This window comes from Lissotriton helveticus, chromosome 5_1 (assembly GCF_964261635.1).
Source record: "Lissotriton helveticus chromosome 5_1, aLisHel1.1, whole genome shotgun sequence".
NCBI lineage: Eukaryota > Metazoa > Chordata > Amphibia > Caudata > Salamandridae > Lissotriton > Lissotriton helveticus.
Window position 1 is genome coordinate 419,049,955 of NC_136065.1, and position 144,179 is coordinate 419,194,133.

The 144,179-nt window shown below is 45.4% G+C and overlaps 1 protein-coding gene across 1 annotated transcript; it reads left to right on the forward strand.

Moving 5' to 3' along the window:
- Positions 1-14,488: 14,488 nt before the first annotated feature.
- Positions 14,489-99,087, forward strand: LOC144752486 (protein ABHD15-like; the record flags this gene model as incomplete). The annotated part of the gene is made up of 4 exons (XM_078640401.1): positions 14,489-15,189; positions 64,300-64,349; positions 98,289-98,456; positions 98,912-99,087. Coding segments are annotated over 4 exons (1,095 nt in total), but the record flags the coding sequence as incomplete, so codon positions are not given.
- Positions 99,088-144,179: the final 45,092 nt, after the last annotated feature.

Sequence of the window (144,179 nt, forward strand, 5' to 3'; positions counted from 1 at the left end):
TTGTGACTGATAGGGATGGATGGCGCAGTAGGGGTAAGGATGGGGCATACAATGGAGTCTTTCCTGCACATGTAGCTAGTGTCTGCCATGCTCTGATCATTCTATTTAATGGGCCGACTGTCTGGAGTGTAACTGCCGGTTGCACATATGGAAGGGCAGCAGTGAGGGGAGTTGGATAGGCTTCATCGTTTTCAACAGCAGTATGGGACATATAGCATTGGGGTGCAACCAGGAGTGGGCAAAGTGGACTTGAGTACATAAGTAATATAGCCAAAAATCTGGTGAGTTGAATCCTCTGTGAGCGTATGGACATGTAAGTGTCTGCCAGCTGATCCTAGGTTGCTTGCCTACCCATGTTAAGGTCATTAGACAGGATTGTGGCGGTTTAAAAAATACCTGCGTTAGTGGGATGGGATGTTTATGAAATTTGGGCGGCACGACCATTTTTATGAGTGCCAATCTGTCCGCCAGAGACAAAGGGAGGCACATCTACCGGCCCCCTGATCTTGCAGGTGCAATATGGCCACACCATAAGTTTGGCGAATCACTTCTTCGGGGTCACAATATATCCATACTCCTAAGTATTTCAGAGGGTCCGTGCACCACTCTAGAGGGTATTCCAGCAAATGTGGTTCAGTGGCAGGAGTTAGTCGGAAAATAACTGATTTGGACCAGTTAACCCCTTCCCTGCGGGGCATATTGCCCAGCTGTGCTTGGGGAAGGGGGGTGCGCACAGCTCCCCATGCTCATGACGAGGTCAGCTCATCATGAGGCACAGTGCTCGTGTGCTTATGATGAGCTGAGCTCGTCATGACCACACCCGTTTGTGTGGAACGCTCGCACAGCAGGGGAATTAGCCCAGCATGCGAGCGTTCCAACGGTCATGACGAGCTCAGCTCGTCATGAGCACACGAGCACCGTGGCTCATGACGAGCTGACCTGGTCATGAGCATGCAAGGTGTTAATGCCCAAGTAGAGTACAATTTATATCTAATGCAATCACACACCATTGGGTCTAGGTTGGCACCTGGGTCTCTTATGTACACCACCATGGCGTCAGCATATAGTGAGATAGCCTGAGGACGCCTGCTGTGTACCTCTACAAATACGCATGGTGCTAGAAATTAGTCGGTTTACCGATACTTGGGCGACCGAGTTGGTGTACAGTAAATGAATCCAGCGCAGAAAGGTCGGCGGCTTTACCGTACAGGCCAACACAATAAACATATATGGCCATTGAAATTGAGTCAAATGCCTTTGTGGCATCACTGAGGACCGCTGCAGCTGGCAATAAGGGGTTCAGTTGTTGTAAAACAGCAAAAAGTGTGCAAAGATAATGGGTGGTGGATCGCAAGGGCACGAATTCCGCCTTATTTGACAGCACCATATTCGGCAACAGGGTCTATAGCCAGAATGGAATGATTTTCACCAGGATTTTTACATCTGTGGATGGATAATGGGTGGCAGGAATTTACCTTCTCAGGCGCCTTAACCGGCTTCAGGATTGTAATCAGTAGTGACTCCTGCAGAGTGGGGGCCAGCAAGCGATTGTCATACACCTCTTGGAATATCTCAATGAGGGAGGGGATTAGGAGTCCAGAGAACATCTTATAGAATTAGCCAGGAAGGCCATCTCCTCCTGAGGTCTTTCTATTTGGCAGTGTGAAAATGGAGTAGCCAAGTAATTCTTTTAATACTGGCTGGGTCAGAAACTCCTGTTGCCATGGAGACAACCACACCAGCAGTATATCATCTAGATACAAAACTGTTTTATTTATATCTGCCAAAGGGTGCGCACTGTATAGGTATGTGTAATACTCAACACGTTTTTCTAAAATCATCAAGGATTTGTGACACATGGGGTGTGTCTCTAGGCTCCCAAACTCTAGTTGCTAGGCTGCACCCCAGTCAGCCCCTTTCTCTGTGTGCCCATGCCATGTGGCATCTAGTCATATAGCAAATTTCTTGGTATGCCACTTCAGTATACTCTGTCAAGTGCATTCTTAAGTCTGCTAAAATCTTAGGATCCAGATTGACCTGGTAGTCCCTCTCCGACATCTGCAGAGTTTGATCGAGTGTACACAGACGAGAGCAGAGCAGTTGCAATACTCCATGTGAAGCTCTATGCAGGTGCCACGTATAGTGACCTTGAAGGCTCCACACAGTATGCCTGCCGATGCGACTGAGTTTTTATTCTCCTCAAAGATTTGTACAATTGTTGTCCTCACCCCTTTTCTGAAGACGGTATCCAGGAGAGGAGTGGGCTGTAATTTGAATGGATGGGAGCGCCAATGATAAAACAGGAGAGTGGTGTGACAGCATCCTGGAGAGGTGGCGCATGTTCTCCACCCATGTATTAGCCCAAGCAGAGACCAGCCAATAGTTCAGGAGTAACCACATGTTGCGTGTGATGGAAATGATTGGGCCCTTCCGTCTCTCTGGATGGCAAACTTGCATATATCCACCAGCCCTTAATCCCCTGTTATAGGTACTTTGTCCGCTTGTCAGGGTTGTCCCATTGATGTGGTATATTATCTATGTTGGGTGAGTGAGAAGTTGAAATCCCCTCCAAAGGATAATGGGGGTTGTTGTAAGTCATGTAGGCGGGTGTAGAGAGTGGTGTAGAGCTCGGGGTCCTCAACATTTGGACCATATATGTTGTTTAGGATCAGGACCAAACCTCCACAAGTGCCCAGCCGTATAATATATCTGCCTTGGTCGTCTGTATCAGAATGAAGTGTGTTAAATGGTGTACCTCTATGAACCAGACTGAGTACTCCCCTAGAATAAGAGGACTAGTAGGAGGCCAATTTCTTGTGTACCCATTTCGTCTCAATCATGGTAGCTGTTAGTGCAGTAAGGTGTGTCTCATGTATAACTGCAATGTGTATGTGATGAAGATCTAAGTATGGGACTACTTGTCAGACCTTTTTTGGGTTATTTAACCCATGTACATTACAAGTAAGTACATTTAGGATATCACCCACTGCACTCATCTCCCCTTTGATTTGCCCTGTCTTGATGAGTGGAGGGGTCGAGTGATCTGGAGCATGTCAATATGCTCTTTCATTACGTAATACATGCCTCAAGTCTCAACATAGGAACAACGCACCCTCCCGCCTCCCACTTTGGTGTGTCGAACTGGCTAAAGCCATCCCAAATACAGTAAAAAAAACAGTACAATAATACAAAATACAGAAGTCCAAGGGGACCAAAACAAACTGTCACAAACACCATAACCCAGTGCGGTATACACTGTTGGGTGGAGCAAGATGCCATCTAGCCTCCGATGTGACAGAGGGGGCTGGAAGAATAGACATCTTTGCTGGGCCCACAAATAGATTAGGCTAGGGGAGGGCCATTACACACCATGAACATTTAGCAGCAGAATGAGTTAGTGCAACCGTATATGTAAAGTGCTCTGGGTTGGGATCACCAATGAGATTATCAACAGGCTGCAATAAGCCCATAACTACAAACATGCAGAGACATAAAAAAAATGGTATAGCTTAAACTTTCACCAGATTTTATTGTGAACCCCCAAACTTATCTGCAAGCAAAACATTAACCAGGGTATTGTAGTCCCCAGCATCTGTAGTGTCTTCATCTGAGCGTGCTGAGGTTCGGTGCTGTCACCCTTGGGTTTTGATGAAATCCATGACTTCTTTTAGGGAGTTTAATATGGTCTATGTGCCCGCATGGCTGACTCATAAGTGGGCATGGCACATCATGGAGTATGAAAGTCCCAGGGTGTGCAGTTTCTTTTTGGCTGGAATGTGCTGCGTGCTGCCTGGACTGTCGCAGTGAAATCAGGTTAAAAGGTGATCTCATTACCCTGGTATTGTATGGGACACTTTTCTCGTGACAGGCGTAGAACAGTCTCTCGGTCCCTGTAGTTTAGGATTTTGGCGATGATCGGTCTCGGGGGAGAAGAGGGCGCTCCTGGCAGGGGACGTGCCTGAAGTGATTTTTGCGCTCTTTCTAAAATAAGCACCACTGATAGCTGTTCGCAGCCAAACACCTCTTTCAGAATTGTTTCCACATAGTGTTCTAGGACGCCAGTATTTGCAAACTCTGGAATGCCCATATGTGCAGATTATTGCGGCACACACATGCTTCTAAGTCTTCATTTTGTAGCTTGAATGACAGCTAACATTTTATCCATGTTGAGTTCCTTGTGTTTGAGCGCCTGTAGGTTGTCCTCGGCACCAGCTATACTTTGTTCCGCTGTAGCAAGGTGGGCAGAGTGGTTATCAAGTTTGGTGGCCATTGCATTCATGCATATATTTACAGCACCTATCTTGCCATCTATTGACTGTGGAATCTGCTGCATGGCTAGCAAAGTAGCTTCCAAGCCTACACCGGGTTGGGGTGGTGGCTCCAGCTCCGTATCTGAAGGTGTACGTTGGGAGGGTCTAGCGTTCAATTTGTTTCAAAGTTAAGGCAGGATTGTTGCTTGTCTGCATTTCCCATGATGGCATGGATGATGGGCACAATAGTTAGGGACCAGTAGATTATTCTGCCCTTATTTCCTTAAGAGGGAGTGATTCACCGGCCATGTCCTGGCAGTGCACTATATGCTTGGGGCAATGGCAGTGGAGGTCAGGCTGTGCACTGTATGTTAGAGGCTTTACCAGGGCCTTGTGATCTCCTGCCAGACACCCACTGTCCAGGTGGATCGGGTGCCTGATGGTCAGCAAATTCAGCATGGGGGGAATTCAGGGCAACTCTGCCAGGACAGTGTCTCAGCAGCCTCACTTGCTGCAGCTGCACCGCTTAGTTAGACACTTGTCACGGTTTCTGCGCTCCCAATGCTGGAGCAAAGGGGAAGCCTCACAGGCTACAACAAGCCTGGGTGCCCTCCTCAAGGCGCTGAGCCGCGGACACTGAAAAAGCACAGCAGGCGCCTCACCTCAGGGTATCGGATTGGTCCCCGTGATATCCCCTGCGAGGCCCAGAATGAGTCATGGGTGTAAGAGCAGCTCAGGGGCACCCACACGGCGATGCGCAGACCCCATCTGGCAGGTTGTAGGCAGTTATCGTTCCGCCGCACCTCACTTGCCTTAGCAGCCACATGTTCCTCAGTCAGGGCCGACAGTCTCTCGCTTCACACCCGACACGGGTACCGGTCTGTGTCTTCCAGGGCTCAGCACTGCGCATCACGATCGGGTAACACCATTTTAGGGGAGGTAGCCCCCATCCATTGATTTTTGCTCTGTATAGCTTACTGCCCGCACTACTGGCTGTGTTTGGTCATAGCAGCAGATGATGTATATGATGTTGCTTAGCTCTTGTAGGGTCTAGGATTCTGAATTTTGGCCCAGATAATAGGTGGATTGGAGTCCGAGCCGGCCAAGCTGCACTAATGTGCGGCCATCTTGACACAGGCTCCCCCCTTCCCAGAGATGCATTAATAAACTTGATTTTACTAAGCACTGAGCTCAGTCACAACATCTTGCTGCAAAAAGGTAACACATGTTTTTGTTCAACTTGTACATAATGTTGGCAGGGCTTTGCCAGAGAGGACTTGAGTTAAGCTCAATTGCTTGTGGGTTTGACGATTAAATCATACTCAGTACAGTTTGCAACATTTTGATAAAGGATCCTCTATGGATAATCTAAATGAAAACAAAAGAACAACAAAACTAAAGGTTTGTTAAGATTTGAAAAGCTTTCATGAGGTGATACCTTAAGAGATAGAGTTAATTCTAGACTAAAGTCTTATTATTTGTTTGTTTATAGGTACCATCTCTGGCAGCAGTACCATTCTTCAGATTGGTGTGATTGCCTGCTGCAGTGTTGCTGTTGAGTAAACAAGCCACAGCATATTTGCTTCTACAAGCTCTCTCCATCCTAAACCCCCTTCCCCCTGGATTGTGCCAATGGAGCAGTGTCTCCTCCTGTAAACCGAGGGCAAGTCTCGGGAGGATTAGCGAACTAGCATCACGGACCTATTGGAATCATCTGGTACACAGGTAGGTGGCTTATTACAAACCAGTCTCTATGTTTGGTCTTTAAAACCGTACAGGGAACCGGACCCGAATTTCTAAAACCGCTATTCCGCTGGTATATACCAAAAGGAGCCCTACGGTCATCAGATGCAAAACTTGTGATTGTTCCCTGGGTGAAAAAAGCCAACTGGGGTGGTAGAAGCTTTATAGCTAATGTGGCCAAATTATGGAATGCTCTTCCACTATCCTTTAGAAGCATAACCAATCTTTTGGCCTTTAGGAAAGCACTGAAAAATGGTTGTTTTCAAATTGATCTGGTTAAATTCCCACATTGTTTTAGGCTGCAGTAGGCCTTCACATGGCGGCAGGACGCCTGCGGGTAACAGTTAGTGCTCTATAAATATCAATAACATTAACATTAACATTTATGTTACGGCAACCGCCATTGATGACCAGTAGCAAGAATTCTGCACTTTGCTCAACAGTAACGACAGACTGGGGTGACCCTTAATGTGAAGGTATAGCAATGACCATCTGTAACACCAGTCCGGCTCGTCACACTACCTCGACGACAGCCGATGCCACCATACCTGCTCTTTGCGCTATGGCGTCGTCCGTCCACGGTGCTCTCCCTGCTCCTCTAGACCTCCTTCACCACAAGAGGAACTCTTCGCACCAGACTTTCAGAAGGGAAATCTTTTAGTGAGACTTACCTGGTCCCTGTATCCGTCCCATGCTCCATCACGGTCAGCCTGAAACTCTTGACTTTCCCTGGTGTGACATGACCAGATGCCTGTGAGAGGCACTATACTTAGTTAAAACATGGCTCAACTTAAAGCATAAATACTTTAAGCTGAGCCTGATGCTTTTTTTTCAAAACTTCCAGAGAATTAGGCAGAGGTAAATATAGTGACTTTCATGGTTCACCCTGACAAAGATTGTTGTTGCTGTCTGAGTGGGGCTTCAAAACCCCACAACCAGAAACTCAGTTTCTTAAATCTTGTTATGCAGCAATAGAAATGTAATACCCAGCTTCACCTTCAGTATTTTCAAGATGTCACAGCTATTTGCTTCAATACTGGTATGCTACACCCAGGAAATAATTGGACGCTTTTGTTTAGAATTAACTGTCTACAGAGATTCCACCATTTGGCATTGTAACATATGGTGCTTACATTTGGAAAGAGGATAAATGCCTAGGTCCTTGATCCAAAACTTTTAGATGCCACTTGCTTTTTTAAGATCAGGGATCCGCCAGTACATCTGACTGCTCTACTCCTGGGGATCTTAGGTTGCCAGTGACAATGCACACAGAATCCTTTTAAATGAAATTTCCAATGCATGCTGACTAAGATACTATTAAGGAAGCCTCTTTCAAGTGGTGCATTGCTCTAAAGTAGTCTTTTCTTAAATAGAGTTTTGGCAGTACTTCCCATTAATGAGTATAAATTCATTCAGTACTTGCGCGGTCACCGCCATAAACCATCGATGGTCTAACCTGGCAACCTCGTGCTTCTCCTGCTCCATTGAGAGTTGGGGTTACTGCAGGGTTTCTGCAGAGACATCGCAGCTGGGTACTTACAAAACTGTGACTTGACTGATTATCCTCCTCCACTGGACGACATTAATTGCTTCTTTTCCCTAGGTCAATGTAGTAATGTTAAAATGCTCCAGTGTGCAGGCAAAAGTTCCCTATGTGTCAGGAAGGTTTCTCCTTTGGTTACCAACAGCAAACACACTATTTGGGTGCTTCTAAGCTGAAATCATAAGAAAACACCAAGCAGCTGAATAAATATGGGTTCAGAATACTCGCCACTCACAAGTAAGGAAAATGCATCACTTCTACGAGTTAGTGCACTTTTAAGCAGAGGTGCCCTGCAGACAAGCGGGTTCTCTAAATATGCTTTCATTTGATCTTTTCAGTTAGTACAGTTGTCATCATTTTATTTCCATACTCAATTAAGGGGGCACTTCGTATAGTTTATCCCATTTTTATGAGACGAGCAGCGAGGTCTGTTTTCTACCACAATTTGAAATCCTTGGTAAGTGTTAAAGAGACTGGTTTCTGGTTTGCTCAGACTTCTAAATCCCCCCTATTGGTAAACCATGTTTACCACGCATGCGAGACAACGCATGCCTTTACAACGAGGTTGATACATTGGATACCTTTAAAATGCAAGTTGGCACAACGACTTGCATTAGGGGGCAGAAGGTATTGGATTTAAAATCCAATGCCTTCCCTACTGTTAACCAGACTGGATTTGGAATAGTAATTTATACTATTCCAGTATCCGGTGCCCCCTACAGCAAGTCGTTGTTCCGACTTGCGTTGTAAAGGTATGCGATGTAACAACACGGATATTATAATGACAACGTTGTAATGGCATGTATTGTAAACGCTTATGGACTAAACTCCCTTATTCCCCCTATTCTGACAGACTGACTTCTGCTTTACTTTAGATCGAATAATTAAATGCTAAAGTATGAAACTAGAATACTGTTTTATTTTTTACATTCTTATAAAGTGCAACATTCACACTATGAGTGCACTGTGCATCAAACAGTGGTAATGCAATGTTACACTAAATTACTTGTAGCTAGAAAGTACTAATACCACTATAAAAATATTGAATATGAAGAAATAGGGCAAGGAGAGAAAGGTAGAAGTAGTTATACACAGGGAAGCACAAGGGACTGGTAGAAGCGGTGAATGAATATAACGTGATCCTCAACTTTTAACACAATTATAGAAACTAGTAGGAAGCAAGAAGCTGAAGATCAAGGCTAAAAGGCAAGCACATTTGTCCACGGTGGAAGATAGAGGGAATTAATGGAATGGATGAAAAGCATACAAACCTAAAGACCAGGCACATATTTAGAGCTGTCTGGGGTCATTTCAGGAGAGGTCAGCTGCATTCTCTGTCTGAGAGCTCCAGCGGGACCCTGACCTGCCACATCAGTCCCAAGAATTACAGCAGTTGGTAGACCCGAGAAGCCATGATGAGGTTGGAAACACCCCCCTTGCTGCTTCTCTACCTGCTTACCAAACCTTCTTCCCCTCTCTCCCTATCATGCGACACTGCAGGACTCTTCCTCAAGTCTCTGTTTCAATTCCAACCATTGTCCCTTTTGTCCCCCTCTACCCCCCTTCACAGTACTTCCATCCCACAATGCCTTCTTTGTTTGGTGTCCTCAACAAGACCTTGACTAATGCAGCTCCTGTGGGATTTTAAGAAGCTATGGTTCACCACGAATGTCCTGTACTGACTGTCTCCTCCCTTTCAGGGGTTGGATGTTGTATTATTGCATGTGAAGAATCTTTTAACCTGATTCACAAAAGGCCCCCTCAGTCGCAGTGGAGGCCCCGCAGTCGTGGTTGAGTCTCCGCACTCGGGGCGGAATTACCGCCATACGAATTTCCATTGTGGATATTCCGCTCCATGTGCGGACACTCCCCCACCATGACTGCAGGGCCTCAGCCGTGAGTGGGAGGCCCTTTGTGTATCAGGCCCTTCAACTGCAATATCTGTATTTGGACGTGGCATGTACTTTAAGGCCTAGGCTTCCTTTGTGAATCTGTATTCTCGCATTGGCACTAATGTACATTACAAAAAAAGGAATGCACGGAAAGATGGAAAGCAGGATTAAGGGGGTCATTAGAATGGCGGATTTCCCGCATCCTCCGGGCCGGCGGAAGACACCGCCGGCCGGAGGATGCGGGAAACCAGCGCGGATGCTGGATAGACCCACCGCCAAATTAGGATGGCTGGTGGGTCTTTGAATCTGTCCGCCTCTTTTCCGCCGCGGTCGCCTTCCGACCGCGGCGGAAAAGCATTAACATGGCTGGCGGTGTCTATCAGACACCGCCAGCCATATTAGGATGGCGGAATTCATATGCTTTTCCACGGTGGCTTTTCCGCCGTGGAAAAGCATACGGACATTGACTTCAGGGGCCCGTTGCGGGCCCCCTTGGTGAAGGTGGGGTGGGGGGTGCACATGGGGGGTACCTATGGTACCCCCCTGCATTTGCGTGGACAAAGCTGCAGGCACCGCGCGTTGCCTGCTGCTTTGTGCACGCAAATGCCGTGCCTGCATTTTTAACATTGTGGCGGGTGCAGCTTGAAGCTGCACCCGCCGCAATGTTAAAGATTGAGGATGTGACCGCCACCCTGGCGGTCACATCCTAAGCTGCACGGAGGGACCGCTGCAGCTCCTGCGGACGGTCCCTCCTACTCTATGGTGGCGGACGGACTCAGGTCCGTCCGCCATCATAATCGGCCCCTTAGTACGGAGAGAGGTGAGGAGTGTTTTTATTTAGATGTGCAAGATAATGAGTGCAACCTGAGTGAACAAATATGAAGCACGGAGGGTGAGTTCGTGCTCGCACATATAGGACCTAGATTAAGAATTATTGTAGCAAGAAGAGTGTCATAAGTACAGATGAGGTAGAGTAAGGTAGGAAGGGATTAAAATGAGAAAAAAAACTTTGCCCTGTAAAAAGATAAAGTGAAAACAGAGACTAAAGTAGACGTTTGCTGTGAGTGTTTAGAAATAAGTCGCAAAAGGATTTTAGAATTCTCCTAAAAGTAACTAAGGAGCCTGTTTCCTTATTTCAAGTGGAAGGTAATTTCTTATTGTTCTTTCAGCTCCAGAGAAGGTTTAACCGCATGCGTGCGGGCGGAATTCCGCCCGTACGCTGGGTTTTTAAAAATCGCACTTAACGTGACGAGCTGGGCTTGTCATGAGCGTGCGAGGAGGCTACGCCATGACGAGCCCAGCTCGTCATGAGCGTCGAAGGGGTTAAGTAACCACTTCTTTGGTTTCGAATTTCTTGCATTTTAGAGTGTGATTCTGTAGACTTGCCAGATTCTTCTTGCCTTTGGAACTTTTGATAATTGATTGGCAGCACTCAGACTTATTCGGGAATAGCGTCTTGTAGGTAGTACAAGCTCATTGAATTTTAATATTTGCTTAAAGAAGAAGCCTGTTTAAATCTTGGAATACCGGAATAATGTGATGCACTTTTTTTGTTTCAGAAAGAAATCTAGTCGCTGAGTAAATTACTGCTTTGATACAGGTTAGCTAGCCTTAAAGAATAATAGCTAGGACCAAATTTCCGTAATCAATTTTGGAAAGAACTAATGATTGGACAAAGGATCAGGAATCACTTGGTTAAAGAACAGGTTTCAGTTTGTTCAGAGTTATTTGGGTGCCTCAAGCGTTAGCGGTCATTTTTCAGCACGGTGGACCTTGAAAAAATTAGAATAAAGCCAGATTACTAATAATTTTACCTTGGGTGATTTACAAGGAGAAAGGTCTGTTTGCATGATTTCAGCCAGCTGTGCTTCATTTGCTCTTGAATCTTGCTAACGATAGGGGGTTCTCCATTTTCTCTGGGTTAAGGTATAGTACATTGGTTGACACCCAGTTTTGGTTCCTTTGCACACAAGCCTTCATGGTGCACAGGTCTTGCATGAGTTAGATGTTCAGGCATACCTGCATATCATCTGCATACTATGGGGCAGAGTTACACAGAAAAGTCAGAGCGCAGGGCTGTGCCAAATTCGGCTGTGCTGCATCAAAGTCGTCAGTGCTAAGGTCTGACATTTCCAAAATGCAGGGATGCGCCGCATTTACAACAATACTTTATACCCCTGTGTTTTAACTACCACTGGTGCTAAAATTAGTTGCATAGCACCAATGCAGGTACCCTTGCACCATAGTGCAAAGGTGCCTGCGTTGCAGGTGTCTCTTCCTTCACATAAACAATCAATAATGGCCCCTTGTTACTTCTATGTATGCTGCGGATTGCAGCACACATAGCAGTAGTAAATCATCATTATTACATGAGTGTTTATTTGTATGAAGGGACACCTTCTTGCACATAAACAATAATTAATGGCTGTTTGCTATTTCTATGTGTGCTGGATTCTGCGGCACACATAGAAGTAACACATTGTTTCTCTTTGTGACTGTTCTTGATGCTCTGAAACATGCCATAATCAAACACTTCTGACAAAACGTATGGTGATCTGAAAATACATGTCTCCTATCTCACCTTACTCAACAAAATCATGAAAACAGAAGTGACAAGATACTTCAGTAATACATGTAATAAATTGTCCTTCTCCCTCTAGAGCCTGTCCGTCAAGGAATACTGAAGCTGCCCTGGCCATTGTAAGAAAACAATTATTCTCTTTTTGGATGAGGGACTAAAACTGCTCTGATACTCATTAGACTCTTCTAATTATGACACTGTTAACCACACTGTTAGAAATGGGAAATCCGGGTTGGCTAAGGCTTGTGCCAAAGCCAGGCAGAAACCACCACTCTAGTCAGGGCAAGGGAGTCACACGCCAAGATAACCCCTGCTCACCCCCTTGGTAGCTTGGCACGAGCAGACAGGCTTATCCCGGAGGCAATGTGTAAAGCGTTTGCACGCGCACCCAGCAACAACACCCAAGGCCCACCACAAAGGAAACTCCACACAAGGGTATATATAAAAAATTGTCTTTGTATTATACCACAAACATTAGATAATAAACATATACCTTACAAGGTGCCATGGGCACAGGCAGAATGTAGAGGGGATTATTTACATGGGACAGGGCTACCTGGACCGCTGTCAGGAGTAATCACTTTTAGAACTAGCACGTAGAACATATCATAACTGTACTACCAAAATTAGCACATGTAGCACACAACCAGTACTTACTGGTAACAGGTAAACACCACCTACGTAATCCTAAAACACCTTAGGCAAATATCACGCAGGGCACCATTACCTCACTAGCATCACTCTTCTAGGGCAAACAACCTCCTAGGCATAAAAACACATATTTAGAGGCATGGGCAAAAGCATTGCATCAATCACATTAGGCAGGTCCACCATCAGCGCCAAAGCATTATAAAACTGACCCCAGGCCAACCTGGCCTCTCGGGGGCTCACACGCCCTCTGTCCAGCAAAGTCAGGGCATGCTGCGCAGGCAGCCAAAGGAGAACTGTGCAAGAGTTCCCAACCTAAACGTAGCAGCTGCTCACTAAGTGCTGGGCAGCTGAATCACCAATGGGTCCAAACACACGGGGGAGCCGCATGGGTTCGAAACACACAATGGGGCCAGAACCAGCGTAGGAGCCTCCTGGGCTCGGGATAACCAAAATGCCCCCTGAGCCTCGTGGGCTCTAGATGCAAATTGCGCCTTCGGTGGAGTCCCTCTCCGGGGACTCAAAACATACAAATGTCTCCGGAGCCCTCGTGGCTCTAAAGAAGATGGCCCCTTTCATTGGAGTCCCTCATGGACTCGAAACAAGCAAACTGCCCCCATCGTTGGAGCCTCTCATGGGCTCAGGAAAAGGATCCAATGCCTCCGGAGCCCTCGTGGGCTTGAAATACCACGGTGCCTCTCACAGGCACCCGAGTACACAGGGAGCTTCCCTCCCGGACTCCGCGGCACTCACCGGCTGTCTGCAGTCGGTGCTGGTGCTCTCCTCAGGGTTTGGCTGGGCGGGGCTTTTCTCTGCTTCCCTCAGCTGCACTCCGGGGCTCACCTCTTCGACAGAGCCTACCGGGCTGCAGCACCACTCTGGCGGCCGGGCTCGGTCCTCTTGGTCTCACTGGCTCTTCTCCTTCCTCCACCGGAGTGCGGGGTGGGCTCCCGCCGACTTCCAGTTCAGCCGAGAGTACTTCCGGGTCACCGCGGGCAGTGCGGCGGCCCCCGTCAGGCACTGCAGGTGGCAATTCCAGGAAAAAGTACGGGGTAGGCTCCTGTCACCCGCTTGACACAAAACACGGCAATGAGCGGGGTGGGCTCCTGAGCCGACGATCAACAGGGGGATCCCCACGCCGGGAGAAACCCTCGGACAGGCGATCACAGCTCCGGGCTGTAGCAAGCCATCGGGGCGCTTCCCCAGGGGGAAAACGAAGCGCAAAGAGGATCAAAGTTATGCGCCTCTCCCTGCACTCAGGATAGAGCGCTACCCAGGCGTTTTTAGGGGAAAAGCCCAAGAAAGTCTCAAGTCCAGGCCAAAGTTCCTCTTAGCAGGCAGGGGGCAAGGGCTGGGCCCAGGGCCAGCTCACGGAGCCCTCCAGGCAGGGAGGCAGCATTCAGTGGCGGTTCCTCCTGGCGCCCAGCAGCAGCAGCCCCCCCCCTGAAGTTAGGATCAGGAACAGAGAACCCTTTTTAGGTTTTGCTGGCAATGCGTACGAAGTACGCATGCGCTAGCAAAATCCTTATGTTTCTCTGTTTGGGTCGGGTATCCGCCCCCTCCTCGCCCCCTCCTCCCATTGGCTAGCTCCATAAATGGAGGCTAGCCATTGGGAGCCGGATCTGTCCGTCAAAGGCCGGACCAGATTCGGGGGCGTTCCCGGCATTTTTTCCCTCTCCGCCTCTGCGATGTCGTCATCGCGGCGGTGGGCGGAGTTTCGGTTTTTTTTTATTTTGTTTTTTTTCCCTATTACGCGGCCGACCGCCGCTGGAGGAAGTCGAGGTGAGAGCTGCCGTTCCCTCCCCCCTCCCCGTGTGTCCGTTCCGCCCCCCCTCTGCGCTTCCCCTGCGGCTGCAGGCTGATCTGCAAGCCCTCCGCTCTTACCAACTGCCTGCTGAAGGTGCTCCGGCGGTTCTCCGACCCCGACGTGGCCTGCTGGCTCTGGAGGAAGTGGGCGCACGTCCAGACCCTTTACCACCAGCTTCTGCCCGGGGACCGGCGGCTGGAGTCCGCCAGGGACCACCTGCAGCTGCCGGATGGGGGGATTGTTGCACTGGATTGGGTGGTGGGGCCTTGGACCTCTTTGAAACACCGGAGGGCGACCAACAGCGTCACTTCCCCTCCGGTCCTGCTCGTCATCCCCAACGCCTTTGGGAAAATCACCAGGAACGTGCAGGATTTTTGCCTGCAAGCCCTGGAGCAGGGGTTTTACCCCGTGATCTTCAACAGAAGGGGGCAGAATGGATGCCCGCTGACCACTCTGAAGCTCCAACAGTTCGGGGACCCGGCAGACCTGGCCGAGGCGGTGGCGTACATCCGGTACAGGCACCCGAGCTCCGCGCTCTTTGCCATGAGTGAAGGCCTGGAGTCTGGCCTCCTGCTCTCCTACCTGGGAGAGTGCGGCTCGTCCAGCTACCTGACCGCCGCCGTCTGCATCTCGCCGGTCCTCCGGTGCCAGGAGTGGTTTGAGGCCGGGCTGCCCTGGCTGTACAGGTGGGCCCTCGTGATCCAGCAAAAGATGAGCCTTTCCAGGTATGTGCATCATAGGCAGTTAAGAGAGAGAAACATGAGCCTCGATCTGTGGGGACATGAGCAGGAGTGCATGTAGCAAGGATGCTGTGGGCTCAGGTGCAAGGAAGGAAAATCGTCCTTTGCAGGGGTGTAACGCAAGCCCTTGCAGTGCAGGGTCCACAACCTGCCCGTGGGGTACCAACCGTTCTAGGTTAACCCATTCAGCCAAAGATCCATGAATATTTGTGAGATAGGAGAGACTCAGGGACCCCCGTCCCATTCTGCAAGGGGGCTGGGGGTGTCATTTTGCAGTAAGCCCCTGCCCCTTTGACTGCTTGCTGCTGGGTAGTAAATTACAGCAGTTATCAGGGCTCAACGGGCCCCTGAGGGGCCTGGGGCCGCTTCTCCACCATTGGTAGGTACGACCCTGGGCATGAGCTTATATCGGATCCAAAATAAAAAAACAGGCTGGAGCTTGGTGAAAGTAGCGGGTAATAGATCATGGCTCTTCAAATCAAGGCCCCATTGATGCACTGGTTGGGGCCTACATGTTAGCAAGAAGTTATTCTGGTACCAGTCTGAAGGATGGTGAGTCCAGGGACACCACTCTGATGCATGACCCCTTAACATTCTGGGGCATCTCCCATGAATTAACTACAACCGAGGACAATGTATGGCCAGATTGGTGCACCCACTGTTTTAATTTAAAAGGCTCCTTAGGCGAATCAAATTCCACCCACGTTTTGGAGGGGGGAGGGGGTTCCACGCAGCCGACGGTTATCCTACTTTCATGCTGACGAATGCAAAAGTTACTAGCTGCAAGACAACCACATATGGTAACGAAAAGAATGAAATCCGCAAGGCCACCACTGCCCTGAGCAAAAGGGCCGAAGCCTGCTTCAAACACCCACCCCCAACCAAAGCTCAGCTTGGTTTATTTTAAATACGTTTTAAGGTCATACGAACAGCTGCAATCCGCTGTTGTTTCGTCATTACAGTGACCTCCCATGGCTGAATTACCCCTCACTAAACATGTCCCACTCGCCGTGTTTATAAAATAAAATAATGTCAGCTCGGATTGCATACACTAAAAAGTAACTTCATTATTTTTGTGTTTGCTGTTAGTCTCCTCAACTTCAACCACCCTTGAAAGTGGTTTTGTCCCCTCTGGAATGCCTCCACTTCCAAGCTCAGTCTCTTTTGTAGTCCTTTGTGATTTACAATGCAGGAGAGCCTGTTAAAAGCGAAAGGGCATGCCCTGTGCAAGAGGCATGAACAAAATGATCTAAAAACGTGCTACCTCCACAGAATTTTTTCAAACCAAGCGGATAGGTGAAGCTAATAGGTCTGGTGATGTAAAAGCTAGCGAATCGTTATTAGTATTTTTTTTTTATTGTAATCATGTGCAACAAAGGCATGTCTTCTGGTTTCCTTCTTCTTGGAGTGTTTCATCTCCTGTCTGGCGCCGTCAGGGCTCCTCATATGGCATTGCTCTCATGCATGTAACATGTTTGCCCATGTTACATGCTCTTTCCATGCAGCATAAGAACCTGATACAGTGTCCATGTCCTCCAAGGTCTTCGCTGTGGTTAGAACGTCTCTCAGTGTGCCACATGCTACTCCTGTGGTCTCCTATGTCCTGAGCATCATATAAAGCACATCCGTGGGACCAAAGCTCCTCGAAATGTTTGTCATTGTACAGAAGCCCCCAAACTTTCTGGTCGTGCACCCTAAGCTGCATGTGGGTCCCAAGTGCGAAACAATGCCTATCCATGTGCCAGGCACTTTCACAAGAGGGCAAAGGGAGGCTGCTTCAAACTGAGCTGAAAAGGGCACAGACATCCATCCAACCCCCTCCGGCTGAAGCGGGATCCCCAGAAGAGATCTTATGTTCTCCATGACACCTGCATGCCTCCTCCTGCAATGTTGTATCTCCACCACCAATTTGTGGTTGCACCCTACCACCGCCCTCAATCTCCCAGAGCCAGAAGATAAATGCAGTGTACTAGCCCACCACAAAAAGAAAAGCCATCATAATGCACTTATGCCTTTGTAGTTCCTAGGCCTGAACCGAAGCAGTAGTTGAGCTTGTTCTGATCTTGCTTCACTGTTTGCCTTTCCAGACTGGTGTCTCTTCCAACTGTCCCCTGCACTTTGTACCAGAGTGAGTTAATATTTGTACTCGGATAAGGCTGCATTCCTGGTAAACAAGACCAGTATATGGATGTCCGAATTTACACCCAACATCTACCACACAGGAGTTGTCCTAAAAGATAGAGGAATTTTAAATTCCTCTGCATATTACTTACTAGAGGACAATGTGGGGTGTAATACTTTCAACAGCTGTGTACCGATGGTTAAATGCTCTTGTATGGAATCCCGAGTCTCCTACTCGATTTAAGTTACAGGATCTCTGGGCCTCGCTTCCCTTACCTGCTTAAAACTGAATGTGATGCCAACATGCTAAAATCAAAATCAATATAAAAATGAACTGATCATCCCCTTGTCTTTTTACTAGTTTCAAAAGTACATAAAAGGTTGTGTTTTTTCACACAGTGCACTCAGTTTGCATTCTTATTTTTTATTAAATTAACTATAAAAATCATTACTTGTTTTGTTGATTCTATCGCAAACTCCCCTAATATATATTACATGGGAACCATCGTGACAGGTTTCAATTAGGAGCATTGGGTCACCTCTAGGCTTTAGGTAAGCTACATTCTATAAGAGCACCATAAAAATTGAATAGACTTTCCTGTTTGGTACACCTCTCGAAAGTATCAGTTACATTCTTTATGGCATCCCTATGTCCTGTGCAATAGGTATGAAAAAAAAATCTAAAAGCGTGTTACTTCTACATTTAATGAAAAATGCGATCCTGCTGAAGAAGTTTGTGGTGTGCCATGTGTATGTTATCTTAACTTTAGCCTGGTAATCCATGGTCCCATGCCCGGCCTATACAAAGTTTCCTTGTTTCCTGGGAAACAAGGAAAAAATGCAATTGGCTCGTTGGGATCCCGGCATCCGAGGTTGCCCCTGTCGGTAGAAACGTGACATTTTTAGGCAGACCTCCCTCTCTGTCTAGCTCCCTCTCTCTCTGTTTTACTCCCTCTAGCTCCCTCTGTCTCCTTCTCTCTCTGTCTTACTCTCTCTAGCTCCTTCTCTCCCCGTCTTAATCCCTCTAGCTCCCTCTCTCTGTCTTGCTCCCTCTAGCTCCCTCTCCCTCCCTTGCTCCCTCTAGCTCCCCCTTGCTCCCTCTAGCTCCCCCTCTCTCTGTCTTGCTCGCTCTAGCTCCCTCTAGCTCCTTCTCTCTCTCTTACTCCCTCTAGCTCCCTCTCTCTGTCTAGCTCCCTCTCTCTCTGTTTTACTCCCTCTAGCTCCCTCTGTCTCCTTCTCTCTCTGTCTTACTCTCTCTAGCTCCTTCTCTCTCTCTTACTCCCTCTAGCTCTCTCTCTCTGTCTTTCTCACTCTAGCTCTCTCTCTCTCTCTCTGTGTATGTATAGCTCTGTGTACATATACCTGTGTGTGTGTGTATAAGTGCAAATGCAATAAGTCTCACAATTTCGAAAAATAAAGCTATTTACTACTAAACAACAACACCATTTATTTATCTGTTTACTCAAAAAAAACATAGATGGAAATTTTAACATTTACAATGCCAATAGCTCTAACATTGTCAAAGGCAAAACCATTGCATTGTAAATGCTTGTTATACATAGAAATCCTTTGTCTGGCTTCAGGGTGAGCGTAAAACCAGTCGCAGCTGGTTTTGGAGCACTCTGATGTGCTCAGCCCCTCTTCTCATTCACTGGCCAGGCTAGGGACATTAGACGCACCAGAGGGGGCGGAGCCAGCTTTGAGTGTGGAAATCCCAGCCATATTCAGGACCCAGGTGCAGCTGCTCCCTGTCATCACATGCAGATCTCCCCATTCACCACCGGGACAGACCCATCCTGACTCACGGAGCCAGGCACACCAGCCAATCATAAGCCAGACAGTCACTGCACAGACAGACCAACTTCTAGAAGTGGCACTTCCACACTAGACACATTCACGCCGCACACATCATCGCCCAGCATTTAATCACACGAGTCCGCACATACCAAACTCGCACCTGCACTCCCCATGCATCAGGAATTACCAGGGTCACATATATTCCCCATGCATTCCTATGGGAGGGCAGGCCAACCTTACCACACGCCCGCACTTTACCCTGGGACACTGCGGTGAAGTGCGCAGAAACCAAAAATCACTATCACCAGGTCACAATTAAAAAGCAAAAAGTTTAGGGGTGAACCTGCCAGAAGGGCCAAGTCCAACACAACCCCCTTCCAGCCAAAACGCAGGGCAGACCAATCACCACCGTGATGGGCTTCCCTGCTTTGGGCGATAGACCATGGACCCGGGCCCGCCACTGCCTGGACACCCTCCTGTTCTACGCCACGGTGAACCCACGGGATTCCTTCTAAAACCACTGTCTGGAACAACTGGGCTACCCCACTGGTACTCCCATGCTGTCCGCGGCCAGGACCAGGCCCTAGGCCACCCAGGTGCCACTGGTTCTTGCCTATTTTAAAGAAACACTGGTCCTTAGGCAGAAGGAAGAATATTAACCCAAACAAATAAATATAGACTAGATAGAACTATATTATTTGAAAACGTGTCCAGCCGGACAGTTTTAATGTCTTGATAAAAAATATATACAAAGAAATTTACACAAAGTGTGATGGAAGTGGGACACCAGCCGATGTCCAACTAACCCACTAGACAAACATACAATACATACACAAATAATAGGCAACGAAAGGTCATCTGAATATCATAAATTATAAACAGATGATCCACAATATACACATATGCATGAGCAATTATTGTCAACTATGCAATTAGTGCATTTCTGGTCGACGACGTTTCGAACCTTACAACATTTTGGTTCATCCTCAGGACAGACAATGATTGCCTAAAGAAGTGACAAATTCAATTTTGTCACACTGTAAGAATTTTATAACAAAAAATTATTTGTGCCATACAATAACAAAAATAGGTAGGAAAAAGGGGAGACATAAAAGGATAAAACATGTCAGTTGTTTAACCGCTTATCGCAATTGTTTGTACTGTGCCAGACTCATACCATGCCAAGCCATGGTGACAACGGCGGCTGTGTGGTTTGCATGCTAATTACATGCATTGCGCTCAAAAGTGTCTATATTCGGCGCAACAGAGAGACAAGCTAGGAGCTTTGAGTGAAAGTGTCTAAGCTCAACCGTGAAAATTATCGTGAGAATTGTCACTTTTAAAGGAGTCATGCAGAAACCGTGAAAGTGATTCATGTAAACAAGAATGATAGACCGGGAGACGTGCCGGGGTGATTGGTCTTGAGTGTGCGTGACAATAGGGTTCAGAAGCGAATGGGGAAGCCCAGACGGACCTTCATGAACAAGCTTACCAATGGGGCGAAGCTAATAGCATATTAGCTCAAAGTGTATACACTGTGAAGGAAGGGGATCGGACCGTTAGAGGATTGCTTCCGGAAATTCAACCAAGATAAAAATTAACCCGGTCACGGGAAAAACTTACCGCGGGTACAGTCCGCGTAAAACTTAGAATTGATCTGTGTAAAAAGGGGGGGGTTCAGTGGTTAGGTGTGCCGGGGTATCAAATAATATCACCTTAACCACTCACAAGTAACACAATGTATGCTTACCAGCTGGGTCGGGGCCCTAGACGATAAATCTAAGGGGGAAACCATGAGAAGAATACAATGAGAACTGGTCCAAAAACAGTGTGTCAGCGGGCGACGGTGATACGCGACCAGCAAAAGCTTACCAGAGGATAAAGAGTGCAGGTCCACAATGGGGGTCCTAGCGTGGAGAGAAAGATTCTTCACGGCTTGCACCGGCGGTATGTTGATAAGATATGGGTAATGGTTCTGGTCACATGAGTGCTGGCGCCCAATGGGGATACGGCGGAAAGGGTCGGCCATTTTGGGATGGGCGATAGAAGGTGAGGGTAAAAACAAACGACGGGTGCCGAAAGTGTTCGGGGTGGGCGACAGAGCCCTGCAAGTGCTAATAACGAAGTAGACGATATTCTAATTGCGGGCATGCAGTGTGTTTAAAGAAAAGGTTCGTGCACGATCATACAGTGACAATTTGATAATAAGCCTCATAACAAGTGAACAATAGAATACTGCTCAATTGCATTTGACAAACTAGTATAATACACAGTTGGCAGATGGAATAGCGGGGGCGGGGGGTAGTCAGACACATGCTGTTATATAGACAGTCAGAAGTTATCAAGTTCTTCTCGAAATGAAAGTGCAGTGGGCTAGATCAAGGAGGTCCAATCCTCCGTACGGTTCAAACCAGTATGCAGGCTCTCGGTCTTCAATATCCAACGCAGTTCTTCCTTATTAAGTAGCTGCTGTAGATTGCCCCCGCGGGTTGGAAGTTTAGTCACTGAAATGACAGTCCAGGTGAAATTCAGTTCAGTGTGTGACAGTTCCGTAAAGTGTTGCACAAGAGGGGCATTAAGAGTCCTGCAACGTATTCTGCTCCTGTGTTGGCACATTCGTGTGCGTACTTTCTGTGTCGTTTGCCCTATGTAAATCATAGAACATGGACAGACAATAGCATGGATCACATTTATACTATTACAGTTTGAAAAATCCCTGCGGGCATATTTAATATTCTTGTGTGTAAATTCTTTACCTTCGACAGTGCTGTCACACATGGAACAATTGCCACATTTCGCGTGCCCAGTGAGTCTCGGCAGTCCCCACAGCGTGTCAATTGTAGGCATTTGATCAGGGACAGGTAATGTGGTTCTGAAAATCTGGATTCATATAATAGTACTGGACTCGAGAATGAAAACTTCGTCGAAATAGGACGAATTTGGTATCAAAAGACCGAGAATGACGAGTACATCATGTACATGTATTTTTCGGCGTATTCGAGTGACGATTCCACCTCGAAATCGTCATTTACATTCTGAACCCTTAGCTCCCATTTACATGTTGCCCTTTATATAGGCCTTAATCCAGTTGAATTTGATTCCACAAGGACACATACTCCTTAATCGACTTCTCCCTGACCTCAGTACAAGTTAGAACCATTGCCCCAGGCCGAACTCGTTAGGTCAGTTCCCTCCCAGTGGCCGAGCAAGATAGCATCTAGGCTCAACTGGCCATAAAACCATTTGAGCACGCACACCTGCCATATCTCGCTCACATCTTTTTCTCCACTCCTTTTCTTTACTTGCTTTATGATGGGGAGGTGACCGTTTTTATTGGGGGTCCAGCGATATCTGATGAAATGTTGGGCCTTGCCGGATGATTTGTTATGGGCAGCACGACATGAAATATGTACATGTCATCATGACTCTGCTTTTCTTTTGTAACCAGTAACTATAAATGAAATACCACGAATTCAAGGAATGTTTTGCCCAAGGCTGAAAATCATGTATAAAGAGAGAAGCCTGACTTCGTGAAAGTGTGCAGTCTCCTGAGAATATACCCGTATTGTACTTCTAGGACCCTGTTACCTTGGTTGCAGCCAATAAACTAATCTTTGACTTCACCTCGAAGACTCTGAGTTTCTGTAGGTCTGACTCAGGAGAACCCGAGGTCTCTGGGTGTTGATTCCCTGACACCGCTGGGTTACCGGTTCTGTGCCGGGTCTTAAAAACCCAGTACCTCCATTGGCGCCCAGCGTTTGGGGCGATTCCAGTGGTACCAGTCAGCCTGAAGATTGTGAGGAGCTTCGTGTGGAAATTCCGGAGGAGGGCCCACCACCTCATCGACCCCTGCATGTCGACGTGGTCCGAAGGTCTTTGCTGCGAGGTTCCCCGCTTCCCGACGGCTACAAGGACTGCTGCCCTGGCTATCGCCCTGATGTTGGACCCTTGAAGTTTTTGGTAGAGCGAAACACTGAGACGAGTCTTCTGGTGACGCCATCGATATTTTCAGTTAAGTATAAGTGGAGCGTCTCCCAGTCCTTAGTTGGACTTACTTTGTGGTATCTTTGGGATACAAAAGGTTTTGTATTGGTACTTGCAAGCACCATAACCGAAGGACTCGTGTATTCACGAGAAATATCGTAATCGATAAATCCTTTGAAGTTTTGGAACTAGACTAGAGAGCGAGGATGCCTAGTCTTAGACTTGGGAATTTGTTTTGTCTTGGTAGTAATAATAGGGACTCCCGATTGGAGGACTCATGTCCGGTTCCTCCAGTTGGAACTCCGACTTACGAGCTATATGTTAAACATGGGGTAGGCCCCATCGTTTACAACGAAGTATGGATTAAATACACTAGGAAAGATGGTGTTTTAAAATGGCCCCAATATGGTAGCTTTGATTCTGAAATCTTAGACAACCTTGAAGTTAAACTCTTCAAAAAGAAAGCCCGGCCGGCGATGTTTGACTCTTTCCGCTTATGGCTCAAAGAAGCCAAACAAAAATAAATAAATTAGCTAAGAAAAATAAGAGAGAAGGAGGACTTTCGGTAATGCAAGCTGCCGTGCAGTTTAAAGATAATGAAGAAGAGCAGATAAATGAGCAGTTGCACAGGCAACGTAAAATGGCAATAGATAAGTGTTATCCAGTTTTGCCGTCTCTTCAGCAAGAGGCAGCAAAAGAGCATGAAAAAGACCCATTAATGTTGCAATTATTAACTTCACCACCCCCCTATGCGCAGAATGCCACAGCACCCCCGCAACCTTTAGTTGCACATGCTGCGCCTCCTGCTCTTCCACAGCACCCACCAGCTGTTCTTCAGCTGGCTCCTACTTCTTCGGTGCAGCCTCCCCCAGGCCCACCGACCACTTCTTTTTCACCTGTGTTTTCTACGATTTTGCCTACTATACTTTTTACGTCTCCTAATGCTCCCTCTACAGCTTTGCCTAGTGCCCCCTCTATTTCCCCTGATACCTCTTCTGCTATCTCTACCCCTACCTTATCACACCCCGTTCTTCCACCTATTTTTCCTTCAGTTTCACCTTCTATTCGGCAGAAAATGGCCAGCACTGTTACTAATCTTCTTTTACCTCTTTTCGGGTCGCCTGCTACGACCCCTAACATAGGAAGAAGACAGTTGCGAAGTCAACTGCCTGATTATCAAGAGAGAGATTCCCTGAATAGTTTAGCTAGGAAATGGGTCATGGACACTGCAAAATATGATGTACAGTCTGTCATGGAAGTCTTCATTCAATGGGAAGCAGCGACACAGAGATATGTTTTCGAACAGATGTGTGTCTTTCTTGGCGAGGATTTAGAAGACAATGATCAAGAATGCATCCCACAAGAGATGTGTCGTGTACGATTTAAGTTTGGAGAGGGTATGATTGTAGGTCCCGACGTGGTAAAGGCAGTTGAAATGTTATTATCATATCGAAGTAAGGGAAACAGTTCTGGGTCACCATCGGAATCTAGTGCATCTAGTAGGAAAAAGGCACGACAATACCCTATGAGAGAAGTTCCCCCACAGTGGAGAGAGGGTGACGCGACCGCTGTCCCACCTGTCCTGCCACACTTTCACCGTGTATGGGTACATGTCCCATGGAAGCGAGCTGAAGTTTTAGCACTCAAACAAACATTACCAGATCCGCGTAAAAATCCTGCAGGGTACTATAAAGAATTGTCGCAAACTGCTGGGTCATGTATAATGAATTTGGCCTATATCGATATGTTATTTGGGAACGTTGTTCCACAGCCTTTATGGGGTAAAATTCGTCATGTAGATCATGACCAGGAATTAGGTGACACGTGGGCTAATATTACTGCTGCAGATGCACGACAAGTTGGTGGTGCCAAGCATGAGCCTCTGATAGCAGAACTACCTGGTAGAATAGTAGATTACATGAAAACGATAATGCCTGCAATACGCGTAAATTGGGATAAGTTATCTGCATGCAAGCAAAAGAAAGAAGAAATTGTTTCAGATTTCTTCACCAGATTTGAAGAAACATTCATTGACCACAGCGGTCAAGATATGACCACAGAAGGTGGTCAGAGATTGTTTGTCGATAAATTTGTGCACAATCTGCTTCCAGAATTGTGTAGGAAATTAAAAGATTGAGAAAGTTCTTGGGCAGTCTCATCTTCAGCCCAGATATTAGCTACTGCACAGTACTACGAGAATAGAGACAAAGATGAGAAAGATAAAGTAGAAAAGAAAACTAGAGAACTCAAAACGAAGGTTTTGCTACAGCAAGCCTATCCGCCACGTGGTGGTGGTAATCAAAATAATAATGGTCAGAATCACTACCAGAATACTTTTCAGCAACCTCAACAATATCAGAGAAACTTGCAAAGATTTGATTACACTCAACCCCGCGTAGGTCCTAACCAGTGTTTATATTGCAAACAGGAGGGTCATTACAAGTATAACTGTCCTGCCCTACCACAACGTGCAAATGGTATTTCTGGTGTAAGAGGTCGTGGCAGTCAGCAAGCGCCTAGAGGTAGAGGGCGTGGAAACGCCCCTCAGGACACGCGTCCCCTTCCACCACCAAACTCTATGAACAGGTTTGATCAGCAAAATAACGTATCTGACAAGATAGCTCAATACTACGTTGATGAGTATTACACAGAAAATGAGCAGTGGGAAAATGAGGATTGCTAGGACAGCCATAGACGAAGAGAGGGAGTCGTTTCAGTTCCAGTAGATCAGAGTGGACCTTACGTTGAGGTGATTACATCAGGTGTGTCAGAACCTTTTTTGTTGGATACTGGTGCTACAAAGAGTTCTATTATGCACTCCAAACTCCCTGGCACACCTTTGTCTGGCGAAATGAACGTTTCTGTAGGTTTTTCTGGCGCCCCAGTTAGAAATCCGATTTCTGACCCTTTATCTCTTTCTGTTGGTCCTTGTGAATTCGAAGCACCCCTTATTTTGACAACAGGTTGTGGTGAAAATTTGCTAGGATTAGATTTGCTAAAAAGATTGTATGCGACTTTGTACTGTTCTCCTTCAGGAGTACAACTTACTTTAGGTGAGAAAGTTGTTTCTCCCATGTATTTGTCGAGAAATGCACTTCCAGCAGAATTGTAGATTCTCCCAGATATTCTTTGGGCTACTGGTCCAAATGATGTAGGTCTTTTAGAAATTCCACCATATGTTGTAACATTGAAGTCGAATGTCAGAATGCCACGAATTCCCCAATACAGAATATCTAATGAGGGTGAAAGAGCTTTGCTAGCGATCGTTTACGAATTAATTGAAAAGGATGTGATTGAAGAAACACGAGGCAATGTTTGCAATAGTCCTGTTCTGCCTGTTTTAAAACGAACTGACCCTTCTCAGCCACCTGTGTACAGATTCGTGATTGACCTTAGAGAGGTGAATAAAATTGTTGTGCCACAATTCCCAGTTGTCCCCGACATTACCACATTATTGACTATGATTCCAGCCTCTGCCTCCTGGTTTTCGGTGATTGACCTGAAGAATGCTTTCTTCAGTATCCCGATTGCTGAGGAAAGCAGGGATATTTTTTCCTTTAGTTTAGGAGGTCGAAGCTTCCTCTTTAAACGCGCTCCTCAAGGCTACTGTGAAAGCCCCTCAATATACAGTCAAGCTCTGAAAAGTCAGCTTGACACAATGGTTTTGCCCAAAGGTGCCACTCTCGTACAGTACGTGGACGATTTGCTCATCGCTGCGGATACTGAGAAAATTTGTAAAAAGGCCACGTTGTCATTATTGCGTCATCTATGTGATTTGCATCACAAGGTGTCACTTTCCAAGCTTCAATATTGCCGACAAGAAGTGACCTACTTAGGTCATCTCTTATCGAAGGAGGGAAGGAAACTGACCCCAGAAAGAATTCAGGCAATTGCAAAATTGAGTGTGCCAAGAACACAGAGAGAAGTACATGCTTTCTTGGGCATTACATCGTACTGTAGACAGTGGATTCCAAATTTTTCGTTATTAGCCAAACCATTGGTGGCATTAACGTGTAAAAATACACCCAATCCCATTCCTTGGTCGAAAGAATATCAGAAAAGTTTTCTCGAATTACGCACAGCATTATGTTCGGCCCCTGTGTTAGGTACCCCCAACTACAGTAAGCCTTTCACATTGTATGTCCACGAGAAGGAAGGCTGTGCATTGTCTGTGCTGACTCAGTTATTCGGAGATAGACAGCGGCCATGCGCCTATTTTTCGTCAACTTTGGATCCGGTAGCACGAGCATTGCCAAATTGTTTAAGGGCCACAGCGGCAGCAGCTGTTTCCATTCGACAGTCTGCTGGTCTAGTAATGAATAATACACTAATCGTGATGGTCCCGCATGCAGTAGACACATTGTTAAAAAGGACCAAGACACAGCACTTAACTAGTGCTCGACTGTCCAGTTACGAATTGACGCTGCTAGCGAGCCATGTGCACATAAAAAGGTGCAGTACCTTGAACCTAGCCACATTGTTACCAATTGCAGAGAAATCAGATGCTTTAGAACAGCACGATTGTTTTCTTAGAACAGAGGAAGAGACAAAAGGGAGAGTTGATTTGTTCGACACTCCTCTTGCTGAATGTGATGGTACATTATGGGTGGATGGTTCATGCTTTAAGCTCCCAAATGGTAACGTGACTACAGCATATGCTGTCACAACTTTGCACACAGTCATTGAAACTGCGCGAATACCACATGGTTCAGCTCAAGCCGCAGAACTCGTTGCACTGACGAGAGCATGTGTGTTGTCTAAAGGAATGAAAGTGACTGTCTATACCGACAGCCAGTATGCTTTTGGAGTGGCTTACAGTTTTGGACGATTGTGGAGAGAACGTGGGTTCCTGACTTCGCATGGAGCTAAGATTCAGCATGGTCAGTTGGTGAATGAGCTTCTTGAATCACTGACGTTGCCCCTGCAAATAGCGATTGTGAAATGTAGTGCACACAAGAAGGTGACTGATGATGTTGGTCGTGGAAATGCCTTTGCTGATGAAACCGCTAAGGAAACTGCAAAGAATGTGATGAGCCGAATGTATGTTGCGAGCCCAGAAAGATGGACTGGTGATGTTGCAATATGTGAAGACACGATAGAAAGTGTGAAGTCCATCCAAGCTGAGGCCACGGAGAAAGAGTTAAGCATGTGGAGAGAAAGTATAGGGAGAATGGATGCAAATGGTTGTTGGATTGAATTGACAGAGCAACAGAGATGGTTGTTACCCGATGCATATGTGCCTGCAGTGGTTACAATGGCTCATGGAATGGCCCATATCAGCGCAAAAGGGATTTGCGAGTTGTTGGCCCCAGTATGGAAGAATTCAGGGATTCCCAAGTGTGCAGAGAACGTAGTCAAGAATTGCATGGTATGTCTGAAACACAATCCTGGTAGGGAAACCCCAACTCCAGCTGGTCATTTTGCACCTCCTACGTATCCGTTCGAGGTTTTGCAGCTAGATTTCATACACATGGAGAGGTGCAACAACTTAAAATACGTGCTCGTGGTTGTTTGTGCCTTCTCAAGATGGGTAGAAGCCTATCCCCTAAAAGACAATACTGCCTTGTCCACAGCGAAAGCCCTTGTAAAAGAGTTCTTCCCCAGGTTTGGAATGCCGAGAATGGTCTGGTCTGACAACAGAAGTGAATTTGTGGGTCGTGTGATGAAAAGAGTGTGTGAAGGGCTAGGCATTAGGCAGAAGTTCCACGCTGCAAATCACCCCCAATCAGCTGGATTAGTGGAATGTTGCAATGGCACGCTTAAACTTAAATTGGCCAAAATCCAAGCGAGCACAGGTCTTAAATGGCCTGACGCTTTACCCTTAGCACTCCTATCCACCAGAATGACTGTGCATTCGCGAGTGAAACTCAGCCCCTATGAAATAATCTTTGGTCGGCAAGCCAACATATGGGGAGTGCCTAGGCCCACGAAGTTTAGCGAGCTGCAACACCCTATTTTGCTTGACTATTTGTATGAATTGACGGCTAAATTGCGTGTTTTATATCAACAGGTCCACAACACCTTGCCTCCGGTCTCTGAGACTCCGGGTCACTCCATTGAACCCGGTTCATGGGTCCTAGTCCGCAACTTTCAAAGAACAAGAAACGACCAGCCCAGATGGACGGGGCCTCACCTCGTCCTCCTGTCTACAAGGTCGGCTGTTAGGGTGGAGGGGAAGGCCAATTGGGTCCACGGGATCCATTGTAAGAAGATACCCTTCCCTCTGCCACATGACCAATGGGTCCAGAAAGGAGGCACTGACTCAGAGCGCACAACTGATGAACGTGTAAAAAAAGCTAACCCTGATTGTGAAAGTGAGAACATTTTTCAAGAAACTGTGCCACCACCAGAACAATTGAACTCTGTGGAACCTGAGCTACTATTTCTGGACCAGACAGTACCCAGGAAAAGACGCTACAATTTGCGACCAAGAAAAACAGACTAAAGTAAAAGTGATTTCTTTTATGATCCGAGAGAAAAACCTGTGGACTAATAAAAAAATGTGTTTTTTTCCCCAAATCCTATTTTTGAAAGTGCAGATCTCCCATCTAGGTAACTTGCTTATTTTTGTTTTTTCAAACCGCCATCCGGGTTCCGCTGCTAGGGTCGCGGTTGATTAAAGACTTTTGGGTGCAGCTGACGACGTTAGGTCGCTGGTTCTGGTTGGTCCAAGGGAGTTGCCCTAGACTGACGGAAGCATCCTTTAGCAGAGGCAACCTACCACCGCGGGCAGCACCTTAGAGAGGATGGAGTTTCCTGATGTGGAGAGGCCTGCCAAACAAATGAACTTTAAGCAGAGACTTTTTAACACGATGACGAAGAAAAGTTTTATAATAGTGTGTATTTTTATGCTATTCAGCGTAATGGTCTTTTTGATAAGCTATGTTTTATTCTCTTTTCATGTGACATTTGCGCCCACTACATCACCCATACCTCTTCCTACTGTTTCCTCTCATTCTTTCCACCCTCTGCCTGACCACGAATCAAATAGGAGATTAGAGTTCATTAATAACTCCTTCGTTCAGTTATTACACCAACACCAACTTGTAATGAACACAACTAACTGTTGGGTGTGTGGTCTCATGCCCCACACCACGGATAAAGGTATCCCCTATTTGGTCCTGCCATTTAGTCACAATGGATCAGTCTGGGCATATAGGACAATGTTCATATATGCACGAGAAATCCAACCCCAACGTTCTGTAAAAGACAACCTCAAGACTAGCGCCCTAGTCAAAGGTATAGTTGACATGATCAAGGAAGTAACTTCTTACGAAGATACCCCGGATGATGAGATACTTGCATATGTAGGTTGGAACGTGACCGGATATGGCACTACATTAAGTGAGAAACAGCAAGCCAAGAGATCGTCCCCTATCTGGATCGTACCCCATCAAGGTCACCTGTGTCTGCAAGGTATTGGCAAGAATCCCAGAGCTCAGCTAGGGAAGAGTGTCTGTACAGAAACGTATGTTTTTGGATCTCAGACTTCCCCTGCGTTTTTAGCCGCTAAGGGTACTTATTTCATCTGTCATGATAGAGCCTATACATGGTTGCCCCATGACTTCTCGGGCTCATGTTTTGTTTCATTCCTGTTACCTCCCACCTACACAGCAGTGGCGGATTACCATCGGACAAGGGTAGTTAGAGGTGTTTTGAGTAAAGAAGACACTGCAGGTCAAGAATTTGGTGACTTTGCAATGGGTATTCTGCCGTTCTGGGGAGCCATGGCTAACAGCAGGAACATAAGGCAATTGACAAGGGTAGTTGAATCCACCGTGACTGAAACTGCTGGTGCCCTTAGTAACCTGACTGCTGAGCTCCAGTCGGATCGACTTATGACCCTTCAGAACCGGGTCGCTTTGTATGTAATACTTGCGGACCGAGGTGGAGTATGCAAATTGATCCAGTCTAGTTGTTGCATTTTTCATCCCAGATAATGCTCCAACAGTGTACAGGGCCATCTCCAAACTGCATAAGATTTCCAAATCTATTCATGTGGATAAAGGAGATTGGTCGTTAATGGGATGGTTCTGGGAACTGATATCTGCCTGGGGATGGAAAATTCTGATGGTCATTGGGATGGTCTTAGCCATTCTTTTCCTGTTCTGTCTATGCATACAGTGTGCTCCTGCAATATGTGGCCTCTGTGCTACATCATGTGTAAGGAAGCCTGTGTCAAGAAATGAACTCAGCACTAGAATGATGTTACAGCAACATCTCAATGACTTTAGGAATATAGATCTGGACTCAGACTAACATGAGGATAGATTAATTGCCTATGTAAGGGCAAAAGGAGGGTCTGTGGTTCTGAAAATCTGGATTCATATAATAGTACTGGACTCGAGAATAAAAACTTCGTCGAAATAGGACGAATTTGGTATCAAAAGACCGAGAATGACGAGTACATCATGTACATGTATTTTTCGGCGTATTCGAGTGACGATTCCACCTCGAAATCGTCATTTACATTCTGAACCCTTAGCTCCCATTTACATGTTGCCCTTTACATAGGCCTTAATCCAGTTGAATTTGATTCCACAAGGACACATACTCCTTAATCGACTTCTCCCTGACCTCAGTACAAGTTAGAACCATTGCCCCAGGCCGAACTCGTTAGGTCAGTTCCCTACCAGTGGCCGAGCAAGATAGCATCTAGGCTCAACCGGCCATAAAACCATTTGAGCACGCACACCTGCCATATCTCGCTCACATCTTTTTCTCCACTCCTTTTCTTTACTTGCTTTATGATGGGGAGGTGACCGTTTTTATTGGGGGTCCAGCGATATCTGATGAAATGTTGGGCCTTGCCGGATGATTTGTTATGGGCAGCACGACATGAAATATGTACATGTCATCATGACTCTGCTTTTCTTTTGTAACCAGTAACTATAAATGAAATACCACGAATTCAAGGAATGTTTTGCCCAAGGCTGAAAATCATGTATAAAGAGAGAAGCCTGACTTCGTGAAAGTGTGCAGTCTCCTGAGAATATACCCGTATTGTACTTCTAGGACCCTGTTACCTTGGTTGCAGCCAATAAACTAATCTTTGACTTCACCTCGAAGACTCTGAGTTTCTGTAGGTCTGACTCAGGAGAACCCGAGGTCTCTGGGTGTTGATTCCCTGACACCGCTGGGTTACCGGTTCTGTGCCGGTTCTTAAAAACCCAGTACCTCAGTAATGCAGCTCGTACCAAGTGATCTTTCAAATTTTTCGATTTCTTAAAAGCAAACAAAGGTTTGTCTAATTGGAGTTCTCCTGCATTTAACACTGGCCAGTATTTTTTTATGCTCTTGGTCAGGGAATTAGATGCTGGCGAGAAAGTGGTATTACAGACCAGCCGGTCCTGTGTTTTCTTAGGTTTAGGTTCCAGCAGCACCTCCCTAGGACAAAACCAAGCTCTTTTGAGCGAAGTTCTAATTAATCTGCGTGGGTAACCTCTGGCGCTGAGTTTGGCGCTAAGTAATTGTGCTTCTTTGAATTAATCATCCTTAAGGTAACAATTCCTTCTCAGCCTCAAAAATTGTGAGTATGGGAGGGAATCGCGAAGCGCTCTAGGATGATTACTTTGGTAACTTAGCAAAGTATTGCGCTCTGTGGGCTTTCTGTAGAGACTGGTGATAAGTCTGCCTTCTTTTTCTTGTATATTGAGGTCTAGAAAAGGAATACTGAAATGGCTTGAAGTTAGGGTATATGTGAGACCACTACAGTTGCTGTTAAGCCAATGTAAGAAAGGAGATAACAGTTCCTCAGACTCAATCCATATCATAAAAATATCGTCAATGTATCTCTTCCATAGGGCGATGCCACTATGGAAGGGATTAGACGAGGTCAGAATACGTCCGCATTCGAGACTGTCCATATACAGTACTGCCAGGTTGGGGGCAAAAACGGCCCCCATGGATGTCCCTTTGATTTGACCATAGTATTGGCCATCGAACAAGAAATAATTCTTGGATAGACAAATTTCAAGAAGTTGTAATATGAACATGGTAGGCATACGTGGGGCCTACGACGTGTATTAAAGATGTCTTGGATAACCAACATTGAGTCATTCTGGGGTATGTTGGTATATAAAGACTCCACGTCCAGAGTACAAAGTACACTGGACGTGGGGTCGAATGGGTATTCCTCAATCAGATTAATCATGTGCATACTATCCCTTATAAAACATTTGGTAGCAGGCCCAAAATCCCTGATAAAATAATCAACAAAAAGACCCAAGGGTTCTAAAACTGACCCACACCCAGACACGATTGGCCGCCCAGGGGGATGTTCAATGTTTTTATGCACTTTCGGTAGCGTGTAAATTACCGGAGTGCGGGGTGATTTGGCGTTGAGAAAAAGGTATTCTTTTTTGCTGAGAAAACCAGAATCCAATGCTTCCTTGGTAATCAATTGTATCAGTCTCTGTATCTCTGCAACCGGATTTTTGTCAACCCCGGCAACTTGACAACCCTGCACATTATGTTAAACTCCCCAAAAATCCGGTTGCAGAGATACAGAGACTGATACAATTGATTACCAAGGAAGCATTGGATTCTGGTTTTCTCAGCAAAAAAGAATACCTTTTTCTCAACGCCAAATCACCCCGCACTCCGGTAATTTACACGCTACCGAAAGTGCATAAAAACATTGAACATCCCCCTGGGCGGCCAATCGTGTCTTGGTGTGGGTCAGTTTTAGAACCCTTGGGTCTTTTTGTTGATTATTTTATCAGGGATTTTGTGCCTGCTACCAAATGTTTTATAAGGGATAGTATGCACATGATTAATCTGATTGAGGAATACCCATTCGACCCCACGTCCAGTGTACTTTGTACTCTGGACGTGGAGTCTTTATATACCAACATACCCCAGAATGACTCAATGTTGGTTATCCAAGACATCTTGAATAAACGTCCTAGGCCCCACCGTATGCCTACCATGTTCATATTACAACTTCTTGAAATGTGTCTATCTAAGAATTATTTCTTGTTCGATGGCCAATACTACGGTCAAATCAAAGGGACATCCATGGGGGCCGTTTTTGCTCCCAACCTGGCAGTACTGTATATGGACAGTCTCGAATGCGGACGTATTCTGACTTCGTCTAATCCCTTCCATAGTGGCATCGCCCTATGGAAGAGATACATTGACGATATTTTTATGATATGGATTGAGTCTGAGGAACTGTTATCTCCTTTCTTTCATTGGCTTAACAGCAACTGTAGTGGTCTCACATATACCCTAACTTCAAGCCATTTCAGTATTCCTTTTCTAGACCTCAATATACAAGAAAAAGAAGGCAGACTTATCACCAGTCTCTACAGAAAGCCCACAGAGCGCAATACTTTGCTAAGTTACCAAAGTAATCATCCTAGAGCGCTTCGCGATTCCCTCCCATACTCACAATTTTTGAGGCTGAGAAGGAATTGTTACCTTAAGGATGATTAATTCAAAGAAGCACAATTACTTAGCGCCAAACTCAGCGCCAGAGGTTACCCACGCAGATTAATTAGAACTTCGCTCAAAAGAGCTTGGTTTTGTCCTAGGGAGGTGCTGCTGGAACCTAAACCTAAGAAAACACAGGACCGGCTGGTCTGTGTTACCATTTTCACGCCAGCATCTAATTCCCTGACCAAGAGCATAAAAAAACATTGGCCAGTGTTAAATGCAGGAGAACTCCAATTAGACAAACCTTTGTTTGCTTTTAAGAAATCAAAAATTTGAAAGATCACTTGGTATGAGCTGCATTACCTGTCCCTGATCAAATGCCTACAATTGACACGCTGTGGGGACTGCCGAGACTCACTGGGCACGCGAAATGTGGCAATTGTTCCATGTGTGACAGCACTGTCGAAGGTAAAGAATTTACACACAAGAATATTAAATATGCCCGCAGGGATTTTTCAAACTGTAATAGTATAAATGTGATCTATGCTATTGTCTGTCCATGTTCTATGATTTACATAGGGCAAACGACACAGAAAGTACGCACACGAATGTGCCAACACAGGAGCAGAATACGTTGCAGGACTCTTAATGCCCCTCTTGTGCAACACTTTACGGAACTGTCACACACTGAACTGGATTTCACCTGGACTGTCATTTCAGTGACTAAACTTCCAACCCGCGGGGGCAATCTACAGCAGCTACTTAATAAGGAAGAACTGCGTTGGATATTGAAGACCGAGTGCCTGCATACTGGTTTGAACCGTACGGAGGATTGGACCTCCTTGATCTAGCCCACTTCACTTTCATTTCGAGAAGAACTTGATAACTTCTGACTTTCTATATAACAGCATGTGTCTGACTACCCCCGCCCCCGCTATTCCATCTGCCAACTGTGTATTATACTAGTTTGTCAAATGCAATTGAGCAGTATTCCATTGTTCACTTGTTATGAGGCTTATTATCAAATTGTCACTGTATGATCGTGCACGAACCTTTTCTTTAAACACACTGCATGCCCGCAATTAGAATATCGTCCACTTCGTTATTAGCACTTGCAGGGCTCTGTCACGCACCCCGAACACTTTCGGCACCCGTCGTTTGTTTTTACCCTCACCTTCTATCGCCCATCCCAAAATGGCCGACCCTTTCCGCCGTATCCCCATTGGGCGCCAGCACTCACGTGACCAGAACCATTACCCATATCTTATCAACATACCGCCGGTGCAAGCCGTGAAGAATCTTTCTCTCCACGCTAGGACCCCCATTGTGGACCTGCACTCTTTATCCTCTGGTAAGCTTTTGCTGGTCGCGTATCACCGTCGCCCGCTGACACGCTGTTTTTGGACCAGTTCTCATTGTATTCTTCTCATGGTTTCCCCCTTAGATTTATCGTCTAGGGCCCGACCCAGCTGGCAAGCATACATTGTGTTACTTGTGAGTGGTTAAGGTGATATTATTTGATACCCCGGCACACCTAACCACCGAACCCCCCCCCTTTTCCACAGATCAATTCTAAGTTTTACGCGGACTGTACCCGCGGTAAGTTTTTCCCGTGACCGGGTTAATTTTTATCTTGGTTGAAATTCCGGAAGCAATCCTGTAACGGTCCGATCCCCTTCCTTCACTGTGTATACACTTTGAGCTAATATGCTATTAGCTTCGCCCCATTGGTAAGCTTGTTCATGAAGGTCCGTCTGGGCTTCCCCATTCGCTTCTGAACCCTATTGTCACGCACACTCGAGACCAATCACCCCGGCACGTCTCCCGTTCTATCATTCTGGTTTACATGAATCACTTTCACGGTTTCTGCATGACTCCTTTAAAAGTGACAATTCTCACGATAATTTTCACGGTTGAGCTTAGACACTTTCACTCAAAGCTCCTAGCTTGTCGCTCTGTTGCGCCGAATATAGACACTTTTGAGCGCAATGCATGTAATTAGCATGCAAACCACACAGCCGCCGTTGTCACCATGGCTTGGCATGGTATGAGTCTGCCACAGTACAAACAATTGCGATAAGCGGTTAAACAACTGACATGTTTTATACTTTTATGTCTCCCCTTTTTCCTTCCTATTTTTGTTATTGTATGGCACAAATAATTTTTTGTTATAAAATTCTTACAGTGTGACAAAATTGAATTTGTCACTTCTTTAGGCAATCATTGTCTGTCCTGAGGATGAACCAAAATGTTGTAAGGTTCGAAACGTCGTCGACCAGAAATGCACTAATTGCATAGTTGACAATAATTGCTCATGCATATGTGTATATTGTCGATCATCTGTTTATAATTTATGATAATCAGATGACCTTTCGTTGCCTATTATTTGTGTATGTATTGTATGTTTGTCTAGTGGGTTAGTCGGACATCGGCTGGTGTCCCACTTCCATCACACTTTGTGTAAATTTCTTTGTATATATTTTTTATCAAGACATTAAAACTGTCCGGCTGGACACGTTTTCAAATAATATAGTTCTATCTAGTCTATATTTATTTTTTTTGGTTAATATTCTTCCTTCTGCCTAAGGACCAGTGTTTCTTTAAAATAAGTATCCACCCAAGGTCCTTAGCATATTGCGCCCTGGGTTCCCTTGTTTTGTTTACTTAACTGGTTCTTGCCTATTCACAGATTGGGGGGTAGTAACCCCTGGTACATAGTAGCAATTCTCCACTCTTCCTGTCTGTAGGAAAGGGCTAGACTTCCACTGGTTCTCCAGCCTAGGGTCTACACCCTCAGGCGGACCAGGAGTCACAGGGGAGGCTCTCCTCCCTCTACCTCTCCTTCTAGGGTCCCTCCTCCTCCTGCGAGGGGTACCCTTAGAACACCACTCTCCCAACCTAGGGTTTAACCCCTCAGGTTGTACCGGAGTCAGAGGCAGGCTCTCCCACCCTCTGCACCTCCTTCCAGAGTTCTGCACCCTCCCAACTGGAGTGGTACCCCTGGAAGATGAACCGGTCAGGACGCAGGTTACAGACGTTCTACCCTTCAGGTCAGGCAGATCCTGAACCTGGCCTCCCAACCTCTGGTCTAAAACCTTTCGTGGAATAATTGCCTGGTACCTCAGGACTTCTGGGGACTCACACACCATCCCCCTGAGGCTAACACATGACACATGTGTTGCGTGACTGTCTGTCTGGCGCAGATCTCCCGTCCCCTGTCCACCTGACAGTGCGCGAAGATCCCCCAGAACAGAAGTGGGGTCACCATGGTCACTCCAAGGGAACTTAGCCCAACTGGGTAGTCCCTGACCCACTGGTTCTTCCACTGGGGAACACATCCCACATTCACTCCTCACTTCGGACTTCTGTGCCCTCCCAACTGGAGTGGCACTGCCGGACACTAGAACCACTGGAGCACTATTTACAGACACTCCAGGTTCTCTAGACACTAGGAGATCCTCCTCAAATGGACTAACAGGTCAGCCTAGGTCCCCAACCTGGTGTTCCCTTAAGAAACCATCTAGGTTCTGAAACTGGGTTTCGGGCTCCTGGGAACTCTCAGTCCCACACTCACTCCAACTCCACTGAGACAAGACGTGAGCCCCTACACCCCTCTCGCTACAAAGTCAAGCACAAGCAGTGGTTTGTATAGGTTATCCGGCGCCACTTAGAGAGTCTCACAATTTATTCTAGTCCAAACGTTATTTCTTACGGTGCTATAAGGTAGAAGGAACCACTTAATCCTTCCAAACATGAGCATACGCTTCAAACAAATTTTAACACTCCTTAGCACACGTATATCATACAGCCTAGTGTGGAGAACTTCCAGCGATCAAGAATAAATACAAAACTTGTACTAATAACAACTACGTACTGTGATTGTTTCAAAAGTGTGGCAACACCTATATATAATTGTACTATGATATACGTGTGCTAAGGAGTGTTAAAACCCCTCTCGCTACACTGGGACCTAGCTGGGCTACTCTGAAACTCTTCCACCACGCTGGGCTGGAAGATACCTGAACCACTACTTTTGGGATCAGTCATCAATGACTCTTCAGAACCTCTGGCACTTTCCCAACGGTCTGCTTCCTCTGCAAGCTTCCAAGGACTAGCAAGCCCACACTCCAACAGATGTTGGTGCAACTCGGGGAAACAACAACTGAGCAGCTGCTCTTTGATAACCAGATCAGTCCTTCCAAATCCTCTACCGCGGGAACCGCCGTCCAATAGGCCAGTGCATCATGACAATCATCTGCAAAATCCCCTCAATCCTGGTAAGACAGCTTCTTAATGTCCCTGAACTTCAACCTGTACTTCTCCTCTCGGGAACAAGGTACCATTCTTTGGGACTGGGAATGGGACTTCCTGCACTGAACTCTATATTGCTGCCACCACTGGATTCAACCCTCCCTGGGGAACCCAGAAAACTATAACTGCGCTCAGGGGATAACCTACCCTCTAGGGCTAATTTCTCCCAGGCCAAGGCCCTCTCAGCCTCTGCAATCCTCTCCTGTCACCCCAGCTGCGCTATCTCCTTGGCATGCTCTAACCTGAGCTTCTCCAAAGTCAGCTGGTGCTCCCTCTCTTCCCTCCTATCTATCCATTCCTCTGTGGACAGGGACCGGGAAAGGGATGAGGCGCTGCCTCCTACACTGGACCCAGCAAGTGACTCCCTATCTCTGGGGTCCTCACTATCTGCTGGTGCCCATTCACTGTCATCTTCTTCCTCTTCTTCAGACTCCTCAGGGCTCCCCTCAGACCCACCACCCTCATGGCATGCGGCCCGGGCCCTATCTTTCTCACTGCGCTCACGTTCCCATTCATCCTTCTGCCACAAGATCAGGTTTTCCCTCAATTTAGACGGGGTGTCTGACTCATTCACTGCTATGTCTCTTTCTACTCAAAACTCTACCAACTCATACATACTGTATCTCAACAGCCCACAGAAGTTAAAAGCAGACTCCATCTTGGCAGGATGCTCGGGGACACATGCAACCCAGGGGACCTAACAGTCTGAGCTGAAGCAAGAGTACACAATCTGAAAATGACACTCTCAGGAGAGGGAATAATGGAACTTCAAAAAACAATAATCCCCAACAAGTAATTATCTACAAGTGCAGAGTTTTGTGGTGCAGCCAGTTGCTGCTGCAGTATAGCGCAAACGCAAGTCCTTTTCCCACCGCTGACCAACAATGTTAGAAATGGGAATTTCTGGTTGGCTAAGGCTTGCGCCAAAGCCAGGCAGAAACCACCACTCTAGTCAGGGCAAGGGAGTCACACGCCAAGATAACCCCTGCTCACCCCCTTGGTAGCTTGGCACGAGCAGACAGGCTTATCCCGGAGGCAATGTGTAAAGCGTTTGCGCGCGCACCCAGCAACAACACCCAAGGCCCACCACAAAGGAAACTCCACACAAGGGTATATATAAAAAATAGTCTTTGTATTATACCACAAACATTAGATAATAAACATATACTTTACAAGGTGCCATGGGCACGGGCAGAAGGTGTCAGGAGTAATCACTTTTAGAACTAGAACGTAGAACATATCATAACTGTAGTACCAAAATTAGCACATGCAGCACACAACCAGTACTTACTGGTAACAGGTAAACACCACCTACGTAATCCTAAAACACCTTAGGTAAATATCACGCAGGGCACCATGACCTCACTAGCATCACTCTTCTAGGGCAAACAACCTCCTAGGCATAAAAACACATATTTAGAGGCATGGGCAAAAGCATTGCATCAATCACATTAGGCAAGTCCACCATCTGCGCCAAAGCATTATAAAACTGACCCCAGGCCAACCTGGCCTCTCGGGGGCTCACATGCCCTCTGTCCAGCAAAGTCAGGGCATGCTGCGCAGGCAGCCAAAGGAGAACTGCGCAAGAGTTCTCAACCTAAACGTAGCAGCTGCTCACTAAGTGCTGGGCAGCTGAATCACCAATGGGGCCAAACACACGGGGGAGCCGCGTGGGTTCAAAACACACAATGGGGCGAGAACCAGCATAGGAGCCTCCTGGGCTCGGGATAACCAAAATGCCCCCTGAGCCTCGTGGGCTCTAGATACAAATTGCGCCTTCGGTGGAGACCCACTCGGGGGACTCGAAACATACAAATGCCCCGGAGCCCTCGTGGCTCTAAAGAAGATGGCCCCTTTCGTTGGAGTCCCTCGTGGACTCAACACAAGCAAACTGCCCCCGTCGTTGGAGCCTCTCGTGGGCTCGGGAAAAGGAAACAATGCCCCCTGAGCCCTCGTGTTAATATAATAAGGGGTGTTCCCTCTGAACCCAAAGAACATCTCGTGGGCTTGAAATACCACGGTGCCTCTCACAGGCACCCGAGTACACAAGGAGCTTCCCTCCCGGACTCCGCGGCACTCACCGGCTGTCTGCAGTCGGTGCTGGTGCTCTCCTCGTGGTTTGGCTGGGTAGGGCTTTTCTCCGCTTCCATCGGCTGCACTCCGGGGCTCACCTCTTCGACGGAGCCTCCCGGGCAGCAGCACTTCTCTGGCGGCCGGTCTCGGTCCTCTTGGTCTCGCCGGCTGTTCTCCTTCCTCCACCGGAGCGTGGGGTGGGCTCTAGCCAACTTCCGGTTCAGCCGAGAGTACTACCAGGTCACTGCGGGCAGTGCGGCGGCCCCCGTCAGGCACTGCAGGCGGCAATTCCAGGAAAAAGTACGGGGTAGGCTCCTGTCACCCGCTTGACACGAAACACGGCAAAGAGCGGGGTGGGCACCCAAGCCGACGATCAACAGAGGGATCCCCACGCCGGAAGAAACCCTCGGACAGGCGATCACAGCTCTGGGCTGTAGCAAGCCATCGGGGCACTTCCCCAGGGGGAAAAAGAAGCGCAAACACCACCAAAGTTAAACGCCTCTCCCTGCACTCAGGATAGAGCGCTCCCCAGGCGCTTTTAGGGGAAATGCCCAAGAAAGTCTCAAGTCCAGGCCAAAGTTCCTCTTAGCAGGCAGGGGGCAAGGGCTGGGCCCAGGGCCAGCACACAGGGCCCTCCAGGCAGGGAGGCAGCATGCAGTGGCGGTTCCTCCTGGCACCCAGCAGCAGCAGCAGGCCCCCCCTAAAGTTAGGATCAGGAACAGAGAACCCTTTTTATACATAGAAATCCTTTGTCTGGCTTCAGGGTGAGGGTAAAACCAGTCACAGCTGGTTTTGGAGCACTCTGATGTGTTCAGCCCCTCTTCTCATTCACTGGCCAGGCTAGGGACATTAGACGCACCACAGGGGGCGGAGCCAGCATTGTGTGGGGAAATCCCAGCCCTATTCAGGACCCAGGTGTAGCTCCTCCCTGTCATCACATGCAGATCTCCCCATTCACCACCGGGGCAGACCCATCCTGACTCAAGGAGCCAGGCACACCAGCCAATCATAAGCCAGACAGTCACTGCACAGACAGGCCAACTTCTAGAAGTGGCACTTCCACACTAGACACATTCACGCCGCACACATCATCGTGCAGCATTTAATCACTCGAGTCCGCACATACCAAACTCGCACCTGCACTCCCCATGCATCAGGAACTACCAGGGACACATACATTCCCCATGCATTCCTATGGGAGGGCAGGCCAACCTTACCACACGCACGCACTTTAACCTGAGACACAGCGGTGAAGTGCTGAGAAACCAAAAATCACTATCACCAGGTCACAATTAAAAAGCAAAAAGTTTAGGGGTTAACCTGCCAGAAGGGCCAAGTCGAACACACAATTTTACTTTAAAAGCTCAATTAGTTAGGCATAACCATACCAATGATGCAATCGATCCAATAATTTCTCACCAACTGCGCCAAAAGTTTCTGAGTCAGATCATTTGCGTTGTCAAATCACCAGTTGAGTTTCTGAAGGATCATCCATTTTGCATCATTCTTTCGATATCAACATGATATGGAACCGCAAAAAGTGATCTTCCAAATGTATGCTGATGACACAAAATCAGCTTCTGCTTCAGAGAATCCATTCAACACGATCTGCTGTTTTGAGAATGTATTCCTATGGATGAAGGAGAGCTTCACATGTGTGACGGTCCACGATTATAGTATTTGAATATTCTTACCACAATTTTCAAACATTTCACTGGCCTTTAAGCCATTTTGGGCCATATGTATCAAGCCTTTTTCCCGTTTGCAAATGGGCAGATTCTCAGAATCGTCCCGTTTGCGAATTGAAAATAGCATTTTTGGATGTATCATTCCAAAAGACCATTGCAAAATAGAGAATTGCAAAATTTGCGATTCTCTATTTTGCAAATGCAATTAAGGAATTGCAAATTGCGGTTCATTAAATGCAATTCTGGAAGCATCAGAAATTTGCTATTTGGCCTTAAGGAATTGCAAATTACAACCAACTTCAAGTTGGTGGTAATCTGCGATTTTCTTTTAAAAAGCACTTATGTCGCACAGACATGCCCTTAGGGGACTGATAGATTTTGGAGATCTTGGAGATCTTGTGGTCTTGGAGGTCTCCCATAAACACCTTCGCCTCTATCGGACTGCACTCAGGGACTCCAAGCCCTCCAAGTTGGGGGAGATGGCGAGTCTGAACTGCAGGTATCTGTAAAATTGGGTCTGAAAGTCCTTCTGTAGATCCTGAAAGGATTTCAGGATCGGCCCCCGCATTACGTCACCTAGAGCAGAGATGCCGATACGGTCCCAGCCACAAAAACCAGACAAGGTAGCCAGTTGCAGTAATCGCCCATTGTGCCAGAAAGGGGTCTCCCGGGTCAACCTATTCCACCAACCGATCCTTCGCAACGCCTTCCACCAGATCTGGAATATAAGTTTCGTAGCATGCGGCAAGGAGTTACATAGCGGTGCAGAGTATAGTGTGTGATCCCCCATACACCGCCACTCAACAGCGTATATAGGGTCAGTCCTGTCCCCATACCACCATTCATTGAGGACCAGCAGATGTGAGGCCATGTAGTATGACATAATATCATAGGTCGCCAGCCCCAAACAGTATGTGGACTGGAAACAGGTCCGTAGGTCCACTCTCGCTACTCTGCCAGCCCACAGAAACTGTCCCAGTGCCGCATTAACCTGTTGGAACCATCTGGGAGGAATCGAATATGGATGGTTTTGTAGGTGATAAAGTAGGTGCGGGAGCAAAACCATCTTAAAGATGGCCGGCCAGCCATAGATAGACAGGGCAAATGAGACCAAGTTTTGAGATCTTCCTGCATGCAATCCCATACCGGGGCCAAATTCCTATCCCAAGATGTGACAGGCGAGTCCGACAAGAACACTCCCAGATATTTCAACCCCCCAGAAACTACCTGAACAGAGAAAGCCCAGGAACCAAGACCCTCCTCCCCCCCAAGAACCCAGAGGGTAGATTTGTGAGGATTCATATATATGCCGGAAGTCTCCCCAAAAATCTGCATGATGCGAAGCAGCCGCGGTCCCGTCCTATCTATATCAGTGAGAAAAAATAACACATCGTCGGCGTAGAGGGCAATACAATCTGACAGTCCTGGCGCCCATTCACGATCGGTTACTTGAGCATCTATCTGCACCCAGGACGCCAAGAATTCCACAGCTAACGCAAACAGGTAGGGAGACAGTAAACAACCCTGCTTGGTGCCTCATCCAAAAGAAAACGTGGAGGAGAAGGAGCCCGCCACTCGCACAGATGCAGTGAGGTCCGTATAGAGCGAAGTCAGGTAGGACAGGAATCGAGGTCCAATATTCAGCCTGCAGAGGAGCACGAATAATTATTCCCAGCTAAGAGACTCAAATGCACTATCCATATCCACTAGCAACGCCGCTGCTTGTTCTCCCAACCCCTGGACGGTCACCACAGCAACATGCGCACCACGAATATTATGGCGGGTCGCCCGCTGGGGCATAAACCCAGCCTGATCGGGATGGACCAATGATGTAATATGGGCTCCCAGGCGGTTAGCCAGAGCCTTAGCCAGAATCTTGGCCTTCAGGTTCAGGAAGGAGATTGGGCGGTACGACGAATGCTGATCGGGGAGGGTCTACCAGGCTTGTAGAACACCAACACTTCCGCATGTCTCCAATCGCGAGGCAGACAACCCCATTCCCTGGCCTCCTCCACCACTCTGCGATAATGGGGCCCCAATTGTAGAAAATATCATTAAAAAAATTCACATGGGAAGTCATTCAGTCCCGGGGCCTTCCCAGGGTGCATGTCCCCCAATGCAGCACCCAATTCTACCTCCGTGAAAGGGAGATCCAGCTCCGCACTCACTTCGTCAGAAAGGGCCCTAGGCGGGAGGTCATCATATGCATGAAGACATTCTTTGGGGGCATAGAGGTCTGCATAATACGCAGCAAAGCTTTCGGCGATAATGGAGGAGTCTGTGAAGGGAGACCCATCAGGGCCCACAACGCCAGGGAGGGCCTGGGGGCATGGTGTCCCTGACACAGTCTATGCAACAGCCTATTGGACTTATCCCCCCACTGGTAGATCCTGCTGCGGGCCGCCAGCCACGCGTGGCATGCTTCATTTAAGAGGAGGTGTGAATAGTCTTGCCCCCGTCATCCCTACTGCGAGTTTCCAATTCAAGAACTTTTGCCTCTACCTGAACAAGGGGCTCGCTATGCATTCTGCGGTCTGCCGCACAGAAGGAAATGTCCAAACCATGGATCGTGGGCTTCATCGCCTCCCAAATATAATCACCCCCCTCTACCGAGCCTACATTAAGTGTCAGGTATTGATCAATAGTGCCTTCCATATGTTCTTTATAGTACTCCCTCTGGAGGTTCTAGGTTGAAAGACGCCACCAAAAGGTTGGCACGCCCCCCCACCCGCATGGTAAGGGCCATCGGCTAGTGGTCCAAGAGTCCGCGTGGAAGAATATCAGCCGCGACTACTCTGTTATCTACCACCCGGGGGACAAATATATAATCAAGGCAGGAGTAGGAGTCATGCACTGTCGAAAGGTATGTGTATCCCTGAGTTGTCCCGTGCAGTCAACGCCAAGGGTCCACCCAATCCCCAGGCCTCCAGCGGTCTCTGGACAAATCTATCACATCATTCCAATCCCCCCACAGCTGCGAGGCCATCTGGCATATCCACCCATAAGGTTATAGTTTTCTCTACCATACCCTAGAAGAGAGGCGGGGGGGCATAGACACATCCCAGTACTAAAGTTAGCATCCCCTACCGTCCCTTGCAGGAACAAATACCTACCCTGTTTTTCCCCCCATGTCTTGACATTTGTGGAGGGAACCCGGCAATTAATCAAAATTGCAACTCCCCGAGACCCTCTCACAAACCCGGTATGAAATACATGGATTTAGCCAAAGCGTTGAAAGCATAGTGCCTTGGTCCCCATAAGGTGTGTTTCTTGCAGCATAAGAATGTCTGCATGAGCTTGTTTTGCCTGCTTAAGTATAGCTCCACGTTTGATCTTGTCTAGTGCCTCCCTGACGTTCCAACTAATTGTCCGAAGGGACCCAAGGAGATCTTGTTGGTCACCTGATAACGCTGCCATGAGAGGACTCGGTGCAAGGCAGTAGCATAGGTAATAACGTGTGACATGAGCAATGTGACTCTGGAGCAGTACCGAACAGTGCGATCAAAGAACAAAACCCCCCAAACAACCCAACAATTCCCCCCGCCATATACTTCAAGAAAAGTGAAGTATCTGTTGCGGCATGCGTGGCCGGCAGGTACCCCCCCACCCCCCAATGGATCCCCAATTTACAGCCTATTGTCTGCTGGCACTCTCCTTGGCAGCTAATGTCCAACAGAGATACTGGCCTTCATCTGTGCTTCTCCGGTCAAGGCAAGCGTATCAAAGACCAATGAGACTATAAGCACCCCCAGCCATTATGGCATGTTTTAACCAATGTCCCATCCCTTTTTCTTTTCTCTTCTTGAAACTCAATATAAAATTCCCTAGGACTTCAGAACCAGGCAGCCAGGATGTGACTTTTGTAAGTGGGACCATATGAATCCCACACCAATTTTTTGACTTCCAGTAATTGCTAGGAATAAAGATAACAAGATGGAGCACAGGCCTGCACACCGGCAGAAATGAGTACTTCTTTATGTCCCCACCAGAAACTTTTGATCCATACTTTCCTATCAGATGAATGTACAATTCTTCAAGGGGATGAAACATAGAAGCATGAAAAAAGGCAGAGACTTTGGAATGTCATTAACTCCAAGTTGACATCTGAGAACAACTATGTAGGAAAGTGGAATATTATGTGGTATGGGCAAATACTCTTACCATGTAATATTATCACAAAGCTTTAAAGATGATCATAGGATTCAATTCAATAATCCTTGGCTCAGTCCTGGTAGTGTGGCAAACAGCATTACTGGAGGAACATGTGTTAAGTATTTTACAGTATGATAAGGGTTCATAAGTTACTGACAAGCCTCGAGAAAAATCTAACAAAAATTTATAGGAATAGAGTGTATTTGTATGTAAATGTAGACACCAAAATTAACTAAATAGCATACATATATCCTGAGTTATAGACTTTCAAAGCAGTAGAAAATAAATGTATAAAATAGTGAGGACATTTAGCATGGCAGTGAATGGGAAAATCTTCTAGTTGATTGAGCTAAGTCGGGTTGAGTTAAGTTGTATCTTTGATCCAGTGGGAAACCAGTAATTAACACTTCACAGTAAACAATAAATTCAAATTGGGCCCAAATAAACATTCAAATTTCCTGGCTATTCCGCTGGGGCTCAAGTTTTATATTCACTTTGATCTTGATTAGTCAATGCCTAACTAATCCTCACAGATCAACACTCTTCCTTTGGTCAATGGACCATTAGTTGAGTAGTTGATAGTGATATTAACAATTTTAACTAATGCAGCTTATAACGCTCAATAAAATATTCACAGACTCCCAGTAAAATTCAATGAATTTTATCTAATAACTCAGTCAAAATGAACGCTCATTTATACAGATTCATAGTGCAAACTCCATCAATTTTCTTGGGAGAGAAAAATTAATTTATCAAATTACCTTCAAATTACAGACACATTCAACAAATCAAATGGATTAGGAGTGATAGATGAAGAGACAAAAGACACAGTAACTCATAATGTGCAAAAGATATGCAAATTGAAAACAGGAATATATTTACGGAGTAGCGAAATGAGGAAACCCAACCCCTGGCCGAAAGGATTGGTGGAGGTCACCTGATTAACAGTCAGGAGACAAAGACTATAGTTCAGGTGCAGGATAAGATTATATCAATCAATCACTCAATCAATCAGGGTTTTTTTAAGTGCGCTACTCACCCGTGAGGGTCCCAAGGTGATGGGGGGGGGGGGGGCAGCTCCGGAACAGTCAAAGAGCCAGGCCTTGAGGTCCTTCCTGAAAGTGTGCAGGGTCGGGGAACGTCTGATATTCACAGGGAGCTCATTCCAGGTCTTGGCTACTATGTAGAAGAACGCTCTCCCGCCTGCTCTGTATCTGCGGATGCAAGGGACCTCTGCCAGGGCAAGGTCGGCGGAGCGGAGGTTCCTCTTGGATATGTGGAAGGAGACTCTCTTGTTGAGATATTTGGGTCCAATGTTGTTGAGAGATTTGTAGGTGTGGATGAGGAGCTTCAAGGTGACCGTCTTCTCAACGGGAAGCCAGTGGAGGTCTCATAAGTGTTGGATCCTGCGCTCCTGACGTGGTGTTCCGAAAATGAGTCTGGCTGCGGCATTCTAGATGGTTTGGAGTTTGTGTAGAAGAGTTCTGTTGATTCCGGCGTATAGGGCGTTGCTTAAGTATCGGCGAAATGCACGAATTCGCGATCCGCATAATCCGCAAATTCGTGCGAATTTGCGGATTTTCTTTTTTTTGCATGTTCACTGGGTTTTTTGCGTATTCGCGGACCGCTTGCAGCGCACTGACCGCGAAGTTGCCCATGCGGTCGTACATGGGCGTGGCCATCTTGTGCGCGTTGCGTATTTCCGTTTCCGGGCGTTATTGGCAATCTCGCGTTGTAGTCAAGGCCCGGGGGCCAGTGCGAAAGATATCATTACATTGAGCAGTAGCCCTTGATGTAACCGAGTATGGCCAGTGGCAGAGCCACCCCTATAGAAAAGTAAGGGCTTCCTATCCCCACCTGCATGTACTGCTTAAAGTACTGCGAGTCTGCGTCATCATGGCTTGTGTCTGTTTTTCTTAGGTGCAAGCTGAGTGAGCTGCCATGCCAGCTACCACAAGTTCACGTACCAGTAATTTCTTTTGCAAAACAAGAGCAAAAAACAGAAGACTTTTTTTAGTACTCTCTGACTATGTATGTATTAATGAGTCCATCCCAAGTCCTGCTAGAGGAATTCCTGAAACTCCCAGTAATGTCTCAGGCCTACAAAGATGGCGGAAAGATACATGCCAAAATGTTATACTGTGTTTGCTACTTGCTGGTGTTACTGAGAGTCAACTTTCCGTTGAATTATTTTGACTTTATGTTAAAGACTATTGGGTACAGTATTTTTTTTTCTTTCTTCATATAGATGCTACTCCGAAAAAGTTCACCCGAAAGGAGATGGCTGTACGGGCCTGGGCCCATAAGCTGGAGGCTATTTGTGCCCAGAATCGGCGGCTGCGGGCTCGGGAGCAGGAGGAGGAGACAGCAACCATTGCATCCTCCTCCAGTGCCCCTGTGTCCTCCAGCCAGAAGCCTCCAGCCAAATGTAGCCGTGGCCTGACAGCCTCCCGCCGCCGCCGCACAGCAGCAACACAATCAGCTTCCCCCCCCAGATCCTGGATGGTACGTCAGCGCCGCCTCTGTAAAAGAGTGGAGTACCTGGAGCGGTTGGCCGAAAAACATCAGCGCCAGCTCCTGGACCTCCGCAAAGAGCTGCGGGACGTGCAGCAACAGCTGTCCACACTACGCCACCGGAGGAAGTGACTGTCCCTTGCCCCTTTTTTAAAGATTGTTGGGGGGTGGGAATTGGGTGTTTGGGAAAGCGGACTCTTGGACATTGGTTGGGGTTAGGCAGGGGGTGAGTTGGGTTAATTTATTTTATCTTTGGACTACATACTACTTAATAATTATTTTTCATACCAAATTATTTTTCATAACAAAACATGGTATGCGCGTTCATATTATTTTGTGTGGGGGTGGGCGGTGGTTACTGGACGTTTGGTTTCTTCCAACTTACCAGCATGAATGAAACATCTAGTCCTGAAATGTACCAAAGTGCCAGTTACCGAGTTAGTGAATTCAGTAGCCCTAATAGTACTTTACTAGTAGTACTGGCCATCTCTGCTCTCCTCCCAGTCCTAGCCCATTATTCTACCTCTCCAAAATGCTTATCTTACCTGTGATTCATGTTTGAGAATAGGGGTAGCCACAGGGCTGCCTGCATGGCAAATGGTGATTAAGGTTGGTTGTTGACTTGAACCCTCGACGGTTGAAATATCATTGTTGTGCTGGTAGTAGTAGTGGTACACACTGGCAGTAGCAGCATATGAAAAAAAAGGAAATGAAACATTGAGTGGCCTGAGCGTAGCATTAGAAACAGTACGATAGATAGTACGCTACAGAACAGTGCCATACATTGTAGCCTAAGCAGTGCTAAAGTATTCTAAATATAAGTACTAGTTTCGTGGACTATGGCTACTATAAGAAATATTATGAAGGCAAAGGATACTTAAACATAAGAATTAACCATTTGATTCGTCATGTGTACGAGCATGATGTTTGATGCTCAATCCACGATGTCGCACATGAAATTCCATTTTCCAACATTTTCGCTGGTGCTTAGACCATATCCTCCCCTGCAAGTGTGTAGAATTTCTTGTTGTCATAGTCATAACTCAATGAAAAACCACACAACCCGGGGGAAGAGGGTTAGGGTTTTTGAAGATTGGATGGGAATGGGGTTTTTTGGGAAAAGTTTTGTGGAGAGAAGAAAAAAAAACACCGCATGGCAAACAACAAATGAAGAGAAACAAATTTTGGGATTAAAAGATATCCATAAATCTTTTAAGGGACATAAAGGTAGTGCACTACTGCATGTATGAAGTTGTTTGCTAAACGGATGGTTAGGTTACTGAAAAGTTGTACTTACTACATCTTATTAGTTAGTATGAGGAAACAATTTGACATTGACACTAGTACAGGGCTGCATTAATTACTCAATTTCACTTGCCTTTCTGCCCTCATAGAGAATAAACACTTATTATTAGTACATTAAGTTAGTTATAAAAATAGCAAAGAAACGTATGAAATAGCTGGAGAGATGACTTTGAAGCAGAGAACAAAGAAACGCACCTAGTCACATTCGTAGAAGTTCAAGTTTACAACAATAACATTTAAAAGATAAGGAGAAGTTAAGAGAGAATACTGTAACTTTATGTTGTAGTTGTCCTGTTGAATTGGTGAAGTTGCATGCATCCAGCCATTCCTCTTATTCGCGATATACTCCTCCATTCCATCTTACGCTCCGTCGATCAATATTGGTGACCAGACACACTGTCCACTGGCTGCCTGATGAGTAATTGCGGATTGCGTCTGAGTTCAGCGTTTGTTCCATGGCACATGGTAAAAGCCGTCCTGTAATTTTTTATGGGAAAAAACAGAAAGTGAACCAGTTAAAAAACCCAGTCGGCAAAATGTAGAACACCCCCAAGTAGCCCCTAAAAACATGCGATACTGCTACCAGATTGAACCCTAACTTCAAAACGTGCCAAAACGCACTCTGCAAGTAGGCCCAAATCCCCCTTTTCCACCGTGGATTTTCTTCAAAACACTTGTAATCACAATTACACATTCCCAGGAGTGCTCCCAGACCACTCAACCCAGTCGCAAAAATGTAGGACACCCCCAAGAAGCCCCCAGAAAAAATGCGAAAGTGCTAACCCTAACTCCAAATCGTGTCAAAACGCACTCTGCAACTAGGTCCAAACCCCCCTTTTCCCCCATGGATTTTCTTCAAAACACTTGCATTCAAAATTAGACATTACCAGTAGTGCTCCCAGACCCCTGAACCCATTCGCAGAAATCTAGAACACCCCCAAGTAGCCCCTTTAAAAACATGCGATACTGCTGCCAGGTTGAACCCTAACTCCAAATCGTGCCAAAACACACTCTGCAGCTAGGCCCTAACTCCCCTTTCCCACCATGGATTTTCTTCAAACCACTCGCAATCAAAATTAAACTATCCCAGCAGTGCTCCCAGACCCCCAGACCCCCAAAAAACCTAGAACCTACCTAAACAGCCCCCCAAAAACAAGTGAGTGAGCAAAAACGCAAAAATAATTTCACCATGGATTTTATCCAAACCTCTTGCACCCGATATTGGACCTTCCCAGCAATGCCCCCAGACCCGTCAACCCACCCACAAAAAAGTAGAACACCCCCAAACAGGCAAAAAGCAAAAATGGAAAATGTGACAGAGAAACCTTTCGGCCTACCTTCAAAACAGTCCAAACGCGCTCTGCAGCTAGGCCCTAACTCCCCTTTTCCACCATGGATTTTCTTTAAAACAAATGCAATCAAAATTAGACTGTGCCAGCAGTGCTCCCAGACCCCAAAACCCACCCCCAAAAACCTAGAAGCCCCCCAAACAGCCCCCCAAATACAGGCAAGTGAGCAAAAACGGAAAACAAATGTCACCATGGATTTTCTCCAAACCAATTTCGCCCGATATTAGTCCTTCCCAGCATTGCCCCCAGACCGGTCAACCCACCCGCAAAAAAGTAGAACACCCCCAAACAGGCAAAAAGCAAAAATGGAAAATGTGACAGAGAAACTTTTCGGCCTACCTTCAATTCAGTCCAAACGCGCCCTGCAGCTAAGCCCTAACTCCCCTTTTCCACCATGGATTTTCTTAAAAACAAATGCAATCAAAATTAGACTGTGCCAGCAGTGCTCCCAGACCCCAAAACCCACCCCCAAAACCCTAGAAGCCCCCCAAACAGCCCCCAAAAACAGGCAAGTGAGCAAAAACGGAAACACTTTTCTCCATTGATTTTCTCCAAACCACTTGCGCCCAATATTAGACCTTCCCAGCAATGCCCCCAGACCCGTCTACCCAACCGCAAAAAAGTAGAACACCCCCAAACAGGCAAAAAGCAAAAATGGAAATTGGCCTTCAGTCAACATCACTCCAAACGCACTCTGCAGCTAGGCCCTAACTCCCCTTTCCCACCATGGATTTTCTTCAAACCACTTGCAATCTAAATTAGACTATCTCAGCAGTGCTCCCAGACCCCCAGACCCCCCTCCACAAATCTAGAACACCCCCAAAGAGCTCCCCAAAAACGCGCAATACTGCTAGGCCTCAGTTTAAATTGTGCCAAAACGCTGTCTGCAACTAGGCCCAAACCTCCCTTTTCCACCATGGATTTTCTTCAAACCACTTGTAATCAAAATTAGACCTTCCCAGCAGTGCTCCCGGACCCCTCAACCCACTCCCAAAAATATAGAACACCCCAAACAGCCCCCCACAAACATGCAATACTGCTACCTTGCAGAGGCCTAATTTAAAATTGTGCCAAAACGCACTCTGAAACTAGGTCCACAACACCCCTTTTCCACCATGGATTTTCTTCAAACCACTTGCAATCAAAATTAGACCTTCCCAGCAGTGCTCCAAGGCCCCCGACACACCACCACAAATCTAGAACAGCCCCTCAAAAACATGCAATACTGGTATATTCAAAACATGGCAAATTGCGCTGTTCACCAAAAATTGCTGTTCAACTTTTCAGCACTTCCACTACTTCGATCCTCTTGAAACTTACCTGGACACTTGTTCCAGTGATTCCCAAGAATCTCAGCAAGGCAGAACAAAATCGAACCACTGTCCTCTTTGAAGAAGAAGAAGAAGAAGAAGAAGAAGGTAATCCATCTGCCTTGAGGGAAATGGATAGGTGGAGTCTGGAGGAGGAGGATAGAGGAGCATGATTGAGTTGTGAACTTGTGAACCTCAGGAGTGCAGACTGCGGCACCTTCAAATCAATAAGGAAAATAGGATGAAGACAGTGCTGCTGATGGACTTGTTGTGAGAGTTTTGTTGTGGTAAAAGTTGCAAAACAAAGAAAGACACACAGGAATAAAAGAGAATGAGGCCGAAAAAAAAGGAAGTCATTTTCAGGTCTCGGTGTCAGGGAAATAGAGCTCGTCCTCAAACTCTATGAATGGAGACGGGAGTAGGTCAGCTAACAGAGAAGAACTTCTGTCACCTAAGTCGGTGTCCTCTTCTTCCTGCGTGCATTCACGTATTTTGTAATCTGGTGGTATGAAGTGCTGATTCATCTTCATCAGTGTTAACCTCTCCACATTTTTGGGCAAGAGGCGGGTCCTTTTTGAAGTTACAATGGCACCAGCAGCACTGAAAACACGTTCAGAAGACACGCTTGCGAGTGGGCAAGACAAATAATTTAGAGCCAGGTTGGTGATCAGTGGCCATAGAGGCGTTTTCCTGTACCAATACAGCAATGGGTTCTTATTAACAAAGACCTCTGTTGGGTCATCCAGATAGGCCTGCACCATCGACTCAAGGTTCTCCAGGGTTGCTCCACTTTGCGTACCATCTGTGGCCTTTGCATCACTGGAACGAACAAACCCTTGATTAGTTAGCCAATCTGCTTCCGACAATATAATGGCTGGGCCTGGTGCAGGTGAGGATGATGATACGGTTGCTGCTGGTGTCGTTAACGGCTGTGAGGGAAAGTGACTCCCTTCGGCCACAGATTCAGAAGTGGAACTTGACGTCGGATGGCCTGCTGATTCAGTTGTACTTCTGCTGGCTCCTTGAATTTTTTGCTGCTCTTTTTTGAACCGACTGGCAGACACAGCTAGCCAATGTTTGTACTTTGAAACATCTGCTTCATCAAAAGGAATGAATGCTTTGCTGGCCACTGCCTTTTTATACAGTGGATCCAGAATAGTGGCACAAATGTAATGGTGTTCTGTATGTATGTTTTAAGCCTTTGATTGTCAACTAGGCAGCTTAATAACCTCTCTGCCAACTGATATGCTTCTTGCTTTTCAGCATCATCTCAGAACGTTGAAGACACCGCCTTCAGTTGGTGCTCTAGCATGACCAACAATGGGATAGCTTTGCCCAAAGAACAGTCCTCCCTGCTGACTTCACGCGTGAAGACCTCAAAAGGACGAAGCATGTCTGTCAGGCTTGCAACTAGCTTCCATTCCTCCAACTGTAGCCTCATGTCTTTCATAGTAGAAGCCAGTTTATAGACATAATCATTTATTACCCCCCACTGCTCAGACAGACGCTCAAGCATGTAAAAGGTTGAGATACAACGTGTTGCCACCTCCTGGATGAATCCTTTGACTGGCAGTCTACGTTCATGTTGAATGCTCCTCAGCTCCTTCTGGGCCTTAAAAGAATGGCTGAAATGTGTGCAGATTCTTCAGCAGGTGGTCAGTAATTTGCTGACTGTGTTTTCGTTTTTCAAGAAATCTTGCACCACGATGTTAATACTGTGAGCCAAACACGGCACACTGAAATAGCCACCATCATGCATGGCCTTAACTATATTACGGCCATTATCCATGGAAACATAACCAACTATGCGATTTCTTGGATGCAGCCATTCAGAGACCTTCCTATCAAACTCGTCCAAAAGGTCAGGTGCAGTATGAGTTTTCTCCATGGCAAACATGGCTAATGTTGCATGTTTCCGAGTAGCTTGAAAAACTGTGTCCGGGTCAACACCTGCACTTGTCTTGTCTCTAACCCGTGCAAAAGAGACCCAGTGTGCAGTGATGCACATGTAATCAAGGGCTTGGCAACTGGTCCACATGTCTGTTGTCAAGTGGATAGTGTGAACAGCACTCTTCTGCAAAGCTGCCCCAATCACCTCCAGCATATCTTGATGTAGTGCTGGAACCGCAACTCTGGCAAAATAGGACCGGCTAGGAACCTTTCATTTAGGGCCGACTGTTGCCACAAATTCTAGAAAACCCACCCCTTCCACGAAAGAAAAAGGGAGAAGGTCCAGCGCTAGCATTTTAGTCAGCTTTGCGTTATACGGAGGTACTGTTGGGTGGTTGCGTTCAAATGGCGCATCCGACCAAAACATGCTTCTAATGGTTGACTGGACCTTTATACGTGATGATGATGATGATGCAGACTTCAAACCAGTTAGGCTCATTGATGTACTTTTTTGCATTGGTGTCTGTCCCAGACTCTTAGTGTGCCTCATACATGTTGCAGGGGTAGAGGGTGTAGGCGCTACCACTGCAGTGCTGCTGCCAGGGGTACTGGGTGTGCCGGAAAAAATGTTGGTCGGTTCTTGACTTCCCCCCTGCACATGAATCAGCCCCTCGTCATCATCAATTGCAATGTGAAAAGATACATTTGGATCAGTTCTACTTTGGTTTTCCCAGATCTTCCTTAGGTGCGCCTCCCACCGGATAGTGCGGTGTTTTTGGAGATGACCTCTCTGGCCTCTGGTACCATAGTTGGTACCAAGCTTACCCCGACTAACTAATACTTTACAAATCAAACAAACAACCATGTTTTCCGCCTTTTGGCTAACAGTAAAGAAGTCCCAAACTGGGGACTGGAAATGTCTGCTGGTGGTGGAGGTGCTACTTTGACTTTCAATGCTAGATGAAGTGGAGGATGGGCGTGGCGGAATTCATTTCTATTGTTCACTTACAGCACCACTACTTGAGGTAATGGAGGTTGAGCTGGATGGCGGTCCCTGCTGGCCCTTCTGACTAAAAAATATGGAAGCTGTAGGTCGTGTTGGTGTTGTAGTTAACTGCGTTGGTGGTGGTACCAGTGCCACGCCGCCCACATCCCGCTCAGCAGCCATTGGGTATAGGGTGAAAATGTCTGTCTGCTGCATGCCCGCTGGGGCTGGAGTGACGACTGTGATGACTGGGTCGTTGTCAGACTGTTCATCAGCAGCAGAAGACACCACTTCTTGTTCGTCGTCATCACCCATAAGTCGAAGCCTTGCGGGAACCTTCCTTTTAGGCTTAGCTACATTTGTCGGCTCATGGCGTGCCTCACTCTCAGACTACATTTGTGGGTTCCAATCAGGATCAAGGTCATCAGAATGAAGGGGGCTTGAAGAAGAACTTGTAGTAGTAGTAGTAGCCCTCCTTGAGCTTTTTCTTGCTGGGGATCTGGAAGACAATGGATCATCATCAGGAGGAGTGGCTTTCACGGATGATACCTCCGCTTCAATATCAATTTCCTGATGTGCTCCTACTTCTAGAGGAAGAAGTGTTGTAGGCAGTTGTGCCGCTCCATGAACCTCTAGTTTCACCTCTCCATGTACCTCTCCATGTGCCTCTCTTTGCGCCTCTACTTGCGCCTCTACTTGCGCCTCTCCTTGCGCCTCTCCTTGCGCATGTACTTGCACTTGTACTAGGTGCACCTGTGGTTGTTGAATACTCGTCAGCTGAGTTACACCTGGCGTTGATTGGATGGTACTTTCTTGTGATGAGCCAACATCACTTGTCGATGGTGATTGAAAACCAAAGTGGCTGCCGCAGCAGCACTCATGGTCTTGGACCTAACTTGGCGTGGTGGCACTGAGCCCAATGAAGCGGAGGTGCTGCTTCCAGCTTGGTCCCCGGCGGACACCTCTTGCTGCTGTAGGCGTAGTTTTTTTCCCCAAAAAAGGTGTTGGTGGGCACACCATTCTCCTTGGTAGGTAGTGCCACTTTCTTCTTCTGCTCCTTCGTACTGGCAGTGGCACTGGCAACTTTTTTCGCTGAGGCGCTATGGCCACCTTTCTTTGGGCCCATCTTCTTCAGATGTCAGAACAGCAGGCCGCAGTTGCACGAGTTGCAGAGTCGTCTTGTCTGTGGCCACACATGACGTCACGTGACGTTGTGCTGCACACACCGCTGCAGGACTTCTTCCTGGCACTGGTGGTTCTCTTGTGCGCCTAAAAGCAATGGAAGCCAGAGGAACATCAGTTAAACACCCCAAAAAGTCGAAAAACACACAAAAATCACCACAATCCAATGCCATCCATGCCCTCAATTATGTTTAAATTCAAGACACCCCACAGAAAGACTAGGTCCATGCCCCACTCACTACCCCTTGGCATAATGGTTGAAAGCAAGGCAAACTGGGTGCAGGCCTGAGCAAACTGCCTGGCTTCAAATTGGCCCCTTGACCCCCACCACATGGCCAGGCCCTGCCTGTACCAGGCCTCAAAATGGCCCCCACCCTCATGGCCAGGCCCCAACAACACCCCAAAAAGCAGAAAAACACACACAAATCACCACAATCCAATGCCATCCATGCCCTCAATGATGTTTAAATTCAAGACGCCCCACAGAAAGACTAGGTCCATGCACCACTCACTACCCCTGGGCTTAATGGTTGAAAGCAAGGCAAACTGGGTGCAGGCCTGAGCACACTGCCTGGCTTCAAAATGGCCCCTTGACCCCCACCACATGGCCAGGCCTCAAAATGTCCCCCACCCACATGGCCAGGCCCCAACAACACCCCAAAAAGTCGAAAAACACACAAAAATCACCACAATCCAATGCCATCCATGCCCTCAATGGTGTTTAAATTCAAGACACCCCACAGAAAGACTAGGTCCATGCACCACTGACTACCCCTGGGCATAATGGTTGAAAGCAAGGCAAACTGGGTGCAGGCCTGAGCAAACTGCCTGGCTTCAAAATGGCCCCTTGACCCCCACCACATGGCCAGGCCCTACCAGTACCAGGCCTCAAAATGCCCCCCCCCCCACATGGCCAGGCCCCAACAACACCCCAAAAAGTCGAAACACACACAAAAATCACCACAATCCAATGCCATCCATGCCCTCAATGATGTTTAAATTCAAGACACCCCACAGAAAGACTAGGTCCATGCACCACTCACTATCCCTGGGCATAATGGTTGAAAGCAAGGCAAACTGGGTGCAGGCCTGAGCACACTGCCTGGCTTCAAAATGGCCCCTTGACCCCCACCATATGGCCAGACCCTGCCTGTACCAGGCCTCAAAATGACCCCCACCCACTTGGCCAGGCCCCAACAACACACCAAAAAGTCAAAAAAGACACAAAATTCACCACAATCCAATGCCATCCATGCCCTCAATGATATTTAAATTCAAGACACCCCACAGAAAGACTTGGTCCATGCACCACTCACTACCCCTGGGCCTACTGGCTAGTGAGGCTTTACAGGCACCCCAAAATTAGAAAACAAAAAATAAACATGTAACAGTGAGCTAAATTTCCAAGACAGAAATGAGAATTAAGTTAAAAAAAAATCACAGAAACAGTTGTATCATGCACCCATGACTAACCCTGGGCCTACTGGATACTGTGGCTACCCACAATATATATTTTTTGAAGTTGTGAAAAAAGTTTTAAAACTGTAGTTGCAGCAACTGCAATGCCCCAAACAAACAACACCAACTTACTTGTAAAATCTCAAGTCCAAAAGTGATCCAAACTCCAAAGTCCAAAAAGTCCTCGAATACAAATATCCAGCAGCAGCCACAAAAAGTAATCCTTCCAGCTCCAGATCCAAATCAAAAGTGACCCGGACATGCACAAAGCACTGGGAGGAGCCTGCTGGACAGGAACAGGAAGTTGGAGACTCTGGGGCACTTCCTTCCTCCCACCCCCCCCCCCCAAAAAATGGACTCCTTGCACCAAAAAGTGCAGCCAAATGTCAATCTGAGGAGTTATTCTGATCAAAATCATCATTTTCAGAAGGATTATGCTTCCTGCGGTGGATTTCTTGTGCAGAATTGCAATTTTTGCAATTTCGGAAAAGCGAGCTGTTCAAATCTCCCGCCGGAAGTCAGCTGCACGCCGCATCTACTTGTTCGGCATTGTTTACTCCCGCAATGTGTAATCGCGGGGCCCTTATGATGTACTCGCGTTGTCAAACTCTCGCTGTGCAAGATGGCGAGCCGCGATGACGTAATTGCGTTCAAAAAACTCTTGTGCGATCATGCAGCAAGATCCAAAATGGCGCAGCACACGCAAACCAGGAGAAAAACAACTCGGCGGACTCAGAATCACGGTAAGTCAACGCCGCGCGAGCAATATTGTAATTTTCAAGCGCGACCAAGCAAAAAAATCCGCAGCTTGCGAATTTGCCGATTTTTGGGCAAATTAGCGCGATTCGCGGACCGTGAATTTGCCAAAAATTCGCAAATTCCGAGAATGAAACGGATTTTACGCCCACGCTTAGCGTTGCTGTAGTACAGTCTGCTGGTTATGAGTGCGTGGGTGATGGTCCTTCTGCAATCAGGGAGATCCATTTGAAAGTGTTGCGGAGGATGCGCAGGCAGTTGAAGCTGGTGAAGGAGACGGCGTTGATCTGGTGGTTCATGGAGAGGGTGGAGTCGAGGATGATGCTGAGGTTTCGTGCATGATCTGTAGGAGTGAGTGGCTTTCCGAGGGTGGGGGGCCACCAGGTGTTGTCCCAGCGGAGGCGCAGGGGCCTAGGATAAGGACCTCAGTTTTCTCTGAGTTGAGCTTCAAGCAGCTGTCTCTCATGCAGCGAGGTCCTTCATTACTTCGTAGAAGCAGAGTCTGGTGTCTTTGGGGTTCTTTGTGAGTGAGAGGATGATCTGGGTGTCGTTGGCGTAGGATACTATGCTCAGCCCATGCTGTCTGACGATGGCTGCGAGGGGAGCCATGTAGATGTTGAAAAATGTTGGGCTGAGCGATGATCCTTGGGGTTCTCTGTAGTTTTGTTGCAGTGGGTTTGGAGAGGAAGGGAGTGAGTCTGGGTTCTACAAGGGGGGAAGGATTGAATCCAGTCGAGGGCAGCTCCTTGTATCCCTGCGTTGTGAAGTCTGGCCATGAGCGCGCGGTGAGAGACGGTGTCGAAGGCTGCAGAGAGGTCAAGGAGGAAAAGGGCCGTGGTGTGTCCCTGGTTGAGTAGTATGCAGATGTCGTCCATGGCGGTGAGGAGGGCAGGTGCTGTGTTGCTGTGGGATACATATTGTGAGGCGTCAAGGATGGAGTTCTCTTTGATGAAGGCGGTCAGCTGGGCGTTTATGAGTCTCTCAGTGACTTTGCCCTCGGAGGGGAGGAGGGAGATGGGCCGGTAGTTTTCAGGTCTGTCGGGTCGGCTTCTTGAAGAGGAGTTTCACCTCTGCCCGCTTCCAGTCATCTGGGATGACACCGAAGGAGGCATTGATGGTCCTTCCTAGTTCGGGTGCGATGGTGGCAGCGGCGGCCCTGTGAAATATGTGCGGTGGGCAGTGATCCGTTGGGGCCCCTGAGTCGGTTTTTTCATGGTCTGGGTGATGTGTTCGATGGTGGCGAAGTACCAGGTCGGGACAATTGGCTTGTCTGCGGTGACGCACCAGAGCGCATCCCTCTCTTATCATCCTCGATATTCTTCAATCTAATCAGGCTGTCTTTCAGGACTTAATCTTCCCAGTCTGTTCTTCTTCCATCAGCCACTCTCGTCTACACCTCACTCAGCATCAACGTCAACACAATCTCAATTCAATGACCTAAGTTAAATCACTCTAGTTATAGTCTTTTATTTCTGCATGTCCCACCCTCAAAAGTTATTTGTGAAACATGGACTGTGATTGGTCATGGGCAAGCGAGTTGTCATCACCTCATGCTGTCATTCTTTATTTCTTAACTAATTCTTTGTTTAGTAAACCCTTCCCATTCAATTGATATATTTCTTCGGTACCACTTCCTTTCACACCTGTTCACAATACAAATTCGATACAATTTTTAAATAATTCCACAGTTGAAGTGCGTTCCCAGGCATCTGTCCTTGGTTCTTGGCAGCCTGTCAATGATCCGGTCATCAGGACACTCCAGAACTTCAGTGTTCAGACTTAACTTGTGTTACGTTTCAACCGCCATCTTTTCCCTCAGGGCCAAATGTACACTATTAATAAAGAAATCATAAACAGAAGTTATTTTCTCAAATATGTCATTATCACTGTTCACCTCCCGCTTCTACTCTATCCCATGTTATTTTCTTCTTTGTTAAGCAAAAGCATTATCAGCGACAGCTCTTTTTAAATCCAGGTAAACATATGCTAGGCATGCGGTGCCTCGAGACCTACAGTTAACGACTCCTTGGGAATGCGTTAGAGCTTCCCCCTCACATGGGTTAATCACATGGTTATTTGCGCGGTACTGGTTTGCACATGCGCAAGGCGATTTTCGTTTTCAAGCAGGATGTCAGTTACATAGCAGATTATTCTTTGTTATTTAAGTAAGCATAAAGCCTTTTCCCATGTATGGATGTTGTGTGTATGTTAATTTTCTTTTATCTACCATTTCTATTTGTTAGTATCTGTTAACCAGAGGTTGATCTGAGCAAGTTTTCTTTTCCTCGAATCCTTGCTCTATCAATCCCCCCTCTGATGGAATTTTAGAGCAGAGCCATCATAAAATACCTATCATTACCAATTGCCAAGTTTAACATTAAATCTTATTGTCTATGTTAGTTTTTACACATTCTTTAATTTTTCTTTTATGTTCATTTCTTTCATTTGACCATATAAATTGTCTCTCATTTGCTCTAACTCTATATCTTCCCATTTTATTTTTCTTCCCATTCTTTTGTTCTTCCTTTTAATCATTGACCTTGTTCTCATTTTTCCCTTGCAACATTTATAGGTCATTACTATCATTAATATCACTAATGCTCTTGAAATCGTAAGGATTAATATCTTTCCTAATAAACTACTTTCAAAAGTGGAAAACCAGTTTCCTATTTTTAAAAGACTTTTACTAAATTTTCACATGCACCGTCAACCTTGGGTCAATTCATTATGAATCTTCGTAATATTCTTGATATATCCCTCAATACCTTTACTTTTATCCGGGTTATATGTACAGCACTGTTGAACTTTCAACATGCCACAGACTGCACCCTCCTTTGCCAAAAGAATATCAAGGGCAAGTCTATTTTGCAAAACCATAGATCTGATCGCAACCATTTCAGTATTGATCATTGAGAATCCTCCAGCGGTATCTGTTGATAAACCCTCAACTATAGTGGACAATAGATGTCTCTAATCAGAATGTAATGTGATTCCAACTAACGGTATCAATCCACTGAGTATATCACCTACGATTTCTTAAAAGCTTGCTCTTCTATTTCTTGTTAGTCCTTTACTAATGCCACTCATTTAATTGTTCTTAGTAATGTGATACTCCTTCGGAAATACAATTTACCGATTCCTCAAAATAAGGAATCAGTATTTTACCGATTCCTTAAAATAACGAATCGGTAAATTACCGATTCCTTATTTGCATTCTTCTACATCTCAAATCCCTAAATACCGGTCGGTAACGGTGAAAATTACCGAATTTCACTGTTACCGACTGGTATTACCCCACCTACATATGGCCCTGTATCTCTTAATTCATCAGGTAAATCACTTTCAGTAAGATGTGAAAACATCTCATCTACTTCTGTTCCCTGTTTAGCTAGCATCATTTTGAAAGCTACATCTTCATCCAGTGTTTGGAAAGCCACACCATCAGCCGTACAAAAGATGGTGCAATTCATCTTGCACAACAAGTCCCTACCTATTATGTTTACTGGACTCGAGTCACATACCACAAATCGATGCATGTCTCTGAAATTTCCAATATTCACTTCTGTTGGGTTTGTGATCGGTGTCCTAATCTGCTTTTTTGAGACTCCTACAACTTGGGATTTCTGCTGTTCTTACAGTGGAACGGGTAGCCCACAAGGAAAGTAATATCATTGCCTTCAACCTTCCCATCAATGAATGCACCTGACTGATCTACCACTAGGTGCGCCAAGTACGCATTCCTCCCCCCCCTCGGGCACCGTCTGTGCAACATTCCCGATTCATCCACATCACTCTGCATCCAATATTGTTGAACAGTCTGTATTCTTACCAACTTCCCCTTGGAATCCGGTGTTCACACTGTATCTCTGTACCTGAGCATTCACATTGTTGGGCAAAAGGGGCTTAAGGCACCTGTAACTGAGGAGTAACTATCTGCTGCTGTTGCTAATGATTCAAAACCACTCCATTATGCATCAGTGGTTTTAAAAAATTTGATTCACCCCATTATTCTGTTGAATGTTTCTACACTCGTTCTTCCAATGTCCAAGCTTTCAACACCCATGACAAGGATATTTCTTTCTTGCCTCTTCTCTACTCAGTCGTCCTTTTCCTTTGCTTTCATTCGAGACTTGACTATTCTGATTCTGTCCATTCATCTGATTATCATTATGAGACCCAGAATTTGCTTCTTGAAGTTCTGCTATCTTCACTTGTGCCCACATGATTTTCTCCTTTAACTTGTTATGCTTTGCATCAATGTCATCACTGCAGTGTTTTGCCTACTTCAGAATATCATCGATAGGCTTACTTTGTAAATGACAAAACATCCTGTCTACTCCATGGAACATGAACATAACCACCACCTGGATCTTCTCTCATCGGACACATCCTTTCATCCTATTTTATTTCTTTCAACGGAAATGTAGATACCACTTTTGCAACTGATTCGTCTCTTTTCTTTGCCCATCTACTTCTCCATTGGTTTATGTCTCTCCATTTCTTCAAAAGGTGTATCAATTCCTTTATTTGTAATCTCCTTCCTAATGCATTCAAGCTTTCTAAGTCCTTTTCAGTAAATTCAGCTCTATGTGTTTTTGTAGTACTTTTGACTTTTCTTCATCTATTCTAAATTCTAACACTACCTCTGCTATTTTCTCATGCAAATTCTTTGTCCTCCAGGTTATACTCTTGCATAGAAACAACAACTCTTCATCTTCATATGAACCTAGTCTATCGAGACTTATTGTACCAATGATAATTTCTTCTAAATCCACCCTTACCTTGCTTACATCTATAGTTTTGGGTTTCGTCTGTTTTAATCCTTTTGCCCATTCCTCCAGATCTTCAGGGGAAAATCCAGCAGAAGCTCCTGCCACTGAAGTGACAGCTGGTACTTTTCTTCTCACAATCATGGGTGAAATTCTCTTTGGGGTTTCGGTCACAGCCTCAATATTTGGGAGATCCGTTAATGACACATTCGACTCACACTCACTAACTTGATCCTCTACCATGACTATTTCCTTTCTAGCACTGTTCTGTGAAGCTACCACATTTTGTGACTGTGGTGTACCTCATTTATCACCATACAATGAAATAACAGGACAAATCGTTACTGGTACTGTTAGTGCTTCCGCATTTAAGCCTAACTGATTTATTTTCTGGATTATCTCATCTTTGGATTTGTTCTATGCATCCCTTTGTTTTCCTTGTGATGCTCGAATGACTGTTGGTTCATTTAGAACTTGTGGAACCAATGGAGTTCCCATCATGGGGGCACTTGGAGTTGCATCTCTAGCACTTTCCTGATAAGGTGGAGGTCTCTTTATCAACATATCTTCTAATAACTCATCATCAGATCCATTACACCCTATCCCTGTCACACCTAGGTGTTTTGTTTTTTCCCTACATTTTCATTAGCCACCAATACTGAATACAAACCCTCTGTTACTACAGCCCTTCTCCATCTTTTCATTTAATCTCCTTGAGTGTCAAATGGGTATCTGGGTAAAAATTCTCATTTGATTCTCATACGTCCTCTGTATTTCTCACGCTCAAATGCCTCAACTTCCCATTCTTCCAGAGCCTCATACTGTGTTAACCTAGGATTTGGTTCCAATGAATTCATCTTTCTCAAATTCTGAAGAATTCTTACATTAAATGTCCCATGTTCAGAGAAAGCTAAAACACCATCAACTTTCGTATACTCCACCCAATTTTCCAACCATACACACATATGATATCCGCTTTCCATCATCATATAAGAGGCATGTGTATTAGGAGGTGGCATAAGAAGTCCCTCCCTAGTTACTATGCGCTTGTCCTTTCTAAAGAAATTCTTGATCTTATTAATCAACTTCATTGTTCTCGTTCGCTTATCTTAATTCACTCGACAAAATCCACAAACTCTTCCCTGTTTTCACTAAACATATTATTCAACACTCGTCCAATGCTCGTGTGACTCACACTAACAAACCAATCAGAGCTTACTACGTATTTCCTTCTTCACCCAATACCTGCACGCTACCTGTCTACTGACCAATCAGAACTAACAGCATACCCTCTTGTCTGATCAAATACCAGCGCAGCTTTTGTGACGTCAGTCCCTTTACAATCTGCAGTTCTTCTCATGCCCGCTGCTTCAACCAATACCAGCGCGGCTCTCTGTGACGTCAGCTCCTGCTACTGACCCTCCCTTCACAAGGTAATATAACAATGTCTGTTTTCGTTAAAATTTCTTGTTAGTAACAACATAAAAACAGTGCTACTCTGTCTGCTCCACTAAACCAAAGATAGTTTCTCCACGCTCTACAAAGAGAAAAATTCCTTCCTGTCAATGTGAGTAAAAAACACTGTTTACCCTTCACTTAAGCTCGGGGAGTGCCTGCTACTCCTTTAGGGATACTCCTCCTTTGGGTAAGGCCAAAGATTCACAGGCGGGCCCTCTGCTGTCATTCACACTCTACTCTTATACAATATAGTCCCTACTATAATACTGCCAGCCTGCGTAGCTTCTCAGTATTATGACAATAAACGAGTAACTTTCTGCAATGTGATTTCCATTTACCACACTCTTCTAATTTCTATTCCCGGGATTCCCATATATCTCTGTACGTGTGCTTCCAGACAACATAGAACAGGACACTAACTCTTAGGGACTGATTATGATGCGGGTTGGAAATGCTTCCCGATTGAATCAGGTTGGAAATGGTGTCCGACCCACTCGTATCGGGAGAGTCCGACCGACCAAGTACGATGCATCCGGATGCTTCCAGATACGATTTGGTTGGACTCCCAGTGCCTTCAATGGGACCACATGTTCCTAACTGCATCATAATTGGGCACTGTGTCGCTCCCGATCCTATTTGGAAGGAGCAAATTCCATTAGGAGGCCTTCCTAACTGCATCAGAATCAGGCCCTGGGTGGGAATGCTTTCCAACCCGCATCAGAATCGGGCCCTAAGTGTTAAACATATAGTCAATTAGTCAAATCAATAATCAATAACCAATGATCAAAAATTACCAAACTAATCGATAATAACCATCACTCTGCTACCAGTAAAACTGATCCAGTGGAAAACCAGGGATTAAGTATGGGCGGAAAATCCGTTCCGCTCGCGGATTTTCGGCAAATTCGCAATCCGCGAGATTCATGAATTCCCCGCAAAATCCGCGAGCGGAACGGATTGGGTCAAAAGTTGAAGCTGACTTTTGTAACTATTTTAGAATGGCGCCGGCAAGCTGCCAGCAAGCTGCCAGAGCCATTCTAAAATAGTTACAAAAGTCCGCTTCAACAGGAAGCACTAATAGATAAAGTAAAGCAGGTGCTCGAGTTGAAGCTCAAATTCAGTTACACAATCATTAATCACCCCAAACTCGGCAGAAGACCACAAAAACGAGTTGGGCAGAGGGCAGAAGAGCACAAAAACGAGTGGGACAGAGGGCAGAAATGAGTGGGGCAGAGGGCAGAAGACCACAAAAACGGTTGGGCAGAGGGCAGAAGATCACAAAAACGAGTCGGACAGAGGGCAGAAACGAGTGGGGCAAAGGGCAGAAGACCACAAAAACGAGTTGGGCAGAGGGCAGAAGAGCACAAAAACGAGTGGGGCAGAGGGCAAAAGGGCACAAACACGAGTGGGGCAGAGGGCAGAAAGGCACAAAAATGAGTGGTACAGAGGGCAGAAGGGCATAAAAAACAAGAGGGTGGCAGTGATGAACCAGAGGGCCTATCACGGTCTCGCCCAAACAAAACCCTGCGAACACGCAAAGCGCCCCACGAACATGCCAAAATGCCCCGCGAACACGTAAAGCGCCCCGCGAACACGCAAAATATAAAAATCCGCAAATTCGTGAATTTTGCGGATCGCGAATTCGCAAATCCTCAAGTTTGCGAATCGCGTATTCGCAAAATTCGCCCATGCTTACCAGGGATTAACACTTCACAGTCAACAATAAATTCAAATTCGGCCCAAATACACATTCAAGTCTCCTGGCTATTCCGCTGGGGCTCAAGTTTTATATTCACTTTGATCTTGATTAGTCAATGCCTAACTAATCTTCACAGATCAACACTCTTCCTTCGGTCAATGGACCATTAGTCAAGTAGTTGATAGTGATGTTAACAATTTTAACTAAATTAACTTATAACTCTTAATAAAATAATCACAGACTCCGGGTAAGATTCAATGAATTTTATCTAATAACTCAGTCAAAATGAACACTCATTTATACAGATTCACAGTACAAACTCCATCAATTTTCATGGGAGAGAAAAATTCATTTATAAATTAGCTTCAATTTACAGACACATTCAACAAATCAAATGCATTAGGAGTGATAGATGAAGAGACAAAAGACACAGTAACTCATACTTTGCAAAAGATATGCAAATTCAAAACAGGAATATATTTACCGAGGAGCCAAATGAGGAAATCCAACCCCTGGCCAAAAGGATTGGTGGAGGTCACCTGATAAAGAGTCAGGAGAAAAAGACTATAGGACGGGTGCAGGATAAGATTATACTTACTACACTTCTCTAGAACCCGACGGACCGGAGCGCATCCCTCTCTTACACTGTCTCCCTCCTCAATATTCTTCCTCAATTCTATAATCTAATTAGGCTGTCTTTCAAGATTGAATCTTCCCAGTCTGTTCTTCTTCCCGTAGCAGCTCTCGCATACACCTCACTCAGCATCGACGTCAACACAATCTCAATTCAATTCCTTAACTTAAATCACTCTAGTTATAGTCTTTATTTCCACATGTCCTACCCTCAAAAGTTACAAGTATTCGTGACTGTGATTGGGCATGGGCAGGGGAGTTGTCATCACTTCATGCTGTCATTCTTTATTTCTTAACTAATTCTATGTCTTGTAAACCCTTCACAATACAAATTAGATAAAAAATGTATATAATTCCACAGTTGAAGAGCGTTCTTAGGCATCTGTCCGTGGTTCTTGGCAGCCTGTCAATGATCCGGTCATCAGGTCACTCCAAAACTTCAGTGCGCAGACTTAACTTGTGTTGCGTTTCAACTGCCATTTTTTTTTCTTTGGCTTAGCACATCAGGCCCAAACGTACACTTTTAATAAAGTAATCATAAACAGATGTTATTTTCTCAAATATGTTGTTATCATTGTTCACCACCCGCTTCTACTCTATCCAATGTTATTTTCTTCTTTGTAAAGTATAAGCATTAGCAGTGACAGCTCTTTTTAAATCCAGGCAAGCATATGCCAGGCACGTGGTGCCTCGAGACCTACAGTTAGCGATTCCTTACGCATGCCTGAGAGTTTCCCCCTCCCATGGTTATTTGCGCTGGTCTGGTTTCCACATGGGCAAGACGAATTTCGGTTTCAAGTGGGATTTCAGTTATGTAGTGGATTATTCTTTGTTATTTAAGCAAGCATAAAGCCTTTTCCCCATGAATTGATGTCGTGTGTATGTTCATTTTCTTTTATATACCATTTCTATTTGTTAGTATCTGTTAACGAGAAGTTGATCCGAGCAAGTTTTCTTTTCCTCGAATCCTTGCTCCATCACCTTCACAGGGTAGAGTTCCGTGGGGTCCCAGGACCAGGGCCCAACTGTCAGTTCAATATTACCTGGCCCGTGGAGTCCAGGTGCATTTTTGTCCTGACTGTCAGTGGTCTTTAAACGGAGGTCACGCCCAAGCTGCTTCTACCATAGGGCTGATGCCACCAGAAAGGGAATACAAATATAAAAGAGGTGGGGATGTTGCTGACGTCGGTCGCGGGTTATGTGAAGTGCTGTGAAGTGCACTCCTAATGCAGCATTGAGTTAAGGGGCCAGTTACTCGACTAGTAACCAACAAGCCTTGGTAGTAGTGAAAGTAACGAAAAGAAACTATGACATATTGCAGTCCAGGGGAAAGTGGCAGTGGCTTGAAAATTTGGTTAGACTACAACTCCCAGAATGTACTTTGCCATTTAGTTTTATGGGATCTATCATAGGGCCCGAGGGCCAGTGATTCTTTAGATGTAGAGTGTTGTTTTACCTGTACTTTTGCAGGGGGCTATCCTGTTTTATTATTCAGCTCCTCTGCTAGGTTTCAGTCTGAACATTTTGTACAAGGTCGAAAAACATTGTGCCCTGTTTTTCTCTGTCATCTGGCTTTAACACCTAGACATAATAGAGGGATGCGCGGCTGTTTTTTAGAAGGAAATTCTTATCATTTAAGCTGAGACTTGAAAGGAGGGAGGAGGATTTTCTAGCAGAGGAAAGGGCCCATAATGAGAACGCCAGTTTTGCGCAATCTGAGAAGCAGACCAGCTAATGGAAATGACAGGCATGGGGCCCAGCTTTAATCCTGTAGACCTGTAGTATATCATTGTGCTCACATGTTTTCTAATTGCAGCTAAATGACAAAGCACAATAGTTTGAATAACTATTGTAAACTTTCCTCTTGTCTTTTATTTGTTAATTATGCACATGTATGATTGAGAGAACAAAAGGTGACGATCTGCTACCACAATTCCCTGAGATGACTAGAGAGTGCCAACTTACCTGTCACGCTGGGAGGTAAGGAGGGCAAGTTAAGCACTATGAGCTAGTCAGTATTTGGGCCCATAGGTACTTCCTTGGTATGGTGACTAAGGGACTGATTATGAGCAGCCCATAGGTGGCGGTCCCACCGCCATCGTAATAATGTTTTCTGCCAGCCACATTTGGATGGCAGGTGGATAGGTGGCGGTCAGATAAATTGACCACCATGGATCCAATGGGCTCAAGGAGCCAGTTAGAGGGAGTTGTATTCCCTACAGTGGTGGCATTGCCCGCCAGGCCCTGCCGTAGTGATTACAATGCCCCTGTCCGGCTGCCGTTTCATGGCAGTCAACACTTCCATGAACAGGAAAGTGGAAAGGGACTCACGGGGCCTTTAGCGGGACCCCCTTCTCCCCTGGCCCTCAGCTGTGGGTTTTGGGGGACACCTATGGTGGCCCCATACATTTCCCTGCACCATGTGGCATTCATTGCATGGTGACTGCCAAGTAGTGCAGGGTTAAGTGTAGGGTCCCCTTTTTGTACTGCATAGTGTGCTGCAGCCAGCATCACCCGCCGCAATACAAAATATAGGCATTGCAACCGGCGGGTTGGCGGTTGCATCCTAATGCCTTTAGCAGAACCACCGATAGCCTGATGGGCGGTCCAATTTACGAAAGGATGGTGGTCCGATGAAAGTCCATCCTAATCCGTCCCTATGTACTGACGTTCTGTGATCCCAGGCATAGTTCTGTTTCCAAAGAGATTTCATGAAACAGTCCCACCAATCCAAGTAAGTCTGAGGGTACCTCTTGCTTCCACAGCATTCCCTCACTTTGGGAGTTCCATTTTTAGCCAAGGGTGAGAGACACAATTACTCTCTTATGCTTTGTGGTGGTGGGCAAAGTTCTATTGTCAGTGACACAGGTTTCCTTCTTTGAAGTAGATGGTGATTCTGGTGTCAGGGGGTCCCTTAAATCTTAGATTATGGGGAACTAGGGGTGTTGGAGCTCATAGTCAATGAGCAGCTAGTCCCTCCAGCTAGTCTGCCCTTAAGGTGACGACATCCAGAGATGTGGGTCAACTATTCTACCCATAGACCACTATTTCTGCTTTCCTAAAGATGGCAGAAATTAACTTTAGGTGGCCATTCTTCCTGGATACCTAAGTTCCTGCCTTGCAAGGGTCCAGGCATGCCTGGGGCAAGGGGGAAACCTGTGTCCTCAGGGGGACAGCCCAGATGCATATGAGAGGCGGTGAAGCCTTTGAAGCTCACCGCTCTGATGTGTCACTTCACTAGCCCACTTTGGGTAAGGGGTGTAACCTCCTTTATGTCCAAGCCTTTGTTCTGATTCAAGGGAGTGCTCACACTGCCTGACAGGAGATCATAAACCTGTCTGGGTGGCCGCTGCGGCTGGGAAACCCTGGCTTGCCAGCCAAAGCACATGTCAGCTAGGGTAATGATGTGGGCAACCACTAGGTAGCCACCTGACACCAGTTTCATGTCAGGGGAAAGAAGCCATGTAGTCTGATATCAAACTTGACATATCTAAGTGGTACCATAATGGAGCTAGCAACCAGGGAATGCCTGGGTGCAAGTCCCATGTTAGCCTATGGACCGCCTATCACTTATAGTGTGCTTCAATGGTAAAGCCACTATAGAGACATATAAGCTTCAACCTACATGTCTACACTCTTAATATATGGCACCCTGCCTCCTGGGAAGAAGGAGGCAGGGGTGACTGACATATACTCAAGAGCAGTGCTGTGACCCTGTCACACATGGTGAGGTCAAAGTTGAAATGGAGCAGTGAACACTGTTACCGCTGTCATCTGTTTGCTTGGGTCACTCACAGTGGCACGACCAGTGCTGTAGGCCCTGAGTACCCTTAACCATCCATGCCCTGGGAACCACAGTACCACTTACCAGGGACTTAAAATGGGGGCATGGACTCTGTAAATTGGGGGTACTAATTACATATGTCACTTTTAAGGAGATGGCAGTGGCACTGGAGCCAGCTTGGCAGGCTTCAATGCACTAAAAACTAGAATGTAGTAGTCCTAATGGGGGCAAAAAGTGGGGGTAAATCTACAAAAAAACTGTTTCTTTCAAACTACAAGCACTTCCAGAATCTGCTCAAAAAAGGAACTAATCAGGCTCATCTGTACATGAATGCAAAACAGTATAGAAGTCATAACCCAGGAGCACGAATACCATTATTTACTGTGCACAGATAAACTCCAATTACTTATCTGTATTTTTTATTTGCTGTCAGAACTAAGAAGTCACCAAAGATGACACATTGTGCTTTACCAAATTTCTCCCTAATTTATGTTGTATATAAAATCATCTTCTACCTGCACTATAGATTCATGTACATAGGATACAGATTCTGACAAATGTAATTAGCCTTTTCCTTAACTCACTTGAATATTGAAACCGTGAATATTTTTTCCTATTGTATCTAGTTTTAAAAGCTATAGCTTGAAGTGTGAATGTCTTTGAGTTATTTTGCATTCATTATGCAAACTAAATTAAATTGGAAATCAGCTGTAGCCTTTGTCCTTTACATCATGCCTGCCTTCATAAGGAAGTTGCTTTTTTCCTGGATTTTCCATGATTTCTATCACCTTTTATTTTCTACCTGACAGCCTTTTTGGCAGCACGCAATTAGGTTTTGACTTCAGGGATCATATTAATTTAAAACTAAAATCAGCAAAATCTATGTAAAATGAAGAATGTAAATTAAAGCGATGTTCACAGTGGTTCCTCTCTGGCTGCAATTTATTTATAGATTTAAAGTGGTATTTAAAATACCAAAATTCAAAGCTGGAAAGGTGTGGATAACAAAATAATTTTACAAGATATTGTCACACTCAAAAAGGCACAAAACATCTCTACAAATGTAATAGATAGGGCAGTAGGTCAGAAGTCATATGTGGTTGCATGAGAATGCCCATGTACCAACCATTGCACGCACTCTTGACACTAAATAAAGGAAAGCTAGCACAAATTTGCATTATTGTACAGCAACTTCACAGTACAAAATAAGTTTTCTGCTGACAAGTAAATCCAAATGCTGCATTTTTAGGCTGGTGCATAGGCGCAGCCTACTCTGGACTTTCGACCGGTCAAGGCTCCAGCACTTTGAGGCACCCACCTCAATCTCTCCATCTTACTCTCTCTCTCTCTCACCTTGGTCTCCCTCTTTCTGTGATTTTTTTGCTGCCACTTCTCACTCACTTTCTGCCTTTTCTTTCACTTGTACTGTGGTGTTGTGTGTCTTTTTATGCACTCTTTGTGCCTTCCCTCTCACTCTTTATGTCATTTCTCTTTGAGCCTTTTTTCTCTTTGTGCCTTATCCTCTTTCTGACTTTTCCTCTGACTCTTCCTATGACTTTTCTCGACTTTTCTGTGCAATTTTTCTCACTCTCCTTGCCTCTTTGTGTTATTTCTGTGCTGTATTTCCTGCACTTTTTGCCTCTTTATTCTATTTCTGTGACTCGCTTCTGCTCTCTCTCTCTTTTTGCTTCTTGATGCCATTTCTCTCACTCTTTTTTCACTCTCTGGGGTATATATACAAGAACTGCTGCTAACTAACGCTAACGCTAGTTAGCAGCAGTTTTCTTAGCACGGTCTATCACCGAAAACTATCGCCCTGTTAGTGATGTATTTACAACACGTCGCTACATGGCGATAATTTCAGGTAGCTGCAGTGAAAACTGCTGTTAACACTAGCATGAATGCAATAGAAAATTCTGACGTTAGCGGGCGAAAACTGACAAAAGGCCCATTAGCGGCAAAAACACACCTTAGTCAGTCCAGCATGACTTTTTTTGCCTCTAGCCGTAAAAATAGCCTATAAGTCCACCTCCAATGACAAGTAGGAAACAAAACCAATGGAATGCAGAATGGAGCAGCCAGGACCAAGTGCAGCATAGATCAACAACCCCCCCCCAACCCCCAACAGCCAGGATGACCAGCCGGAGTCCCAGGGGAATAGGAAATTCAGGGCTACAATCATGAAAAGATGCACATTGCGGGGCAAAACCAGTGATGCATCACTTATCATTGTGCACTCTTTGCAATACCATGCCATTTAAAACCTTGAAAGCGTGGGCAGTCCCCGGGGTCTGTAGGTCGCGTTGGGCATGCATCTGGGACCTGGAGTGAGATGTGGAGGCACTGTGGAGTTGTTGGGCCATGGCCGTAGACATTGAGGTATCGGCAAAGGCCATAACCTTGTTGTGAAGTCTGCCAGGTTGCATGGACACATGTTGCTGACCTGTGTGAGAAGACTGCCTGGTGCGCCTTGGAGCTATGAACGTTGCTCCCGCATACCCAAGTAGGGAGGTCTGCATCACACACCACGCACCACCACTACATCGTGGTGCATGGAGGAGATTACCCATGGTGGGATGCTTCTCTGCATCACAGACTGGAGGATGATGCACTGGTTAGACGCTGTGGAAGGTGAAGCACCTGAGCTGCGCCAAACTTGTGAGGCAGGAGCGCTGCAACTTCACTCATAAGGGGACCCTGTTGCATCACCTGCATCAACAGGTCTCCCAGCGGACTGCTGGCTGATTCACAGATTTGGACAGAGTGCAGCAGACTGTGCCACAGTGTCAATGTCCATGTGAGTTGAAGATGGTGCGAATAGCGGAGGCGGCCCGGGGGTCGAGTCAAGCCCAGGCCTAGCATTTGTGGGTGATGCACTCCCAGTGGCAGCTCATCCGCTCATGATGGAGTGCAAGAAGAGGAAACATAACATGAAGATAACTTTCTGATATACTCATGCTATGTTTCCTTTACAGGTGATAGGGTGAGTGGGGCTGCTCGCATCTTGGAGCAGGGCAGGGGCAGAGTGGTATGCACACTCAAGTGCGCAATGACTGTTTGGTAGGCCCGCTCAGGTTGCCAAAAGCAGTCATGCGCACCTCCTTGTTTGCAATGCAGGCTGCCATACAGCCTGCATGGAGAACATGCTCACCCCTCCAGCACCTAGCTGAATGCCTTGTCACAGCGTTCAAGAACAATCACAATGCTGCAACATCGTGTTTAGCTTAGGGGAGCAGAATCAGGAGAGCAGGAGCACACAAGACGTGGGACCCAGCCTCGAGATAAAAATGTGTTAAAAATATAGTTACAACCCATTCTCCCTATGTCCCTGCTGCTTCCAGTGTCTTTTCCCACGTTTCCCACCTCCCAGCTGTCCAGTCCCCCCGCAACACCACATAATGGCTGCTGTTGTGCAGCCATGCATAGCAGGGGTACCACTGGTGTGCCAAAGGCAAGCCCGTCAGAGTCTGTTCACCCCAAGGCTGCCCCAGCACCAAGGACCCTTCCTTTTGGATACTCCACTGCTGTGACACAAGCACCGTCCTCGCCATTAACCCTGAATGGCACACCACCCGCCATCTAGCAACACTGTAGAGTTCTCTTGAACCCTGCGCCTGTCAAAACTGCAAACACACCTTCAGCCACATCAGCACACCAGCGCCTCTTGCTGCCCACTCGACCAACAGTGCAGCCGACCAGCTCAACTGCATCCTCCTCAATATGTGGTTCCTCAACATCCACGCAACAGAAATCTGGGATCTCCTCGACGTCACCTCTTCAGACATCGTCTTCTTCATGGGAGCAACCTCTGCTACGGGCTGGACATCGCCATCCCCATCCAAAAAGGCCACAAGTTCACCTACACAGACCACCACGAGCAGCCAGGAGGCGGCACTGCCATTGTCTGAAAAAGCACACTCATACTGACCACACACTCTAATGACCCGAAGGTGACCCTTGGCTCTGGTACTCTAGCACGGTTTAATTTTCTTTTACATTCTCTTCATCCAGTCTGACACTGTCTTCACCTACTATGATATCATCCAGGCATCCATCCAACCAAACATGATGATCATAAACTTTCATTGACAACATACATTTGTCATGGATATAACAAACCACTACCCATGCATCCTTGCTTGCCTTTGAGTTTGACCCCTCAAACCCCCTTGAGGATTCCTTTCACCCATACATTTTCACCCACCCAGGCAGGCATCCGTTCTGCTTTCTTTCACCCATTCTTCAACTATCCTTGCATCCTATCATCTTCATCAGCCACCTATGTGCATCCCGGGGCCCCTTCATTCACCCACGCATCCTTCTCTGTCATATATTACATGTCATCTGACTCTTTATCTTCGTCATAAAACTTTCTCTGCTGAGTTGAAGATAGAATGGAATAGGCCATTAGTTACTTAACATTAGCTAATGCTAATGTTAAGTAAAGGGTGTCTTCTTCAACTGTTCAGTGTTCACAACAACCTAGTCTCAGCAGAAGTACAGTGTACGGAGTGTACACTCTTGCAGTGAGTGTATTCATCATTCTCAATAAGTAAGGAATATGACTTACCACTGCCCACCACTGCTTCTGGCTCACCCCCTGCAGCTGCCGCACACTCTCCCTCTGGAGTGACATGGCCCTCACCGCTGACCCCGGCACTGGTGGACGGTACGCCTGGAAAAAAACATTTCACATTTTTTAGATGCCATATATGACTCCCCTATTTATTTTTTTCATTAGCAAGATTGAAAATACATATTTAATAATACATACATACATACACCACACACATCACTATCTACAAAACGGATACTAGAGTAGAGTAGACAGTATTGTCCTATCAAAAATAACAAAATAATATCTGGTTGGGAATTTTGTTGGTGGCAATTTGTGAAAAGGCTCTCAAGAAGAGGACAACCCAAAGGACTGGACTCAGAGTGTGGAGCTATTGGTGCATCTCATTTTTTGAAAAGGCGGCCATGAGGTCTCTCTTAGTTGGAAAATGATGGTGCCGTCCTCCTCCTCCTCATAATTCCTCCAGCCATGGTGCACGGTAATCAATTGGATTAGAAAAAGTAAAATACACCACTTTAGGTTGTCCAACGTGAGTGACCACCATTTACTGATTGAGCATGAGACAGTAACACAAACCTGCGTAGAATACCTTACTTCAGCATGCAATCTGCACAGCAGATAAGTGCTACTGGTACTAGTAGTAGTAAGGAGTCCTTACTACTACTAGAACTATTAGTAGCCTAGGACCAATGGTTTCTTTGAGTCTTTCAGTACCACTACTAGGCAATCCACATATAAGGGGAGAGGGAAAGCTGAGTGGAAACCCAGAGAAAAGCAAGCATCAGACAGACTAATACAGAGTCAGAACAAAGGTTAGTTAGATGCAGTTTGATTTGATGCAACAAAAAAAACAGACACTAGAAACATTGTTGGTACTTAGTAGTAAGCAATGGAGCAAAAACAATAATTTAAAAACAGATAGATTGTAGAGGATTGTGAAACAAGTAAATTTAGGAAATGGAAATAATAGAGCAGTAAAAGTTAGGGAAATATTAATATAACAACACAAAGAGGAGTTACTGGGGCCAGCAGCAGAGCCATCTGCACCTGAGGCTGCTCCTGGGAGGTCCCTCCAGGTCCTGCACTCGCCTCAGCACTGCCAGCAGACCCAAATCTTCTTCGTGCCCTTGGATGCTTATCCTGTAGACATAATTAAAGAGACAAAAAAGGATTTCTGTTACATAAATAAATATAAATGCACTAAAAATATTTTTAGACAGGAAACGGCAATTGCAATAACACTGACCTATGCTAAATCAGATCGACTTATTCGACTAGTAGTAGTCAACTAGTATGTATTGCAGTCGCACACCATCCTATCTTGATTATTCCACTGTTTAATTCCGATTCCTGAATCCTAAACATACCCAACCCGCCTATTCCAGACTTTGGAATGAATTGCAAAAAAATTATATTTGCTTCTAAGTTCCAATCTCATTCCCAATCATCTCCTAGTCTCAACTCCAGCCCCCTTTGACAGGCCAATTACTAAGTCTGCATTTATTCTTCTTAATGCATAGATGGACACATGCATATTGCATACACCAAATTGGATTTTTGCTATTCACTCACCATACGAACTACAAAAGGTTCTACTAGGACTGAAGTCATGTGAGAGGATGCGTCACGCAGGCTGTTAAATTACCAAATAATACTAACTAACTAACTACTACCACCATCTTAGTGACAGGAGACAGGACAGCTTGATAGGACAAAGGAAAGGACTGGAGTATTTCCTAGCTGTATTACATAACTTAAATTCTCGAACCTCTCTTAGATAACCAGCCCAGGAAAGCGCAAAGTTGCAAACAAGTACGGTTAGTTAGTAGCGCTGAGCACCTGCCTGGAAGTAACAATCACATAATATAAGATTTTTAAACATAAGTTACCTGCATGTAAGCAGCAGCAGCATGTTAGCTATTTGCGAGAGAAAAAAATATTCGCAATAACACAGAACAGAAGAACACAATAGTAATATAATTAGCTACTCACCAAGCCCCAGGGTGTCAAAACCTAGCAAGTCCAACAAGTTCCTGCTCCTGGTCCCGGATGACGGACCACCAGTGCATCAATTGGTTATGGGTGCGTCGGGCCCCAGAGCAGCGTAACACTGCCTGGCACACCCTCGCCTAGCGGCGGTGATGCTCCTGGAGCCCGTACCCAGACACAGGCCTGCCGTCTGCTTCCAGGGTAAGGGGAGGTGGCACTGGATAAAAAAATCCAGTGTGGCCACCTCCGCCTCAGAGAATAAAGCATGTGGCTGCACCCCTTGTGAGGCGGTTGCAGCTCCTCGGCCTCTTTCCATCGCCCTTAGTTTTTTTAAGTCTCTTCACCATGGTTTTGGGTAGGTGGGGTGGAAAAGAAAATGTAGGAAGTAAGAAAGTAAGTAAAAGAAAATAAAAAAGCAAGTGATAGAAAAAGAGTGAAAAATGCACTACAAACGCAGAAAAAGTAGAAAAAACGCAAAATATGCATTCAGGAATTGAGAGGGAACGATAATAAAGAAAAAAGATCAGTAAAAAGATTCTAGAAACACAGGATTGAAAAAATATAGGGAGGATAGAAAAACAGGCCCAGAACCACAGCAAAAAGTGAAAAACAAGATGGCCGCGCCCATTGGCTACAGTGTGGTGAAGTTTGCGCGATATTTCCTACCGAGCACACAATTAGCGCGCCCAAACACGCAATACGCGTTCCCAAACGGCAAAAAACGCATTGTGAATGGGCGGGACAAGCAACTCTGTCCGCTTCTGCGTAGAGCAGCTATGCAAACTCCGCCCAGGGTTACTTTACACCACACAATCAGGATTCACACTCAAATACAGCATGGAAACTGCCATTGTAGCAGCATCAGATGACATCTGGATCATCCTTGATGGGGCAACTGCTGCCCTCATTCTTTGAGAGATATCACCAGCCTTCAAACCTGTCTTCCAACCCATCCTAATCTAAATTACCCAAAAAGCAGGCATTAATGGGCTCACCCACAAATATATCTACTCCTTTCTCACCAGAAGAACTAAACCTTCAATACACCCCCTACAGCTCTGAAGCATGAGATCTGATTTGTGGAGTCCAACATGGCTCCTCGCGTGGCCCAATGCTCTTCAACATAAACATGACTTGTCTAATGTCATACTAGCTCACAACATAGACGTTCTCACTCACACTGACAACACACAATGGCTACTGTTCTCGGACAAAAAACCCAATGCCAGGAGCACGTTCACCACATAAAAGACATAGGTAGCCAGAAATCCAATTGGGAAAAAACCCCAGGTGGTAGTCTTCTTGAAGAATGCCTTGCCATGGAACTCTACATGGTGGCCCACAGACCTCGGACACACTCCCATGCCTTGCTTGTAAGCAATAAACCTCAGACTCATCGTAGCCAACAACTGGCCATAACCACCCAGTCAATGCAGTAGTCATGGCCTGCTTCAGCACACTAAGAATGCTGAAGAAAATATTTAAGTGGCTACCAGACAACAGCAGGAAAAAATTAACTCTGGGCGTTGAACTACACTCTGCTCGCGGAGTTTGCAGAGTTTCCCACACTTGACGTTACACAGAGCTTGTGGAGTTCCGAAAAACTCAGTTTTGCGAAGCCTAGCAGAGTTTTCTTTCTCACTTGCGATTGTCAACATCAAGTTTGTGACCGCGAGCAAGGAAAATCAATCTCCTGGCGAGCTTTTTCCTCATTCGTGATCGTAAACATCAAGTTGGCGAGCGTGGAAAATAAACATCCCGGCGAGATTTCTCAACGCGGGGTGGTCAGGTTTCTCATTGCAAGAGGTCGCGTATGCTCGCGACCGCTCATGATGACAAACTGCTTGTTCGCGTTGAGAAAGCTGCCGCTCGAGTAAAAATCTACTCGAGAGGCAGAAAAGGGAAAAAAGAGACCGCTTGCGCTTTGAGAGGTGCCGTTCGCGATGATTGCACAGTGCGGAAAAGGATCCGCACTATGCATTCACCGCAAACTGCATTTTTCTATGGAACTTCAGAGCTCCGTGTAGCACGGCAGAGTTTTTATGCCACTTTGCGGAGCTCCGCGTAGCGCAACTCCGCGACCACTGTCCAGGCTTAAAAAAAAGATCATTCAAACCCTATCACCAGCAGACTTGACTATTGAAACACCCTGTATACAGGGATTACCAACTAGCTCACAAAACTGCAAACTGTTCAAGATGCAGCCCCCAGGTTAATCCTCAACCTCCCAAGCTGAGCTAACATCACGCCATATAGGCATGCTCAAGTTAAACTGCTCATCACACCTGCAAAGCTCCCCACAACACTGGTTCCACCTACCTGAACAGCTGAATTCACTTCAACCAGCCTTCCAGACACATCCACTATGCTGGTCTCTCACTAGCATACACAAAATCAGAGCAGGAAGCCAAGCCTTCTCGTACCTAACCCTTAAGCCTGAAACGGCTTTCCTCAACAAATCAGAGCCTTCTCCTCTTTTCTGGACTTTTGCAAGAAGCTGAAGACCTGACTTTTTGAGTAGGCCCTAAAGCCTGGCCTCAAACACCTGCTGCAGTGCACTTGATTGTGCCCATGGTTGATTAGCATGCTATAAAAACTAACATAACATAACGCTTGCAATATCTGCATATTTTCATGAAACAAACCAGGTGCAAAGTGTGAGTAAATGTGCTCCATAGTTAATGGAGCTGAAACCTTTTTGCCTGGATATTGGAACTCACTGTGTATTCATCTGCATTTGTTAGAGATTTACTATATATAGAGAAGTATTGTTGATACATTGGAGATCAATGATGTAGACTTTGATTTGTACATTACTACTAGAGTCGTCTTTCAAGGAGTACAAACTCTGTAGTAAAGTTAGGAGTCCTATCTTTACTACTACTAAATGCCTTCTGTGACTACCAAAAGTAGTAAGTTTAGGATTTTATCTCAGTGTAGTAGTAGTGAAGTTAGGAGTCCTAACTTTACTACTACTAAATGCCTTCTGTGAATACCAAAAGAAGTAAGTTTAGGATTCTATCTCAGATTAGTTCTGCATCACTGTTAGCGCATACCTTTCCTTTTAAATATAGGCCTTCTGCCACTTGTCTAGTGCTGGGCACAGGCAGAGTGACCTTGAATAGTAGATAATGTGTGCCCGGTCTCAGAATCGAAACTTACTCCTTTGCAATTTACTGTCCAGCTGCCTCTGCTTTTAAAATTCCATGATGGGTGTGCTTTTATTGGTTTTGAAGTGTACATAAAGTATCATTATGCTTGCTGAAGTCAGTCCCTCTGCAGCACGGCTACGCGACTGGGCTCCACTCTTAGTGTAACTAAATAAATAGACATTGGTATGTATTCTTTAATGTCTGACATTTGGTATGGAAGGCTGAGAGGTGGTCATGAGTGACCAATGTGACCCTATTTGTACCATTTCTTTTAGTTGGTGCCCGAAAAGGGAGTCCTACGGTTGAGAGACCTATCTCCTTCCGCGGACGAGGGGAGGTCGAGGCCATCGCCAGGTCGGACAGAGGGATCAGGGATCCCTGCAGGAAGAGTTGCTGGTACTCGCAGCTGACCCTTCTGTCCTGAAGGATGGTGCCTCGCCCAGTGGTCATCCCGACTGAAGTCCTGAATGGCAAAACCCTTGGATATGACAGTTTGGTCTGAAGAGTCGGTAGAGGAGAATTATTTTGTTTGACATGCATACATCAGGTGAGTTTGTTTTGGTTCTTTGTGGATATGGTACCATTTTGGTTTGTATTTGATATGGTCTGAAGACTGTTTTTGAGATAAAAGAATTTGCAATTGCTTTGCCAGGCATAAATGTTGAACTTTAGAGAATGCCTGGGTTCAGTAAAATGATTTCCTTGAGCTGTCATTGTTGTTCTGTTGATGCTCGATTGGAAGAAACCCAGCCCGTGCCTCCAGAAGGCACTCCAAATTTTGATATGTATGTGAAGCATGGTCCTGGCCCCATTATGTTTAGTACACTATGGCACAAATATATGAGGGACAATGCTGAGTTGCAGTGGCCGTTAATGGGCACTTTTGATGAACAAACAATTGAGTATTTACAAGAACAGTTGATTAAGAGATGCAGTAGGCAGTCCATGTTAGTCTCCCTCAGAACATGGCAGAAAGCAGCTAGACAGAGGCAATTGAAGGCAGAGAAAGAAGCCCGGAAAGGGAAAATGCAGATATTGACTCAGAAAGATGTAGCTTATGACCGGGAAAAACAGGAGATAGGAGTTGAATGTAAAGATAGGAGGGTTTGATTATACATTGATAGATCGTTTTTGGTCCAGGAAGAAGATGATGCTTTTTTGTAAGAATTGTTAGACTCCCAACCCACACCTCCATATGCCCCGCAAATGATATATCCTACTCTCCCTGTGTCCTCGCAGCCGCCCGTTACCGTTGCTTATAATGTCTCTGTACCTGTATCTATCTACCGCTATCATTTCAATGGCTGTGGCTTTGGCTCCTCCTCCTCCTTCTGTGTCTTTGATGTCTGTGGTAACTGTGACTGTTAGTGCCCCTGCCACACCTATTGTCTCCGCGTCCCTCAAGCCAGCTCTTTCTCCTGCTACACAACTATCAGCGACGATAGTGCCTGTTACTTCTGTTGCTTCTCCCATTATGGTTTTTCATTCTCCAACATTAGTAAGTAGTGGGACACTGGTACATGGATTTGAGGATAGAGACTGGATGAAATTGAAGGAGTGCATGGGACCGTTAGTGCGATCTGATGTGGGAGATGATGAGAAACAGGTAGTAGCTAATCAGGCTGTACAGTGGGATTGCAATCTTATTTATAGTGTAGAGGATGTCTCGGCGACTATGTGAAATGTTAGCCCTTTATACAGCAGCATGCCCTTAAACACATGTCTGATACTTTGATTGGTCTTTGGAAACAGTAGTTCGAAGCGGAAGCGCCTCAAACGTTATATGATATTAGAGATCGGGTGTATATTAGTGAAATGGGGCCAGAACAAGTTTTTGCTAATGTCACGACAATAATAGCTTATAGGGGAAGACTACATAAGAAATGTCTCAGGTCGATGTCTTAGTTTCCGATGCGGAAGATTCTTCCTACATATCATCCAGAATTACTGGAATTAACGGATGGTCATGGTAATATTACTGGGCCGAGGGAGGAGGTCCATTTTCAGGAACAATGAGTTTATACTCTCTGTAAAAGAAGTGACATTTTATCTCCTAAAACTCATCTGCCTGACCCTAGGAAAAATCCCACTGCATTTTATAAAGAATTGACTGAGGCTGCCTCTTCCGCGGTGAAGACTCTTGCTGATATTCAAATGTTTTTTAGTCTGCTGGTTCCGGTTCATATTTGGAGGCAGGTGCACACACAAGAACATGTTGCGGAGTTGGGAGGTACATGGGATGTTATTAAAGGATGGGATCAGGAAAGGAAGTCAGATGATAAACCCCGAGCTGAGATACTTGTTTGCCTGGCCGCATTATTACATATATGCATTCTCTTATTCCACTGAGAAAAGTAGATTGGGATAAATTGTCGGCTTGTCGACAAAAGAAAGATGAGAGTGTGTCTGATTTTTTTTTACCAGATTTGAAGACACATTTTTTGATTACAGTGGGCAGGATTTGTCTATTGAGGGAGGTGTTTGGTTGTTTGATAATAGATTTATTTCCAATTTACTTCCTGAAATTGCAACTTGATTGCAGGCTTCTGAAAGTACTTGGTCCACCTCTTCCCCTTCTGTTATTTTGAAAATGACACAGTATTATGAGCAAAGGAATAAGGAGGAAAAGGAGAGGACAGAGAAAAAGCATAATGATTTAAAGACGAAGGTGTTGTTGAAGCAGGCTTTTAGAGTGAATAGCAGATGACGTGGCGGTCCTGCCCGACAGCTTCCAGGCACTGGTAGGCAGCCAAATACTACGCCTTTGGGGCTGAATCAGTGAGTGTATTGTTAGGAGGAGGGTCACTGGCATAGTGTGTTCTGGTCTCTTGCAGAAAGTAGCAGTCTCTAGAGAAAGTGGTGCTCGTAAACCGGGTCTTGGAGCTTGTAGGGCTGATAGGGCTCAGAATGCTGCAGCCTCACAGGGTCATTCTGATAATAACTACTTTGATGACCCTCGGGATGGACAGGACTACCATGATGATTATGATATTGAGGAAGTGACAGAAATGTCTTACACCTATGACAGTTACTACTTTACACTTGCAAATTCAATTGGTTGCATCCCCTTGAGCACTACGTTGTATCCTAGGAAATGATTTATTCATTTGCGTGCTTCTTTTCATAAATAAAATTTGACTTTTGTCATGATTCTTGAATTTGTTTATTTTCCTTTTAAATCTTTTGAATTAGCAATTATCTTCATTTCATCATTCATTGAGCATCATTTCTCTACAAGCCTTATTTTGCCTCCAATGCATTTCGGGCCACCCACCCTTCCTCAGGAAGAATTACTGAAATATAATCATAGCACACACACTAATCAGAGCATTAGCATTACTAACAGGGTTGGACATTCGCCACCTGTGTTGTCAAACCTTAGTGATTGACTGTTAAACAATGTGGTGGTAAACATGCAGTATTATACTTGTTAAGCACTGTTGGACATGCCCCTTTTTGCAGGGTCATCCCTAAACTTTTTGCCTTCCTCCTTTATTTTGTCTGACCTGTTTTTGTTTGTTTTATGACTCTGGGCACTTTTACCACTACTGATCAGTGCTAAAGTGCATATGCTCTCCCTACGGAAAATTGATGTATGGATTAGTGATTCCATGATTGACTTATTTGGTTTACTTGTCAGACCCTATTACAGAGCACCAGAAGTGCCTAGGGCTGGTAATCCAAATGCTGCTAGTGAGCTTGCAGCACTGGTTGTGCCACACACAGAAGCAGACTGTAAAAGTGTGTCTAAGGCCTGCCATTGCAGAGCCTGTGTGCAGTCTGGTACTGCCATTCTGACTGGGCAAGTGCACCCACTTGCCAGTCCCTGAACCGTCCCTTTTCTTCATATCAGACACCCCTATTGTAGTCCCAAGGGCAGGTTGCTTTGTAAGTACAAGGTAGGACATGGCCTGGTGTGTGTGGCATGTCCTAATAGTGAATTACAGCCATTTTCGTTTTTCCCTATTGCAAAGCTACTGGTTCTCTATAGGCCAGAATGGGCAGTTAGATTATTACATCTTATAATCCTAACTGACTCAGAGAACATGGTAGAAATTCGAGTTTAGTACGCCTGAACTCAGAATGACAAAATACATCGTTTAGTGAAGCTAATTTTAACATTCTGTGTTTGAAAATACCACTTTTAGAAAGCAGGTATTTTCTTGTCTAACTATCCAAGCCGGCATCTGCTAAGTTGTGTATTCCTTGTCTGGAGTTTGAGTGACAGGGCTGGGGGATTCCAGGAGACAGGATGAGTCAGCCCAGTGGTGAATAGAGAGATCTGCATCGAGATGGGAGGGAGGAGTTGCACCTGGGACCTGAATAGGTCTGTGCCTGCCCCCCACAGTGCTGGCTCCACCCCCTGTGGTACGTCTGATATCTCTGCCCTGCACTGTGAAAGGAGAGAAGGAGTCATGTCAACAGAGTGCTCCAAGGCTGTGCCTTCCCTCCACAATGCTGGCTCCACCTCCTGTGGGGCATCTGATATTTCTGCCCTGCACTGTGAAAGGAAAGAAGGAGTCATGTAAAAAAAAGTGCTCCAGGACTGACCAGAACTGGTTTGTACTGGGCAAAGGCCCCTCTGCCCTCAGAGGACAAAGGATTTTGGGGTATACATATTGGGACCCTAAACTCAAGAAATTAGCTCACTTTTGGACAAACAAGAAGAAACCTTTACCGATGAGAGGAACCTGAAGAAAATGAGGAGAGACTATCCCTAAGCTGAAGTGCTGCTTGGGGGATTGGCCTGCAGTAGTTGCCTGACTGCCAAAGGAAGAAAAAGGGAACTTTGTGTACTTTATTTCAACTTGTAAGGATCTCCTAGGGCTTGAGAGAAGAGCTTGCCTCCTGCTGAAGTGTCAGGGACAACAGACTTCAACCCCCAGCTCCCCAAGAGTTCTTTGGAAGTGCCTGCTGCTGTTTTGGGCCGTCTGAGGGACTGCGTGTCGCAAGGAGCTAGAAGCGCGACTCAAGTGGAAGAAGCGTGTCACCGTTGCAGCCGCTGCCGTCGCATCTCTGAACAAGGGTGTCGCCGCTGTAGCTGGCGCATTGCACCGCATCGAGAGAAGCGTCTCGCCGCGAAGAAGAAGCGTGTCTTCGTCACAGCTGCTGCCTTCGCATCTCTGAACAAGGGTGTCGCCTCTGTAGCTGATGCATTGCAGCGCATCGAGAGAAGCGTCTCGCACCGAAGAAGGGTGTCGCCGACGCAGCCACTTCTGTCGCATTTCTGAACAAGGATGTCACCGCTGTAGCTGAAGCATTGCACTGCATCAAGAAAAGAGCCTTGCATCCACGGAGAAGCGTGCTGCCGTCGGAGACGCTGTCGTCGCATATCTGAACAAGAGTGCCGCCGCTGCAGCTGAAGCATCGAGCGGAAGCGTTTCACGTCGAGGGAGAAGAGTGTCGCCACCAAAGCTGCTGTCGTCACATCTCTGAACAAGGGTGTCACCGCTGCAGCGGACGAATCGAGCCAAGACTTCTCGCAACATCGGAGAAGCGTGCCGCATCTGGAAGTTCTTCATGTCTTTATTTCTTTGCACCGGAACTTTGCCGCATTTCCATCGCTGCAACACTTTTGTTGTGGAAGCATCACACATCGTAAGGTACACTGACTTAAAGTGTCACATTTTAAGAACTAACAGAACTAAGCTAAAACTACCATTTTAAGTACAGTATTGTCGATTTTTGTCGTTTGTGGTCTTGTGTTAAGTCTATATAAAGAATGCTTATTTTTTATATAAAACCTGTGTGGTATCCATCTGTTGTGTTGTCACTTGATTACTGTATGTGGTCACAAATGTTTTACACACTGCCTCTGAGATAAGTCTGATAAGCAACGGTGGCAGTGAAAAAAAGCAATCAGCACCTCTGCTGTCGTTTGCAACAAAGTCTATTAAAGCAACTTTTTTAAGCGTGATCTATGTCTGATACTATGCCACCCACCTTATCATCTAATACACTTGGATCTCTCCAAACATAGCAATAACTAAGAAACATAGACAGAGCACAGCCACAATCAAGTAAACCTCTGATTGAGCCCAACCAGCAAAGAAGTATTTAATGCAAAAGCTTCATAAAACGTATCCTGTTCAGCAATCAATCTTCATTACAGATCTTCTTAAGTTACAACATTGGTACAGGTACAGCCGACACGTGTTTCGTCGCCATATATTTTTCACGACTTTTTCAAGGCTGTTGATGAAATCATACAAAACATTACATTAATGTTGTATACCCATAAGTAAATGGAGAGATATAGTTACTTTATAGTAACTGAATTTTTTTAAAAAGACGGAAAAAAGAGGAAAGCGAATTTCATTATAGCGCTTTCAAGAGAGTTTATATAAGTTTTGTTTATTTATATTAAATGTGCACGTGAGGTAATGAAGATTGATTGCTGAACAGAATACGTTTTATGAAGCTTTTGCATTAAATACGTCTTTGCTGGTTGGGCTCAATCAGCGGTTTACTTGATTGTGGCTGTGCTCTGTCTATGTTTCTGAGATAAGTCTGTCTGCTCGTGCCAAGCTACCAAGGAGGTGAGCAGGGGTTATTTTAGGAGTGAATCCCCTTACCCTGACTAGAGGCAAGGGTCCCTACTTGTCACAAGTACCTACTAGAGACCCCAAATCTAACAAGCACTTTTATAACACGAGTGATATTTTGATGTCTAGGCATATTTATACTCTTTTGCATGTTAATGTTACGTGGTGATTTTTTAGCACGAGTTTGTGTCTCAAGATTATTGTCAAATATGAACTGTGTCAATCTGACTCGTTGAAAACACAAGGCTACTCACAGTGTTTCTGTATCAATTCCTCATCTGTCTTTCATATAAGAGAAAAGAGTGGCATTTTAATAGGTGTTTTTATAAAACTGGATTTATCTTAGTAGCATTGCTGTTATCAGCTTTACTTACAGTGAATATGTAGATAATGAGCCGTTTGGTGTCCTATTGTCGGTGTGTGTCACTCAATATTGGCGTCTCTGTTTTTGAAAGCGGCGCGCCGTGTGGCTGACAGTGATGTAGGACTATGACAACACGGGTGGAGAGTGTCTAACCCTGTCAGTAATGCTAATGCTCTGATTAGTATGTGTGCTATGGGTGGCCCGAAATCCACTGGAGCCAAAACAAGGCTCGTAGAGAAATGATGCTCAATCAATGATGAAATGAAGATAATTTCTAATTCAAAAAATTCAAAAGAAAAATAAACAAATACAAGAATCATGACAAGAGTCATATTTTAATTATGAAAAGAGGCACGCAAATGAATAAATCCTTTTCTAGGATACAACGTAGTGCCCAGGGGAACGCAATGAATTGAATTTGGATGCGCAAAGTAGTATCTATTACATCGATGTTGCTGGACGGAATACGCCACCCAAGGAGCATACGATAAATACTGCCACTACCTTTTCAAAAGCATTGATCTTAAACTAGTTGTGCACGCGCTAAAATAAGTCATTTACACCTAGGACAGCCAGGGACAGAGTGGAGACCAGTTCAGCTACCTGTGGACCAGCGTGGTCCTTATGTAACTGCGGAACTACAAGGTTCAACTAAAGAATTTTTGGTGGATACAGGCGTGACAAAAAGTTATGTTTCTCAAAATATGGTCCCTGGGCTGCTCTGTCTGGCCATAATAAAGTTTTGGTAGATTTTTCTGGTGTACCGGTTGTAAGCCAGATTTCCAGACCCCTTACATTGACTACTCATCCTTTCACTGTGGATTCACCATTTTTGTTGACATTTAACTGTGGTGAGAATTTGATGGGTTTGGATTTGTGAAAGGAATTGCATGGTATGATTTATTGTTCTCCGGCAGGTGCCTATACTACAATGGGCCCAGATGTAGTACATGCTAAACAGTGTTTGTCCAAAGTGTTGCCTCTTCCTGTTGAATTTGCTGATGTGCCACCCAAATTGTGGGTGACAGGTGATACAGATGTGGGACTGCTGCAGATACTGCCGGTTTCGATTCAAGTTGAAGACAATGCTATTTTGCCTTGTATCCCTCAGTATAAAATACCACAGGCAGGGGAGTGTGCCATATTGCAAATTATTCAGGATTTGATCAAGAAGGGAGTGGTTGAGGAGATGACTGATAATATTTGTAATAGCCCTATTCGTCCCAGTCTTAAACGGACACACTCAGGTTCCTCTGATATTCATGATAAAGTTTATCGTTTTGTGATTGATTTGCGCAAAGTTAATAAAATAGTGGTTCTCCAGTTTCCAGTGGTCCCTGAAATTACAACTCTTTTTACAATGATTCCTTCCACAGCTAAATTCTTCTCTATCATCAACTTGAAAAATGCAATCTTCAGTATTCCTATTTATCCAGATAGCAGGTACTTGTTTGGGTTTACACTAGCTGGCAGAAGCTTTAGGCTCTGTCAAGCTCCTCTGGGTTATCCCCTTATCGCTTTTGATACTGAGCAGGGTTGTAGAGATAGCTCTGTTAAATTGTAGTTACATTTGGCCCAACATGGCCATAAAGATTCTCTTTCTAAATTCCAGGATTGTTGACAGGAGGTCACCTATTTAGGTCACCTACTGTCAAAGGAGGGTATGATATTGACCCCTGAGCGCACCAATACCATTGCTGAAATGCCTATTCCACAAACTCAAAATGACGTATGCGATTTTAAAGGTATCACTTCCTACTGTCGGCAGTGGATACCTAATTATTCCCTACTAATCAAACCCTTGCTTCCACTAACTACTAAAGAAAAGCATGAGCCCCTGTCTTTGATGTCTAAATGTCAGCAATCTTTCGAGCAATTAAAAACTGCGCTTTGTTCAGCTCCAGTACTCGCCACCCCTGACTATAATAAACTGTTTGTGTTATTCATCCTTGAGATGGCTGGTTGCGCGTTTTCTGTTCTAATACACAAATTTGGAGATAAGCAACAGCTGTGTGCTTATTTCTCTGCTCTTCCTAATACTGTCTCAAGAGCCCTCCCGATCTGTCTGGTCGCCTCAATAAGACAATCGGCTGGACTCGTACTTGATACTGATCTCACAGTCATGGTACCCTATGCTGTGGATAAACTTCTGAATAAGACAAAGAAACATCACCTCACCAGTGCACATCTGACTGGCTATGAATTAACAGTTTGCTAAACACATTATGATCAAAAGATGTGCCAGTCTGAATCAAGCCACGTCACTGCCCCTCCCTTCTGAGAGTGATGAGTTCAATAAACATGACTGTATCTTCCGTACAGAAGAAGAGATGACAGGACAGGTAGACTTGGCTGATGTTCCCTTATCTGACCTGCAAGGGGAACTATATGTTGATGGCTCTGGTTTTAAATTACCAGATGGCACTAAAATTGCTGCGTATGTTATTACCACGCTGAGTACAGTAGTTGAGATGATGTGGGTTGGGGTAATGCATGTGCAGTTCAGACAGCTAAGGAAACAGCCCAGACTAAAATTAAAAGAATGTTTGTGGCAGGTCCCACTAGATGGGTGCCTGAATTTACCATGTTTGAGGATACATTTTAGAATGTGAAAGAGATGCAAAGTGAGGCCACAACCGAGGAGTTAGCAGTATGGCAAGAAAGTACAGCACAATTGAATGATGAGGGATGTTGGATTGATAAGTCAGGGAAGCAGAGATGGATGTTGCCCAATGCATATGTTCTTCCTGTAGTCACGATGGCCCATGGCCCATCGCATATTAGTGCTAAGGGTATTTGCAAGTTGTTAGACCCTGTATGGCAGAATGACAACATTTCAAAAACAGCTGCACATTTAGTGAAGTACTACATGGTGAGCATGATGCAACCTGGAAAAGGTACCCCTGCACCACCTGGTAATTTTGCACCGGCCACTTTCTCTTTTGAGGTTCTTCAGATGGAGTATTTGGAGCTAGACAGATGCAATACTTTGAAGTATTTTTTGAAGGTTGTCTGTGCATTCAGTAAATAGGTTGAGGCTTATCAGTTATCTACCAAAGACAATACAGCCATTACAACTGCAATGGTACTCTTGAAGGAGCTCTTTCCTCGTTTCGGCTTGACCGTTTCTTCTGGACTGATAACGGAAGACATTTTAATGCCAAAGTGATTCAATTGATTTGTGATGGTTTGAGTATCAAGCATAAGTTCCATGCTGCCAATCATCCACAGTCAGCAGGTTTGGTTGAGAAGTACAATTGTACTCTCAAGCTCAAACTGGCAAACATTCAGGAGACCACAGGGTTACAGTGGCCAGATGCTTTACAGTTAGCTTTTTTGTCAATGAGAACAACAGGACATTCTAGATCAGAATTGTTACCGTATGAGGTCATGTTTGGACACCCGGCAAATGTCTGAGGCATCCCGCATCCTAGGCGGTTTTCCGATATTGAATACCCATTGTTGATTGACTATCTTGCCCAGTTAACTGAAAGTCTATGTTCTTTTCATCAACAGGTCCAGGAATCCCTGCCAGCTGCATCAGAGGCGCCCGGACACGATATCCAGCCCTTAGATTATGTTCTCGTGAGAAATTTCCAGCGGAAGAAGAGTTTGGAGACGCGGTGGAAGGGACCAGAGCAGATCCTCCTATCTACACGCACAGCATGTCAAGGTCGCTGGCAACAAGAATTGGGAGCATCTGACTCATTTTTGCGAAATACCTCTACCGTTGCACTATGATCAAAGGGTGAATGATGGATTAGGGGACGCCGAGTGTGAGACGGTACCTAGGTTTGTCCCTTTCAGCATTGCCAGGCTGACCTGGACAAAAACAGATGAGAAAAATTATGAAGTGCTGAATGCAGCAGCTCCTCCGGAAATGCGAGCTATCCAAGAACCCCTTTTTGTGGATCCTTCTGTGCCTGGAGTCACTAGCTACAATCTGCACCCTCGGCTGAGAGACGGAGCACTCAAGGAGAAGAAAGATTAGTTCGGGATGGACTGGGTAAGTCAGGGTGTGCTTTGCTATAGTACCAATGGAGTTAGTTTAGGGTGACATGAGATTTGTGCGCTGTTTGAACATTGGACAGGATAGATCAAAGTATTCCGTTGGGTGTACATTATCCTGGTCAATGTGGGAACACAATCTTAGGACAGAGCAAGCTCCTCTGCCGGTGCTCAAAAGCACCAACGTTTTTGATGGACAATAGGAGCCTGTACCAGTGAGGCTCTGACGAACACTGGGAACTTGTACATTGTTCTTGCTGGCATTTTGCCCCCTTTTTCATCATTTGCTATGCATCCCTTTGGCAAAATGGTTGCCTTAGAAGAGCAGCCAGTAATTTCCCCTGTACACACACGTATGTTCTGGTCTACAAAGATATTATGTGCTAATTTTGTGATTTTTCTGTTATTGATTCTGGGTGGGGTGTCCTGGGTTTTGGAACATGATCAGTATGCACTGTCATGTACTAAGAATAAGGTTACTTCTCAGGTCCGCACAAAAAGGACAGCCCCGAGTAATGTATTTCTAGACACTTATAAAATGTTTTTGGAGAAGGTACTGCTTGTTACCCTACTGAGTCTGTTGCCAGTTTATGGACAGCATATCCAGTGTCAATTGTTAATTACACTTATACTTGACCCCCTGGTCTCGTAGAAGTGCAAGGCCTATTTGGGTTTGGGTATCCAGGCCCTTGTCTATATCACAGAAAATCACAAGGCATAGGTTATCCAGGGCATAACAACAACACTTATTGTGACAATTTCTATATGGAAAAACAGAATGTAACATTGGTCGGTTGGCATTACGAGGAGTTGACAGTTTCCAGAGAAACTGGTTCTTATCTTGCATGTTGTCCAATTGACAAATTTACTGACCTCATTTTGTATGTCAATTGCTCAGGGATAGTTCTGCGTAAGGGCACGTGTATCCAAAGGACCCTAGTACCGTTGGGTGGAATTACAGGTATTCTGCTGTAGACTATGATGGGTCTATTTATGCACACCCAGGTTTTTTCTTTTTCTCTAATAGGACGTATTCTAATATGCATAATGGTACAAATGATGTGGCCCTTGGGATGGTGTTGCCTTTAGGTGTGCCCTGTAAACACGCAAAGCCTAAGGTAAGTTGGTTAAAAGAACATTGACAAAGGAATTCTGTGAAGGAGTGACAGACCTTGAAGTCAATAATTATAGTAATAGTATCACTTTTGCATATATTCTCTCCCCCATTATCACCTTTGGTGGTACTGCTATGCCCAGGGGCGAAAGAGCTAGAGAATATTATGGATGTAAGCTGCAAACACTGTTTAACTCTTCCGTAGCAGCTTTGCGTGAGATCACCATCCAACTGGAAAGTATGCAAATATATTCTGAGTAGACCAGGTATGCAGCCGATTTTATCTTGGCTAAGTGCAGTGGTGTGTGTGCGGTAGTAGAAGACCAGTGTGTAGTCGGGATCACCAATATGGAAAGAATATTACTCAACATATCTTAGACATCCTAGAAAGTGTTAAAGGAATGGAAAGTATGAACTAGAGTTGGTCACTTTTTGGTAGTTGGGGTTGGATCCTTGAAAAAGTGATTTCTATTAGAATAGAAAAATAGGCTTTCACAAGTTAGTATTCACGCACTATTCTATATATGGGTGCCATTTTAAATCGCAATCAAAAGTAATCCTTTGCTATTTCCGAAAAAAGGTCTCTCTTGGGTTTTGTTTCTTCAAGGCTAAGTTCTGCTTTGCTAATGAATACACTGTTCTAATTAGCGCATACCTTTCCTTTTAGATATAGGCCTACTCCCACTTGTCTAGTGGTGGGCACAGGCAGAGTGACCTTAAAAAGTAGATAATGTGTGCCTGTCCTAAGAATCTAAACTTACTCCTTTGTAATTTACTGTCCAGCTGCATCTGCTTGGAAAATTCCATGGTGGGCGTGCTTTTATTGTTTTTTAAGTATGGATGGCTGAGAGGTGGTCGTGGGTGACCCGAGTGACCCTATTTGGGCCATTTCCTTCAGTGCCCAGTAAATATTGATTGGAATACCCAGATATGACTAAATAAGTTGAATCTTCCTTCTCCACTATCCTTGTTAGTTCTTGCACTACCTGTTTACAGTCTTTGGGTATGTTTTTGGGAGGAATGTAGATATTATTGAGGATTACTTCAAAGGCGACTCCTTTGATTATGAGGGAACATTAGGTTGCATTAATTCCTGTCGAATTGATATCCAGTGCTGTTGCAGGGGCTACGCTGGCTATTGAGATGTAGGCAGCCAGCCCTCTGAAAGATGACCGTGTTTTGCCCGCTTCACAGCTGGAGTAATGAAGCTCATGTAGCCTTGGATGTAGACTGGATCGGCCAACCAGGTCTCCAGAAGAAGGTTGATATCAAAGGACCTCAGGTAGTTATACAGATCTGGGTTTCTCAATTTTGTATTTAGGCCATTAACGTTCTAAGAGCACATGCAAAGTAGTCGGGTATTAAGTCCGACTTGGGGCTACTGAAATATGTTCGGTCATGTAGGCGTTGGCAGACTTCTGATTGTTATGACTATGTCACCTATGTTCCCTTAGAGTCTGACATGGACACAGTTTTGCTCCTTCCCCCCGTTTCTACTGTATTTTTAATGGTATTTTTCCACAATACCCTTCGCTCCCTTGAGCACCGATGCAGTAACTTTTTTCTGCTGGTCTGGCTTTTTTTTGTAGCTTTGGTAGAGAAGGGGCATTGGGTATCCTATTGTTTGATGAGGGATGACCTTTATGCCCTATTTTTTAAGAGCTAGTCCTTCTGAGAGGATTTGTTTTGTACGGTCGGTTGTGATCATGAGGTCTTGGTTACTTCCATGCCGAGTGCTTCATCTGAGCTTTCAAACTGTATAGCTGCAAGGTCTTTTAATAATAGAACACTTAGGGACACATGCATCAAAGCATTTTGCCATCGCAAATAGTGTGAATTGCAAAATTCGGCTGTTTGCAATCGCAAAATGCCCTTTTGAGATGTATGTAGCTTTTTTGCAATTCGCAATTCGCAATTAAGGAAATTGCAATTTTTTGCGATTCTATTAATTGCGAATGCAGTTAGTGAATCGTAAATTGCGATCCCCTAAATGTGATGCATTTTGCAATCGCAAATTGTGTTTTCGCAATTAAGAATCACAAATTACCATCAACTTCAATTGATGGTAATTTGCAATTTCTTTGAAATGTGCGTGCACCACAAGTGAATACCTACCTTCTTTATGGCAGATCCTGTTTTTATATCGAAGAGGGCGTAACATTTTGCTTGGGTGACAGATTTTTTACTTCGCCCCTTCCTCCTTTGAGACGGTCTATATTTGGTATTATCCTTTATGTTTTCCAGACCACTTAACCTAGCTTTAATTTCAGTATCCTGCTGTTGGGATGAGGGTTGAGTTTCCTATAGCATTCTTAGGTTGGATTTTGATGTTACATCCAGCGTATCACTCGGTGTTTTTGAAGTGATTGTTCTTTGTGTCTGCTGGTGCCTTCAGTGGCCGGGGCACTGTATGAGCGAGCATAACATTTTTATGGGCTTTGAAGTTGTGGTTTATTCCCAGATTGGTTTTCTTCCTGGGTTCTTGGGTTTTGTGTAAGATCAGATAGCAGGTCATTTAAACATTTTGGGGCGCGTTGACACCTTTTCAACGATGTTTGTACAAGGACAATTAATTTGAGTAATGGAGGTGCTGTCCTGTAAGCTTCTTATAAGGGAGTTTAACTCTCCTAGCTTGTCATCGATCCCTGCCACGTAAACTACCAGCATATTAAGTATTGAGAGTTGGATGTCCATCTTGTTTGACTGGTACTGTAGGGCTTTCGTTGAAAGCTGGACCTTATTTAAAAAAGTTCCCCATGCAACATTCGAGGGAGGTAGTTGTTCTGGAATTGCCTCACTCTTGCTGCTGTTGGTGCTGTGTACTGAGTACGATAGCCCCTTGGTCCGAGGTGATTTGATTGTAGCCTGTGTGTAAGCTGCAAGTATTTCATCCCATTCCATTGTTTTCAGATATGAGAGTGGTTCACTATCTCTCTCTTAAATTTCCTCTTGAGTTAGAGGAGGTGCTTTTGGTGGGGTTTCTGTACCTCCTTGTAAGGGGCTAGCGATCAGGGTACTGTTGAAGTTCCCCCTGCTGTTTGTAGTTATTGTGCTTCCCTTGGGAACCGTGTATGAATGGTTAAAATCTTGCCTTTTGCTGGTTACCTGTGAGCAGGAAATGACCCCCCTACAGAAATTAAAGGGGTTTGTAGACCAGTGAGGTTTTCATTACTTGAAAAGAGCACTGATTCAGGATTTTTTAGAAAGTTTAATTTGGTGTAGATTTTGGGCTGACTTGAATGCTTAGCATCTGTGAGGGTCACTAATGACCCTTGATGAGCTGTTGTTGCTGCTTGGTTTAAAAAGCCTATTAAGGGTCCATCTATTGTTTGGAGCATTGACTTGGCTTTGAGTTGTATTCGTTTCACATTCTTTGCCGTGACAGGTGTGCTGTTATCACTGTTTTGTTTGGCTGGCTTATTTTTCATGGTCAGTGGAGGCTCGCCCATAGTCTTTCCTGATCTGATGATTGGGTGGGGATCCGAGCAGCTTGAAATCACTGCTTACTTTGAATTAGGACTTCAATGTTTGCAGTCCTAGTTCGAAAGTGATGTTTGAAAGTGCAACCCCACTTGGTATACTTGGGACTGTCTATTTTTTACACCATATAAACCCTTTTACTTTATACACACTTGGTGTCTGTACCGGATATTATGATTCAGTTAGCGCCTTCATTTACAACTGTTAGGTTAGGCCGTGAGTCAGGTGGAGTCTGCAATATCTATGATCGACTTTGCTTTATAGTTCAATTCAGGTGTGCCGCGTCGTCCACTCTGTAAGATCTTCTGTCAGTGGAGGAAGATGTGGGGCACAAAATCCCAGACAGTCTTGATGCTAGATTCTTTTTTTTTTAGATTTTGTTTTGCCTGCACTGATATTTTGCCTCCACGTATGTCAGGATGTAGGCTCAACTGGTCAGTTGGAGAGCCACAGGGATCCATCCATTTAGAAATGGAAGCCAGAAGACCAGCAGTCTGGGCAAGAGAGGAAGTAGAGAAGTCTGTCCCCAAAAGCCGCACCCGGCCGCTAAAGCCGCTTGGCGGGGCTTCACACCACTAGCTCCTACTACACCCCCCCTCCCCCCCATTTGGCTAGCAAGATGCCAGGGGGTACGATGTGGTTCCAGGAATCCTAGGTGTTGCAGGGCACAAGAGCTGTAGAGGCCAGGAACTGGAGGTGGCAGGGACCTAAGGACCAAGGACGACAGTCCATGCACAGCTGCCTGTGCAGTAGCTTAAATAGGGCTGATACAACAGCAGTGCAGGAAAAGAGGTAATACATGGAGCAAGGAGGCAAGGTTGGAGTTGTGACAGGATCAGGAGCAACTGGTGGGGCAGAGACATGCCGGGCAGGAGGTCACCCTCTGCTTAACAAGCTGCCCTGCCTAATGCCGGCCACTTCTGCTTTGCACAGGGTTGAAATATTAAGAGCCTTACCGTAGTTTCTTGGCCTGTGGTTGCTGCAGGATTCCACCACACCCACTGCTGCAGTCCTACTGCGTTTCTCTCCCCCAATGGCGTAGATCAGTGGGGTGGCATAAAGGGAGTGCTTAATATGGCCCAGATCAACCATAGTTCAGGCGGGCATGCTGTGGAATGCAAAACGATGTGCCTCTCCAGGTTCCAGCCTTCCCAGTTGCAGCGTAACTCTGGCCTTCAACCCTGCTCCAGCCACTCCAGCCCTCTCGGCTCGACACTGACTCTGTAGCCACGCCTTCTCTCTCGTGCCTACTCCCACAGGTGCTCACCGAAAAACTGGAAAGCATCAGGAAAACAGTGAAGAGGACAGTAAAGAGGAGAGGAAACTTACACTGGAGGGGGCCCAACTGGGAATGGAAGAGAAAAGGCTGGCACATGAACTCAAACTCAAGGAGCTGGACATCAAAGCCCACCAGGTGGAACTCAGCAGTAATGTGGCAGCATAATTGCAATCTAGGAGTAAAGGTCCTCATACCCAAGGATCTGGTGCCCAATTTTGTGGTTTGAGATAATAATGACAAGTGGTTCTCAGCATATGAAGTAGTGTTAAGGGTCCACAAGTTTCTCGAGGAGTACTGGGGGTAGCATGTAGAGTTACATTCCCTTCACGGTGGGGAGGGACACACTCCTAAAATTAGAGATGGAGGTCTAGATACAGTACACTCTCATTAAGGTCATTCTTGTTAAGAAATTTGGGCTGGCTCCTGAGAGGGCCAGGCAGAAGTTCGAGGGAAGCCACAAGCTTCCGACTCAGACCTGGGTGAACTTCCTAGATTATTCCATTGAGGCACTGAAGGGCTCGGTGGTGGCCTGTATGGTAGAAGGTTATATTGGGCTATACAACCTAATTCTTAGTGAGCACATGCTTGATTTTTGCTTTACAGAGCTGTGCCAACACCTGGTTGATAGCAAGCTGACTGACCACATGAAGACTGCTGAAGAGGTGGACCTCTGGGTCAGCACCAGAGTGTCCAAAAAGGCATCTGGGGGCACCACAAAATGGTTCTCAAGGGAAATGGTCTCATTCCCAATCTGGCTACCAGAAGAAGAGTTTCCCTGATAAAAATCAAAAGAAAGCTCCCAGGTGCTATGAATGCTATGAGTATGGGCATTACAAGGGTGGATCACTACCGTGTGGTTCTTGTTCCATTTGAATGGGGGGTTGCTCAGGTCTTCTAAAAGTTGCTATAATCCCTGCCATGCCTTTGGGTTGTTTGCTAGGGAAGGATCTTGAGCACACAACCTGGAAGGAAGTGGAGTTCGGGTTACACTTGGAAATATTAGGGTTCCCTCAGTGGATTTGTGGAACCACCAGGTCCATGGCTACCTAGGAAAGGAGTCAAGGAAGTGTGGAGCATGAAAAACTGGCCCAACCAGCTGCAAAAATAGGGAAGAGGTGTGGAAAACCAGCTCCATCCAGAGGTGGATGGAGCACCATATGAGATTGCCCTGGAGCCCACTAGAGAGGACATTGCCTCCCTTGGCGACCTGTCTGTCGGATGGCAAGCAGAAGGAGGACCTCCAAGGGAGGAGTTCTGTAAGGCACAAAAGGAGTGCTCAGCCCTGGAGAGCATGAGGCAACAAGCTGCAGCCTAGCCAGCTGGTGATGATAGAGATCGGGGGTCACCTGACCAACAATTTTCACCATATAGTTTTCGGGCCCATAAATTTCAATCTACCATATACATTAATCAGGCGACCTCACAATCTATCATCAGCACCCGGATTCCTTCCTGTTAAATTCTAGTGTACCCGACTTACCATCCACCGTTACGGGTACCTATGTCCACAATGGATCAGAGAGCTAGCTGTGAAGAAAGGCAGGCAAAATACAAAACCCAACTTTAAAATACCTTTGATTTTCATCAAATGACCCCGGACAACTGGGAAGTTTTAAGAATTTTATCTAGAAATCAGTTTCGGAAATCATAAGGTTTACAGTCAAAAGACAGTCGATAATCAGGATAACTAAAATAACATAACCATAAAGAAACAATGTAAGGGTAATCATTTAAGTTTGTAACTGGAGTAACAGGGAACACGCTAAGTGGTTTTAAACTGAAACTCAAGAATAGACATCTATAAATGAGCAAACTATTTGCATGTACTAGAATTATACTATTGGAACATATCTTCATGAAAATGGGTAGAAATTAGGAATCCTATACGTCTATCAAAAGGGTGGAAAGTAAAACACGCTATAATTCTAATAACGTTACTTCAAATCAGACTTCAGGAGGAAATTATAAACCACATTTATAATCCATAGACAGTATAGAAATAATGTGCTCTAAGAGGTAAGGTAACATAGGAACATGCTATGAAAATTCAATGAAATAAGTTTTCATAGGGTAGATTTTGCAAAAAGCATGGAAAATATGACGTGTGCAAAGGTATGTCTTTATTGAAGCAAAGACAGAAAAATAGAAAGGTGCGGTATAGAGTTTCAGCCCTATCTATATATTTACCTAGAATGGTGTGAAAACCAACCCTGGCCACGGATCAGTCAAGGACAGGAAATACCCCAGGAATAGCAGTCATCAATGGGACAGCAGGTGCAGAATGGACACCCCAGGACAGGACAGGAAACCCAGATTAGGATCAGGACAGGACCACCAAGGCACGACCAGCACCCGCAGTTCGCAAGCAACGCCTGCGCTCCACCCTCTCTGCAGCTATCGGTCAGAACCCCGATTGGGTTAGCGAACTCCCCAGCAAAGTGCTCCGCCAGCACTTAAGGTTTAGTAAAACCTTTAAAAGTCTATGGTCAAATTCGGACAGAATGCTCCGCAGCACCTCTGTATTCAGTCACCTATTGAGTGCGTTGGGTCAGTGACAGGTCAGCTATTCAGACAAGTCGGACAAATTCTATAGCTAAACCTAGGCTAGATATACTATTTTCGAGTCAGTGTACCACCCCCCAATGTTGCAAAGTGTCAGAATCCCCAATTTCGATTGGTCCTAAAGTAGGCTAGGTTAACACACCAATCAGAACAGACTTTTCTAAGGCCTAATCTACATTTTTTGGGTACCGCCTAGCAAGATTGGGGTTCCCATGAGAGAATACACAGAATACAATAGAAGAATATCATTGTAACAGTTTCAGAACATTCAACTCCATCTTGCTGGGTCAGAGGTGGCGTTCACATGAGCATCTTGACTGTGGCTGCCAGCTGGCTGAGTTCCACCTCTCAAGGCTATTGCTCCCTGGGCTGCACAGTCATGCGCAGAAGGGACCGTCAAAATGGTTCTCGTCACAGTCAGACCCCCCAGTTATCGCGGTACATGAAAAGTAAGCGAAAACAAATTAAAACATAGAAATAAATGAATAAACTACATAACATGATTGTGTACTTATGATTTATCACTATAAAAATATACTGTGCAGTTATGGTTTAGTGCAATACACAATAACACGAGAGCATCTGCACAAGCTTCACCATGTTATTACACAGCATCCATCTTGTGGCTATTACGCATGCGCACCCTTTCCCTCCAAATCACAATTACGTCACGTCACGTGAGTATGCCTAACGCATGCGCAGAAGCAATATTCTAAACGGCGGCCATTTTTAGAAACATAAATTAATCGTATTAGTAAAACACATAGGCAAGCGTCCCTAAGATACATGAAATAAAGAAAATTTAGTACAACATACGGTTTTGTTACTGGGTTATGACAGATTCGAGGTTCATGACTCAAGCAAGTCGCGTAATATGCGAAATCTTGCTCTATCAGTGATGCCTCTAGAAATCACGCCATCTATTGGGATGGCCCTCTATATAGTGAGCCTAAGGCATCTGCAAGTCGGGCAGCAAGGGCACCGATACTTCCCCAGGAAATCTGGGGTAGGACAAGACTTTTTCCAGGCTTGTGCCTCACTTTTACTGGCCTGGATCTATATTTTCTCAGATACAATCTGTAGGAATTGCTTGACCTGCCTGGACAGTGGGAAGAAATGGCAGAAGCTTTAAGTTCCCCTGAATCCCTTGCCTGTTGTTAGCACCCCTTTGAAAAGGTAGGCAGCAGCATTGAAGGGCTCATAGATTCCCAGATAGCCTCTTGCAACAGGATTATCCTAGTCTTGGTGTACTATGCCACAAGATACCCAGAGGCCATGCCTCCAAGGACTGCACCTTCAGTGGCTAGGGCACTAATGGGGATTTTTACCAAAGTGGTATTCCCTAAGGAAGTGGTGTCTGACAGGGTCAACAACTTTAAGTCTGCTTATATGCAGTCAGTTTGGAAGGAATGTGGAGTTACTAACAAGTTTTCCACAACCTACCATCCACACACCAAGGACTGGTTGAGAGATTCAGCAAAACCCTAAGGGGCATGATCAAGGGCCTGCCTAAGCCCATGAAACATAAGTGGGACATCTTTTACCATGCCTGCTCTTGGCTTACACGGTGGTACCGAAGAAGGTGGTTGGATTTAGACCCCTTGAGCTTCTGTATGGTCATCCTGTAAGGGGATCTATCAGTTTGGTTAGGGAGGGGTGGGAGCACGCTCCCAGGAATCTTCCTCATGATGTGGTTAGCTACATAAAAGAACTCCGGAGCCAGATGGCCACGTTTTAAGAGAAGACTTCTAAAGACCTAAAGGCCAGTCCGGAAGTAATAAAGAAGTGACATGACCAGATGTCTACCGCTGTGGAATTCCAGCCTGGACAAAAAGTGTTGGTGATGGAACTTGTGGAGCCTAAAGCCATCACGGTCCATTGGACTTACCCTTATGAGATTGTTGAGAGGAAGGGGAGGCCACCTACTTGATGGACTTTAATACCCCCAGACACCCCTGAAGAGTTATCCATATCAACTTTCTAAAACTTCGCTTTGAGAGATCTGAGGTCACCATTTTGTTGGTTACAGATGGTAGGGAGAAAAAAAGAATGAACCTCTCCCTGACATCATAGCCTCAAAAGCAAAGAATGGGTCAGTGGAAGTTGTAAACCCTTCCCCTAGCCTGAAATCAGAACAGTAGAGGGACAGTCACCACTTTATGGGACAGTTCTCATCTCTGTTTTCCCTCACTCCTGGAATTACCCGTGATCCCATGATGTTGAAACAGGAGACAGCCTCCCTGTCAAAAATAAAATATACAGGCTGTTTGACAACGTGAAGGCTGGCATCAAGGAAGAGGTCTCTAGGATCCTGGAGCTGGGGTTATTCAACCTTCTAGTATCCTCTAGTCCAGTCAAATGGTGCTGGTACCAAAAGCTTCCCCACTGGGCATCACCCCATAACTCTGCTTCTGTGTGGATTATAGGGAGCTCAATTCAGTCGCCGAAATGGATACTCACTCTATTCCTTGGGCTGATGAGCTGATTGATAGGTTGGAGCCTGCCCAGATCCTGAGCACCTTAGATTTGAATTCAGGGTACTGGTGTGGTATTGGAGTTGTCAGGTCTACATATTCTGCAAAAACTCTCAAACACCATAGAATGGAAGTTGGCACGGAAACTGGAAAATGCAAAAGACAAGTTTATTAAGACCCCATGGGGTGGTGGTACATCCCTACAGCACCCTTCGGCAATGCAAGAACTATCACACCGAACATCAGTGCGCGACCTCTTTTATACAAGTTTAACAGTAATAAAAAGGTAGGCGGTATACTCTTTTCACAGTTTAGATACATATAAGGGCATTTTCAGAACACAGCCAACATGTAGGAGGAGTTTAGTACCACTGGTCAGTTGTAGAGAACATTCCTAAGAGGTGACCACTCATTAATCTAAATGTTCAAATACACATGCGTGAGCTTGACCAGTGCTAAAAATAGCCTGTCGCAGGGCAAGGTAAATGGTCATTGGTACAGAGAAAGGACATAAAGGGCATGCTGACCACGAGGCCGCATGTTCATACAAAATGGAAGCCAGGAAATACAAAATGTCTCCCGCACGTTTGGTCAAGTTAACGGTGAAAGTTCATGTAGCTGAGCTAAATGCTAACTTAGTTGCTGCCAAATTACGACACTGGCAGATTGCCCCAATTGAAGGAGCCAAGGAGAGATCAGCCGTCTCCACTCCAGAGTGCCACAACTAATTAAAAGTGATGCCCTTTGGATTAACCCCTTTACTGCTATACCTTTTTTGGGCTATTTGGGGTAGTTCCTGCTTAGGCCCCCATAGCTTTTTGTCCACATAAGGTATACAGGCCAAATGTATGTCCTGTTTTTTCTCCAAATCATGGCGATTCAAAAGGAACCCAGGGTTTGTGGATTCCCCTGGAGGGAACAGTGAAATTTGGTGTCGCAGAAAAAGGTGTCTGGCTTTTTCTCTGCAAATGGTATCAGCAAAGGGTTTGTTGTGCTAAAATCATCATCTTCCTAGATTTCAGGAACAGACAGACGTTTGTAAGAAAACCACACTTTTCTACACAGTTTTGACATTTTAATGTGACACAGCCTATTTTGTGTGCGTTCAACCTCCTTCCAGTTAGTGGTAGAGATTGGTGTGAAACCAAAAATGGGTCTTGTAAAGGTATACATTTCTGAAAAGTAGACACAATTCTAACTTCATCAAGGGGTCATTTGTGTAGATCCTTAAAGGTATTCCTATAGAAAGTAACAGTTTAGTTAGAAAAATATTGAAATTAAGTTGAAAAAAACAACCATTTGTACATACTTTTTCACCTGTAACTGCTTCTAACTATGGTAGTTGGGCTATATATAGGGCTTGTAGGTTCACCAAGAACCTGAGGTACTTAAAGCCAATAACTGAGCTGCACCTTTAAATGGTTTTTCATTGTGTGGGTATACAGCAATTCATTTGGTAAAATATAAGACTGAAAAAAGGTATGAAGGAAACCTATGTATTTTCAAAATGAGAACAAGATATGGAGTTTAGAGGTAGTGGTTATTTGCACATTTCTGAATTTGTGAGTACCCATACTAGCATGTGAATTATAGGGCACTTTTTAAAATGACTTATGTTTTACACACCGTTTTACATTTGGAAGGCAGAATGGTACCTCACTTGTGTGGATAGGCCTAGTGTCCACAACAGGAAATGGCTCAAAATGCAACATGGACACATCACTTTTCCACTGAAAACTGACCCTTTTTTTTACTGTGCCTAGTTGTGGATTTTGGGCCCTAGCTCAGCCGGCAGCTAGGGAAACCTAGCAAACCTGTACATTTTTTAAAACTACTCACCCAGGGAAATCAAGGATGGGGTGATCTGTGTGGTTCTCAGCAGGTACTGGTAACCAGAACCGCTTGCATACCTCAAAATGTTTCAGAAAAACACATTGTCCTCACATTTCTATGATGGAAAGTTCTGGAATCTGTGGAAAGCCACAAACTTTCACCCATCCACCATTTCCCCAAGTCTGCTGATAAAAATGGTACCTCACCTGTGTGCGTAGGCCTGGTGCCCACAACCAGAAATGCCCCAAAACGCAAAGTGAACACATCACATTTTTCCACTGAAAACTGAACTTTTTTTATGCAATGTGCCTAGCTGTGGATTTTAGGCCCTAGCTCAGCGGGCACCTAGGAAAACCTAGCAAACCTGTCTATTTTTTGTAAACTAGGCACCCAGAGGAATCCAAAATTGGGTGACTGTTGTGCTCCCACCAGGTTCTGTTACTCAGAACCCCTTGTGAACCTCAAACTTTGTCAAAACAAACACATTTTTCTCACATTTCTGTATTTTTAAAGTTATGGAGTCTGTGAGGAGCCAAAAACGTCCACCCACCCAGCATTTACCCAGGTCTCCTGATAAAAATGGAGCTCACTTGTCTGAGATGGCCTAATGTCCACAACAGGAAATGGCCCAAAACACAACTAACCCTGGGCGGACAACTACACTACGCTTGCGTAGTCTGCGAAGTTTGCGCTACTTCGCACTACGCGAATTGCACGTAGCACAGTGCGAACGCGTGTAGCGTAGCGCTCATTTTTTGCTTGCTCGCAGTCCTCAACGTCAAGTTGGCAACGGCGAGCAAGCAAAAAGACACCCCGACAAGACTTTTTCCTGGTTCGCGATCAGCAACATCAAGTTTGCGATCGCGAACGTGGAAAATAAACCTCCCGGCGATATTTTCAACACGAGGAGGTCAGGTTTCTCATTGCGAGTGGTCGCTTATGCTCGCTACCGCTCGCCTCGAAAAACTACCAGTCCGCGTCGAGAAAGCTACCGCTCGAGTAAAAATCTACTTGAGCGCCAGAAAATAACAACTCGCACTGTGCAAGATGCCGTTTTCAGAGATTGCACAGTGCGGACAAGCATCCGTCACTGTGCAATCATCACGAACAGCGCACTACGCAGTACGTGTAGCGCTACGCGTAGCTCGCGTAGTGTGAAGTGCACTTTGCATAGCTAAATGTAGCACTCCTTCACGAACTACGCCCAGGGTTAAACACAATGTAGACACATCACATTTTTCCACTGAAAACTGACTCTTTTTTTGCAATGTTCCTAGTTGTGAATTTTCCACCCTAACTCAGCTGGCACATTAAGAAACCAGGCAAAGCTGTACATTTTTAAAAACTAGACTCCAGGGGAATCCAGGATGGGGTGACGTGTGTGGCTCTCACCAGGTTCTGTTATGCAGATTCCCTTGTAAACCTCAAAATTTGTCAACAAAACATATAGGACAACAAGTGCAACACACCAATTTACGACTCGCAAATTGCGTCACATTTGCGACTCACAAATTGGGATGTACAACAGTGTCTCTGACACTGTTTGTGATTCCTAATGGGGCCGAAAATTGCATGAATCATTAATATTAATGAGGCAGGCGTAATTTACGACCCTATTAGGAATGGCTAGCACTCACTGGGATGGTGGCCTGCTGGGGTCAGCAGACCACCATGTCTATGACTGCTTTTAAATAAAGCAGTTATTTTCACTTAATGCAGTCCATTTTCCTTAAAGGAAAACGGGATGCTTTTAAAAATAAAATTGAACCTTTCAGTTTCCTTTTTTAAGGGCAGGCAGTGGACCCTGGGACCACTGCCTGCCCTTAAAAAATATTTTGGACCCATTCGCAAAGGGGACACACAATTGCGGTCGCAAAACATTCATACATACAAATGTGAGTCGCTATTAGGAAGGGACGCCTTTTGCACGCCCCTTCCTTATAGCAAGTCGCAAACCTCATTTTGTGAATTGGTAGAATTTACCAATTCGCAAAATGAGGTTTGTACATGCCCATACCCTAAATTGCAGTCGCAAACTGGCTGATTGGCTGTTTGTGACCACAATTTAGGGTCGTACATCTGGTCCCTAATTCCTCACATTTCTGTGATGGAAAGTTCATGACTCTGTGGGGAGTCACCCACCTAACATTTTCCCTAGTCACCAGATAAAAATGGTACCTCACTTGTGTGGGCAGGCCTAGTGCCCATGACAGGACATGGCCCAAAACTCAACATGGACACATCACATTTTTCCACTGAAAATGAACCCTTTTTTTCAATGTGCCTAGCTGTGGATTTCAGGCCCTAGCTCAGCTTGCACCAAGAAAAACCTAGCAAAGCTGTACATTTCCGAAAACTAGACACCCATGAAAACCCAGTATGTGGTGTCTTGTGTGGCTCTCACCACATTCTGGTACCCAGACTCCCTCGCAAACCTCAACATTTGTCAAAAAGACACTTTTTCCTCACATTTCTGTGTTGGAAAATTCTGGAATCTGTGCATAGCCACGACCTTCCACTCACCCAGCTTTCCTCCAAGTCTCTCCATAAAATTGGCACTTCACTTGTGTGGGTAAAGCTAGTGGCCATGACTGGAAATGGCCCAAAACATACTGTTGAATTATCTATCTCAAAACAACCTGCTTTTGCAAGGGAGTAACCTGCGTTTTTGGTCCTGGGCTTGGCGGCCATCTAGGGAAACCTACCTAACCTAGATATACCTGAAAACAAGACACCCGGGGGGGGGGTTCAGGAAGGTGTGGCTTGTGTGGATCCCCCAACTATTTCTTACCCAAAATCTCCTGCACACCTCATACTTTGCTAAAAAACCACATGTTCCTTACATTTGTGTGTGGGATCACCACACCGGCACACATTTCCTACCACCCAGTGTTCCCCTTGGCCTCCTACAAATGATACCTCACTTGTGTGGGTGCCCGAAGCAGAGACAGCCTACATAAATCAACATGCTGTGATATCCCCTCAATCACTACACATTTGTGGCCCTTCCCTATTGCAGGCACTTAGCTCACCCACACAATTGAGGTATCATTTTACTCGGGAGACTGACGGGAACTCTGGGTGGAAGGAAATTTGTCCTGGCATGGTGATTTCACACAGAAATGTGAGGAAATGTGATTTCTGTCAGCTAAATTTGAGGTTTGCCGGGGATTCTGAGTAAGAAAATGTTGGGGTATCCATGCAAGCCACACCTCCTTGGACTCCTCTGGCTGTCTAGTTTTCTGAAATGTCTCGGTTTGTTAGGTTTCCCTATATGGCCACCGAGCCCGGCACCAAAAACGCCCTTTCAAAACCAGATTGTTTTGTGATTGATCATTTCCAGCTGCGGGAAATTGGCCCACCAACAGAAGAGAGGTACCATTTTCATTGGTTGACCTTTAGGAATACTAGGTGGTAGACCATTTGTGCTGGCATGGTGATCCCACTGCTTTCCCACATAGAAATGTGAGAAAAATGTGATCGTTTTTGGCTAAATATGAGGTTTGCGGGGGATTCTGGGTAAGAAAACATTGTGGATGCAGACAAGCCACACCTCCCTGGACTTTCCCTTTCCAATGATACTTCTGCTGAGGTTCTTTGGTTTTCAACTTCGTTCCGCATTTGGCCGCCATTTTGTGTCCCGTCGCCATTTTGTATTATCTTCACTCAGGCAGCACGGCAATCGGAGTGTTTTTGTCGTTTCCAGCTGCTATGTGTCTCTTTTAGTTAAAAAGTAACCCCCTGCCCTTGTTTATGAAGCCGATGTCAGGGTCTGACCGAGTCTACTAATCCATGTCTGGGCTGATTGATCCCTGTCTCGGCTGACTGTTTGGCTCTCCCTATTCTTTCCTCACTTTATCTTATCCGACTGGCCTTCGCTATTCTCTTCTTGTATTCTCTTGTTACACAACTATCCTTTGAGGCACACAAATACGTCCTGCCACCTGCAAATTAGATTATGGCACTAGCATTGATTAACTTGTGGGGAGGGGTAACACACAGGGTCTGAAAGAAGGGCGTATTTGGGACATTCGATAGCTTGTTTTCCAACTTCTCCTATTGGTTAGCTTTGTATGTATTGGGAGTATATGTCGTAAATATGTGTATTATAAAAGATTGGGCGCCACGGAATTGAAGTGGCAGTCTCCTGAGAGCCTACTTTGTACTTCTGGGACAACTGTGCTTAGCTGCAGCTAATAAACCTTGCTTTCTATGCTTAACAGAGTGTCTTGTGTCTCTGTCCGACAAGGCAGGTGAACTCGGAGAATTAAGGCGTGCCCTGCGCCGCCAGGCCCATAAGGTCCGGTTCTTCAACTGGCGCCCAACACGGGGCTCGATCAGTGGTAGCGGTTCAGCCCGAGGGTCGTGAGGAGCCTTGCAGGAAAACGAACCACGCCAAGCGACCCCTGTATGTCAAAGTGGACCAAAGGTCTTTTGCAGCGCGGCTACTCCTTTTCGACAGCTGCTGATGACTGCTGCCCTGATTTCTGCCCTGCCTTGGCCCCTTTGGTGACGATTGGTATTGCGAGACATTAGACGGACCTCTGCTGGCGTGAGAGAACATTTAGTTAAGTATTTGTGGGTAGCGCCCACTAATTTGTTTTTCTTTGATTTTGTTATTCGACTATTGCAATAGCCGAAGCCAAGGGGTAAGTACGTTTGTGCTGTGTGATTTGCTCTAAATCCCCTTGAAGTTCATAAGTAGACCAGTGACTTAAAACATGCCTGGTTTTAATAAATTTAGGAAGTTATGTTGTTTTAATTGTAATCAGGATTCCCGGTTGGAGGATTCTTGTCCAATTCCTCCGGTCGGAACTCCCCCTTATGAGCTCTACTAAAAACATGGTGTTGGCCCCCTTGTCTTTAACGAAGCATGGGTCCGATACACAAAGAAAGATGGTGCTTTGCAGTGGCCACGAAATGGTAGCTTTGAATCTGACATATTAGATAATCTAAAAGCAATTTTGTTCAAAAGAAAAGCCAGACTCTTTCCGCCTCTTTCGTAAGGAAGCCAAACAGAGAGAAATTAAGCAGGCGAAAAGAGATAAGAAAGAGAAAGGTATGACGATTATACAGGCTGCCCAACAGTTTAAAAATAATGAGATTGATCAGGCGATTGAAGTCTCTGACAGACAGCATTGTATGACAATCGATAAATGTTACCCTGTGTTGCCTACTTCCCCACAGAGCAAAGATCTTGACGAAGATCCCTTAATGTCCCATTTGTTGAGAGTGCCTCCACCCTATGTACAAGGTGCTAATGCACCCCCATTGTCGCTACTTGTCCAGCCACCTGTCGTTCCACCATTTATTCCGGCTATTCCACAATTGCCTCTTCCAGTATTGCCACCCCCGCCTCCTTTGCCACCGACTCCCATTCCTCGGACTCCTGTACCTCAGTCTCCTTTGCGCCCGGTTCCTCTTGTAACTGACAGTCCCTCTTCTGTTTTGCCTAATACCTTGTCTCCCGTTTTACTGTCTGATTCTCCCACAGCTCGTCAACGATTAGTAGATACTGTTTCTTGCCTTTTCTCCCCCCCTCTTTGGATCTTTTAACTTGACTCCACTCTTTCTCAAGGCAATCCCGTAGTCAACTTCCAGGTCCTGATGAGCGAATTGTGTTGGATAATCTTGCCCGCAAATGGATCATGAGTGGTCCACAGTATGGTGTGCAGGATATTATGAGCACCTTTCACCAGTGGTATGCGCCCAGACAGAGATATGTTTTTAATGTTATGTGTGACACTCTTGTTAAAGGTTGGGAGAATATGGAATTGGGTTTAGCTCCCATGGGTCTGTTAGATGTACAGGCTACATTTGATAAAGTACTTATTGTGGGTTCTGAGGTTGAGAACGCTGTAAGGACACTTGTCACCTTTAGGTTTTTATTTTCTTCTCTGGCTTCTCTTGAACATGATCTTGCAGTTAGTCAAAAAGTGAAACATTATCCTATGAGAGAAGTTCCTCCAATATGGAGAGATGCGGTTCCAGCTCAGGGTGGTAATCAGGATGTCCCTGCTCATTTTCAGCGTATATGGGTACATGTCCCCTGGAAATGATCTGAAGTTTTGGCGCTTAAACAGTCTTTACCGGACCCTCGTAAAAATCCTGCTGGGTATTACAAAGAGCTGTCCCAGACTGTTGATGCGTGCGTCATGAATTTGGCCGATATTGATATGCTGATGGGTAATGTAGTCCCACAAGCATTATGGGCTCGGATTCGTAGGGTAGACCACGATCAAGCTTTAGGTGGTGCTTGGGCTGCTATAACTGCCGCAGATGCAGCACAAGTAGGTGGTGCTAAACCCGATGCTTTGATTACAGAATTGCCCGGTAGGATCATTACTTTAATGAAAACGATGATGCCTGCCTTACGTGTTAACTGGGATAAATTAGCTGCGTGTAAACAGAAGAAAGATGAGAGTGTCTCCGATTTCTTTACCCGTTTCGAGGAGACGTTTATCGACCACAGTGGTCAAGCTATGAGTACTGAGGGTGGACAGAGATTATTTGTGGACAAATTTGTATTTAATTTACTTCCAGAACTGTCGCATAAATTGAAAGACTCCGAGAGTTCGCGGGCTGTTTCTTCGTCTGCCCAGATATTAGCCACTGATCAGTATTACGAGAATAGGGATAAGGAGGAAAAGGATAAACTCGAGAAAAAGACTAAAGAATTAAAAACGAAGGTTCTTTTGCAACAGGCTTATCCTCCTCGTTCTGCTCAGCGCCAATTTCAACAGCCTCCTCAGTTTCAGAGGTTGTTACAAAAACCTGAATATTTTGTTCCGCAACCTTCTCTAGGTCCTAATCAATGTGCCTATTGTAGAGAGGAAGGTCATTTTAAGAATAGTTGTCCGGTTTCACTACAGCTTAAATGTGGATTGCCAGGGCCGCGAGGCCGTGGTAGTTTTCAATCAGCACCCAGAGGTAGAGGGCGAGGTGCATTGTCTCATACACAGCGTTCTTCTCCCCCTCAGAATTCTTTGAACTATTTTGACCAACAGAATACTCAATCTGCTCAATATTATAATGATGACTATTGTGTTGAGAGTGAGAATCAGGATTTTGACTCTAGCTAGGACAGCCATGGACAAAGTAAGGGAGTCGTATCAGTTCCAGTGGATCAGAATGGGCCTTATGTTGAAGTTGTTGGATTGGGTGTTTCAGAGCCATTTCTTTTGGATACTGGTACAATGAGAAGTTCTATTATTCACTCCAAACTCCCGGGGGCACCTTTGTCTGGCTTCACAAATGTTTCTGTAGGATTCTCTGGCGCCCCAGTTCGAAACCTGGTTTCATGCCCTTTGGCTATCTCAATTGGTCCTTATGACTTGGAGGCCCCGCTCATTCTAACGACTGGTTGCGGTGAGAATTTGTTGGGTTTGGAGTTATTAAAACGTCTTCATGCAACATTGTACTGTTCCCCCTCGGGTATACATCTTACTTTAGGTGAGAAATCCTATGTATTTGTCCAAGGACCAATTCCCACCTGAATTGCATTCCCTTCCTGCTATGCTATGCTACTATTAAAAACTTGGCTCTTCAGCAAAATTCCAATCTAACTTTTCACTCAGCTTCTCTTACTCCAGCCTCTCCAGCCCAACTCACTCTTTTCTATAGCGCTGGGACGCCCCTGGGTAGCCAACGCGCTTTACAAATCATCAATTCAATTCAATTCAATTCAATGCTTTGGGCTGCAGGTCCGAATGATGTTGGTCTGCTCCGAATTCCACCTTACGTGGTCACTGTCAAGCCTAATGTTAAGTTACCACGCATTCCTCAGTATAAAAATTTTAGCGACGGAGAAAGAGTTCTGTTGGCTATTATTTATGATTTGGTTCAGAAGGCTGTGGTTGAAGAAACAAGAGGAAATGTTTGCAATAGTCCTGTTCTACCTGTTCCTAAACGTACTGATTCTTCTCCGCCTCCTGTATATCGATTTATGATCGATCTTCAGGAGGTTAACAAGATTGTTATACCCCAGTTTCCTGTCGTCCCAGATATCACTGCCTTGCTCACAATGATACCTGCTTCGGCTGCCTGGTTCTCAGTTATCGATCTCAAGAACGCTTTCTTCAGCATTCCTATTGCTGAGGAGAGTAGAGATATTTTTGGCTTCTCTCTCGGAGGCCGAAGTCTCCAGTTTAAACGTGCACCCCAAGGCTATTGTGAGAGTCCTTCCATTTATAGTCAGGCTTTGAAATCTCAGCTTGATGCTTTCACTTTGCCCCCAGGTGCCACTCTTATTCAGTATGTGGATGATTTGTTGATTGCTGCTGATTCGGAGGATGTTTGTAAGCATGTGACTGTTGCGTTGTTGCGTTATTTGTCTGACATGCATCACAAAGTGTCACCCTCTAAACTACAATATTGTCGCCAAGAGGTTACCTACTTAGGTCATCTCTTGTCGAAGGAAGGAAGGCGATTGACCCCAGAACATATTAAAGCAATTGCACGAATGTCTGTACCATCCACACAAAGGGAGGTGCGTGGCTTTTTGGGCATTACCTCTTATTGTAGGCAGTGAATCCCAAATTTTTCTTTGTTGGCTAAACCTCTGCTGGCACTTACTTTGAAAGACACGCCCCAACCTCTTCCCTGGACTGATGAATGTCAAAAGAGTTTTTCTGACTTACGTACAGCCTTGTGTTCGGCCCCTGTGTTAGGTACTCCGGATTACAGTAAGCCTTTCAGACTCTATGTTCATGAAAGAGAAGGTTGTGCGTTGTCAGTTTTAACACAACAATTTGGAGACAAACAGCGGCCATGTGCCTATTTTTCGGCTACATTGGATCCAGTAGCCAAGGCACTACCTAGTTGTCCTAGAGCTACAGCAGCAGCAGCGATCTCCATTCGTAAATCTGCTGGATTGGTACTGAATAACACCCTCATGGTTATGGTACCACATGCAGTGGATACTCTTTTGAACAGAACGAAAACACAACATCTCACGAGTGCCCGCTTGTCTTGGTATGAGCTGACGCTTTTGGCTAGTCATATACACATCAAGCGATGTAATACTTTGAATCCAGCAACACTGTTAACCATTACAGAAGAGAAAGATACCCAAGAACAGCATGATTGTTTTCTCCGTACAGAGGAGGAAACGAAAGGCAGTATAGACTGAAAAGATACACCACTCGTGGACCCGGATGGGATCCTATGGGTGGATGGGTCTTGTTTTAAGCTCCCCAATGGTGAAACGACTGCAGCCTATGATGTTACTACTTTGCATACAGTTGTAGAGACGGCACGTATTAGGCAGAATTCAGCCCAAGCAGCTGAATTGATAGCTTTGACTAGAGCTTGTGTATTGGCTGAAGGGAAGAGAGTGAATGTGTTCACCGACAGCCAATATGCATTCGGGGTGGCCCACAGTTTTGGCCGCCTTTGGAAAGAAAGAGGATTCTTTACTTCACACGGTACTAAAATACAGCATGGTCAGTTAGTGAATGATCTTTTGGAATCACTTATCTTGCCTACCCAGATAGCAATTGTGAAGTGTAGTGCACATAAAAGGATCACTGATGATGTGGGTCGCGGGAATGCTTTTGCGGACGAGGTAGCGAAAAAAACAGCGAGAGATGCGACAAGTCGCATGTATGTTGCAGGCCCTGCAAGATGGGTAAGAGAAGAAGGAATGTGTGAGGACACAATAGAAAGTGTGAGAATGATTCAAGAAGAGGCTACAGAGAAGGAATTGAGTAAGTGGAGAGAAAGTACGGGAATGTTGGACGTGACAGGGTGTTGGACAGAATTGTCAGAACACCAGCGTTGGCTGTTAACAGATGCCTATGTATTGCCTGTGGTTACTATGGCGCATGGTCCAGCCCACATCAGTGCGAAAGGGATATGCAAACTTCTGGCTCCAGTATGGCAGAATGAAGGAATCCCTAAATGTGCGGAGAATGTGGTGAAACATTGTATCGTTTGTTTGATGCATAATCCAGGAAAGGGAACCCCAACTCCGGCAGGTCATTTTGCTCCCCCTACGTATCCTTTTGAGGCATTACAAATCGATTACATTCATATGGAACGTTGTAATAATTTAAAGTATGTTCTGGTGGTGGTGTGTGCCTTTTCCAGATGGATAGAGGCCTACCCCCTAAAGGATAATACTGCTTTGTCCACTGCCAAAGGCCTCTTGAAGGAATTCTTCCCGAGGTTTGGTTTGCCGCGAGTTGTCAGGAGTGACAACGGAAGTGAATTTGTAGGCCAAACTATGCAGAAGGTGTGTGCAGGCCTTGGTATTAGGCAGAAATTCCATGCGGCAAACCACCCTCAGTCGGCAGGTTTGGTAGAATGCTATAATGGCACTCTCAAGCTCAAACTGGCAAAGATTCAGGCCAGCACGGGTCTTCCTTGGCCCGATGCTTTACCTTTGGCACTCCTATCTACGAGAACAACTGTACATTCTCGCTTGGGACTCAGCCCATACAAGGTTGTTTTTGGGCACCCAGCTAACGTCTGGGGAGTCCCACGACCTAAAAAGTACTCTGATATTCGTATCCTATGTTGATTGACTACTTGCATGACCTCACCACTAAATTGCGTGTTTTTCATCAGGTACAAAACGCTTTTCCAGAGGCTTCCACAGACCCAGGCCACTCCGTCCAACCCGGACACTGGGTCTGTCTGAAGAATTTACAGCGGAAGAAGAATCTGGAACCTCGCTGGGGGCCGCCTCGTCAAGTTCTTCTGGTGACACGTACAGCAGTAAAGGTCGTCGGAAAAAAGAATTGGATCCACGGCGTGCACTGCAAAAGGGTACCTTTGCCTTTGCCTTTTGACCAGTGGGTCCACAAGTGTATAAGTGATAGTGAAGGCGAATGGGTCCCTCGGTTGGTACCTTTCAGTAGTGCACGTCTGGATCGGATGAGATCTGAGAAAGAAGATGACGATGTGTTGCAAGAAGCTGTACCATCACATCTGCGGTTGAACACAACAAATCCAGAGACTTTGTTTTGAGAACAAACGGTACCTGACAAAGCTCGGTACAATCTTAGACCGAGATTGATAAAGAACAATTGAACTCTTTTCGGTTATTCTTTTAAGAGACATTCTTTTTTTTTTCTCTCCATCCATCAAGTTGCAGGGTCACGGTAGGAGTCTTAGGCTGTGACCTGAGTAGTGACATAGGTCTGCAGGACTTGCAGTGTCATAGGACGGCTAATAACCACAACTAAGTGATCTAGGAAGATTACCGTGAGCAACGCTTTAGAGAATGAATATTGAATTTGGAAAGAATGATAAAAAGCAAAAAATGAACAGTAAATGTAAGAAATTGTTGTTTAGTCCATGTGTCATAATTTTGTGCATTTTAATATGTTCATGTATTTTATTGGCTTGTGTGGGTTGGGTTGTTCACACTATGCAGCAAGCACATGTTCCTACTTCTGTTTCTTTGTCTTTCTCCACTACTGTTTTTCCGCATCAGTTTTATACGGATGTATGACATTACAACGCATGCTTTTACCACGCATGCCTTTACAACGCTGTTTTTACAACGCATGCCTTTACAACGCATAGTGCTTTGGGGCGCTGGATAGTGAATAGTTTAATTTACTATTCCAACTCCAGTCCCTTTGGATAGTAGGGAAGGTGTTGGATAGTAAATTAAACCTATTCCCTATCCTAGAGCGCCCCCCAGCGCAATGCGTTGTAATGGTTTGCGTTGTAAAAGTTGCGTCGTAAAGGCACTGCGTGGTTAAAGTTGCGTTGTAAAGGATGTTTCCCGTTTTATACACTCCCAGAACACGAACAAACTAGGAGAACAGAATAGTTTAACAAATCATTTATCCAGCTGTTGCATCAGCATCAACTAGCAGTCAATACAACTGACTGTTGGGTTTGTGGACTCATGCCCCATAACACAGAGAAAGGGATGCCATATTTAGTCCTTCCGTTCTCTTATGAAGGTTCTGCCTGGGCCTATCTGGCTATGTTTTCCAATGCATACCAGAATCAACTTCGACATCCTCTTGTTGGTCCATATGCTGGTGGAGCAGATTTTAGTCATAGTTCTGTGATAAAGGGAATATTGGCTATGGCTAGAGTTGCCGAAAGTGGTAAGATTCCCGTCGATGAGAAACGAGCATATGATGGTTGGAATATGACTCTTTATGTTACTAGCCTCACAGATAAGGCTAAACAAGGAATATCACCACCAATCTGGACCATACCTCATCGAGGAAATTTGTGTTTACGGACAAATGGTAAAAATATTAGAAACCAATAGGAAAAGAGTGTTTGTTCCCGTACATACATCTATTCATCACAGATTCCTTCACCATTAGTACCATCTCAAGGCACATATTTTGTCTGCCACGACAGAGCCTACACGTGGCTCCCCACCAACATTTCAGGAACATGTTATGTGGCTTTTCTTCTCCCTCCGACATACACTGCTCCTTCAGGTCATCATAGAAATAGATATGGCAGAGAGGTTATTGATACTAAAGACACAGCAGGACAAGAGGGAGGGGACTTTTTCAAAGGATTCCTTCCTTTCTGGGGCCCAATGGTCAATAGCAGAAATATTAGACAGCTAGTTCGTGTTGTTGAGGCTACTATAAATGTGACTTCTGGAGCCTTGAGTAATTTAACAGCCGAACTTCAGGCGGACCGCCTTATGACTTTGCAGAACCGGATGGTTCTAGACATTATTCTTGCAGATCGCGGAGGAGTCTGTAAATTGCTGTATTTATATTCCTGATAATGCCCCTACAGTATACCAAGCCATCTCTAAATTGCACGTAATTTCCGAGTCGATTCACCAGGATGCAGGAGATTGGTCGGTGATGGGATGGTTTTGGGGACTACTGTCCACATTGGGATGGAAGGTATTAACCTTCCTTGGAATGGTTTTGGCCATCATTTTCTCTTGTTGTCTGGGGGTACAATGTGGTCCTGCCATTTGTGGTCTTTGTACCACCATGTGCGTCCCAAGACCTGTGTCACAGAGAACAGAGCACATTAAAATGATGTTGCAGCAACAGCTTGACAACCTCATGGCCATTGACATAGACTCAGATTAACTTGAGTCTTTTGTGTTTTGCCTGAGTAATGGCAAAAGGAGCGTCTGAGGTTCTTTGGTTTTCAACTTCGTTCCGCATTTGGCTGCCATTTTGTGTCCCGTCGCCATTTTGTATTGCCTTCACAGGCAGCACGGCGATCGGAGTGTTTTTGTCGTTTCCAGCTGCTATGTGTCTCCTTTAAATAAAAAGTAACCCCCTGCCCTTGTTTACAAAGCCGATGTCAGGGTCTGGCCGAGTCTACTAATCCATGTCTGGGCTGATTGATCCTTGTCTCAAATGACTGTTTGGCTCTCCCTATTCTTTCCTCGCTTTATCTTATCCGACTGGCCTTCGCTATTCTCTTCTTGTATTCTCTTGTTACACAACTATCCTTTGAGGCACACAAATACGTCCTGCCACCTGCAAATTAGATTAGGGCACTAGCATTGATTAACTTGTGGGGAGGGTAACACACAGGGTCTGAAAGAAGGGCGTATTTGGGACATTCGATAGCTTGTTTTCCAACTTCTCCTATTGGTAAGCTTTGTATGTATTGGGAGTATATGTCGTAAATATGTGTATTATAAAAGATTGTGCGCCACGGAATTGAAGTGGCAGTCTCCTGAGAACCTACTTTGTACTTCTGGGACAACTGTGCTTAGCTGCAGCTAATAAACCTTGTTTTCTACGTTTAACAGAGTGTCTCATGTCTCTGTCCGACAAGGCAGGTGAACTCGGAGATTTAAGGCGTGCCCTGCGCCGCCAGGCCCATAAGGCCCGTTTCTTCACTCCTGTGTGTTTCAGTGTGTGGGGGGCTGAGAAAGCCCCACAAGCACTAAAGCTGTGAAAGTGCAATGTGGCTAATTTCACTTTCACTTACAATGTAAAGACATCAGTGCGCCATGCACACCAATCATCATTGCACTGAATAAATAAAAGTGCCTTGGATGGCTGGGGATGCTCTTCCCCAGCTCGGGAGGATGAAAAATAAAAAAGCAGAGGGATTTCCTAGTCTTGTGCTGAGGACAGAACGGTTCCGTACTCAGCAGTTGACCATTGTGGCTGAGGATGGAACCATTTTGTCCTCAGCATGGAGACCAGATAAAGAAGGCCTGTCCTCTTCCAGAGGCTGGTGAACCAGGTTGTGGCTGGTATGGCGGCCTTTAGTGCTTCTTACTTGGATGACCCAGCTTTCTTCAGTAGCAGCTGGAGGGACCACCTTTTTCACCTGAAGGAAGTGCTTCAGGCCCTGCGGAATACAGGCCTGACTATCAAAGCCAGTAAGGGCTAGGTAGGGCAGGAGTCTCTGGTGTACTTAGGCCACCTGGTGGATGGGGGTAAGTTGCAACCCCTTTAGGCCAAGACAGAAACCATCATGGCCTGGGTGCCCCTAAAAACTCAAACTAAGGTAAGGGCCTTGCTAGACCTTATATAATATTGCAGGAGTTTTGTCAAGGGATAAGGTAGCATTGATGCCCCCTTAAATGAATCTATCTCTAAGAAAAAAACAAGAAATGTGATTTGGATAGAGGCTTGCTAAAAAGCTTTGGCTCTCTAAAATGTGCCATGTGCACAGTCACTATGTTCAGATCCCCTGGCTTTTCCAGGTATTTCTGGGGCATATTTATGTAGCTTTCATGCAGCGCAACAACCCATCTTGCTGTGCTTCACTGATTGAAAGGAAAAGGACAGTAATGCGCCATATTTAACACTATACACCACATTCCTGTCCTTTACTTGCACTGATACCCTTTTGGTTGCCTAGCACCAATACAGGCATCCTTGTACCATGGTGCAAGGGTGCCTGCTTTCTAAGCAGGATTGTTTCTGTGCAGGAAGTGGCATCTTCCTGTGCAAAAACCTTCATGAGAAATCTTCATGAGAAACATTTCCTTCTTTCTATGTGTGCTTGAGAATGCAGCACACAGAGAAAGGGGAAGTAACGAGGATCAATTAAGATATTTCTCCTCATTATACCTCAACTGGGGAGGTGTAGAACTTTGACACATTCCCAGGTTTACCACTGATGATAAAACTGGGAATGCGCCAAAATCCATTGATGGATGCATGGGAACACCCATGCTGGGCTCATGCAATGCCACCCTAGAGAAAAATAACGCAGCACAGTGATTTGCTCTGTGTTGCGTTAATCCGGATTTAACAATTCCGCTGAAGGTGGCCTTGTGTGGCTTGATAAATCAAACTTAAGAGTTCCATTACTTTTGTGCCCGGTTGCATAGGACAAGGGTGATGCTTCTCCCATTGTAAAAACGATTGCCTTAGAGCATGGCATAGGGGCAGTTCTTTCATAGCCTAATGATGAGGGACTAGACAAACCTGTAGCTTTCATTTCTAAGAGGGTACTTCCCAGGGAACAGAGGTGGAGTGCTGTTGAAAGGGAAGCCACCGCTGTGGTCTGGGCACTGAAGAGGGAAAGAACATACTTGTTTGGCACTCACTTCCTGATTCAGTCAGAACACAGGCCCCTTCGGTGGTTATTGCAAATAAGGATTGAGAATCCAAAATAGTTGAGGTGGCTCTACAGGGAATGGACCCCCGGGACCACGCACACAATTCAGCGAAGACATCACGGACTTCATCAGCCCGCACGCCCTCCCCTCCGCCGACTACATCCTCCTAGGGGACCTCAACTTCCACCTGGAGAACAACAAGGACCGCAACACCGCCGCCCTGCTGGACAACCTCGCCAACCTCGGACTCAAGCAACTGGTCAACACCCCCACCCACTACGCCGGCCACACGCTTGATCCCGTCTTCTCATCCAGCAAGCACATCACCTTCAGCCACTCCACCGGACTCCACTGGACCGACCACAACTGCGTCCACTTCAGCTTCAGAAGAACCACGACCCACCACCACCCGCAACAGGTCCCTCACAGAAGCTGGAGCAAGATCAACGCCGACCAGCTCACCACCTCCCTCAGCCAGAACCTACCCGCCAGCACAACGGACCCCAACGAAGCAGCCCGCAACTTCACGCAGTGGCTGACCGCCTGCGCTGACGACCACGCACCACTGAAGAACCTCCCAGCAGACCCAGAAGCAAGAAGGCCTCCTGGTTCACCGACGAACTCAAGGACTCCAAGAAGAACTGCCGCACCCTCGAGAAAGCCTGGCTCCGAGACCAGACCACAGACAACATGACCGCCCTCAAACACACCACCCGCAAGCACCACCAGCTTATCCGCACCACCAAAAAGAAATCACTGAAGGAACGACTGGACAACAACGCCCACGACAGCAAGGAACTCTTCAGCATCGTCAAGGAGTTCTCCAACCCCAGCAACGGCAACAACAACATCACTCCTTCACAAGTTCTCTGCGACTCCCTCGCCTCGTTCTTCCACCGCAAGATCGCCGACATCCACAACAGCTTCGGCGCGCCATCCACGCACCCAACCATCGAACCAACGCCCCCCACCGCCACCCTCCGCACCTGGACCACGGTGACCACCGAAGACACAGCCCGCACGATGAACACCATCCACTCCGGATCTCCAACCGACCCCTGCCCCCACCACGTCTTCAACAAGGCCGACTCCACCATCGCACCCCAACTCCGGAACATCATCAACACCTCCTTCAACACCGCCACCTTCCCGGAGAGCTGGAAGCACGCCGAGCTCAGCGCCCTACTGAAGAAACCAACAGCGGACCCCACTGACCTCAAGAACTTCCGCCCCATCTCGCTCCTCCCTTTTCCTGCTAAAGTCATCGAGAAGATTGTCAACAGACAGCTTGCCGCCTTCCTCGAGACAAACGGATCCCTCGACCCCTCGCAGTCCGGGTTCAGAGCCAACCACAGCACCGAGACCACCCTCATCGCAGCCACCGACGACATCCGAGCCCTGCTCGACATCGGGGAAACAGCGGCACTCATCCTCCTGGACCTCTCTGCAGCGTTCGACACTGTCTGCCACCGCACCCTAGTTCAATGCCTCAGCAACATCGGCATCCAAGAGAAGGCACTGGAGTGGATCATCTTGTTCCTCGCCGGAAGAACACAGAGAGTCCGCCTCCCCCCGTTTGGATTCGAGGCCACCGAAGTCATCTGCGGCGTACCGCAAGGATCATCACTCAGCCCCACCCCTTCAACGTCTACATGAGACCTCTTGCAGCCATCGCACACCAACACAACCTCAACATCATCTCCTACGCCGACGACACCCAGCTGATCCTCTCCCTCACCAGAGACCCCGACACCGCCAGAACCAGCCTACACGAAGGGATGAAAGACGTCGCCGAGTGGATGAAAAACAGCCGCCTGAAACTGAACTCAGACAAGACGGAAGTCCTCATCCTGGGATCATCACCCTCCCCCTGGGACGACTCCTGGTGGCCCCCCGCCCTGGGCACCACTCCCAAGCCAACAGACCACGCACGCAACCTGGGCTTCATCCTGGACTCCTCCCTCTCGATGACCAGACAAGTCAACGCCGTCTCCTCATCATGCTTTCACACCCTACGCATGCTCCGCAAGATCTTACGATGGATCCTGACCGAAACCAGGAAGACGGTCACCCAGGCACTCGTCACCAGCCGACTGGACTACGGAAACACCCTCTACGCCGGCACCACAGCCAAGCTACAGAAAGGACTCCAACGCATCCAGAACGCCTCCGCCCGACTCATCCTGGACATCCCTCGACGCAGCCACATCTCCGGCCACTTGAGGGACCTGCACTGGCTCCCCGTCAACAAGAGGATCACGTTCAGGCTCCTCATTCACGCACACAAGTCTCTCCACGACCTGAGCCCCAAGTACCTCAACGACCGCCTGACCTTCTACACGCCCACCTGCCAGCTACGATCCACTAGCCTCGCCCTCACCGCCGTACCACGCATCCGAAGTGCCACCGCCGGAGGAAGATCCTTCTCCTACCTGGCGGCCAAGACATGGAACTCCCTCCCCACCCACCTTCGGCTGACCCAGGACCATCTCACCTTCAGGAGACAACTCAAGACCTGGCTGTTCAAGCAGCAGCTGACCCCTTCCCCCAAGTGCCTTGAGACCCTTCCGGGTGAGTAGTGCGCTATACAAATGCTATGATTGATTGATTGATTGACGAATACTGATGGTCTCTTCCGGTTCTTCTGCCTTAGTGGGAGGTTGGGTAGTTCTCCCTACTTTCCGATGGGGGACATGTGTTAGACTTGTAAGCTTAAGGATGGTGCTACCCCAAACCTTTTGCCTGGGTGCCTCCATTTTCACTGAATTCATTTCTGTTGCCCTGAGGACTTTGTGTACTTGAGCACCGCTAACTAGTGCTAAAGTGCTTGTGCTCACTCCCCTAAACATAGTTTGATTGACATATACCTAATTGGGATATTTAATTTGCTTGTAAGCCCCTTGTAGGGTGGTGTACCATACACCCAGGTCATATAAATTAAATGCTACCTGTGGGTTGGCAGCACCTATTGTGCCACCCACCTAAGTAGCACTCTAAAACTTGTCCCAGGTCTACCATTACAGCCTGAATGCAGTAATACACTGCCATGTGAACTTTGCATATAAAACCCCTGCCAAGTCTTAAACTCCCCTTTTATTATATATAAGATACCCCTAATGTAGGTACTAGGTAGCCCATAGGGCAGGGTGCTGTGTACCACAAAGCTAGGACATGTGATTTTAAATGTTATATGCCCTGAATGTGAAAAACTCACTACTGTGAGGCCTACCCCGTCATAAGATGACAATGGGGATTCTGTATTACGCTTAATAAGCTGGAATACCTAACGGAGGGGAGGTAGATCTGTCATGCTTAGTAACTATGGAATTGTAATGATAAATCCTCTTTAATGGTGGAGTCAGATTTATGGTTACAATTTTGAAAATGCCACTTTTATAAAGTTATAATGTGCCTGCTCTTAGCCCATGGTGCCTGCAGCCTGTCTTTGATTGCATGTCTGGGTTGGGCTGCAGCTTGGATTTGTGTATTCCCTCTACACAGCCACACATAATGGGAGCTTAGGTGTGACTTGATGGGCCATCCTGAGAGGATGGGAGGGAGGAGCTGGGCTCAGTCTCAAATTCACACTTAAATAGGCTGTGTCCTGTCCTCACACAAAGGGGAGCATACTCCCATGTAGTGGATCTGGAGCAGAGCAGGAAGGGATGAACTCAGTGCACGTCCAAGACCCTTTTTGAGGTTTCCCTTACTTCAAAGGCACCACTGGATATGAGAACTGGACCTCAGACCCTACCAGTTCAGTACACTTTTGGACCTGTGTATACTCTCCCAGGAAAAAGAACTGCTGTCCTGCTGAAGGACTGCTACTTTGTTGGACTACTGCTCTAGAAGATTTGCTGACTTGCTGCCTGCTGCACTCCTGGTTGGGTGAGAAGGACTGGATCTTCATCACTTGAACCCCAGAACTTAGAGTGACTTCCAGGGCTAGTTGGCTGGCCTCTTGATCTGAAGTCGTGGGGACATATAAGATTTCCAACTATCCAACTCTGCTCCTGGCTTTGCCATCTGTACGTCTGCCCTGCCAAGTGGTGCCACCCCAGTCTTGAACCCTTGGAAGTGGTCCTAAGGTGCATGCTCTAACAGACTGAAGCAACGCCACTGCTGCAGAGAACAGAAATGGCTTATCACCACCACTGCATGTGTCAATACCGATACATCACCAATACTGCATGGATTGGAACTGGCACATCACCCCATTGCATGGATCAGAACCAGTGCATTGCTGCTGTTGAGTGGCTAAGAGACGCCGCCTTGCCTTCAGAGCCACCACTGCGCGAAGCTCTACTTAAAGAAAGGTCCCTGAGTCCCCATCAATGACAGCCTCGGCGACGATGCTGAAACTCTGCATCATAGCAACCTGCTCATTGGAGCCGGTGCATCGCTACTGCTGTCCGACCACGACCAGCATATCGCCGCATGGATGAACACTGGCACATTGCCTTGTCTATGTGCCTCATTCTCATCATAGACTGGATCCTTGATGTCAACGCAGCCCGAACCAAGGTCCTTTTGCCCAGTAGGCCAACCCTGGTCCCTGTAACCGGCCTGCGCTCCCTCGCAGTCAGCCTGAAATTCAGACTTTGTCCCAGTCCAGAACGTCCAGATATCTCTTGTTGGTGCTTTGTGCTTTTTGGTGCTATTTTCACTTATTTAAAAATCTATATCTCCAGTTTTACTCATTGGATTTTTGTTGTTTTGGTGTCAAATAATTTAATGAAATATAGTATATTTTTCTAACTTGGTTTTGGACGTTCTTGTGTTGTGTTTTCACTTTATTACTGTTTGTGTTCCGCATAATTACATTACACATTGCCTATAAGTGAAGCCTGACTGCATGTGTGTCAATCACCCAGGTTTAAGAGCATATTAAATTAGTGACTTTTAGTGGTACACCCTGCAGGGTACTGTGACATTAGCTTGACCTTGGCTCACACCCCAGTCAACCAATAACCCAATTTCTCACACTTGCCATCTAAGAGTACTGAGTGGATGGGAATTAGACAAGTGTTGCGAAGAAGGAGATCCAGAATGAGAATTTCATAAGATGAGTGCAAATTCTGACTGTACTTTACCCCTGCTCACTAATGGTAAAGTGCTTGTTCTTTTAGATTCAGCATGGTCAAATTGAAATACTCCTGATTGGCATATTTAACTTTCCTATAAGTCCCTAATTTATGGTACCAAGTGTACTCAGGGCCTCTAAGTTAAATTTCACAAGTAATCTGTAGCGCCCATTGTGCCATCACTACAATGACAATATAAACATGGCTGCAGGGCTGCCACCGTTAGCCTGGCTATGCTGTTTTTAGCTGGAAATTCAATCTGTCAAAATAACCCCTTGTGAGAGGCCTAACACCACCATTTACATATTTATAAGTCACTGTTAATTAGCCTTATAGCCCACAAAGGCAAGGTTTGTGGTATTTAAAAGTGAGACATGTAAAAGATTGTTGTTAAATATGTTAGTACAGTGAAGATGCCCAAAAGGATATTTTCACTGCAGCAGACTTGCCTGTTCCAGAGGAAAACAGCAGGATACACTATTAAATACTAATCTTGCATCTTGGGAATGGGACCAGCTAGAAAAATCTTTAAACAGCTTTTTTATAGAAGCTAAAAATCCAATTCAATGATGAAGTCACATTTGTTCTATGTATTGCGAAAAGTCAAAAAATTTACCTTTGCCCTTTCTTATGCCGCTTGAAGCTAACTGTGTATTCTGTTCTCCCACTTCAGCCAGTCAGTAATTAGCACTTAAACAGGTGAGAATGAGGTGTGATCTTGCTCCATGGAGCAAAACAATAGGCTGTACTGAATGGGAAGAGATAACCCTCTGAGCCTGATAGAATATGCATGGAGGGCTAGAAAGATTCTTTCTGAAAATAACATGTTAAGTCCTGCTGAATAACCATCCTGCTTGACAGGTCTGCTGAGGCGTTTCATATGACAGTTAAAGTGCTCGTCAAAGAGGTCTCCCCTGTTACAGGCAAATGTTACCTTGCACCTAGGCCTCCTCATCTGGCGCAGACCACCATCGGCCCGACGTTTTATTGCTGGGCCCTGCCTCAACTTGACGTGACCACTTCTACCGACCTCTAGAGACCACCTCACATCGGAGGTGACGCTCATCCTGCCTGAATCGAAGGATGATGACCTTTGCGGGGACGTCCTCTGCCCGCTGGCCTCCACCCCACCCCCCGCTCGATGTCCGACTGCGGGGCTGGGTGGGGGAGTCTTTTTGTCTCGCACGTGGCATCGGCTCTGGCCCTGGGAGGTCTCCCGCTGGACACAACCCGGCCGAGCTGCCGCGCCACCTCCCGATGGGGACCGCCACAATACTCTTGGTCACGGCAAGGTTTCAAAGGTAAGGGTGTGCCCGCGCCCCCATCTGCTACCACTAAAGCACCTCAGATGGGTTTCTTGCGGGCCAAGCTCACCTGAATGCATCGCCTCTAGGAGAGGCACGACCACTCTGAGGGCAAAGTTCAGCCCTACCATCACCTCACAGAGAGCTTGGCTGGGCGGACCTAACCCACCTCCAGAGCCCATCCGTCACTCCTAATGGCAGCAGGTAACCCCTCTCATCTCAACATGGGATTTATCCAATCTAACTGGAGGCGCAGTGCTCCTTGTTTTTAACCAATTACTGAACTTGCTTACTACTTCTCCTAACTTTGCTCACTCTACACGGCCATATTAGATCTCGAATTAGGTTTCCACTCCTTCCTCCCTCATTCCCTCATATGGCCCTCACACTGTGGCCATTTTATAGCTGTCCCTCTGTCACTGAAGCTCCCTTTGTGGCGGCCATTTTAGAACTGCCAGCCTCACTGCAAACTGCTTAGCTTCTTGCTCCTTACCTACCTCACACTGCTCTCACGAGGTGGCCATCTCAGCTGTCTCATCTCAGCTTTCTCCCTCAGCCCCTCACACTTATTGCATTATATGACCATCCTAGAGATTTGTTCAGATTCCTACTCCCTAATCTCCTTCCTTACATTGCCCTCTCATACTACAACCATCCTAGACCCTCCCCTGACGCCTCAATCTCCCATTGCTGTGGACACCTGCGAACGACCTAACACACTACACACTGCTTTTCTTTCTGCTCCTACCTTCCTCACACTGCTCACACTATACGACCATCTTAGAACTCCCTGACACGCTGCAGCCCACACTCAAATCGCAATATTTATTCTGGCCTAATATAGACCAACGCTACTGTCCAAGTAAGCCTGCCCTCTCTGCTAACTCACCATAAAGTAGCACTGTATGTACCCACATACCCCCTCAAACTCATGTATCCCACACAGTGGCTCTCTTAGTTTGCCCCATTACTGCAGAGTGGGAGATGGCTACTTCCTCTATGGGCTTTCACATAACAGCCAGCCTGAACTCCTTCCCTGCTGAAGTTGTAAACCCCAGGATTGTATCAGTACGACAGCTCCCATAGTGGACACACACGACACCACGCTCATTTCCCCCACCCACCACCCTCAACCGGCTCACCCATCAGGAGATGGAACCTGTGAATCTTGCCAATGACCGTAGATACGTAACTTTTTTTGGCCAGTGACTGGTGGAGCTACTTTGTTAGCTGTAGAGGAGATGAGCTGTTGACTTCCCCTCCAGCCGGACATTGGGCAGACTCAACATGCTCTACATGCGAAGAACTTCGATGCTCGTCCGATTTTCCTATTATGGCGGTCCTTTGATACCCACCACATGAGACACCATTTTGTTGTTTCTTGTCCTCTCCCTTGGTCCATTGAACTTCATCCTGCTGGCCCTCAGACATTGTTTCTAGGCTGGACTGCCTTATCTCTTTCTCCCCCCCATTCCCCCATCGCTTCTATCATCTATCTTATCTCCCCCCTCTCTCTACCCCCTGAGTGAATTTACTATTTGCATTGTTACAACTCTAACCACTAGTATATGTAGTAGTTCTTTGTACTTAATATCACTATTTTGTGATTCTGAGCTTTCCCGTTTGCATCTCTCTCCTGAGTGACTCTACAATGTATACATTTCCTTTTCTGTTATCTGTAGCTCTTCCTTGTGGGACTCTTCAACTCTCTAACTCTCTCCCTTTGTACTCCCTAACGGTTGTATGAAGGTACAACGCGCGCTTTTACTACGCGTACCGTTACCACGCAGGTTTTACAACGCAAGTCATTACAACGACTTGCGTTGGGGGGCACTGGATAGTGAATAGTTTAATTTACTATTCCAACTCCAGTCCCCGTGGATAGTAGGGAAGGTGTTGGATAGTAAATTAAACTATTCCCTATCCTACAGCGCCCTCCAGCGCATGTCGTTGTAACGACTTGCGTTGTAAAACCTGCGAGGTAATGGTACCGCGTTGTAAAAGTTTTGTTGTAAAGAAATGAAATGAAATGAAAAATTCCACTTATATAGCGCATAACCACCCGGAGGCCTCGCAGCGCTGATGTAAAGGATGTTTCCCACTCCCTAACCCCTTTTTTTAGTGGATCCTGTCTTTTTCTAGATCGCTAATTTACACTGGTATTGAATGTATTTTTCTTTCTGTAATTAATGTGACTTTTTTCTTTTGCTGTTTGTTCCCCCTCTGTTGATCTGCCAGTTCCGACCTGCCTCCTCGCCCCCTGTCCCTTGTTGCCCTTTGACTACGCACTCCTTCTCCCCTTGTTGGGGAAAGATCCAATATTCATTCTCTGGAGTCTCAGTGACCCCTCTGAGGGAGTCCATAGCATCACGGCACCCATGCACAGCTGAGGCATGGTATGCTCCTCTTACCAAAGCACTCCGTCTCCCCTTGTTGAGTAAGGATCCAGTAGGTAGGCCTTGGAGTCTCAGAGACCCCTCTGAGAAAGTCAACTGCGTAAAGGGAGCCTCATGCAATGGAGATGTGGGAATGATACCACTTCCTCTGGGATCACAGCTTACGGGACCTTGGACATGGCTTTTACTCATTAATAAATATGGTAAATTGAAATTGTATGGGCCCAATACATATATGGTAAAATTATAAGTCGGGTGACCTGCGCGCTCTTTCAGTAATTTTCTGGTAGCAGAGGTATGGTTAGGGACTAGTTAAAAATAGGTAGGACTAGTTAGGTAGGTAGGTTATTTGCTGCTAATTGTGAACATTTTTCTGCTATTTGATCGAATGTATAATTGATGTTTTACTGCTGTGAAAATTATGAAATGTTTTAAATTGTTTTTCTTGCTGCTATATTGATATATGTACTAATCCACTTGTTAGTGAGTGTTAAACGTTTGTTTGGAATCCCCGGGGAAAGAATAGCGGGTGGTGAGGAGAATCCATCGCGCAGTGAGGTCAGTGGCTCGAGGAAAATTGGTGCAGGTTAGGCAGAACTGGAAGCACTAATTATGTTTTTTTCTGTATAAATGTATGAATAAATGGTAGCAAAGAGTTCGCTGGCAAAACTTCTATTGTGATATAACCTAGTAAGGATCACATGGAAGGAGTAGCAGGTTCGTCTAAGCTTGATTGATAGCAAAGGAGTTCACTAGTGAAACCTTTGGCTTAGTATATATCCCAAAGTGGATGAGTCGAAGGAGTAACAGGTTCACTGATGCTTGTGTGAAGAGTAGGCAGAAGGGATCTACTCGTAGTATTTGAAAAGTAAATAGAAGAAGTTTACTTGCAGTGAAACCAATCTTTTCTTTCTAGACACTCGAGTACAGTGGCGAATGTGTTTTCGTTGTAAATTAAACAGAGCACTTGCACTTTAAAAGGTAGAAATCGAAGTGTTTCTTACCTTGTGAAGGAGGGAGTCAGTTGTGGAGCTGCGCTGACGTCACTCAGTGCCGCGCTGGTATTGGTTGGGACGGCAGGTGTGTAGCTGAGGCGGAATTGTAAAGGAGGGGTGAGCACAGAAGCATGAGAACTCGTATGCGAGAAACGCCGTGCACCCATTGGTTGAATTATTTTGAAATAGCCCAATTGATTGGTTTGAGAAAAATTGAAAGACGTGTTAGCATTGGAAGAAAAATAGTAAACAGAAGAACGCATTTGCGCACGATTTAGGGTTGCAAAGTATATGTGGTATCCAGAATTTTTACCTGATCCGAAATACTTAGGGTTCGCTAAAGAACGGATGCTAAAAGGCAGACCTTATAATATGTACGGAAGCAAGAGAAAAATTACTTTAGTAGACAAAGTTAAAAATTATTTCAAGAAGGATAAACCCATCAAAACCAGAGAAGGAATAGTTATTCCACCACCTAATACTCCCGCGTCATTCATGTTATTTGACAAAGGGTATCACACATGTGTATGGTTGGAAAATTGGGTGGAATATACTAAAAATGACGGAATTTTGGCATTTCCATTAGATGGTACCTTTAATAGCCGGATTCTGTTCAGTTTGAGAACCCGAATGAATGATTTACATCTCAGACCCAGACTAACGCAATATGAGGCCTTAGAAGAATGGGAGATAGAGGCTTTTGAACGAGATAGACCTAGAATTGACAAGGGAATAAGTAAATGGTACCCGAAAATGCACGGAGAAGCCAAAGAGAAAAAAATGAAGCAGTGGAGACAGAACATGATAACAGAAGGACTGTACCCTGTGATTGCCCTAGAAGCCCCAATGGGAGAGAAAAGGACAGAGAAAATGAAACATTGGATCAGATGATGATTATTTGGAGGAATTGTTAATGAAGAATCCACCTCCTTATAATGAAGGGCCCAGATCCTCAAGTGTAGGGGATGCTTGCCTAAGACCCCCTTACCAGGAGGGATCAAGACCAGTAAGGGTAACAGACGGCTGTCAAATACCTCCTTATCAAGAGGAGCCGAGACATTTAAGCACAGGGAATCCATTCCTGAAACCTAAATATGGTGAAGGACCAAGTATGACGCATCCAACTGCCCCGACTTATGCCCCAACTCTGACTCCGCAAATAGTGCATGAAACAAGCCTGGAAAGAGTACTGCAGGAGAGAGAGCGAGAGGCTATAGCTAAACAGAGAACAGAATTAATTCAGAAAATTTCCCAACTAAATACAAGTCCTGAAGCCTTGACAATCCCAGTAACTATTGGACCAGTTGTTCCTTTGTACGGGGATAAGCAGAATAACCCAAAACCTCCAATTATTACCCCAGCTGTAGAGCAGTCGAGAGAAGAACCCCTAATTGTAGATGACCAGGCAAGTGAATGCGAATCTGTGATTTCCTTGATGGATTTACCAATAAGGGAACCAGAAAGGGGTTCACGGAGGAAGAACACTCCTTTCAATTCAGGAGAAGTGCAGATTGAGTCAGCTTCTGGTACTAGAAGTGCCACCGTAGTGACTCCTGAAGAAATCGAGAGATGGAGTCGAGAATTAGAGAAACCAAATCCTCAGTCGAAACCATTAGATATTTACAAATTAAGAATAGAATTGGAAGAACTGATGGCTGGAAATGTGGGGTTAGACAGACTAAATACTTTTTCCGAGGAAGAATTGCTGTTTATTTGCAAAAGTATCACCCGTAATACCAGAGTGTTCCATGAGAAATTAATGGACACCGCGGCTAGTATGGGAATAGATATTGGGAAATCTAAAGTGTTGCAAAAACCCTACAGAGCAGAGTTCTCAGACAAAGATTTAGAAAACATGAATGTGTCAGGAAAAAAGGTACAGATCAGAGAATTGTTGAACCTGTTGCAAAAATGGGGAGAATTAGAAAAATGGAAAGCCAGGTGGGCAAAGAAAAAGGAGGAGATTAGATCAAAACAGATGGCTTCCGAGTATGTCTTAAAAGAAGCAGACAAGGCAGAAAAATTGTATCCTATGCGAGAAGTGCCAGGTGGAAAGTATGTGCATGTTCCATGGTCCCGACAGGATATTGTGTCCTTTACCAATGACTTCCCGAAATTACGAGAAAAACCTGTAGATTGGTACAGACAGGTAGAAAGGTTTGTGAAGGTACAAAAATGCCTTTGGATAGATTTGGATGGTTTCTTTGACATTGTAGTTCCCGTAGATTTGTGGACGGAATGCAAAATTGCTATTGATTGGCCTAGTGATGAATTCCCGAGGGACCCTAACACAGGGGCTCCTTCACCCGAGGTAATGAAAAAGTACAACCAGGTAATGTTGCATCTCAAGGGAAAAGTGCCTGCAAAGGAAACTGATTGGACCCAAAAAGATAGAACTACCCAGAATAGAGATGAAACTGTGCATTCCTATTATGAATGATTGTTACAGGTGTTCAAAACGTACAGTGGTCTAGACAACATCGAGATGAAGGACATGACCCACTTTATTTATAGATTTGTGCTAGGGTTGAGACCTGAGATTTCACAATGGATCAAAGACAATAAAATCTGTTGGCAGTCTAAACCAATTGATGAGGTCCTGAAGTATGCCAAATATTGTGAGAATGAGATGGCAGACAAACGAAAGGCATTGAAGGAAAAGGTCATGTGGGCACAGGTAAAATTGGCAGAACAACAGAACAACAGTTAAGTAAATTAACCAGTAATCAGAATCAAGGCCCCGGGGGTGGGGGTAAGCCTAGAGTAAAAATGAGCAGAGAAGAGGCCAAAAAGAAGTTCCCCTGTCATGGGTGCGGACAGATAGGGCACTGGAGAGACGAGTGTCCACATGTACAGAATGGTAACGTCCAAATAACTGATTTAAATCCACAGACGCAGAATGAGAAACCACGAAAAACCCAGCAACAGGTAAAACAGAATCAGTTGCCTTGTGCACCTAGACCAAATTTTAGGAGCAAAGCACAGCAGGGTGAAGACACCGAAGTGTGGAAGTAAGCGAAAATAAGAATGCAGCAACCTCACAATTTCTGTTAAATGGCACGTTTCTCTGTGATGACACCTACTGACGGTGCCTGAGGGGGGAGGACGAGGAGTGCGTGCTTGGCGCCTCCTTGCCGGTGGACCAGTCAGGGCCATACATTGAAGGAAAGGTTGAAGGAAATGACGTCACCTTCCTGTTGGACACTGGTGCTACCTGTTCTACTGTGAGAACAGCAGACGTTCCAAACCTACCCCTCTCGGGAGAAGCGATCCAAGTAGTGGGCGTTTCTAATCAGCTAATTAGTACCCCAGTTACAAACCTATGGAAATTAAAATTGGAAATTTTAAAGAGATGCATAGATTTGTTGTTTGCGACTCCAGTCCTGTAAACCTGTTAGGACGAGATTTGCTGTGCAAAATGAACTGTACTATCTTTTGCACACCAAATGGCGTCGAAATTCAAACCCCTGATGAAGATGGAATTTACAAATTAATGTTAGCACGACCAGACTCTAAAATTAAAAGACTGACAATTCAAGACTTGCCTGAAGAGCTCCAAGGCACAGTGAAACCAGAAGTATGGGATTTTACTGGAAAAGATGTAGGATTAATGGAAAATATTGACCCAATTAAAATAGCCATAAAGGAAAATGCAACATACCCAAATATTATACAGTACAAAATGAGTGCAGAAGTAAAAGCAGGAGTTGCCATTGAAATAAAAAGATTGTTAGAAGCAAACATCAAACAAGAAGTGATGAGCAGCCCATGTAATTCGCCCATAATTGGAATCAAGAAACCTAGTGGAAAGTACAGGGTAGTACAGGACCTGCGCAAGGTCAACAAAATTGTGGTTCCTTGTTGTCCTGTCGTGCCAAACCCTGCAGTGATTCTATACCAAATTCCATGGAATGCTGGATGGTTTACCGTCATTGACTTATGTCATGCATTCTTTTCAATTCCATTGCATCCAGACAGCAAATTTATTTTCTCATTTGAATTCGACAGTCACGTGTACGTCTGGAATCGCGTCCCTCAGGGGTATACAGAAAGCCCCTCAATCTTTAATCAGATTCTGAAAAAGTGCCTTGAGACCCTAATTTTGCCCAGAAAATCAGTTTTGGTGCAATACATAGACGACCTTTTGGTGGCGTCTAAAAGTCGAAGAGACTGTGTAACTGACACAATTGCCTTGCTGAACCATTTAGGTGAAGGGGGGCATAAAGTATCACCCGAGAAACTGCAATTCTGTACCACATCAGTGAAACATCTGGGGCACCAGATAGAGAGAGGTATCAGAAAAGTCACCTCAGAAAGAATCAGGATAATTTGAAACATGGAATTACCAAATACCCAGAAGGAAATCAGAATGTTCCTTGGAGTTGTAGGGTACTGCCAGGCAGTGGATTGTGGGATTTGCAGTCCTAGCAAAACCATTAATAAAAATGACAAAGAAAGGAGCAAGTGACCCTGTAGATTGGGATGACAAAAGCATAACAGCTTTTACAAAATTACGAGACTGTCTCTGTACTGCTCCTGCCTTAGGAATGCCCGATTACTCAAAAGACTTTGCACTGTTCTGTGACACACGAGATAATTGTGCACTTTCAGTCCTGACCCAAATTCATGGTTTGACTCGACGTCCAGTGGCATACTTTTCTTCCACATTGCACCCAGTAGCAGCTGGATTACCTGGATGTCTTAAAGCTGTAGCTGCAACTTACATGAGTCTTGAACAGAGTGAGTCCATTGTTATGGGACATCCAGTAACTGTGTATGTTCCACATTCTGTTGTAATTTTACTGACAAGGACAAAAACGCTGTACCTCACACCTAGTCGGCTGAATAAGTACGAGAGGATCCTTGTAGGTGCAGGAAATGTAACCATCGAACGATGTAACATTTTGAATCCAGCTACCTTACTGCCCAGCTCATTTGCAGAGGAAGTGAAGGAGGAATTTGCACATAATTGCATTGATTTAACTAAGTTCAGTACCAAACCACGCCCAGACATCAAAGAGAGCCCCGTGTACAGAGAGGATTATGAGCTGTTTGTAGACGGCTCATGCATGAGACATGAGAACGGGGGCCTGAGCGCTGCCTACTCAGTATGCACTCTAGAGCGTCCAGTAGAAGCATCCTATTTATATGGAGTCAAGTCTGCACAAATAGCCAAATTAATTGCATTGACAAAAGCTTGTAAATTTGGGAGAAATTTGAGAATAACCATATATACTGATAGCCAGTATGGTTATGGGGTTGTGCATGACTTTGGCCAATCGTGGCTACAGAGGGAGTTCCTGACTTCTTCAGTAACCCCTATCCGAAATGGAAAATATGTGCAGGATTTACTGGAATCAATCCAGTTACCAAAAGAATTGGCTGTGGTCAAGTGTGCTGCTCACAAATCTGGCAATGACGATGTGACAGCAGGTAATCAATATGCTGACCAGTTAGCCAAACATTGTGCAAAATACAAAATGGCAATCAATATAAAGGTTGGGGGAAACGGAAACAGCTGCCAACTTTTGATGCTAGAGGGAGTGAATACATGGGAGGAAGTGAGAGACTTACAGGAATCAGCAGACCCACAGGAGAAGCAAAGATGGAGAAACTTTGGTTGTCATAGGAGGAATGCAGATGGTGTCATTGTTTACCTTGATGATATGCCTGTGCTGCCAGACTGTATGCTTGCTCCTATGGCTAGGCTGATCCATGGAGACACCCATGTAGGCAGAGATGCGATGATTCGCATGTTCCGCCAAACATGGTTCAATTCGAAATTCAGAAGCGTAGCAGAAGCACTCTGCCAGAGGTGTTTGACCTGCCAACAATTTAACCCTGGAAAGAAAACCATAGTATTACCAGGAAAAATTGGAAAGGCAGAAGGCCCTTTTATTAGATTACAACTTGACTTCATTCAGTTACCCTCTTGTCGAGGAATGAAATACCTACTTGTCATTATCTGCCTGTTTTCAAAATGGGTGGAAGCTTTCCCTGCACGAAGAAATGACAGCATCACGGTAGCAAAGTTGTTACTTAGGGAACTAATACCTCGTTACGGTTTCCCAGTCTTAATTGAATCTGACAGAGGAAGTCATTTCCAGAATGAAATAATAAAACAGATTTGTGAAGCATTCGAAATCACGCAACATCTGCACTGTGCATATCGTCCAGAGGCTTCTGGAGTGGTAGAACAAATAAATGGCACAATCAAATCGAGATTGGGAAAGATGTGTGAATACACTCAACTGGAATGGCCAGATGCTCTGCCTCTAGTGCTGATGGGACTCAGTAGTATTACAGATTGGAACACAGGCTTGAGTCCCCATGAAATCCTGATGGGAAGAGCAATGCGGCAAGCATGGGTGCCAGGATACAAATTAATAAGCATATCTGATGATTTGGTACTGGGATACTGTAAGGAACTGGCTAACCAAGTGCGTTCTATCTCTCGCCAGGTTGGGGGAGAAGACGTTGCCAGGCCAACGACTCCAGCACATAACCTGAATCCAGGTGACTGGGTCGCAATAAAGAAGCACAATCGGAAAAGTTGCCTTGAACCTAGGTGGGGAAAGCCACGACAGGTGATCCTGGTAACCACCACAGCTGTAAAGTGTGCAGGAGTACCCCGCTGGATCCATGCCAGCCACACGAAGAAAGTGACCGAACCAGACCTAACTGAAGCTGAAGGTTGCGCAGCTGAAGGATCCCAAGACATCGGTCCTGAAGTAGCTGAAGAACAACCGAGCTACAGTCAAGAAGATTGGATTCCATTTATCGATCTGACAATCGACCCTATACGAACTAGGAGTCAAGCTCAACTAGATAGACAGTGGGATAATAGTGAGGACGAGGTAGGGGAAGAAGAAGCTACTCAGATCATCGAAATCCATGTAAAATCTGATTCTGAGGAGGACCAGGTAGGGAGAGAGCAGGTAATTGACACTCCTCCAAGAACACCTGCACCAGAAAAGGGACAGATAGAAATTAGGGCGGAAGTTCATGTGGAAGAAAATCAAGAGTTCGAAGAGCTTGAACAGGAACAGATAGGGTTAGACAATTGTGTTCAGGAAGAAGAGACCGAAACAGATCAAAGCCAAGCTCAGCAAACACCTGAACAAGGCCAGTTTAGGGACCAGGCAGAAGAAACAGATGAAAGACCTGGACCTAGTCAGTTAGGGAACAATACAGGAGATGAACTTGATCCAAATGTGCCACAACTGAACGAAAACAAAAGAGTGTTTGAAAAAGGCCAAGACACAGTGCCAGTTAAAAGACTCAGAAAAGGTGACTCAGTTCCTCGATTTGTAAAAAGGCTGAGATTGCGTTTGAAGACAATAAACGAAGAGCCTAACCAAATAAATGAGGTTTCGAGTCAAACTGACCCAGTGGTGACAAAGCAAAGGAGAAGAAGTGCTCGCATTAAAAAGCTGAATAACAAGTATTCGAGCCCTGAATGGACTTCAAGAAGAATTTGAGAATCTCGAAATAAGTGACGCAAGTACTGAAAGTGACGGAGAATTGATTGCTGAACAGAGCGGAGACGAAGCAGAACCACCCTGAAACGTTACTCGAGTAAGCGAATTGTGCAGAGTTACAAAGAGGGGTTGAAACTTCTTTTGAGCCGAAATAGCTGATTCTTCTGAGAATGGGAGACCGAGACGAAGTTGTTGTAAAACATGCTGCCAAGTATGTTTATGTAGTGTAGCAATAGTACTGATCCTTTGGATAGGACTAACAATAACCCTTCCTTCTATGATGAGCAAAAACCCAAGTTTGTACCCAAATAATAATTTACCTGACGACACTGTAGAATCACATACTAGAAAGACACCACGAAGAGTAGACTCATTGGACAAACCACTTAGACTGAAACGGAGACAATTAGACTTAGAAGCACCAGATGAGGAAGGATTAAACTTTAAAAAGATTAAGAACAAAACTCATTTAAATTTTTTCGCAAACCTGTTATTGCATTATGTAGAAACGATGGAAATAGACGACTGTTATGTCTGCATGAAGCTACCTACTTCTGTGGCTGAAGGCGTGACTTATCATCACTTGCCCTTAACCTATGGAATTTCCTGTAGTATACTAACTAGCTTATTTTACAAGAGAGGACCTTTACAGTATTACTACTCAAACTCTGACGTAACGTTTTCTGAACTTCCTGTTTGAAGAAACCTGAACCCTGTACATACGACTAGAGATGTAGCTAAGTACATGAGTGATTATTTTCTAACTGTAGGAAAAATTAATATAGACGCTGCACATAAAAATAACCTGACCTGTTCTTTACATGAGAAGGAAAAAGAATTTCTGGACATGATAGAGAAGAGAAGAGAGTGTTTCCAAAAGAAAGCCAAAGACAAGAACCATAAAGTTCCTAAATGGGCAGAGAGTATAGGGAGCACCCCAAATGGTGGAGCTAATGCTGCGATGCTTCTGGATTTGAAGAGAGGGGGAAACTTTGTCTTAAAAGAGAAATGACTAGTTATTATAACAATATTTTCATTGGTTCCAGTGAATGTGAACATAATTACAAGGTAATTGGAGGTTGGGGTTTCAAAGATGGGACAGAGCCTGTCTTTATATGTGGGAACAAGGCTTATTTTAAATTGCCCGACCATTGGTACGGGAGTTGCTATGTTGGTATTGTCTTCCCAAAGATATACCATGTGGGGAAAATCACTGGAAGCAATGAAGAAACTAACCAATTAGTACGCAATAAAAGAGAAAGTGCTGGTGAAATTGTAGGAGATATTTTTAGCGCAATAATACCTGCAGTGGGAGTGGTTCTGAACTCTCACAAAATTTGCAAATTGTCAACAGTAGTAGATCGGTTATCTACTGAAACTGCTGGAGTTTTCCTGATGGTCAATACCGAAATGGTTGTGGTCAGATCAATGGTTTTACAGAACAGACTTGCTCTTGATACTCTATTGGCAAAAGAGGGCGGAGTCTGCAGAATGCTGAAAGCGCAACATTGTTGCACCTACATACCTGATAAAAGTGTAGAAATCAAAAGGTATGTGAGGAACATTACAAATTTGGGAAAAGAACTCAAACCACTGGAGGTTGACAGTGCCTGGAAGAGACTTACTGATGGTCTTTCCGCTATAGGTCATTGGTTTGCTAACTTAGGTAGAAGTTTTCTGATTAAAGTACTGATGCCAATTGCAATAATAGGTTTAGTAGTATTCGTCATATTCATTTGTTGTACATGTCGAAAGAACCAGAAAAAGTATACTGTGACCCAGAGAGGAGTGAAGAGAAATGTGGATGTACTTGAATTAGAAGAAATGAATAATCAGATTTATAAAAGGGTGAATAAATTCTCACCCTAATAAAGAGACAAAAGAGAAATTGAACCAAATGTTTGAAGAAATTGAAATGGGCAAACTGTGAAAAAGTTGGCATCTGGTTCCATTTGATTTGTGATGATATAAAATATCATCAAAGAGGGGATTGATGGAGCAAGGATTCGCACGTAAAGCGACTTGCTTGGATCAAGAACCTCAAATAATGTTAATAAAATGTAATCTACCTGTTTATATTACTAATATTGCACATTTTTCACTACACGGGATGTCCTAGAGAAGCTTGCATATGTGTGTATTAACCATAATACGCTTGCCACTAAAAATGGCCGCTGCTTGGCGGGAGTTCGTCTGCGCATGCGTCGGTCACACTCACGTGACGTGACTTACTCGCAGTTCTGGTGGGAAACCTTTGCGCTTGCGCACTCGACTTAAGATGGCCGCTATGTGTTCTTACATGCCGAAGCTTGCTCTGCCGCTTTCTGCATTGCTGTTCGTTTTGCACTAATCTTAATGTTATAGTTAATATAAAGTAAGGGGAGTCATATAGGGATTCCTGGTAAACAGTGTATTCATTTATTTCTATGTTCTAAATTGTTTTCCTTTACTTTTCATATGGGGAGTCTTTTGGGCTGGGGAGGTGTCTGAAACCCCATCTTAGAAGTCCCTACTGCGCATGTCATCCTGGCAGAGGGAAGAAAACCTTGTACCAGTGGAACTCAGCCAGTTGGCAGCCACAGTCAAGATGCTCATGAGAAATGGCCTGCGACCCAGCAGGACGAAGCTGAACTGTCCTGCAATTGACACAATTGTATATAATCTTTGTAGTCTCCATTGTATTTTGTAGAATATGTCATGGGAACCCCAAATTCAATAGGCGGTCCCAAAAGATGCAAATTGGGACTTGTAGAAGTTTATCCTGGTTGGTGTGTTGACCTGTTCTACTTGAGGACCAATCAAAATTAGGGATTCTTACACTTGCAACATTTGGGGGGTGGTACACTGACCCAAAAACAGTATAACTAGCCTAGGTTTAGCTAGAGAAATTGTCCGACTTGTCCGAATATCTGACCTGTCACTGACCCAACGCACTCAATAGGTGACTGATACAGAGAGCTGCGGAGCACTCTGTCCGTAATTTCCACAGACCCAAGCGGGGTTTTAAAACCTTAAGTGCTGGCGGAGCACTTTACTGGAGAATTCAATAACCCAATCGGGGTTCTGACTGATAGCTGCAGAGAGGGTGTAGCGCAGGCGTTGCTACCGAACTGCGGGTGCTGGTCTTTCCTTGGTGGTCCTGTCCTGATCCTAATCTGGTTTTCCTGTCCTGTCCTGGGGTGTCCATTCCGCAACTGCTGGCCTACTGGCGACTGTCCTTCCTTGGGGTTTCTCCTGTCCTTAGCTGACCCGTGGCCAGGGTTGGTCTTCACACCGTTCTAGGTAAATATAGTACTGGGAAATCTATTCTGCATCCTTCACTCTTTTCTTTGCTTTAATAAAGACGTACTCTTGCATATTGATTTTTCCATACTTTCTTTGCACCGGCAAATGAAAAAGTCATACCTTATAGTCGTTATATTAGCATGTTCCAATTTTTCCCTATCCTTTAACTACGTTCCTGCATATAGCTTATGAAATAGAGATGTTCCTTTTCTTTACCTTCCTTTAGCTAAACAAAGTTTTTTCTCTGAAATATTAGTGTGTTCAATTTCCCCCCCCCCTATAGTCACATGTTACTTTTCGAGTCTCCATAGACTGACTAAAATTCTCGTACTGTGTCCCTTTTTAAGGGGTTTATTCTAGTATGTTCCTTATCTTTTCCCGTCCTTTAGTCACTCCACGTCTAGTCTAAATTCCTGAAAATCTTACTAGCATGTTCCTTGTTCTTACCTTCCTTTAGAGTCCTAAATGGTTGGTCTAATTTACTTCCTATATGGATACGTGCTCTTTATAATTCTAGTTATTGACAGTCTAATTGTTGTAAACCTTATGTTTTCTGAAAACGATGAACTTTAGATAAAGGTTTTCTAAATTTCTGAGTTTGTGGTTATTATATGAGTGCAAATATAGAAAAGATATTTAGTATTTTGGTGTCTGCCTTTCTTTTACAGCTAGCTCCCTGATCCATTGTGGTCGTAGGTACCCGTAGCGGTGGATTGGTAAGTCGGGTACACTGGAAAATACAATAGGAAGGAAACAGGGTTACTGGTAGCAGAGTGCAAGGTTACCCGATTAATAAATATGGTAAATTGAAATTTTATGGGCCCAATACGTATATGGTAAAATTATAAGTCGGGTGACCTGCGCGCTCTATCACAGGTAAGTAACAAAATATCGACCCCAAAATATCGTTTATATATATATACATTATAAAAATATCGAATTTCTTAAAAGTAATGTAAAATTAAAAAAATAATAAAAATAAATATCTAAAATATACTTAAAAATACTTAAATTACCTTAAAATTATTAAATAACTAATTCAACTTATATAAAAAAAATAACAATCATATCTGGTAAAACATATATATATATATATATATATATATATATATATATATATATATATATATATTAACATAATATTAATAAAAAATACACATTATTATTACCGTAGGATAGCGGAAGTGAAAAAATTACTATTCCCACTCCTGGAAGTGCAACAGTAGGGAAAGCGTTGGATAGCGTAGGGGTAAAAATTACTATTCCCACTCCAAAGAGTGCAACAGTAGGGAAAGCGTTGGATAGCGTAGGGGTAAAAATTACTATTCCCACTCCAAAGAGTGCAACAGTAGGGAAAGCGTTGGATAGCGTAGGGGTAAAAATTACTATTCCCACTCCAGAGAGTGCAACAGTAGGGAAAGCGTTGGATAGCGTAGGAGTAAAAATTACTATTCCCACTCCAGAGAGTGCAACAGTAGGGAAAGCGTTAGATAGCGTAGGGGTAAAAATTACTATTCCCACTCCAGAGAGTGCAACAGTAGGGAAAGCGTTGGATAGCGCAGAGGTAAAAATTAATATTCTCACTCCAGAGAGTGCAACAGTAGGGAAAGCGTTGGATAGCGCAGGGGTAAAAATTACTATCCCCACTCCAGAGAGTGCAACAGTAGGGAAACATTGGATAGCGTAGGGGTTAAAATTACTATTCCTACTCCACACAGTGCAACAGTGAGGAAAGCGTTGGATAGCGTAGGGGTAAAATTTACTATTCCCACTCCAGAGAGTGCAACAGTAGCGAAAGCGTTGGATAGCGTAGGGGTAAAAATTACTATTCGCACTCCAGAGAATGCAACAGTAGGGAAAGCGTTGGATAGCGCAGAGGTAAAAATTACTATTCCCAGTCCAGAGAGTGCAACAGTAGGCAAAGCGTTGGATAGCGTAGGGGTAAAAATTACTATTCCCACTCCAGTGAGTGCAACAGTAGGGAAAGTGTTGGATAGCGTAAGGGGTAAAAATTACTATTCCCACTCCAGAGAGTGCAACAGTAGGGAAAGCGTTGGATAGCGTAGGGGTAAAAATTACTATTCCCACTCCAGAGAGTGCAACAGTAGGGAAAGCGTTGGATAGCGTAGGGGTAAAAATTACTATTCCCACTCCAGAGAGTGTAACAGTAGGGAAAGCGTTGGATAGCGTAGGGGTAAAAATTATTATTCCTATTCCAGAGAGTGTAACAGTAGGGAAAACGTTGGATAGCGTAGGGGTAAAATTACTATTCCCAATCCAGAGAGTGCAACAGTAGGGAAAGTGTTGGATAGCGTAGGAGTAAAAATTACTATTCCCACTCCAGAGAGTGCAACAGTAGGGAAAGCGTTAGATAGCGTAGGGGTAAAAATTACTATTCCCACTCCAGAGAGTGCAACAGTAGGGAAAGCGTTGGATAGCGCAGGGGTAAAAATGAATATTCCCACTCCAGGGAGTACAACAGTAGGGAAAGCGTTGGATAGCGCAGGGGTAAAAATTACTATTCCCACTCCAGAGAGTGCAACCGTAGGGAAAACATTGGATAGCGTAGGGGTTAAAATTACTATTCCTACTCCATTCAGTGCAACAGTGGGGAAAGCGTTGGATAGCGTAGGGGTAAAATTTACTATTCCCACTCCAGAGAGTGCAACAGTAGCGAAAGCGTTGGATAGCGTAGGGGTAAAATTTACTATTCCCACTCCAGAGAGTGCAACAGTAGGGAAAGCGTTGGATAGCGTAGGGGTAAAAATTACTATTCCCACTCCAGTGAGTGCAACAGTAGGGAAAGTGTTGGATAGCGTAGGGGTAAAAAATACTATTCCCACTCCAGAGAGTGCAACAGTAGGGAAAGCGTTGGATAGCGTAGGGGTAAAAATTACTATTCCCACTCCAGAGAGTGCAACAGTAGGGAAAGCGTTGGATAGCGTAGGGGTAAAAATTATTATTCCT